Here is a 144179-nt window from a genome sequence, read left to right as displayed (position 1 = left end):
TGATAGTGTGTTAGTTCAGCCGTATTTGCACTGAAATCAATAGAAGTGCCTATGAGCAGCGTGTTTATCAGAAACACTATACAGATCAATGTGACCTGTGCAGGCTTCTATGTGTTATAGCTAATGAAAGAGTAAAAAAAAAGGAGTGGGTTCCTCCCCCAAAAGCATTACCTGCGCTGGACCTCTGAGCCCATTCTAGAACAGGAAAATTGAGGGAAAAAGTGATGTGGGGTTCCCACAATGTTCCTATAACCAGCCGGGGGTGGTAATGCCACAGCAGGGAGCCACACAGCATGGGGTCTCCCAACCAAAGCATTCTCCAGCACCAAACTGGTCAGGCCTTGTGCTGGAAACCTTGGAAAGTGGGGACCCACCCAAATAAATTGTGTCCTCCCGCCCAAGGATCAACCAGCTTTCAGCCCAGAACTATTCCCTGCACTCCTATAGTCCCACTGTGAAAAACAATATTATTACTACATTTTAACTCATTACCTCTGCTCCCTACCTTCTCCAGGGCTAGTTCATCCTAGGGAGTGAGGGGATCTCATTTTCCATGGATTGTCAGCCCTGAGCTGACCAGTTTGGGGCTGAAGAATGCTTTGGCAGGGAGACCCCATGCTATGCATCTCCCTGCTGTGGCATTACCATCCCGGCTGTTTCAGCCCGGTGCTGGTTATAGGAAAATAGGTGGAATCCCACATCGGTTTTTCCCCCTATTTTCCTGTACCAGAATGGGCTTAGATGTTCAGGGCTGGTTATGCTTTTGGTGAGGGACTATACGCCATGTAAAAATACTTCCAAACTGAGGTGTTCTAGTTGTATTTCTTTGCATAGGGGCCCTGGCGTGGGAGTGGCCCATGTGACCAACTACACTTTACAGACTAGTGGCAGCAGCACCTACCACTCGCACAAATGTCACTGTATACCCTTAGCACAGAACAGTATGTATCTTACCCTATTTAAGTGAACATGATCACCTCTCCCCCACCCCTTATTGGTCATGCGCGTGGTGTTACACCTATCTCTTACATTGATGATGTCAATAAATTTTGTTTTTGTTATTGCTCAGCTTTACCTTGTTGGATCGAGATGAAACAAACTGCAGATTATTTCTAGGAGTTTCCACTACAAAAGGATGCAGTTTTCATGAAAATCGATTCAGTAGGTTTTGTGCCAACTTGGAACAAACAGAGAGACACAAAATTTGTATTATATTATTAGTATAGATATTTGTAATCATTTAATGCCAGGAAAGCAGCTTCCTATTTGATCTTTCTTTTAAAAGTATTTTTATTGAAGCACATTGCATTGTGAAAAAACAATCACATTGTTACATGAACAAAAAAAGCAAAAAAAAGCAAACAAAAGAAAAAACAGGATCTGTGAAAACGCATTATACTGTGTAGTCGGAATATCTTTGTTCAAAGCATGAGAGTATCAAGCATACAATGAGCAGAAGTGCTCCTAACAACAAAATAAAACAGTAAAATGAAATGTACCTAGTGGGAGGAAAGGCACGGTAATAGAGCCTCATCACAATAGTGCAATGAATCCAAATACCTCCTTTCTATCAAGTTCAGCAGGAGATAATTGGAAGATCAATAGCCACCCTCCTGATCTAGTGGAAAGGGGAAGGGTATCAGTATAACTTTCCTATTCCTCAAACAAGAGGCCTGTGTACAGCATCTTTGCTTTTCTCACAATATCTCCATACATTACTTTTGAATACATGCACTAAATTGTCCTTAAAAAGAGAAATGGAGTGTGGGGTGAATAGTCTTTCGTCTACGTGCACTTATTGTCAGAAGAAATTTTTTGCTTCTTCTAGTAAGTCACTGTCTCTCAGAAAAAACCCCAAACACTGTCCATTCAGTGCCAAATGAGACATAACTTATCTACGGATTTTCAACATAATTATGTATTAATGGCCAAAAGTGTCTGACCAGAGGACATTCCCATAGTTGATTAAAAATATCAATTACACTATGTTTACATTTGGGACTATGATGGGAGTCTGAGAATCCATTGAAATATCATCTATTTGTTTGAATATGCACACAGTTCCATTGCAATGGTATGCTAATCCATTGCAATCACTATGCCATCGCAGCACAACAAAAGGACGCCCACTATACCTTACACACATCCGTAAGGATATCAACTAAGGATGGATCTGGACTCCCTCTCAGATCATGAGGTGGTTCAGTTATTAGATTGAATTGCAAAAACTTCGTGACCCTATATGAGCAGGTGAGAGATGATTTGGAGCCTTTGGCTGGTAGCAACTATGCAGTGCTTGGGCTGCATAAATTAATGTTTGTTCTGCATTTTTGGGGCATTTTCTCATTTCAGTCAGTGAGCACTGGAGTGCTTGGGATTACACAAGCCACTTTCTCTAGGCATTTATCTAAAATGTTATCTGCCCTAAAGAAGTTGTGGTGAACATATATCTCATTATCTCATTGTGAGTCAGAGTGGCAGGACCTTAAGGTAGCTTTCTATTGGCTCTCAGCATTGACTAATGTGCTGGGAGCCATAGACTGCACCCACATTGGGATCAGGTCACCGCACTTGAGGGGGTATGTCTATGTAAATAGACATGGCTACCACTCCCTCAATGGTCTGTGATGTTAACCTCAAGATTCTCAGTGTGTTTGCAGGTAACCCAGGGTCTTACCATGATTCCTATATCCTGTGCCACTCAGCCCTGTGCGAGAGGTTTCAAGAAGGACACATGCCAGAGGGCTGGCTACTTGGTATGTTATTTTTCTAGTTACAAATACTTTACATTTAATTTGGAATAGGTGTGTGTTTCTCTCTATTGCTGTAACATTTTTTTAATTTTATTTTTGGCATTGGTTTTTTATATTACACAATGCCAGGATTGCAATTAGTAGTGAATCTAGCTTAACATGTAATAAAAGTGTTTTTTTTTTTAAACCTATTCGAGTTGTTTTAATTGAAGTTTTTAGACACCCTCTTTCATCATTTAGGTGACTCAGGATATGGGTGTCAGACTTGGCTCATGACACCTCTGTTGCAAGCATGAAGCCCTTCACAGCACCTGTACAACAACGCACACATTGCTACAAGGTCAGTAATACAGCGTACCTTTGGGGTTTTGCAAAGCAGGTTTCGTTGTTTGGACCGGTTGGCTGGGATCATACTTTACAATGTGCGTAAAGTGTGCGACATCATCCAGTTGTGCTGCATGCTCCATAACATGGCTGTCAGGGTTCAGCCTAGGATCGGCCTCTCTCACCTCCTTGCCGGCTTCCCCTGACTTCCTTGCGGTCAGACATCTAGTGCAGTGATGGATGTGGGCTGAGTATTCTGCCTTAGGTGCTTTTTGCAAGCTTCCATGGTCAGCTGTGTGTGCTGGGGATCGGAGTTCCCATCATGGGCGCCACCATGACAGTTCCTATCATGTGACAGTACTCCTAACCTATGGTAGCATGATTTCAGTCAGCTGATGCTGTGCTCCAGTAATCTGTTACCCCTGGGTATAAATCCGCCTCCAGAACTCCAGGAAGATGCTGTTCAACTTTGTTATTCCAAGTGCCTGTGTTACTCTCACTGTTGCTTCAGCCTGCTCACAGTTTCCCAGTTTCCTGTATTAGCTTCCATGCTAAACCTTACTCTGAGACTTTAGCTTTCTCACAAGTACTTCAGTGTTTCATGTCCCTTCCCTGTGTGTCTTTGTATATGTGCTGCTAATTCTATTGCAGCTTTCCTGTGGCTATTACCCTGTATCACTGAAGTGTCAGATTACCTGCTGGTATTAATTAGCTCACAGCTGGTTCTCCCAGCACATGTCTGTGTCAATCTGCTCTGTGTCTTGTCAGTGCAAATCTGCACTTGCAGGTAGCACTCTCCCAGTGTATGCATATCTTCTCTATATGTCTTGTCTGTGCAATCTGCACCTGCATATATAATTATTCCCAGTATTTTGCCCAGTACCAGCATTTCTAGCTCTCCCAGTATTTGGCCTTTGTCCAGTACCACATTTCTAGCATTCCCAATATATTCCTTGAGTCCACTCTACTCTTGTATGTGCAATCCCCAGTATATGTTTGTGCTTTCCTGCATATTTAGCAAACTCCAGTACCTGCCTGTGTCCACATCTCCCTGAGCTGCTGAGCTAGTCAGCTCCTGGATTTCTTAGTGATTCTCAGTACTTTCTCATTAATCTCATGCAAGCCGGTGATCAGGATTTCTAATTGTGTTCCAGTGTATCTCCAGTGTTCTAGCAATAACTTAATATAGTTTCCGGTCTTCTGCCATTCCCAGGTACCTGCCCAGAGGGCCGCGACCTGCTCACTTGGTGCAGCGGAAAACCAAATCCCAATTGGAGGGGTCACTGGAGAAAACCACCAAGTGAGTTAGACTCCGCGCCTCTGGGCAGGTCTAGCCAAACCTTGGTTCGGCCGCAAATAGGAGACCTAGCCTCAGTCAATCCGATAGTCACCTGAACCCCCCGGCTCACCGTCCTCCACAGAGGATCACTTTCACCAGATTGTGACAGTTTGAACAGCCTAATATGCAAGCCGCCGGGTTCCAGGTTGAAGCAGTTTATCAGGATTTACTCTTTCGTGTGTCTGCACAGGAGACAGCTTTGCAATCTGTCAGACAGCAGCTGCAAGAACTCTCTATTCAAATTACGGTTATTCATTCAGCTCTAGCTGCCTTGTCCCCAGACACACCACAAGATCCGCCAGTGAATTCTCCACAGTTCCGTTCCGAAGTTTCAATTACCCCTACCGCTGAAAAATTTTCTGTGCAAGCTAGTGAACCTCTCAAGTGTCCTCTGGTTCCCCAATTTTCTGATATTCGTGACCCTGAACCTTTCAAGAGTTTCTACTGGCTTCCCTAACAACTACAAAATCACTGTCCCAAAATATTTCAAGTTATTTCCAAGCTTTCTAGTGCTACTCCTGACTTGACTAACAGCTTTTCCAAGCAAACTAAAGTAAAGCATCAAAGTTACCTGCGCCCTAAACTTACTGAGATTGAACGTCAGCGATGCCGGGAACTGCATCTATGTTTATATTGCGGTTATGACGATCACTTTCTTAAGGACTGTACTCTGCGCCCACTGAGAAGTGGGGACAAGTGTGTGACTCCTAATGTCTGCATTTTCAGTTCTCCCCATCATCCATCAGTGATTCCCGTTTCTTCATTTACAGATAAGGAGGTGATGTCCACTAAGCAAAAGAAAGTTCAAGTTTTCGATTGGGGCCCTGCTACAAGATGCTTCAACCCTCGTCTAAGAAATATTGGGAGGATATTTCAACCTTCTAAAGTCAGGGACACTACTCATTCCATTTCTACTAGTCCCAGTCCGGATTCTGTTTTTCCCAATACGGGACTCCAGTCAGTAGCCCCAGGAGGGGTCTCAACTTCCTTACCCCGAGTGGAGGTCCCAAGTCTCGCACCCCAGGAGGGGGTCCCAAGTCTCGCACCCCAGGAGGGGGTCCCAAGTCTCGCACCCCAGGAGGGGGTCCCAAGTCTCACACCCCAAGAGGGGGTCTCAAGTTCCACGCCCCAGAAGGGGGCCTTCGTTTCAAGTTTCATGCCCCAGGAGGGGGTTTCAAATCTCTCACCCCAGGAGGGGGTTACAAGTGTTGTACCCCAAGAGGGGGCTTTCATTTCATGTTTCACGTCCCAGGGAGGGGTCTTCATTTTGAGTTTCATGGCCCAGGAGGGGGCCTTCGTTTCGAGTTACACGCCTCAAGAGGAGACCTTCGTTTCGAGTTTCACGCCCCAGGAGAGGGCCTTCATTTCGAGTTTCATGCCTCAAGGGGAGGCCTTCATTTCGAGTGTTATGCCCCAGGAGCGGACCGTAATTTCAAGTGTTACTCCCCAAGAAAGGGTCTCAAGTTCCATACCTCAAGAGTGGGTTCTGAGCCACTCACCCCAGGATTAAGTCTGTGTTCTTGCATCCCAAAAGGGGATTTCATATTGCGTACCCCGAAAGGAAAAGCCAAGTCAGCTTCCCCAGAAGGGGGTTTTAGGTCCCATACTCCAACAGGGAGTGTCAAGTTCTGTACTCCAGGAGGGGGCCTTGAGTCTCTCACCCCAAAAGAAGGTTTCAAATCTTGCTTCCCAGGAAGGGGCCTCAAATGCTATCCCCCAGGAGGGTGTTTCTAGTGTTATACCCCAAGAAGGGATTTCAAGTGTCATGCCCCAAGAGGAAATCCTCATTTCAAGTTCTTTACCCCAGGAGGGGGTTTCAAGCCTCTTACCCAGAGAGAGGGTTCCTAGTGTCCTTCCCCTAGAGGGGACTTCAAGTGTCTCACCCCAGGATGGGGTTCCCAGTGTAATACCCCAGGAGGGGATTTTCAGTGTTACGTTTCAAGAGAAAGTTCTTGTTTCAAGTTCTTCACCCCAGGACAAGGGTCCAAGTATCCTACCCCAGGATGGGGTTTCCAGTGTTATACCCCAGGTGGGGATTTCAAGTGTTACGTTTCAAGAGAAAGTCCTTATTTCAAGTTCTTCACCCCAGGAGGGGGTTTCAAGCCTCACACCCCAAGAGGGGGTTTCAGTTTCCTCACCCCAGGAGGGGATTTCAAGTGTTTCACCCCAGGATGGGGTTCCCAGTGTTGTGCCCCAAGGGGGAATTTCAAGTGTTATTCTCCAAGATGGGACCTCAAGTGTCTCACCCCAGGATGGGGTTCCAAGTGTTATACCTCAAGATGGGATTCCCAGTGTTATACCCCAGGAGGGGATTTCAAGTGCCTCATCCCAAGATGGGATTCCCAGTGTTAAACCCCAGGAGGGGATTTCAAGTGCCTCATCCCAAGATGGGGTTCCCAGTGTTATACCCCAGGAGGGGAATTAAAGTGCCTCATCCCAAGATGGAGTTCCCATGGTTTTACCCCAGGAGGGGAATTCAAGTGTCTTACCCCAGGATGGGGTTCTCAGTGTAATGCCCCAAGATGGGGTTCGTGGTGCTATTCCCCTGGAGGGGACTTCAAGTGTCTCACCCCACGATGGGTTTCCTAGTGGCATCCCCCAGGGGGGGATTTCGAGTATTACATTTCCGAAGAAGAGTTCAAGTGTCTTACCCCAGGAGGGGGTCTCAAGTCTTGTTCCCCAAGAACAAGGGTTTCCAAGTGTTACTCCCCAAGATGGGGGGTCAAGCATCATACCTCCAGAGGATATTTCTAGTTATGTACCCTGGCAGGGGGTATCAAGTCTCATAGTCCAGGGGAAAGTCTCAAGTTTTACATCTCAAAAAGGGATTTCAAAATCTGTATCCCAAGGAAAGATCTCTGGTTCTTTACTCAAGGAAGAATCTTCTAGTGTTGTGTCAAAGTCAAATGTTTTAGAGCCCCATCAGTTAAGAGGTTCACAAAATGACGCTACCACTATATCTATGGGTATCCCTCAGGATCCATCTGATGTTTCTATGCCCATTCTTTTTGATGGAGATATAACGCAGTATTATGCCTTGGGGGATCATTTCATCGCTATTATGAAATCCTTGCCATGGTCTGAAATCATGCCTACTAATGTAGTAAAATTTATAATTTCATCTTTCCGAGGTAAATCTTGGGACTGGGTTGAGCCTATTTATGATTCAAAGGATCCGATGCTGTCAGATTTAGTAGCCTTTACTGCGGCAGTCATTAAAGAATTTGGTCCAACTTATCCTTACAGTTCTCTCGAGGATACTCATCTCAACAAAGTCTCCAGTTCTGGGGTACCACCCTCTGCTATTAAGCTCAGATGCTTTTCTTTGAGACCTTCTCAAAAAGATCCAGTACAAAAACAACCTGTCCAGAAGGAGGCATAAGGATGATGAATTATAACACAGATTCTGACTATGATCCTGAATACGATGAAAAAACAATTTCGGTAGTTCCCATGAAAGACACTTTGCAACTTAAGTCTTCTTCTTCTTCAAGTGGTTAGAAACAGTCTTGGAAAAAGAAGAAGAATCGATGACTTCCTGGTGAACAACTTTTCTTGGACAAAGTTGACTATTTCGTCCAATTATTAGTCTCAGAATCCATCTGGTATTGGGAACCTTGTTCTTCTAAATTTTCCAGCTCTTATTGTATCTTCAATCAAGATTTTCAAGTTTCCTGTGTTTTTCAAATATATTTTTTGTGTCTTTCTGAGGAGTTCCAGTTGAGCCTTTATGGGTGTTCGGTGCCCACCCTAAAAGGAGGGGGTACTGTCAGGGTTCAGCCTAGGATCGGCCTCTCTCACCTCCTTGCTGGCTTCCCCTGACTTCCTTGCAGTCAGACGTCAGGTGCAGTGAGGGATGTGGGCTGAGTATTCTGCCTTAGGTGCTTTTTGTGAGCTTCCATGGTCAGCTGTGTGTGCTGGGGATCGGAGTTCCCATCATGGGCGCCGCCATGACAGTTCCTCTCATGTGACAGTACTCCTAACCTATGGTAGCATGATTTCAGTCAGCTGATGCTGTGCTCCAGTAATCTGCTACCCCTGGGTATAAATCCGCCTCCAGAACTCCAGGAAGATGCTGTTCAACTTCGTTATTCCAAGTGCCTGTGTTACTCTCACTGTTGCTTCAGCCTGATCACATTTTCCCAGTTTCCTGTATTAGCTTCCATGCTAAACCTTACTCTGAGACTTTAGCTTTCTCACAAGTACTTCAGTGTTTCATGTCCCTTCCCTGTGTGTCTTTGTATATGTGCTGCTAATTCTATTGCAGCTTTCCTGTGGCTATTACCCTGTATCACTGAAGTGTCAGATTACCTGCTGGTATTAATTAGCTCACAGCTGGTTCTCCCAGCACATGTCTGTGTCAGTCTGCTCTGTGTCTTGTCAGTGCAAATCTGCACTTGCAGGTAGCACTCTCCCAGTGTATGCCTATCTTCTCTATATGTCTTGTCTGTGCAATCTGCACCTGCATATATAATTATTCCCAGTATTTTGCCCAGTAAAAGCATTTCTAGCTCTCCCAGTATTTGGCCTTTGTCCAGTACCACATTTCTAGCATTCCCAATATATTCCTTGAGTCCACTCTACTCTTGTATGTGCAATCCCCAGTATATGTTTGTGCTTTCCTGCATATTTAGCAAACTCCAGTACCTGCCTGTGTCCACATCTCCCTGAGCTGCTGAGCTAGTCAGCTCCTGGATTTCTTAGTGATTCTCAGTACTTTCTCATTAATCTCATGCAAGCCGGTGATCAGGATTTCTAATTGTGTTCCAGTGTATCTCCAGTGTTCTAGCAATAACTTAATATAGTTTCTGGTCTTCTGCCATTCCCAGGTACCTGTCCAGAGGGCTGCAACCTGCTCACTTGGTGCAGCGGAAAACCAAATCCTAATTGGCGGGGTCACTGGAGAAAACCACCAAGTGAGTTAGACTCCGTGCCTCTGGGCAGGTCTAGCCAAACCTTGGTTCGGCCGCAAATAGGAGACCTAGCCTCAGTCACTCCAATAGTCACCTGAACCCCCCGGCTCACAGTCCTCCACAGAGGATCACTTTCACCGGATTGTGACAATGGCCCTTGGGCAAGGCCATGATGACCTTGGGGACATTGCAGCAGTTGTGGAGAAGCCAGACCCTTTCCCATCAGAAGGTGTTGTCAATACAGAGGGCGGGAATGAGGTTTGACAGAGGATCATACAGCAGTATTTTTCACGTAAGTATATTTGTGACACAACTTATTCTTTATTATGTCTAATTTGTTTAATATAACATTATTTCAAATGTTGCATGCATTTACTAACAGTCAAATAATAATTAAAAAATAATATTATCTGATGTCAAGTATTGATATTGTACAGATGTGTCCTTATACATCTATCATTTCTGCACCATACTGTATGGAGCGAGATGCATGTTGCGACTTAGATGCTTCGCCATGTGCAGTGATTCTCATTCTTTTTCTTAAATTTACCATCTTACTTGCATCATAGCCATATAAGAAATTGCTAATAGAGTACTACAGCAGGAACTAGGATTAGTATTTGTGTTGCAAAGGTATTAATAAAAAGTCACAGATTAAGCACAATGATAAGTAGAGATGTGTGGTTCAGTTCTCCTGAAATCTGAATCCACCCGAATTTCATGAATCCGGTCAGATCTCGGTTGCAGTTCTAATTTCCTGAGGACAGCCAATAAATTGAAATCGCATTTCTGATCTTCCCATGGCTCTAAATACATATGTTAAATCTGAATTCTGTGTTTTGGATTGCAGAAATTACATGATTTTAGCTTTATTAAAAACATTTTTGTCGTTTAAAAAAAAACCAAGATTCAAAACCAAACCACAAAGATGAATCCAGATCCAAAACCAAAACATGGGGGTTAGCGCACATTGCTAACGATAACTGGTGTGATGTATGATGCGTCTCACTTAATCTTTTGCATATTTTACAAAGGTTAGTGTCTGAGCCTCACACAACACCTGTACCCTATGCCTGCCCCTGTGTCCAGGGTACCCATCTGCATTGTAATTTGGTTGCATTAGTGATGCGACTAAAGGCCCCATACATCAGCAATTGATTGCAGCAATTCTGCAAATTGCAATCGAATGTGTATAAAAATCTTTACCTTTTTCAATCAATTGTGGCAATTCTGCAATCTGCAATCAATTGAAAAAGGGAAATATTTTTATACACAATCGATTGCAAATTGCAGAATTGCTGCAATCAATTGCTGATGTATGGGGGCCTTAAGATGCATATTTTGTAAAAAAAAACAACTGTGGTGAGATGCATGACTCGGCATACTTGCAAAGTCCATGGCACAGTAAATAGGGCTATTTGGCACAGTTTGAGGATAGGTGTTTGTGGAAACATCTGTAGATGCAATATCTTCAAAGCCAGCATTGGTTCCTTTTCTTAGTAAATGAAAATTAGAAAACTATTTATAACAATGATACAGATTGGCATAGAACATCACACAGGAGTGCACATTTTTGAAGCCAAGGTCTAATTTTCTAATTGCCATTATGTTCAGAAGGACACTGTGGGGAAAAATTATTATTTACCTCAGACTAGTAAAAAAACAGTCTCAAAATGCTTTACCTAAAGAATTTCCTGAAATAACCCAAGGAAAAGGACCATAGTCATTAATTTCAAAATAATAGTAGTTCAAATGAGTCATATCATAGCTACACGTCAGTGATAAGACCTTATTCTCTCTTTAATTTTCATATAAATTTTACTGAAGGTCAGGCTTGTGCAAAATAACAAAGAAATCTTTTGTTCTCATGGGAGGATAAAATATGACTTGTTCACTGTGTGTCTCATAGATCAGGGCTTAATGGTCCTTGACGAGGATAACCTAGGAGTTAATTTTATTTTGTAAGCCTAATGTTTCTAGCCTTTCAGATATGGTGCATGGAATTTTAAAAGCAAATTATCATCAAGGTGGCTTCATCAGACACTAAAAGCATTAATAATATATACGTGATTAATTCAAATGTAACCATTGTAGCTACATGTGAGCAGTTTAATCCAACTCAATTTCATTCATAAATAATCATCAAGACAATTGCAGATAAAATATGTTGAAGAAAATATTTTTCAAAGATAATATTTACAGTTAATTATATATATATATACAGTCAGGTCCATAAATATTGGGACATTGACAGAATTGTCAGATTTTGGCCTCTATTCACCACCACAATGGCTTTGAAATGAAACAAACAAGATGTGATTTAACTGCAGACTTTCAGATTTAATTTGAGGGTAATTACATCCAAATCAGGTGAACGGTGTAGGAATTACAACGGTTTCTATATGTGCCTCCCACTTTTTAAGGGGCCAAATGTAATGGGACAAACTAAACAATCCTAAATCTAACTTTCACTTTTTAATACTTTGCTGCAAATCCTTTGCCGGCAATTACAGCCTGAAGTCTGGAATGCATAGACATCACCAGATGCTGGGTTTCATCCCTGGTGATGCTCTGCCAGGCCTCTACTGCAAATGTCTTCAGTTCCTGCTTGTTCTTGGGGCATTTTCCCTTCAGTTTTGTCTTCATCAAGTGAAATGCATGCTCAATCGGATTCAGGTCAGGGGATTGACTTGGCCATTGCATAACATTCCACTTTTTAGCCTTAAAAAAATCTTTGGTTGCTTTTGCAGTATGCTCCGGGTCATTGTCCATCTGCACTGTGAAGCACCGTCCAATGAGTTCTGAAGCATTTGACTAAATATGAGCATATAATATTGCCCGAAACACTTCAGAATTCATTCTGCTGCTTTTGTCAGCAGTCACATCATCAATAAATACAAGTGAACCAGTTCCATTGGCAGCCATACATGCCCATGCCATGACACTACCACCACCATGCTTCAATGATGAGGTGGTATGTTTTGGATCATGAGCAGTTCCTTTCCTTCTCCATACTCTTCTCTTTCCATCACTCTGGTACAAGTAGATCTTTGTCTCATCTGTCCATAGAATGTTGTTCCAGAACTGTAATGGCTTTTTTAGATGTTGTTTGGCAAACTCTAATCTGGTCTTCCTGTTTTTGTGGCTCACTGATGGTTTGCATCTTGTGGTGAACCCACTATATTCACTCTTGTGAAGTCTTCTCTTGATTGTTGACTTTGACACATATACATCTACCTCCTGGAGAGTGTTCTTGATTTGGCCAAATGTTGTGAAGAGGTTTTTCTTCACCAGGGAAATAATTATTTTGTCATCCACCACAGTTGTTTTCTGTGGTCTTCCGGGTCTTTTCGTGTTGCTGAGCTCTCCAGTGCATTCTTTCTATTTAAGAATGTTCCAAACAGTTGATTTGGCCACACCTAATGTTTTTGCTATCTCTCTGATGGGTTTGTTTTGATTTTTTGGCCTAATGATGGCTTGCTTCACTAATAGTGACAGCTCTTTGGATCTCATATTGAGAGTTGACAGCAACTGATTCCAAATGCAAATGTCACACCTAGAATCAACTCCAGACCTTTTACCTGCTTAATTGATAATGAAATAACGAGGGATTAGCCCACACCTGTCCATGAAATAACTTTTGAGTTGATAGTCCCATTACTTTTGGTCCCTTAAAAAGTGGGAGGCACATATTGAAACTGTTGTAATTCCTACAGTGTTCACCCAATTTGGATGTAATTACCCTCAAATTAAATCTGAAAGTCTGCAGTTAAAGCACATCTTGTTTGTTTCATTTCAAAAGCATTGTGGTGGTGAATAGAGGCCAAAATCTGAAAATTCTGTCAATGTCCCAATATTTATGGACCTGACTGTATATATATATATATATATATATATGTGTGTTTTCTATTCCCCAAAGGATGACTTTTTAATCAAATAAAAAATAAATAGCAAAAAAATTCTATGGACAGTGACATCAAGCTTGTAAAGTTAGTCAGTTGGCATAATCTTGCCAATAAATCCTTTGAATAAGTTACAAATTTAATTAATACAAATGTCAAATATTATAAAGTATGTTTACTATAACCACATTTCAAATCAACTAACTCACATACTGTACATTATTACTTCACACAGTACATAAATTAATGTATTTATTTGCACAGTTATCCTGAAATCCTCAGTGAAATTACAGGACAACAACATGGTAATAAATGTTAGGGCAATTCTTAAACTAGTTTCCATGTAATAACTTGAAATGATACACAAGTCTGTTATACCACATACGAGAAGCACAAATTAAATTCATTCATGACATGAGTATAGATAATAACTTGACATAATATTCCATATTTTAATGGATAGGGGCTACAAAAGAGCACAAATAACCAATATTACCTGTGATTAACATTATTGGAAGACCCTCAAATCATTCCACATGACGTATTATCTTAAAGTTATGATTACTGGACACATTTCAGCCCTACCATGGGGTATTTAAAAAATATTATCTTCTTATTTTTATCTACTTGCTGCATGTTAACTTATTATACCTTTCTTCTTACTTTATTGCTATTTTGTTTTGATATGAAGCTTCAGGATTTTCCCAGGTAGATCGAAGAATGATATTTGCACTCTCTTTATATTTGTTTATTGTATTAATGTGATATAGCTGTTAATATTTTTATTTTATATATTTTGTACAATATTTTTGTTTTTTATTTTCATATTATTCATTGCCTGCAATTGTTTATTCTACCGATGTCATATAGTACCACACCGTATACAATGAAAACATATAATATAATCAAGCACGGGATTAAATGTCACTAAATAGACATACTGTATATACAAAAGCAAATAGTGGCTTGTAAAGAGGCTGAAACTTGGTTTAAATTACAGGCATGTATTGGCTGTGCTCCCAGGAATATAGTAGAACTACTCAAAGAATCTTTTAGCATGTGCTCAAAAGCACAAGAAATGCCTTTTTATTTTACTCTTTGGAAAAATAATATTAAAAAAATGATAGAAATATGGATAATGAGGATAATTAAAACATACCTTTTATTATCAGTTTATCTAAAATAATGGGGCAAACAGACTCCTAGCAATCATAAGTCCACCCAAAAATCAAATCAAATCACTGGAAGAATCATTCCATATTATATTTTACATAATTTCAATAGTCGACGAATTTCTATTAATAGATTGTAAATAAGATAATAATAAAAGGTATGTTTTAATCATCCATATTTCTATAATTTTTTTTAAATATTTTTTTTCCAAAGAGTACTCCCTAAAAAGGAATTTCTTGTACTTTTTAGCCCTTGCCAAAAGATTATTTGAGTAGTACCAGACTGTAGCCAGTAGATGAGGGTGGATACTCACATGTCATATTACATAAGGTGAAGGCAGGTCTTTCATGTTTGTATTGAACAAGCAACATTCAGTTTGATGAAGGTTTATGTTATATTATGCTAGTTTATTTATTGCCACTATGGTAAGTGCTAACATCACCAAAACTTTGATTGTACCAATAAATATTATATCTGAACAATAATTCTGCATGTGATGTCAGTGTTTCTTTGGATATGTGTTACACATTCCCAATGGGAGATTAGAACTAGGAAACGCATTCTGTATAATAAAAGCATAAGTAGAGATGAAAGTCATAATCAGCTTGATTTTTCAAATATATATATTTAATGTTTTCTAGTTAATTTAGAAAGGCAATATACATCACTCCTCCGTGCTCAATTCGTTGAAAATGTAAATGTGCAGAGGTAGTGTACAAAATCACTGGGTAACTGCAATTCCAGTGCATACATACTTTGAAACCTCCTTGATATTAGGGAAGTGCAGTTTGGTGTCCAAACTTAGGGGTTCTGAGTCGAACTGAGCTCTTGCTTGGGTCTTCCCGCCAAACTCGGATCCTAAAATGAGACAAAATGTCATCTTTCTGGTGTAGGATCTTGTGTGTTTTTGATTGCATATTTAAGTCCCTTCTTCATGATTAGGTGATATTTCACACAGGAGACCGGAAGATGAGGACTGGGACTGGGCTTCAGGTTCTAAAAAACATCATTAAGAAGAGTCAACTGGAGTACTGTGTTAAAAAAGCACTTTGTCATAAAAAAATTATTAGTAGCACTGTGTTAAAGGGGGAAATATATGTAGAGTCATTGTGGACTGGTGGCTGCAGCACTGTAAAGCACAAAACAATTCCACCATTAGTTGAAGTGCTGAGAGTTGATATGGATCAGTCAATAGAAGAGCAGGATCAGCAACCAAGTACTACTGCGGCAACTGCTGCCAGCAGTCATGATAGCACTTCTATATTTACTAATTGTGGTCATGGGGAACACAGTTTAAGAAGGGCACCTGAAATATAAATAATATTTCACAATGATATAGAAAGCATCACCTCTAAAAATAAAGGGAATATTTACTGCCAAAAAATGTAAAACTGCCAAAATTCCATACACCACATGCAGTGACATGGAAAGACTTAAGCCATGGCCTTCCTTTGTGAGTGATGTACCTGCTACTGTTGTTTCTTGCACTAGAATGCCTATTGCAACAAACTGGGGCTAAACACAGTCATGCATCTTCTGAAACCTCACATGCAACACCTTCTCACTATAAGTCTACATGTGTCACCTTTAAAACAGGCAAATCAGTTCACAAAAGAAAACTAAGGCTGAAGAACAAACTGTGTGTTCACAAACTTCACAAATCCCTAAGGATAGTCTAAGTTTGTCCACAAGTACTATGTGTGACTCTGGCATTTCTGACACTGTACTCTTTGAAAAACCCCCTTCCACCATTCCTGGCACCATAGATAAGAGGGCAGGAGCCGCTACTGGTAGTGACTCTAAAGTAAGCAAAGGTAGGGACATTAACAATCTACTGTAGGAACCTCCTTCCTCTTAAGTAATTGGAGTTCATGAAAATTATTTGGGAAAATCTCAAAAATCTTGTAAAGTAATGCTAAGGAGTCCAGAATCAGCTAGGAGCAGCATAAACAGATCCCAACACAGGCAAATTCCACCGCCCACACCTTCATCATCAATGTCATCATTAAGTGTCAGAGGTGGTCCACCTGCATCCAATTTATGAAGGCTCCTCCTCTATCAAGGATTCCCTAGAATCCTTGCATGCAAGAGCTGCTGCTGTTGTGGGTGAATCCTCATACCAGAAGGGGACCAATAAGACTAGTAGTTTCAAACAACAATTAACTGTGAAATAAGTAGCAAAGCTGCCATCCAGTTGCACAGCAGATCACTGAAGTCATGAAGGCTATGCTTGCATTAGATCTACATCTAATATCCACCATTAATGCATCTGGTTTTAGACAGTTACTGTAACTGAGTTCCTGTGCCACTGTTACCAAATTCCATCTGTATTCCATTTTATCAGAACAGCGATTCCTCGCCTGTACTTGGACATTAAAAATTCTTGGCCTAGAGAATGGACAAGCGGTAGTGGGCAAACTAAAGATTACATGACAGTGACAGCCCACTGGGTGGGTGTATCATCTTCATCAGCAGCAGTATCTAATTTTGTAAAAGCTTAATGTTGTGCATATATTAATTTACAAAGTATACCAGAAGACAAAAAAATATAGTATTTAAATTGTAATATACATTAAGTATTATTTTGACTATAGTTGCAGTGTGACCATCATTTATAATTAAGTTCTTTGTTGACAAGCAGAAAGCATCATCACTGGTCTCACTAATGTAAAAATATACTTTTTCTTTTCCAGACTCTCTTGCAACACTGTGTAACCTAGAATGCAGGTTTTGGCAGAGCTCTGAAATTATGTTTTTAACAGGATATGATATGTTGGAGAATGGTACAGATCTCCTTCATGTCTGACAAACATTCTCATCTCCAGTTGACTTTCAGAAATATCAATTAATCAATCAATGTTTCACATGGCTTTCACTAAATAGTACCTCAATTTACCTGTGCTGGCTTTGGACCTCTGTTCTAGTTCTTTATTAATTAAACATTCTACAGCATTATATATAGTTTATATTATACTGCCATTCTGTCTGCCACTGCAGTGCCACTATGTTTTCTAGATGTGCTCTATTTATTTTAAAACTGCCATGTGTTTGTGTCACTGCTCTGTTGCTTAGTTTAGCCAGTCAGTTCATTGCAGCCTTTGGCCAATATGGGTGAAAACGGAAAATAATTTTGTGAGCTGTGAGGTGGTCAATATTGACTGAAAATTACCGTAAATTAATGTTATTGAGGTTAATAATATTGTAGGACCAAAAAACAGGCCCAAAAAAACATGATTTTAGCAGTTTTTAACAATTTTGTAAAAATGAAAAACAATCCAGATCCAACACCAAAACGCATGAGGGTGATTTTGGCAAAACCAAAACACAATGATGAATTAGAACCTAAACCAAAATCCACGCACATCTCTACTTGATACATAATGTACTTAACCACAATATTAAAAAAAGACAAGGATACATAAGTAGGCAAAATTAAGCTTGTTTATTAAAACAGGTTTTTATAACAATATTTGGATATTGAATAGCAAATTGAACTGTAAAATATAACTAAATGCCAGAAACAGACTAAAGCTTACGGAGACACATGATACAACTGAACTAAGCAACATCCTTAAAAAGGAGGTAACACCACTTACCACTGCACAAAATGGTCAACAAATGCATGCCTTCTCCCCTTTTAGTATATTTATTAAATTGGTCCTCCTTTCAGATGGTATCCGTGATCCCTACTGCACTCGACCAAATATGCACAATAATGGCAATTGTTTGCCGTGCTCTATGTACAAAGCCAAGTTCCTTCAGAACCACAGCCTGCCATCAGAAAAATCACTGCACTCAACTCACCAAACTAGCCACTGCATTTGCCATCCCCCTAAACAGCTGGACCAGAAAAAAAACTCAAACCCTTAATTAAAAAAATTTACACTGTGGGCCTGATTCAGAGGCGCACACTAACTACATGGAATTGAATATGATAAATACAACAGTATACATTTGACATCCCAGCAATCAGAATGCCGATGATTACATTGCTGGCACCAAAAACCTTAATGGCAGTCAGAATCCCGGCGCCGACATCCCAACCGCTGGATGCTGAAGGTAAGTAGCAGGGTTGGGGGGAGGGATAGGTTTAGGCTCCAGTGATGGGAGGTTAGGTTTAGGCTCTGGGGGGAGGTTAGGGTCAGGCACTGGGGAGGGAGGGTTAGGGTAGGGAGAGAGGGAGGGTTAGTATACCGACCAACAAGTGTCAGTATGCTAAACCTGTCAAGATGCCAGCATCAGGATTGTGACTGCCAGGATTCCAAGTGCTGGCATCCCATACCCACCTTAATACAACACCATAGCACAATAGGTAAAGCAGCCTTTGTTAAAACATGTTGGTTACCTTAAGCCCAACCATAAAATGTGATAGATAGAAACAAGCTGTGTGAAACCAGGTGGTGCTAAACCAAAGATAAATTGAATAAAAACAATTTAATCTCTTGTTGTTATTGATTTCAATAGTGGTTCATATATATGGAGATAAAAAGAGACAATATATAGCATAATATTGTAGGTAAACAATGACATATACAATTTATTGTGTAATTAGGCTCAAAATAGCCCACAAATAATTTGTCTTTCATTATCCAATGGATAAGACTTACAAAATGTACATCTGAATGTATAAAAACACAACACAGCAATGGATATCCCAGAGGCCTGCATACCAGACCACAGATGTACATTCAGCATTGAAAATGCAGTGTGGACAGTCCAGATTTGTTCACAGTGTCTGACAAGCAGCCCCAGTATAAGGTGTGAGGGCTACTTCCTGCTATGGTGATAGCCTGCAGTCCTTAATGCATTTGTGCTCTTTCACAGAAGGTCTCCTTGCTAATGGTAACTGGTGGGTCCAAATACTCTAAAACAGGAAGGTCTGTGTACTCCAAACAGGAAGTATTCATTACAATGCATGTGATTAATCTAAAATAAAAAGTGAATCCCATAATTTTCATAATTGCACCATAGTAACTGGCATGTTTACTTATATTTGGGTGTATTGAATTTGTGTTTTTCGGAATGCATCATGTTTCTTTCACTTGTGCTTAAATAAAGTAAATGCAGGTAAAACACTAGTAAGAAAGGAGTATAAAACTGGTTGAGTGCACAGTGCTACCTTTAATACCTGAAAAAACTTTTCTGACTCAGGATTCCACTTAATCATAACTGACTGTTTATGGTCAGTAAAATGGACAACAATGGTGGCAACATTTGGTATAAACCTTCTGTAATACATCATGATTACCTAAAAAGCTTTCACCTGATTCTAATTAAGGGGCCCTGACTAATTTTCTATTGCATCAATTTTATTAAGTTGTGGCTTTATCAAACCTCTGCCTATGGTGTATCCAAAGTACTTCACCTCTTACATCTCTAAGTTTTTTGGGGGTTGGCTGTCAATCTTGCCTCATGGATAACATCCTACACTGCTTGTACCCTTGGCAAGTGAGACTGCCAATCAAGACTATAGATGATTACATCATCAAGATAAGCAGCAGCATACTGTCTATGTGGCCTTAGAATTTTATCCATTATTCTCTGAAAAGAGGCAGGTGCACCATGTAACTAAAATGGTTACATCTTTGATTGTAACAGAACCTCTGGTGCATAAAAACCCATATTTTTCTTTGTATTGGCTGTCAACAGCACTTGCCAGTACCATTTGGCTAAGTCTAGAGTGGTTAAGTACCATGCTGCTCCCAGCCTTACAATAAGTTATCCACATGAGGCATTGGGTAAGCAACAATCTTAGAAACACTATTCAATTTATGGAAATTATTGCAGAACTTGTGAACTCCCTTTGGGTTTTGGAATGAGTACAATGGGACTTGATCACTCACTATGTGACACTGCTTCCATCCAGAAACACTTATTTAGGTTGGTAACTATTAACATAGATCAGACTCTCTTCTCTATGGTTCAGTTTGCATGTTCACTTACACCATTCTGTTCTGGTGTGTATGCAATGGTCAGTCAATGTCATGGTTCTTCAGGAAGATTTCCACATCTTTGTTGATATATTTTCCTCCATTGTGAGACCTCAAGGGCCAAAATTAATAGGGTGAGAGTTTAGAAAATATTAGAGTTAAGCAGGAAACTCTCCCACTTTTTAAACTCGGCCAATGTAATAGAGTCCGATAACATGCAAACTCGCATGTTTTTAGACTCAAATAACTCTCATGATTTAAACTCTCACCTGATGTTTTGCTATTTTGAAGATAACACTCAACCAATGTGAGAGTTCTACTGCTAAACTCTCACACTTTCTAAACTCTAAACACAATACATTTGGCCCAAGTCTTTTGGTTTGTGACTGGTTTGAGTTTCCAGTATTTTCTTATAGTCTGCAATCATGTTCATCACTTCACACTTTTTTTATTAAATAAATGTGTCATTCTTGTGAAATCATCAATGATTTTAATGAAGTATCTGTATCTACATACACATTTGTATGCACTAATTCGAGTTGAATTGAATTGCCCCCTATATTTTTTAGATATGCTGTATTCTTATTTAATCTGCTGTTTGTTTGTGCTGCTGCTCTGTCGCTTAGTTTAGTTAGCCAGCTCGCTGCAGTCTTTGGCCAAAAATGGTGAAAACAATATTGTGAGTTGTGAGGTGATCAAAATTGATTGGAAATTACTGGAAATGATGGTTATTGATGTTATGAATAGTGTTGGAACAAAAACAGGTCCAAATTACACTATTTTAGCTATTTTTATAAATTTTTAAAGAAATCCAAAACCAAAACATTTGAGGGTGGTTTTGCCAAAATTAAAGCATTAAGAAGATTTGGAATCAAAACACAGGAGTCTTATCATATCTCTAATCTAAATGCATCACCCTGCCTTCTAGCACCCTCTCCCTGTCTGCTCTTTATCACTTGATTCATTCAATATACCACTATTTTAATCCCCGCCTTCAGTCTTAATACTATGTTCCCTCTAGTGAACTGTTAACTTATTAATGCATTAGACATTGGATGACTAGCTTGGTTAAGATGAGTGGCCTGTTCCATCTGCCCACACCTGAACTTCTTTCGAAAGTAATCCGTGGTAACTACAGGGAGCACATTTGCTTTTGATATTCCCAATGTGTTAGTGATAGTTCTGCAGACAAGACAAAACTTCAACTTTTATGGAGTCTGATCTGCAAATACCTCTCACAACCCAGCAATAGGAATCCAGCTATTTAACAGCTCACTAGCTATCCAAATGTTAGAATCATTTAGAACTACACTATAAAATACATCATGGGTTGTACTTTACCCCAGCCAAGTAACACACCATAAGGCCTGCTCAATTGAAATTCTGCTCACATAATTGTATGGAGGTTGGGGATATTTTCCATATCTTCCATGGGTGTCTTTCCACTAGACCATTATGGGTTATGGTCAGGGCTATTTTTCTGGAAAAATAGGTTTAGGAACTGTAGGTGGAGCTACTGGTGGTGGGGCTGTAAAAAACAAATATATACATAAATTGTATATACATATACTGTATATATATATGTATATATATATATATACATATAAACACACATATATATATATATATATATATATATAGTTAGAGGACACTAGCAAATGGATTGTTTTGTACAATTTAATACTAATACAACATTCACAATGGAGATACTACTGAAAACTTTTAGCTGACAGATACTGTATTGGCATTGAAGAATTCTTCTGATTTGGCCATCAATGCTCTTATTCAATGTGTGAGATGTCAATTTGGTTCTGTGAACATACCCTCTCACCAAAAAAATCACCCAACAATGCGTTCAAAGGCAAAGCATCAGAATTATTTTATTCTTGATTAAATGTAAAAAATTAGCATAAAAAGCAATTGCTTACATCAAATGAATAAAAAGAGGTGTCAATGATAATTCCAATATAAAGGCATAGTGATTGCTTTGTTATTATTCCTTTGATTTTTGGATTCCAAGGCTGAACATAACCATGGACATTATAAGTGGCACCCCGAACCTATGCATTTCATCCTTCTCTAAGACTTCATCAGGGGTACAAATCTTTAAAAGGGGTGATACATAGGATGAATATACAGGATGGTACAATACAGAAAAAAAATGGAATGCATAAAACTAATGTTGCAATATACAATAATTGTTGGATCTTTAAAACATGTTTTAAAGAAAGCATTCAAGAGGGACTTTAAAATAAAACTTATCTTATGGAAAATACATTTTGGCCCAGAACATTATGTCATTGTTAATGAGAGGTTCAGGAACTGAGCTCCTGCTTAAAATTAGAACTGGTTATGGTGTTTGACCTGGCATATACAGTTTTAATTGTTAGATTATACCCTTCTCCCTCACTTGCTCTTTTCCATCTCCACCCCCAATATCTACATAAATGTGACTGCTATTAATTGGGACATACTGTATTCACATATCCAGATGTGCTGGAAATGTACTACATGTAAATCTGAGTGTTTCTAAAGGTGACCTTTGCACAGAAAATGCTGGAATTGCACAAACAGTATCTTTGTTTTCTACAACTTCCATGTTATGTTTGTTTAGCTAAGTAACCTAGCACACATTTCCTAAAATTAGTCTATGAGGCTAAAACAACATTTCAAAGGTCATTCCAGTGCTCTTTATTGTATTTTAAAAGTAATGAAGATCTAACATATAATTGTATTTTGTTTTATATATTTTATATATATATATATATAAACACACACACACACATACTGTACAGTATATACTGACGCCTTCGGCCTTCAATTGCATTCAACCACTCAGGGTGTGCATATATCAGTGCATTATAGCACCCCCAGTAGTGGTATATCTACCTTAGAAAATGGCTTCAGTTGTGAAAAAATAATTCTATGTTGAAAATTATGTGCTGTAGGGTGAAACAGATACAGAATAGGAGATCAAAATAGTTCAGAATAGGCTGTTTAATTTTAATTATTTTTAATGAATAAACATTTAACTGGATAACAGTGTAAGTGAGTAAAACAGTTGAACATTTAGAATATGCTGTTTAAACAGTTGAAAATGAATGACTACTGTCAGTTTTAAAGGGGGTTTATTTTAAAAAGAGAGCATGTGTTGAACAGTGAATTGTTCTGGCAGAAAGTGTTTAGTGCTTCTTTAGGGTCAAGGCTGGCATGTCTACTCACTGTTTGCTGTGCTGGATTCTGAAGTGGTTGCACAGGTAAGTCCTGTTCAAGTTCTTTAAATAGATTACCTTTGTACAAGTCAATCTTTGGTGAGGACTGATGTTGTTTTTTTAAATGTTTCTTTCAGAAATGTGTATTCTTGTCAATGAGACAGTTATCTGGTGGTTTTCTGTGAGCAGTGTCACTGTGAGAGATGTTAATGAATAAACCCCTAAACTAAAGCACTGCTCTCTAATCATATAATGATTATGGACTTGCACAAATTATGGGTACGGCTATGGGCTCCAATTTAGTGCCCCCATATGCTAATTTATATTTGGCCGCATTTGAGGTGAAATCTATCATACATCAATATAGTGATAAATTGGTTTCATAGTTGTGTTTTATTGATGACATTTTATCATCTGGTCTGGCACAGAATATGAATTTAATGAAATGGTTGAACAACTGAATTCTCTTCCTGAGCCGGTAAAATTCACGTCAAATATTGATTTTTACTCCATTGATTTTTTGGAAGTTACAGTCTTTAAGGAAGATGACCATCTTGTATTTACTCTTTTTAGAAAAATTACTGTCTGTAATACAATCCTTAGAGCAAATAGCCAGCATCCAGCTTCTCTTAAGGATAGTCTTCCAATATTCCAATTTTTACTGGTCTTACGGATTAATTCCTCAGATGATAAAGCTAAAGAACAAATTAGGGTACTCACCTAAAGTTATCAATCCATGTATAAGCAAATCCTATTGTCGGTTTACAAAGCCAGCTATCCCGCGCCACATTGTCAAGACTCCAGATCGTATGGTACATGTCGCAACCTTTGACCACATGTCAGTTGTATCGGGACAACTATACAAGCCCCATTGGCCTTTGGTTATGAGTGACTCTGCACTAAAATTGGCAAGATATCAACCCCCAATGAATACCTATAGAAGGGGTCCCAACTTAAAAGACAGCTTTTGATGCATCATATGCTTTATCCTCAAAGTGTGACCCCCACCACCTGGCTTTAGACCACCAAGGTTGGTTGCTTCAAATGTGGTTCATCTGTTACCTGTGATCTATGCTAAGTGGTGACACTTTTTCACACCCACACAGTATGAGAAAGATCAAGATCAAATTCAAGCTGACCTCTACAATGGACTTTGTGATTTATTTTCTTAAATGTCCATGTGGCTTATACTATGTAGGAATGACCACAAGGTCTTTCCATGAGAGGATATCCAATCACCGTGCCTCAATCTGGGCTGCTTTTGATTCTAATCAATTTGATAAGCCAGTGGCTAAACATTTTCTTAAATATGAACATCAGGTCTCTTCGCTACAATGCATATTAATCAATCATGTCCCTAAACTGATCCATGGAGGTTATTGTGAACTGATACTCCGTAAGCTGGAAGCTCGTTGGATCTACGATTTAAATCCAACAGTTCCCTGCAGTTTACATTAGAAAAACCCACTTAAAATATTTTTACAATGACTCTAGACATGATAGATAACTGCACTAGGTATATTATCCTTATGGAACACATGTACAATTGATTATTATATTTTTTTTTGTGTAATTATTATTTCTTTGGTGTGATGATTGCTACATTTATGTAATTTTTTCTACAGAAGTCACTGATTGTATATAATCAGTGAAGGTTGTGTTATATGTGTTATATATCCTACCTTATGTGGGATATATATACATATTCTTTTATATAAAATTATTATTTTTTATTTAATCTCTTGTATGTTCAATTGGCTGTTGTTATATATGTTAACAGTTTAATGCTATTAATATGTACACTTATTGCGTTTTCTCACCTTTAGTCTCAGTGATATAGACCTATTGGATTTAGCCACAATATACCTACTTAGTTCTTTAAACTTATTATCGATGTTGATTTATAACGTCATTGAGGAACCACCTTATTGTATGTATTAACTTCTGGATATGTCCGTGCTGTGAGCCACAAGCTACTGTAGACTGGTTGCCTGTCTATGGCATCGCAGCGCTGACGTAGTTCCAGCAAGTGTACTTCTGGATGTTGTTCACACTTGGAAGTGATAACACCCGGCCTCTGCTGTCTCTTTCGTCCATATATTATTGGTTGTCATGGATACAGCAAGCCTGTAGTACACAAATACACCCCGCTCTCCATCAGGTATGCATAGGTCTTGTGCATCATTGTAATGACATGCTCTCCTCAGATGAATATGACGATGATTTGTTTAATTATCAATTGGTGATTACTGATGTTTTAGGGAGCTCTGGTGGTATGACTAGTATGCCTTCGTAAGCATGCTGGATGGATGTCTGATGTGACCTGTCTTGATAATGACCCTTTTGGGTCGAAACATCGACAACAGTTACGGTGACATGTACTAAAAACTTTTACTATTAAAGCTGATTTGAATATTTTAGACATTGTGGTGAGTGACCTATTTGGTTATATTGAAGCCAGTACCTTGGATATTAACATGGTGTCCCTGCTGGTTACTCCCAAGTTGAGCACCCTGCTACTTTGCACTAATACTGGATGTGAGTGCAGTATTGACAATTGCTCTCTCTTGCTCTCTCTCTCTCTCTCTCTCTCTCTCTCTCTATATATATATATATATATATATATGCTCTAATTATAGCAGAGGGACCAGAGAATACATCTCCACTACCTGCTGTGGCACCGTGAATATAAATTGCTGCAATATATAAAAAATGTGGCAAACCTTTGAAAACTGACATCTTGGACACATATCTAGTTTTATAAATGTATTAAGGATATTTTCACAAAATAATACAGCACATTATTATGTAGTTTTAAACATCCACCAGGTTTATCAATTTATTGTTTTTGTCTGAATATAGCATCAGAATGAATTCTTTAACTCTTTGACATCCACTACTCACTTTTATGATATTACTGATTATAACTATTCCCCGTTTCCCCTCTGTGACCATCACGTTCTCTCTTTTAACTTATCCCTCTCTCCTTCTCCACCTCTGCCTCCAAAGGCTAACATTACTAAGCACAACATTGAGGCTATTGACACCAATTCTTTATCTTCCCTCCTCAACTCACTAATCTCCCCTATTCTCTCTCTCTCTCCTGCCCCGAACAAGCCACTTCCCTATGCAATGCCTCACTTACTTCTGCTCTTGACACTTTTGTTCTAGAAATCATTACACTCTGTTGCAGATCCACACCTCAACCCCAACATTCCAAGTGCACCAGATAACTACAAAAGTGTTCACATAAAGCAAAGTAACAGTTTAGGAATTCATGGGCAGACTTCATCCATTTCAAATTTGTGCTCTCATCCTACAGTTCTGCCCTTTCCCTCTCTAAACAGTCACATTTCAAAAATCTCATCCCCTCATATTTCTCAAATTCCCATTGTCTCTTTGCCACTTTAAACTTCCTGTTCTTCCCACCTCATCCTCATCTTCCCTCCTCACTCTCTGCCTTTGACTTTGCTACCTACTTCACTTCTAAAATTGACTCCATATGTCAGGCCATCACATCCCACCAGACTCTCAGCATCCTACCTCCTTCTTACCCAGTATACCTCTCCCCATCCATATTACCAACTCTGACTTATTTTCAACCTGTATCTGGAGATGAAGTCATGGCCCACATCTGGTCCTCCCCCTTCCACCTCCCCCTTGACCCTATCCCTTTCCACTTCCTCTGCTACCTCTGTTCTTCTGCTTGTTCCCATCTTGACTATCTCCTCAATATCTCCCTCTCATCAGGCACTGTACCCTCAAGACTGTCCCCCATTCAAGCATGCCCATGTCTTCCCCATTCTTAAAAACCTACCAACCCATCTCTTTCCTCCCTTTCACCTTCAAACTCCTTGATCATATTGTTTACAACTGACTTACTGCTATTCTTTTTACCCACTCCCTGATTGACCCATTTCTGTCTGGCTCCCATCTTCTCCACTCCACTAAACTGGCTCTGATGCAAGTAACCAAGGACATCCTTGCTTTAAAATCCAAGGGCTACAACTCTCTGTGCATTTTTCTCGACATCTCTGCTTTGTTTTGACACTGTGGACCACCCTATTCTCCTGCAAATACTTCACTCCCTTGGTCTACATAATGCTGCCTACTCCTGGCTGTCATATGGTATATTTCTGACCATTTATACTCTGTCTCCTTTCATAACTCCATTCCACCATAATTCTACTACCAGTAGGTGTCACCCAAGGTTCTGTTTTTGGACTTCTTCTATTCTCCATTGTACATCCTCTTTAAGTGAGTTCATCAGCTCTTTTCATTTTTAATATCATCTCTATGCTGATAACACTCCACCTTTCCTCCCCTGACTTCTCCCACTCTCCTTACTTGTATCTCCAACTGTATCTCTGCTTTCTGTCTTTCCTGTATGTCCCAGCACTTTCTTAAACTTAACATGTTTAAGACTGAGCTTATCATCTTTCCACCCTACCACATAACCTCACTTCCCACAATTCATTACATATTGACAGAACAACCATCACTTCTATCCCACAAGTGCACTGTGTTGGAGTTATCTTTGACTTCTCTCAAACCATACATTCCGTACTGTACGTCTCACAGTCCTGCTGTTTCCATCTCAAAAATATATCCAGGATCATACACTTCCTCATCCTGGTTGCTTCTAAGACACTCATCCACTCACATTTTATCTCCAGATTAGACTACTGTCATTTCTTCCTATCTGGCCTCCCACCTATTTACACTACAATCTGTCCTCATTGCTGCTGACCAGCTCATCTTCCACTCCAAATGCACTACATCTGCCTCCCTTCTCCTACAAACCCTCCATTGGCTCCCCTTCACCTTCAGAATCCAATTCAATCTACACACACTGACTTTGAAAGCCCTTACCCATTCCTCTTCCATTTACATTTCTGACCTTATCTCCCTTTACACTCCACAAATGAATACACCTCTCCTGCCAACTGATAACTTCCTCCCACTCCTGCCTCCAAGAATTTACAAGTGCTGCTCTCTTACTCTGGAATTCTCTACCTCTCCCTATTAAACTACACCTCTCTACAAAACTTCAAACGGACTCTCAAATCCCACTTCTTCTTCAAATCCAGCCATCTCATCCTAACTCTATGTCCTATGCTGTCTACCCCAAATCTGTCACCCCGTGTGTCAGCCCCTCCCCTTTAGAATGTGTTCTCACAAGCAGGGATTTTTTCCCCCATGTGTTTTTCCATCCCTTACTTATACTATCATCTACTCCATACTCCCTACAATGGCACCCAACCCATTATTTCTGCCACCCTGCTGCTTATTTGAGTGTTATGACTACTGATGCAGCAATGTTTATAAACCATGTATTTGTCCTGCATTGTTTTCTACTGTGAGTTTTCTTTTTCTGCTCATTTATTTATGTACTTTGTTAGGTGCTGCAGAACCCTTGTGGCACCATATAAATAAAGGATAATAACAATAATAATTATGAAAGCATTAATGGAATGTTAATGCAAAATTTTCAACCAATTTCTTTCAGTAAATGTTTGCCTGCTTAGACCAGTAATTTTCTACTACATTTTATGTGTAAACTGCTATAATTTAAATTTTTGATAGTGATTTAATGATGCAGAAAAGGAAACAAATTCCACTATAGAATGGAATACATAAATGGTACTCTGAATGTTTATTATTGAGAGCCTATGTACCATGGGTATATATTTAATGGGGGCAAGGTGTGCAGTGCACACTGGCTCCTAGGTCCAGGGGGGCCAACACACCCTGCACCCATTCAAAATAATAATCTCTCCATCTGCATCACTGGTATCACTGGGAACACACTGCAGATACCTTGTTTCTGGAGATCTGCACATGCGCACTACATAAAATACCTGCAAAGTGGCACCCATACCATTTTCCCAGAGATCAATGCATGTGCTTTAGATTCTAGCATGTGTCAGAGTCTACTGCTGAAAAAGCCATTGATAGAGAGGTGGGTCCTGAAAGGAGTCTGCATGTGGACACCCCCCTCTCTTGATCCATCCCTGCATGGCTCAGATATTTTCCTGAATTGTTTATAATGCCTGTCATGAATTCCATTTGTTAGGTATGCTATAATTTAGATTTAACTGTGCGTTTGCAAAATCTGAAACAAGAATTTCATGACGAAAATAAAAATGAATATCAGAGAAGGGTGGGAAAGAAAATTGCAAAAAATTACAATCTTGAGGAAATCTTGGACTATTTAAAATAAGGAGGGGGCTAATGAAAAGGTTCTTTCCAAGAGGCTGCAATTAGGCAGGTGGCAGTAGAGAGGATACGCTGAATCAGTTTGATTTGATGTTGATCAGTGGAGGGGATATTTAAAGGGAGGAGGTTTAAAACTGCAAGTAAAAAGCTCCTGATGTTGTGCCTTAGGTGGAGATTTAATAAAGCTTGGAGAGAGATAAAATTGGAGATAAATAGTACCAACCAATCAGCTCCTAACTGTCACTTTACAGGCTGTTTTTGAAAAATGACAGGAGCTAATTGGTTGGTGCAATTTATCTCTAATTTTATCTCTATCCAAGCTTTATTAAATCTCCCCCAAAGAGAGAAGAATTTAGGGCATTACCTCCAGATATGAAGAAAGGTACCATCAATATGAGATCCTCTCCAACACATACTTGGAACAACTGGAGAGAATTTGTTCAGTGGCACGCACCATTTTATAAAGTGTATAGTAGCTTGTAGCTGTTTTATTTTAACAGATTGAGTTTGTGGCTGTATTCTAATAATTTCCTCGCAATCTTCCCTATTTAGGGTTTCATTCAAAACTCTCTCCCATGCATGTTCATTGGGATATTTAGTCGAGGATCCAGAGGTAGAGTACCAATCTCATACAACATGTCTTCAATGATTGGCGGAGAGAGAAATTCAAATGAGGGAAGATGCAGTTTACACATTGTATTGTAGAATTTAAAAAATCCTAATTTGCAAAAACAGAAACAAGACTTTCATGAGGAAAATAAAAATGAATATCAGAGAAGAGTGGGAAAGAAAATTGCAAAAAATTACTATCTGGAGGATATCTTGTATTAATTAAAATAAGGAGGGGGCTAATGGAAATTTCAAGACCAAAGCATATATAACCCCAGATAGCCATATAGCCAGACAACCACTGGCTGAATGTTTACATATTTTGTCCTTAGATGGTGTGGGGGGCCACATAAGGGTTGTGTATGTCCAGAGAAGGGAGACTGCTGAGGCTACCCCCACACCTCAGCTTCCAAAGAGGACAAGATTCTGGTAGAGGTTGAGTTAATCTCAAGGATATATTGCACCATCTGTGAAGAAAAATAATAGGCTTGAAGATGGGTATGTGTAAAATTATTTCTTAAATTTGTCTTTGCAGAAGTTTTAGCCATATTCTATTGCCAATATAAACTAAGAAGAGTTATGTGGAACAAATATGAGAACTGTAAGGAGGTATCTGAATTGTCAGTTTTTGGAATAAACACAGGAGTCTGGGTAGGATGTTCATCATAATAGCACTGATATAGCCTAGCCAAGAGATGAAATATTGGTGCTAATCACCAGTGTCCACTTTAATCTGATAGAGTAAGGGCCATATTCAATCAGAAGCCAAAAGCCGTTTTCCGCAAAAAAGTATTGCCAATTGCAGCTTTTCCCATGGATGGAACTTATCTCCAAATTCAATTCCAGCCGGTTTCCGCCTACGTGGAAAGTCAATGCAATGTAATAGGCGAAAAAGATTCACCTAAGAATAGAAGGTGAAAAGAAGTGCAACATTTTTATTTTGGTGTGCAAAGGTGGGGAAACCACTCAGAACCCTTGGGACAGCCCCCAAAGGAAAACTGTTTAAAAAAATCCTGGAAAAAGATTTGAGAACACCCCAAAAAAGTACTTTCAATCTGGGGATGAAAAATGACAAACCCCTAACCCTCCCTCCCCCTAGCCTAACCCTAACCCTCCCAGGGGGGGTGCCTAACCCTAAGTTCCCCCCGGGTGCCCTAAACCTAACCCTCCCCTCCTGCGGCTGTCCGCTCGCGGTGTCCGGGATCCCTTCAATTGGGATGCCGGGCACCGGTCTCCTGGTGTTGGGGAAATGACAGGCGTCTAGATATAGACGTCGGTCATTTATCCCACGCTGGCATAAAGCAGTCGGGAAGCTGGCTGTCGGGAATCCGGCAGCCGGCTTCCTGATTGTATACCCTGCAAGGATGGGTCAGGTATTTTTAAGACTGCAAGTGATTGCAACAGGTGCATTTTTGACGTTTTTTAAAACATCACCAGTTTTATTAGGGTTATTCGGACACATCTACATTGATCCCCAATGTTAGTGCATCTTTTTTGGGGGAATTCAGGCTGGTTTCCCAAATTCTGACAGTACTTTCCGCCTGTTCTGCATTCGCCACTACCCGTTTTCACGTCTGTTGTAATTGAAAACGGCAAACAGTGGGAACGTGCACCATACATTTCTGCCACCAAAACACATGATGTCGGCAGAAAGTCAGGCAGGCAAAACTTTTCTGTGGGTGCGAAACTGATTGAACACTGCCCTAAGTTGGAAAAATTCATCTTAAAATAGCTGATGATACTGTCTGGTAATTTGAATACCTAATTATGTAATTTTTTCAGATGCCACTTAAAGGGAAAACTATGTTTCATACAATGGGCCTGATTTAGATTTGTGAATAGAGTAAAAAAGAGCAGGTAACTGCATCTTGGTATAACCATGTTGCCCTGCAGGTGGGGCAAATTTAAAATGTGCAGAGAGATTTTGATTCAGCAGGTGTGTGTCCAAACTGAAATGTAAATTGCAGTGTTAACATTTGCAGTATTTGTGGGAAACATACAAAAAGCTGCCAGTATTTACCCCACATGCAAAAAAAAGTATGTATTTGCACCCCTTTCCATTGCAACATTGTTTGTCCAGGTACACAGTTACTGTACTTGCTCAATCTTACTCTATTCCCAAAACTGAATTACACCTGATGTCTCACCAAAACGTAAATGTACAAATATAGTGTTTCTGTTTTTTGAGGGTTAATAATTGTAACCCTAGTGAAGACCATACAGATTTAATTCTTCCAAAATATTTGGAGAGGATGGGGGCAGGTCAGTTAATGCAAAGAGAATGTCAACTGTGTTATGTTTTGGCTATCCCACTGTAGATACTGTAGATGTCTGAATTTTGTATAATCCACAAAGCCAGGGGTTCAATGAGAATTGCAAAGATTAATTTGAACAGGGTAGAACCTTGTTTCATCATATTAGTGTTTGTAATAGGGGCTGAAGTTACTCCATTTGCTAATACCATTGCCATAAGGGAGTGGTATAATGCAAGGACACTTCAAGGAATTTTCTGTCAAAGCTCACTGACCTTAGAACTCTTATCCAATTGTTATAGCGAGCCCGATCTCCGGGGCACTATTGTTGATGTTTTTCACGCTGCTCGCGCCCAAAGTGGTCGGGTTTAGCCACGTAAAATGACTACTCCTTATGAAAGTGCTGGGTGTGATCACGAAAAGTGCTGTTTGGGCGCCCAAACAGGTCACTTTTCGCCCATCTCAGCTCGCACCCCCCTAACATAATGTGAGTTGAATAGTTTTCACTGATGGGGGAATGTAAATGTATGATTACAGTACCACAGTTAAAATGAAATTGAAATTTATTGTAAATAACCACTTTATGTGGTATTGAGCATATGGAATTGGTCATAATCCCGACACCTGGATCTCGATAGTGTTAACATACCAACACTTGGTGTTTGGTATGCTAACCCTTCCCCTCTCCCTACCCTAACCCTCACTCCCTGGTGCCTGAACCTACCCTTCCCCCTAGTGCCAAAACCTAGCCTCCCCTCCCTGCACCCTAAACCTAACGCCCCCCCCTTAGTACCTAACCCTAACCACTAGACCTAATCCTAACCCTCTGCCCCACCTCGCTACTTACCTTCAACATCCAGCTGTTGGGATGATTCTGACTGGTGTCGGTATTTATGGTGCTGGTAAGATAATCATCGGCATCCAGACTGCTGGGATGCCGAATGCATACCAAGCATATACACATAACAAAATAGCATATACATAAACAATTAAAACCATAATACTCAATTCTCTATGGGGGTGATTCAGCAGTGAATCTGTGCATGTGCAGAACCCATTCTGTGCATGTACAGAATGGGTGTCCGTTCACGTGTGCAGTCTGGTAGCAGACTGTCCGTGATAGTAAGTCTAGTGCCATATCTGTGTGGGGGCAGAACTGTGTGTGTGTGGGGGGGGTGGGTAGAGAGGCCAGTATCTCCATTGGCTGATGGAGATTTCCCCTATTTTTTAAATAGGACATAAGATAGTGCACCTGAAAAAGGGCCATGGCCTCATGGGGAAGGGCCAGGGAAGAGATAGGGGTTACCAGGAAATGCGGGGGGTTAAAGAACAGGAGGCTACAAGTAAAAATTATAATAAACAGGAAAATTTACAGGTCCAAACAGCACCCACTGTCCTGCGGTGCCCTGTGCCATGGCACAGGTTGCACCACCCTAGTTACGGCCTTGTGATGCCTCCTACTGCATTACCATATTATAACATGTTAGGAGCTGCGATAGCATACACATCCTTTGTTGAATCATCCCCTATTTTTGTTACTGCAGACAGCGACCATAAACAGACCAATGTCACTTGTCTTGTTTTCCAATCACCAGAAAAAAGTACAAAATATCCTAATCAATAATATAGTTTTATGATTCAATGGATAGCTGCCGCAGATCATGTATCAAACTTTCTGGTGATGTTCTGCCTAATAAAGTATGATTTAGATGTATGTAGAGCATATCACAACTATGCTCACCTCCTGAATCCTTATGATGTAACTTTCATATAATTTTTATGGATCTGTTGAGGTGCCTCTGAATTCAGGAGCTAGAATGACAAAATATATTCCAATCGCAATTTGATGAGCGCTCCGATGCTGTTAAGGAGTAGGTAGGTAGTAAACACTCTATCTGGGATATCTGCAGTCTGCTTCCCTAGCAAGGACAGCCATTTCTGATGGCAAAAGGCAATTCGGAATACCAGCAAGTTGTTACCAGATGTCCACATCACATGGATGACATGCTGGTCCAGATATGGGCTGCTGCACTCAGCTCCTTCCCACTATGGTCAAGGATGTAGCAGAAGCTTTTTTGGAGGTGCTGCTTCTCCTTGGTTGGAGCGCGGTAATTATTATGGTGAAGCAATAGGGGAGTAAACTGATGAAGTAACCGGTTTCTTTCAATTCTGTTGATATACCCCTGATAACCAATCAGGGGTCATCTCAAATCATCAATCAATTCATTAAATAACAGACACATGTGTTGTCCCATTAGTCCTTAACCATACGTATATCACATTATACTTAATTCATAATGGGCCAGATATATTAAGCTCTGAATGTGATAAAGTGGAGAGTGATAAATGACTAGCCAATCAGCTCCCAACTGTCATTTTTCAAACACCGCCTGTAACATGACAGTTGGGAGCTGAGTGGCTGGCCGTTTTTCACTCTCCACGTTATCACTTTTCAGAGCTTGGTACATCTCCCTCAATATATTTTCATATATCATGGTTGTCTTAATCTTTTATACAAAAAAAACACTAATAAAACCACTCCAACAAATAGATAATCATACACTTATAATAATTGGTCATCGCACAAGAGTTGCAAAACTAAGCCATCAAAGTGATCCGCAAGAGGTCCTGGGTTCAATCACCACGTTATCCTCAGTTATTTTTTATTTTCATATTATTGTATCAACAGTAGATAGCAATATATAATACATCAAAGGATTATATATGTACCACTAAACAGTGTATCATTTTGTTGTGTCAACAGTCGATGACAGTACAGAAAAAATTACAGAGAATATGAAAATCCAGTCATGTTTTTCAACCTCTTAAGTCAATTTATATACCCATTAAAAAAAATCTAAGCACTGCTAACCAGAATCTCAGGTCCCACATAGAATGCATTGTATTTCAACACTGTTGGTTTACAGTACGGTCTTGTTTTGAATTATCATTCTTATCCAGATGTTCCAGAGGTCAAACATTTAACATACAGTAACTATATATAACTACAGTAAAAGTGTATATATATATTTATATTTATATATATATATATATATACGGTTTCCCCAATATTGTTCATTTCTATATTTTCATTCCAACCATTAGATAGTATCAGGGTTCCCAACGAGAAGATCCAAAATTCTTCCCTCTTGTGTAATAGGTTAATCTATCACTCCCTCTGGGGGTCGGTAAAATGTTGTCAATCCCTTGTGTTGTTATTACTTTAACATTGCCATCATGTTGCTCAGCAACATGTCAGGAGAGATTACTACTAACCTTTATAACATTCCCTCTATGTTCAAGAAATCTAATATTGAGTTTCTTGTAGTTCTCATATTGTTTACCCCAAATAAAGGTGATCAAATAAAAAACATGATGATTACAAATTAATATACTGTAGTTTTCAATATTAAAAATGGCCCAGACCTGAGGAGTTGAAATTTACATGTTATGCGGGACGTTTTGCACTTATATAAAGCAGCTATTACACCTTGTTGTAAGCCAACTTGCAGTCCCATTTTTTGTTTGTTCATAACTTATCTGAGCCACAAAATAACTCAGCAATAAAGGGTTTCTCAAATTTCAAGCTTTACGAAAAACGTCCATCGATTGCTCATCTAAACAAGAGGCCATCAATCTATTAATTTAAAGTAGTAGGAAATGCTTCTTAATGGTCTTTCTAATTTGGTTGGAACAAACATTGAAATTTGAAACAAATGACACCACAGATTTCTACTGTTTAGTTTTGGTTAATGTCTGATGCTCTAAAGATATTATGGCACCTCTCTCAAATAATTGATTCAAAGTTTATACATGATAGCCTTGTTCTTCAAAAGTTGTAATAAGTTTGTTGTATTGTTCTACAAAATGGGTGGCACCTGAACAATTCTGTTTCAAGCGCAAATACTGTCCCTCAGAAGTATTTTTTTTCCATTTATAGGATTGACTAATTGAATAATTCAAACAATTATTACAATCAACTTCATGCAAATCTGGTTATCACTGACGAAGGGGGCAATGTCAAGGGCGTTAATGTGCATAGGGTGAGAAGAGTGAGTAAAGTTCAACCCAAAATAATTAGTAGAGATGTGACATAGAGTAAGAAACAGTATTGGGGTCCCCATCCCAAATAATAAAAAGATCATCAATGTATAACCAAGTTTTCCTCATAAGGTCCTGTTGTCCAAATGTATTGTTTCTCAATGAGGCCAATATACAAGTTGACAAAGCTAGGGGCAAACTTCATGCCCATGGCAGTGTCATGTGTTTGCTAGTAAAACTGTAAGTTCAATAAATAGTTGTGAGATGGAATAAATAAAATGGAATCCAAAACAAACTCAGTGGGTCTAGTCTTGAGACCTACATCAGAGCAAAGAAAGCAGCTATTGGCTTCCATTCCCCCTTGGTGGGGAATGTTAGTTTAGAGTGACTCAACTTTGGAAGTCAACAATACATAACCTTGCACCACTACATACCATTCAGAAATTGGAGAAAGTCTGTGGTGTCTTTGATAGCAGAGCAAAGAGAGACCACATGAGTCTGCAAAAAATTATTGAAAAATGCAAATAAATTGGTATTGAGGGACCCAACACCATAAATAATGGGATGCCCAGTAGGTGAAGCTAGATATTTGTGTATTTTAGGAAGGTAATAATTTGTGAGGGGATGACATGATGCATATCTAGTATAAATGTGAATTCTTCCTTATAGATGGCCCGCTCACAAATCAAAAGATGTTTTTATTCTTGTAAATATTTTGCAGTGGGAGTAGAACAGTACTGCCCCCCTTATCTGCTGAATTAATAATGATTGAATTATCTTTTTTAAGAGCTTCAAGGGCCCTCCTTTCATTTACATTCAAAATATAATATCTAACCTTCTTCTTATTTTTCTCACATATTTGGTGAAAATCCTCCAATATTGATGCATTAAATGTCCAAAATAAATTAATGCTTATATTGAGTGGGGTAAAAGTCAGACTTTTTCTAAAAGGTCTTCACACCATTTCATTAGTTTATATCAAACTATTTAACAAGACTCACATCAGTAATAATTTCAACCCCTTCTGAACTTAATTAATTTAGGATTTGAATGGATATGTCATCCTCTCTGTCTAGCACAATTGGTATACCATCAATATCTTTGTGTTTCACAGATTTGATCATAAAATATTTCTGCAACATACAGTGCATCCAGAAAGTATACCCAATGCTTCACTTTTTCCACATTTTGTTATGTTACAGCCTTCTACCAAAATTAAATAAATTCATTTTTGTCCTCAAAATTCTACACACAATTCCCCATAATGACAATGTGTAAAAAGTTTTTTTGTGATTTTTTGCAAATCACATTTTTCAAACACAGGCTATAAAATGTAAGTTAGAAGCTGATTGGTTTGTGATTTAATCTGAACAAGAAGATGATTAGCTGGAAATGGTTTATGCTGTGTATTGACCATGGTGACCTGATTTTATAAGGCATTCACTTTTAACAGTGTCAGTTTTTTTACATGGGAGACAATACTCATTAGTTTACCTCTAACAGTGGCCTTAAAGTTTCCCATACAACACCTGACATAAAATAATGCATTTATGTTCTATATACACCTTATACACACAGCCTGAATGTAATTTTATACAATATTTGTAATAATTTTGTGTATCAAAAAAAGTTTGTATACATTCATGAAATTCATTAATGTTTCATAGACACATTATACACACAGCCTGAAGATTATTTTATACTATATTTTAATAATTTTGTGCTTTAAACAAAGTTTGTGTACATTGAACCATCAGAAAGCAAAGGTTTCACTTTCTCAGTCATGCTATAAATATTCTGTATTTCGGAATATTTGGATATGGGAGACTCAACCTGTATTGTGCATTACAATCATAATTTTTTACAGTTCTCTGTAGAAAAGAAAGTCTAGGGGATATCTTTACTTAACTGCCTGTTTTTAGAAGTGGAGATGTTGCCCATAGCAACCATTCAGATTCTACTTAACATTTATCTAGCACCTTCTTGAAGATAATAGCTAAAATCTGATTGGTTGCTATGGGTAAATCACCACTTCTGAAAACCTGCACGTTAGTAAATATACCCCTAAGATAATTGTTTATATTGAAGATGAGAATGTTGACCTGTCAGATGAGATTTTTGGAGAAATACAATGTCAACCTTCTCCTTTCTACAAACACACAACACTAACATGCATTTTTGGGGCAATTTAAAGCCATTAATTAAGAACAACAACTTTAGAGCCATGAACAAGAGAGAACCAACAATGTTCTAAGAAAATTATGGGGGCACATTGTGATTTGGGATATGAGTGAATAAGTCCTCCTGCACTTGGAGGGGATAAAAAATAAATATGATTGGGAGTTCCACTGTGTGGAGAGAAAGAACTAGGAAGTGGAGGGTGCCGAGTAGGACAAAAACCCTTAAAAAAAGGTACCATGGGGAGGCTAAGAAATGGTGTATGTCTAAACATATACAAAAAAACTTATAGAAGGGTGTTGGGGTTAGTAGCAAAGATCATTGAGCAGAAAGGAGTTGAGTGACCCCATTCATTAGCCACAACTGTTCCATATGACAGAGAGGAGAAGATTGTGGACCTGTACCTATTAGAGGGGGGTAGCTGTGGAAAGGAAAGGAAGAATAGAAGGCCACAACAATTAATGAACACCAGAAGAATCGCAAACAGCTGAAGCATAAACCTGAATAACAAGTACTAATAATAATCATTAAATTAGAGAAAAAACATTGTCTATATTGTGTTTTCTCATATCAATCTAAAGAAAAAATAAATAAAAAAAATTGATGGTGTGCCTACAGGTCTCATACTAAGAGCATAATGCACCATGGAGAGGGACGCCCGTCAGACTAGATATCAAATATATGACTTAGATAAAAAAATACGAGTGAGCATCAAATGGAGCAGTAGACGCAGTCTGCGCATGTATTTCAGAGCATGCTAATTAGTGGCAAGGTAAGTAAAACAGAATATGTAAAGGGTAAGAGATAAGAAATACTATTCTAGAAACATGAATTATATAAAGGAGCATAAGACATACTAATCATTAAGTTAAAGAAGAAACAACTGATATAACACAATGGTGAAAAGACCAGGCAAAATATACACAAAAAAATCAAGAATGATAATATATTTAGATAAATGTTTGTCTAATAGGATACCATCTAACTAATGAAGTTGAAAACAATAATTAAAAACACAGATGATGACAACATAAATTACAAATTACAGTAGACCATGTTCTGTTGAGAACCTTGTCAGCAGAAAGAGCAATTTGTCTAAGGCAGTACATGTCAGTTCAACAAGAAGACCAGGCATTTGATGAAGAATACATCAGTGCATGTTTTTGGACCACAGAAATTTCAGGGAGAAGTAGAGTCCCTTGTTCCACATAAAGTGAACTGTGACCATTCCACAGCGGAAATCCTGGGGTAGTGAGGTTTAGTTGTAGGCTTTGGTGTGGTATAAATCTGTCCAAAATATGTTGACTTTACTCAAGTGTTTTGGCATTGTAGGAGGAACTCTCCATAAAGGGGCATATCCAATTGGGCACGAGGTTTAGTGAATCAAAAACCTTGCGCCCCTCACGCCCAATTTAGAAATACCGCCGGTATGCGCGCTCCCTATACCCATGGTATTCAATTTCCAAAATACTGGTCGCAGGGTTTTCAGTTCTGAAAACCCTGTGGCATGTATTTTTGCTGAAAAAAACCCCCACCACTTACCTTACCGGGGGTCTCCAGTAGTCTCCGCAGCTCCCAGCGGCCTCCCCTCTCTATTCTTACTGTAGAGGGGGCTGCTGGGAGTCCCAGGGGCTGCAGGTAGGAGCAAGGGCTGCTGGGAGATGTAGTTCTCCCAGCACCCATTATGGGGGGCCACAGTGACACTGGGTGGGGCACACTGACACCAGGACACACACACTCATGCACACACACACTGATACACACTTACAAACACCATACACACTCACACCCCTGCTGCAGAAGAGCCAGCTCCTGACACAGGATGAAGACAGTGCTGCCGGAGGTAAGTAATTAAGGACTAATGAAACTAATTGGATACTTCCAATTGCTTAATTAGTCCTCAGGGGGGGTGCTGCGGGGGTGTCAGAGCAAGTCCCGGCTATTTCTCCTGAAATCATCGATTTTAGGAAAAATCACGCTTGCTGAGGAGGTGCACAAAAAAATACCTCCCAGCGCGTGTTTTAAAATAAAATACACACCTCATAGAATTGCAAAAAGCCCGCACCTGCAGGAAAAACCTTGCAGGTGCTGTTTTTTTGCTTTTCTCGCAGCCTATTGAATATGCCCCAAAGACTTGTCATTTAAAATGGAATCCTATCAACATTTCCCACTGTGTTGACTAAGAATTCTTGTTATGGACTGAATATCCCTTTGCTTTGCATGGTAATCATGGCAAGGTCCTGAAATATTTGCTTTTGCATGTCTTGGAACTCCAATATAAAGCTGTTGTAAGTAGCTGAGAGGATTCTGGGACTGATTAAGCATGGAACGCAAGTCTGCATACGCACACACCCAACCGCTGCAAAATATGCTAGTGAACCCAATCGCAATGACACCGCAGCACATGAACCAGACGACCACCACTACATAATGCTGCCCACTTCCCTTTACTCACATCTGCAATACCTCACTAGACAGTGAAAACATCTGTAACATCGAAAACCATCAAACCCAATAGCATAATAGTGGTTGACCTGACCTCACTCAAGATTTGGGCTGCTTCCTGTGTGCATCTAGAGCTCTGAATGCATCTTCTGTTGCATCGGCTTAATTATGCATGCCCCTGTAACAGCATTCAAATGCACTGGCATGCCTGCGTTTAGCTGACTACACCCAGTCACCACCCCCAAATGGTCACTTCCTGTCAATGTGTGCTGAGATTGCGTGCTCCCTGCGATTGCTACCCGATTGCAGAGGCCAGTTCATGCTTGTGCACTGTGATGCATACGCATGCGCAGTGTGAAACAATCGACCGGGTGCGTGCAAAATCACTTTCAGACCTCTGTGTGCTTTATCCACCAATATGAAATTGTCAAAAAGATCTGTAGATTGTTTCAGGAACATTCCATAGTCTCAAAATTTAATGACTGTTGTTTCTCTTTGATAGTGTCAAATAATAATGATAGTGTTGAGACTTCCCTGTCCAAGGTCACTTGAGATCAACAGAGGTCAACTCTTTTTAACTTTAGAGTACTAGTTTTTGTTCCCATAGAGGAGATTTCCTGTTTAAATTCTGTAACAGCATTTTGGAAATCTAGGCAAAAAGATGCTTAAATTTCAAGATTGTGAAGACTGCCCAAGATTACATTCCATCTCAGGGAGTGGAGAAGAGCTAGAAGAGTGCAAGTTGTAAAGTGGTAAGGATGAGGTAGTAGACATAATTGAAAAATAAAACAGGATGTATAGTAAAGTACATGTTTTTTTGATTTGTTTGACATGGTTCATATGTTGTGGATTTGCTAAAGATGTTGCAACTAATGAATGACAGGGGTAAGAAAGAGGATGGAGGAAAGGAAGGCAAAGACCCATGCATTGTTAAGGATTCATTATTGTCCCAGGGTGATGGGAGTAGTTACATATTTTATACAATGGGAAATGATTGGTTTATTTAGTTGGCCTGTTGAATATGTATGATAAGAGGACGTTTTGTGGTTAGACAAATTATTGTAGTCTCAAACTCAAGCAGATGTGGGAGGTGAAGATCAAAGCTGTGAACTGTAATCCCATTATGAAACAACAGGAGAATATTCCAAAGGGACAAAGAATATGGAGATACTGCTAAAAATTATATAATACGGTGCAGCTATGGAGGCAGTGCATCACCCAGATCCACAGAGGCAACCAACAGGTGTCAGATAGGGGCTGAATATTATTAATAGTTATTAACAGTTACTTATATAGCACCAGCACATTCTGTTGTGCTTTACAATAGGGAACAAACAGTGATAAAACAAGATGAGGTAATGGCAGACTGTAGGGGTAAGACAGCCCTGCCTGCAAGTTTACAATCTATGGATATAAATATAAGGAAGGCAAAGCGGATTATTTAGTCAAGTTGCAGCCCTGAAACAATGTGCAGGGTTCTAGAATAAAAATGAGATGATTACTCGCAGGTGATGTCAGCAACAACATAATTGTAATGTATAGCAGTACACATGTGAAACCACTGCACAGTTAGAACAATTGATATATGCTGCATCTCAACACACATAAGCTTCCATATGTTCTCTACATCATATGGTGATCACTGTGATATGTATGACTTTATATGGTGGTGACAACAAAGCTCTCTGCATTATATGGAGGTCACTGCAATGCTCTCTGTATTATATGGTGGTCACTGCAATGCTCTCTGTATTATATTATATTGTATTATATGGTCACTGTGACTGCATTTTATGGTGGTTTCTGATGTTTTCTGCATTGTATGGCAGGCACTGTGATGCTCTCTGCATTATATGGTGGTCACTGTGACTCTCTGCAGTTTATGGTGGTTACTGATGTTTTCTGCATTGTATGACAGGCACTGTGATGCTCTCTGCATTATATGGTGGTCACTGTGATGTCCTCTGCATTATGTAGTGGTCACAGCAATGCTTTCCGTATTATATGACTGTTACTGAGATGTTCTGTGTATAATATTGTGGTCACTGCAATGCTCTCTGCATTACTTGCTGGTCACTGCAAAGTTTTCTGTATTATATGGTGGTCATTTGCATTATCTTGTGGTTATTGTTATGATCTCTGAAATATATTGTTGTAAACATAATAATTATCTGCATTATATGGCTGTCACTGCAATGTTCTCTGTTTTTTTATGGCAGGCACTGAGATGTTCTCTGTATTGTATGGTGGTCAGCATAATATTCTCTGCATTATATGGCGGTCACTTATGTTCTCTGCAGTATATGGTGGTTACTGCAATGGGCCATTCCATGAAATGCCCCATGCATAACACTGTAAATAATATTTTAAATTTTCAACATAGGTTCATTAGTTAAATTATAGATCTTTTTCATAGGTATTCTTAAAAAAAAAACACAGACTCTCAATACATAGAGTTAAGCTGAATTATCAAGTAGCCATTTCTTTTATGTTCTGTATATGACTTGGAATGGCCCAATGCTCGTTGTATAGTATGGCAGTGAGGTAGTGTAGTAAAGGCAGTAATACAGTACTTAGCCAGTGAATCTTGAGACAGTGGAGCCTGCATGGTCCATTGAATAGTGTAGACACCTCTCACCCTACATACATTTCAGTCTGTACAATGTTGACAGCTGCATCAAAGCTAGCCAAGAGTGACTACCAAAATACAAGGACAAGGGAGCACTTCTTTGCCCTGGGTGGCAGAAAGCCTAGCTTCACACTGAACTTTGCTATCTGGACTGCTCCCATGCCACCTGCTATGGAGCAGGTAGCCACCAGCCACAAGTCAGTCACCAGAAGCAGCAGTTCTTTCCAGTGATAAGAAGAACAAGGACATTGTCATGCCTGGACATATGATCAAAAAATCTACCTCTTTCATGAGGAATTATTTTTCCCCAAATTCTGTCACCATTTGACACAGCATCTTCACCATTTGTGAGTCCAAAGTAAATAGAGGTAGTACCAATATTTTTTATGAATATACTATATTTTCCACTTAGTGTCACAATATTTTTTGAGAATACACTGCATTTTGTACTTAATGTCACAATATTTTTCACAAATACACTGCATTTCCATTAAGCAGAAAATGCAGTGTATTCGTAAAAAAATATTGTGACACTGTAAGTGGAAAACGCAATGTATTCGTAAAAAATATTGACACCATTAGTGGAAACACAGTGTATTCGTAAAAAAATTTGTGACACTGTAAGTGGAACCATAGTGTAATATTCAATATGTGTCAAATTAATTTGTGACACTGTAAATGGAAACTTCACAATTTTACAATTTAATAACAACAATAAAGTTAGCAATAAAAAAATGCAACTTTTCACTTCTATCCTCAATCATGAATAAATGATTAGTTTATATACCGACTACAAGACCACAATAAAGTGCTTAACAACGTGCATAATATATTAAACATAATTACATCACAAACGCCTTAGCTAAGATTCAGATAAACATATTTCCAAATGGTGAAATAGAGGATATAGATAAAAAAAATGGAATAAAGCAGCTAAAACTGCATTCTCTGATATAGTGTCCCTACTCCCTACCCATGGCCACTCTACCTGAATTTCAGCAAGTCAGAGGGGCAACTCCATGCAACCATATTCCAGAGTGCAGCTGCTCCTCCTGTAGCCCGCGTCAGAAAATGTGTCGGCAGTGTGGTGATATGGACTAAAATGGAGCTCACATCTACTAAAATGGACAAGGAATATAACAGGGAGAGCAACTGTAATTTATACACAACACAGGATGGGAAGATATAGGCATGGGTGCTGGTATAATCTGGGGTGATGGTATAGGCTGGGGTAATGATATAAAATGGGATTAAAGGTTGTGGTGATGCCTGGGCATAAAACCAGAAAAGCCACATCTTGGGTGTGGAATTATTTTAAACCAAATCCTGACAACAATTGTGAAGGCATCTGTACCATTTGTAAAGCCAAAATTAGTAGAGATAGTGACCTTAACCATCTAGGAACCTCCACCCTGTTATGACATCTGCAGCATATCCATCAAAAAAGTTTTAGTAAAATTCTAAAACTTTGGCTAAACACGCAGTCCAGCCTCAGCTAGCTCCCTTCTCTCTGCTAGATCCAAGCATCTGCCATCTTTACCACCAACACCTTCATCAACAATATCCTCATTCATGAAGTGATTGGTTTGTTTGGGCCCCCACAGAACAAGCTACAAAAGGACAGCTGACATTGCTGGCAATGATCTCTATGTGCACAAACTGGCTTTACAGAGGCAAGACATTGTCACCATCATCATCATCATCCAATTCCTCACCCTCATCAGTGTATACACCATCTTCACACAATATTAATTTGTCCCCCGCTGAAATACACCATTACATGTGCCTCTGTAATTTTTGCACATAATTGATGGTAAAGGTCTTTCTCGTAGAATTTGTAGTTCATTTTGATGGACATAATCTTTTCCACATTTTGGGGAAGTAGCCTCATAGGCCAATCACTGACATGGTCCCTGGCTGTGCTGAAAATTTTTTCTGACTATACACTGGAGGGTGGGCAGCTCAAGTAAAGCAAAGCCAGTTTGTGCAAGGGCCTCCAAATTTATTTTTTTTCCTGCCAGTAGTCAATTGGACTGTCTAACATGCTATTTGGATGCTATCATTAAATGTTTTAAATAGTCCTCAACCATTCTTTGAATGATGACCATATCAGATGGAGTCACGGTAGAGGTGTTATTAATTGTAGGCAATTCTGACCTGACCAGATGTGAAAAGTTAAAACTTGGTTGTGTTGACTCATCTGCATCACCAGTGGGTGTTTTAAAAGTTTTTTTTTTTTTTCCGGAGAACTGAAAGAGAAGCCACCGCTGCATCACGTGTCACTTGAGCTTACAAATTGCTTACCAACAGCTCTACATCTCTTCAGATCTGTGTCCGTTGGGAAGAAAGACACAGAATCTTCATCCCTTCTGGGATGAAAATCCACTCTCAGCAGCAGCAGCAGGCATGACACTCATGGATTCTAAAGAAAGACACAACGTAAGACTTAAAACTTAAATCTTGCATTTGCTCTGTTTGGCTTGTCCACATATATGTGCTTAAGTGGACAGTGGGTACAATGGCATTTTGAAGGCCATTAATTATGTTTTTTTCAAAGTCCCTGTACAGGTTGGGAAATGTTTTTCAAGTGAATTTTTTGCAAAGGATTATTTAACAGTCAATTCTTTTGGAAAGCACTACTAGTAGTCTTCCTGGTTCCCTTCTGGGAAAAAAAATCCAGTCCCAGCAGCAGCAGCCATGGCACTCAAGGATTCTTCTGGGGCAAGGACTGATGTGAATGATTAAAATATTTTTTTGCAAATGCCTCCCCTCCACTTCCCCTTCATAAATATCCTTTAATCAAAAATATTTAGGACTGATGTGAATGATTAAAATATTTTTTGCAAATGCCTCCCCTCCACTTCCCCCTCAATTTACATTAATCAAAAATATTTAATTAAATTTACTACTAATCAACCCTTCCTGTACCTGCCTTCAACTACATACATACTCCAAATCCCTTAGACCTCTTGAATAATAAAAACATTTGTTTCCTGATGTGCCATTTTGGAAGTTGAACTGCCACGTGTTTTGCCGTCCACTGCTGCTGCTTAGCCTAGTCATCCAGCTAGCTTGTTGCAAATGTTGGGCCTAAACTAGATGAAAACAATATTTTGAGCTTTGAGGTGGTCAAAATTGTCTGGAAACAAGTGGACATTAATGTTATTGAGTTTAATAATACTGTAGGAACAAAAATATATCCAAATTATGTAATTTTAGCTGTATTTATCCACTTCTGAAAAAAAATATAGATCCAAAACCAAAACATGCAAAGGGTGGTTTTGGCAAAAACCAAATCCAGATCCAAAACACAATTAGATACAGATCCAAAACCTAAACCAATAACACAGGGGTCGGTGCACATCCCTACACACGATCTAATGATATGAAAATTGTTACTGTACTGTAAATCATGCATGATAGATATTACTGTTTTTTTCTCATTATTGTTTCTTGGATTGATGGGGAGCTGCCTGGGAGAGTTCAAAGAAATTAGTTGATGACATTGCATTGTTTGCAGGTCATCTAGTGTGTAGGCACCCTAAGACAAGATGAATTCCTGTTCACTACTGTTGGGGTACTGTGTTGAACTTACTACATTATTCATAATCCCTACCCAGCAATGACAAATGCACTTGGTGGGTCTCAAACGCACTTAAAGACTGACGTTGCATATGAATCCTTGAACCCAAACACCTGTGGATGCATCAGCCCCTGATGCAGAAAGTGCCTCTGAAACCCAACATTGCAGGGTGCAGGGGATTTGTGGAGCAATGTAGTGCCTGCAGTACACTACTGCAACATTAAGCAGGAAATCATGTGGTCTTATATGAAACTGAGTTTGCTTTTGAGTCCCTGAACCCCAACACCTATGGGTGTGTCTATAACTGGATTAGTGTGGATGGATCCACCACTGTACTTTGTAAAAAAATATAGTGGTGGAATGAAGCTAAGTAATTATGATTACAAAATAATATTGGGCTCTGGTGAGATTTGAGCACTGAACCATGGCAATATAAAACCACCACTCTACCACTAGCACAAGTATGCTTTCACATCCATCAACTGCAGCCTTTTCCACCTACCCACTGCCTTTAGGGAGGGCGCAGAGAGGGAAGCATAACAATAATTATAATACTAAAATGTGTCTTCCTTTCAAAATATTATAGAACTACACGTAAACATATAACCCCACTATTAGTGAATAATAATTCATCCCATCTCATTGAAAGCTGTGCATGCATATCATTAACTTAGCTGTTATACCAGCATAACAACACAGCAATTACACTGTACCATACAATACTGTATGTGTACTGATTTGTGTCCCATTCAATGAGCTTCTGCGACATTATTAAAATGATTGGTTGTGCAAACATACAACATGCAAATACTGTACACTATGTGAATGTGATTGTCCTACTTGTCAGGGATATCTAACCACTTCTACAGTATGGTATTCAGTAGTATAAATTTAATCTGTGGAGCACTCGCTACCCAGCAGTTAAGTGGTGTATTACATGCTGTGGATTCTCTTACATTGGAGAATGCCATGGTGTGCCACAGTACAGCCATCACGCAATGTTACAAGGCACAACTCAGAAGCCTAAAGGTCTCACTATGAGCAACAAACTAGCTGTGCCCTTCTGTACCTGGACTTTAAAGAAAAAGTAATTCTTGTCGTAGAAAATACCATTGTATTGACTATCCACCTAACTGCAGATATGTGGACAAGTGGTACTGGTCAAACCATAGATTACATGACTGTGACAGCTAACTGGGTGGATGTATTGCCTTCAACAGCAGCATCTGGCACACAATGCCTGCTTATTCACAGGCAGGCTACTCTATGTATCAACAACTTTATTAAGAGGTATACAAGACTCAATCTGCTGAATAATATCAAGGATATAATAACCAAATGGCTTACACTGTTAAGACTCTCCTCAGGAATTGTAATTTACAATAATGCAAGTAATATTGTATGAGAATTAAAATTGAGTGATTTTCAACATGTGACATGACTTACACACATAATAAATCTTGTGATTCAGAAATTCTTAAAAAATGACAGGTGAGTGCAGAACATGCTGACTGTGGCCTGATAAACTTCTGGACATTTTCGGGATTCAGAAACCACTTGTAAAAGATTGCAGCAGCTGCAACAACAGTTGTATTTGCCATTTCACCAACTAAAGTAAGAGCTAGTAACCAGGTGGAATTCTACCCTTTATATACTCAGCAAGCCATGGGATAGTGAGAGGGGGGACATGTTACCTTACTGTAAAAAATTAGAAAATTCTCTTGATTTAAATGCAAGCTACTTAAAACATTTGATATTTTAACCAATCAAGTGAGTTCAGATACTGCCAGCCTGAGTCAGGTCATACCATTAATTAAACTACTGGAAAAACAGCTAAATAAGCTGAAGGAGGAGAATTAGCTAAGTGAATCCGTTAAATATGTTAGACTTGTAGATCAAGTTCTTTATTCACTTCACCAGGACCAAAGTGTTTGCAACATCTTGCTATTACATCTCTACATTTCTAAAGAGATGCAATGAGCTCCTTGCAAGCAAGTTGCACATGAATTATCATCTCCTGCTTCAGTTTCTCCAACAAATGCTGTTGCCAGAAAAAAATCTGACCTTTTTCAAAAGACCCAGCAGTGATGATGTTGAGTCAACCAGAGAGAAATATTATGACATTTGGTCATGTTTAAAAGAAATTCCAACATATATTGCCACCGCTACTGTGACTCAATCTGTTACAGTCAGCATCAATAGACTGGTGGAGGATTGCTTTAATGATAGTGTACAAATTACCATCTCACACGGTCCTTTTGAATACTGGGAGGAAAAAAAGGCAATTTGGAGCCACTTGTACAAACTAGTTATAGTATACTTAAGCTGTCCACACTACAGTGTGTACTCATAGTGTTTAGAAAAGCCTTGATTCTTGTGAGTGATCAATGTAGGAGACTACTTCCAAATAATGTGAAAAAACTGATGTTCATCAAAATGAACTACAAATTCTATGAGAAAGACCTTTGCAACAAACAAAGACTGTGATGATGGATTCCATTGGGGTGAGCCAATATTGTGTGATGATTATATTAACTACGCTGATCAAGGTGATAATGAGGATGATGACATTTTCCAACTATGAGGATGGGTAACACTGTTAGCCTTAATCCCATTGGTAGCTTGGTTTAATCAAACCACCAGATGTTTTCTTTTGTGGGTACCAAAATAAAACAAGCACTTCAGCCTCAAAAGTGGCAGTCCCTGTTGAGTAAGTGCTTGATTTGTTAAACTGAGCATGTTATTTTTATTACAACATAAGGGTGGGTAGGAGGACCCAAGGACAATTTCATCATGTACCACTTTTCATTATGGCCCTTGCCAAGATTGTGTGTGCTGTGTATATATTCATATGTGCTTTACTGGGGGTTTTGACCCTGAATCAAAACTATATTAAATAGAAAGCACAATTCTGACTGCATGAAGACTAGTTTACAAGTTTCCATGCTATTATCACCACTATGCTCCCATACAATTATTATAAATACTGATGGCGACAGTTTAAATACATGTAAACTATTATGGAAAATAAAGAAGGTGAGTGGATTATCTTAGCCATATAAAATTTATGGAAGTACTAATAGCTTTCTGGTAATGAGACTCTCTTTGATTTGATTGGTCCAGTGACTTGATTTGATTTGGTATGTGGTCTGTTAGTTGGATTTACTGTTTGAACAACTTTGTTATTAACTTATTTTCACTTTCTACAATTATCTATTTCTATTGGCCTGAAGTCTGATTTTTTTAATATATATTTTATTTAGCATTTTCAATTGGGACTATACTTTTAGACTTTACTAAACTGCCATTCTGTTTGCCAAGGCTGTGCCATTATATTTCATCGATGTGCTATATATTCTTTTAAACTGACATGTTTTTGCTGCTGCTTTGTCGCTTAGTCTAGCCAGCCAGCTCATCAGCTCGCTGCAGCCTTTGGCTTTTATTGGTGAAAACTATATTGTGAGCTGTGATGTGGTCAAAATTGACTGCAAATGGCTAGAAATTAATGGTATTGATGTTAATATTACTATAGGAACAAAAAAGGTCTAAATTACAAGAACTTAGCTGTTTTTATACATTTTTAAAGAAATTCAAACAAAAACACTTGAGAGTTGTTTTGACAAAACCAAACTATGAGAATGATTTAGAACTAATACCCTCTGAACCATCCCTTACATTCTCTACACTTGAGGTTCATACTATACGTCTTTTCCAACCAGTACACCTGTGAGTATCTATCATATACCATCTCCGTGGCCCTCCCTCCAATTTCCTTGACAACTTTGCTTCCTGGCTCCCTCTCTTTCTCTCCTCAGACCTTCCCTCCATTATTTTAGGCAAATTCAATATTCCAATTGATATCCCCATGAACTCTCTGCTTCCAAACTCCTTACCCTCACATCCTCATTTGGCCTCTCCCAATGGACCTCCTCACCTTCCCAAGAGAGTGGGCTTTCATTTGATCTGGTCTTTACTCACCGTTGTGATAGTTCTGATTATTCCAATTCCCCATTCCCCCTCTCTGACAATCACCTTCTCTCTTTTAACTTATCCCTCTCCCCTTCCCCCCTCTACCTCCCAAGGCCACTATCACTAGGCGTAACATTGAGGCTATCAACACCGTATGCTTTTCTTCCCTACTTGACTCGCTTCTCTCTCCTTTGCTCTCTCTCCTGCCCTGAACAAGCTGCTTCCCTATACAACACCTCCCTTACTTCTGCTCTTGATTCTGTTGCTCCAGCTATCACTACTCACCCTCGCAGATCCACACTTCAACCCTGGCATTCCAAATTCACCAGATATCTGCAAAAGTGTTCCCGAACCGGCAAGCGACAGTGATGGTCTAAGGCATATTTTCTCCATTTCAAATTTATGCTCTCATCCTACAGTGCTGCCCTTTCCCTCTCTAAATAGTCATACTTCAAGCACCTCATCTCCTCCCAGTCCTCAAATCCGCAGAGTCTCTTCACCACCCTGAACTCACTCCTCTGCCCACCCCCTCCTCGCCTTCCCTCCTTGCTCTCTGCCCTTGACTTTGCTTCCTATTTCACATCTAAAATTGACTCCATACATCAGGATATCATATCCCACCAGTCCCCCAGCACTACACCTCATCCTTTCCCGGGTCATCCCTCCCCTTCCATTTTACATACATTAACATCCTTCTCCCCTGTATCTGGAAAGGAAGTCATGGCCCTTATCCGGTCCTCCCCCCTTCCACCTTCCCCTTGACCCTATGCCTTCACGTCTCCTCCACTACCTCACTCCCTGTGTCTGTTCTCATCTTTCCCACCTCCTCAATCTCTCCCTCTCATCTGGAACTGTCCCTTCTGCATTGAAACATGCCCTTGTCTCCCCCATTCTTAAAAACCTACTCTTGATCCTTACACTGTCGCCAACTACCAAATCATCTCTCTCCTCCTTTTTGCATCCAAACTCCTTGAGCGTATTGTTTACAACCGAATTACCAGCTTTCTTTCCTCCCACTCCCTCCTTGACCCTTTTCAGTCTGGTTTCTGTTCTCTCCACTCCACAGAAACTGCCCTCACTAAAGTCGACCTCCTTGCTACCAAATCCAAAGGCCACTACTCTCTATTCATTCTCCTTGACCTTTATGCTGCTTTTGACACTGTGAACCACCCTCTCCTGCTGCAAATCCTTCACTCCCTTGGTCTACATGACACTGCCCTCTCCTGGCTATCCTCCTATCTCTCTGATCGATCCTTCTCTGTCTCCTCTCATCTCCCCCCCCCACATCCTCTCACAGTAGGTGTTCCCCAAGGTTCTCTTCTTGGACCACTCCTTTTCTCCCTCTATACATCTTCTCCAGGTGAGCTCCTCAGCTCTTTTAACCTCCATTATCATTTCTATGCTGACGACACTCAGATCTACCTTTCCTCCCCTGACATCTTTCCCTCTCTCCTCACTCGTATCTCCAACTGTCTTTCTGCTATATCTTCCTGGATGTCCCAGCGATTTCTTAAACTTAATATGTCTAAGACTGAGATGATCATCTTCCCACCCTCCCACATAACCTCACCTCCCACTTTTTCTTCATCAATTGATGGCACAACTATCTCCTCTAGCCCCAAAGTGTGCTGTCTTGGAGTTATCCTGGACTCCTCCCTCTCCTTTAAACCACATATCCAGAACCTCTCACAGTCCTGTCATTTCCATCTTAAAAATATTTCCAGGATCAGACCCTTTCTCAACCAGGATGCTACTAAGACCGTAATACACTCACTGGTCATCTCAAGATTGGATTACTGTAACCTCCTCCTATCTGGCCTCCCCAAATCCCATCTCTCTCCCTCTCTAGTCTATCCTTAATGCTGCTGCATGGCTTATCTTCCTCTCCAAACACTCTACATCTGCCTCCCCTCTCCTACAAGCCCTCCACTGGCTCCCCTTCCCCTTCAGAACCCAATTCAAGGTTCTCACACTCGCTTACAAAGCCCTCACACACTCCTCTCCCATTTATATCTCTGACCTCATCTCCCTTCACTCTCCTGTCCACCCTCTTTGTTCAACAAATGCACACTGCCTCTCATGCCAACTGATTACTTCCTCCCACTCCCACCTCCAAGACTTTGCCTGTGCTGCTCCCCACCTCTGTAACTCACCCCCTCTCCCCATCAGACTCACCACCTCTCTACAATCCTTCAAACGGGCTCTCAAGACCAACTACTTCATCAATGCTTTCCAGTTCTCATCCTAACTTGCTACTACATGTTTCATCCTCCCTGTCTTCCCCATCTGTATCATGCCCATCTGTCTGCCCCTCCCTTTGAGAATGTAAGCTCTTGCAAGCAGGGCCCTCTACCCTCTTGTGCTTCTCCTTACTTTATGTTCATCTACTTCTTACTCACCACTAGGACTCTAACACTTGGTGCCTATGCTTTGCTGCTTAATTGGGTGTTATGGCCACCTATGCATCACTGTATATTATCCATGTCCTTGTCCTTCATTGTATTGTATTTTACTGTAAGTCCCTTTTTGGTTATGTACCTTGTAAGATGCTGCGTAACACTTGTGGTGCCATATAAATAGATGATAATAATAACTAAAACCAAAACACAGGGCTCTGCGCACATTTCTACTGGTAACTGGAATATTGGGGCCACCCTCAACCTAAGTGCTTACAAATTACAATTTTTTATGGTAAAAAAGGAATGCTTAAGAAAAGATGGCATTCAACTACAAATTACCACCAGTCATTGAACTGAAAAGTTCAGGGCTCTTCCCAGGGCTATTTTTCTGGAAAAATAGGAAAATAGGTTCAGGAACTGTGGGTGGAGCTATGGGGGTGGAGCTAAATAAAAACTATATATATATATATATATATATATATAAGAAAAAGCACATAAGAGGGAGCTCCGTAGTGCATAAAACAGTTTATTGTAAAAACACACAGTACTGGTCATCAAGGAATAACATCGGTATGCTCGTACCACAAAAGATAGATCACAATAGATCGATCACCTCACAATAGTGTTTTTATGTCCAAAAGGTTGCACCGAGGTAGATGGTTGACTATGCTAAGCGACACGAGTGGGCGGCACAAACACGTGGCCCACCTAGGAGTGACACTGCAGTGGCAGACAGGATGGCAGTTTCAAAAACTAGGCCCCAAACAGTACATAATGCAAAGAAAAAAAAGAGGTGCAAGATGGAATTGTCCTTGGGCCCTCCCACCCAACCTTATGTTGTATAAACAGGACATGCACACTTTAACAAACCAATCATTTCAGCGCCAGGGTCTGCCACACGACTGGCTCTACGGAGGCAAGATGTCGTCCTCATCCACCGATTCCTCACCCTGTTCAGTGTTGTGTACATCCTCATCCTCACAGAGTATTAATTTGTCCCCACTGGAATCCACCACCACAGGTCCCTCTGTACGTTCTGGAGGTTGGTCTCCCTGGAAGAGTTGATCATTCATTTTTATGAACATCATCTTCTACACATTTTGAGGAAGCAACCTCCTACGCCTTTTGCTGACAAGGTTCCTGGCTGCACTAAACACTCTTTCAGAGTGCACACTGGAGGGGGGGCAACTCAGGTAAAATTGAGCCAGTTTGTATAGGGGCCTCCAAATTGCCTCTTTTTCCTGCCAGTACAGATACGGACTGTCTGACATGCCTACTTGGATGCTGCCACCGATGTAATCCTTTAATAGACAGACGCACGCTTGTCACTGCTGCTTTGAGGATGCAGGTGTGGCTACAGCCCACACAATTCACAATTTTGTGGAGATCACTTTGCGGGTTACACCACCCTTTAACAGACAGACGCACACTTGTCGCTGCTGCTTTGAGGATGCAGGTGCGGCTACTGAGTATACATTTCACACACAAACACAGAAAAAAAGATTATTTTATTTTGGTTGGAGCGCACTTTGAGGCTTACACCACCCTTTAACAGACAGACGCACGCTTGTCGCTGCTGCTTTAAGGATGCAGGTGCGGCTACAGCCCACACATTTCACAAAGACAGAAAAAAAAGAAGAATTTTTTTATTGTTTGTGTAGTGCACTTTGAGGGTTACACCACCCTTTAACAGACAGACGCACGCTTGTCGCTGTTGCTTTGAGGATGCAGTTGTGGCTACAGCCCACACATTTCACAAAGACAGAAAAAAAAAGAAGAATTTTTATTTTTTGTGGAGCGCACTTTGAGGGTTACACCACCCTTTAACAGACAGATGCACGCTTGTCGCTGCTGCTTTGAGGATGCAGGTGCGGCTACTGCGCATACATTTCACACACAAACACAGAAAAAAAGATTATTTTATTTTGGTTGGAGTGCAGTTTGGGGGTTACACCACCCTTTAACAGACAGACGCACGCTAGTCGCTGCTGCTTTAAGGATGCAGGTGCGGCTACAGCCCACACATTTCACAAAGACAGAAAAAAAAGAAGAATTTTTTTATTGTTTGTGGAGCGCACTTTGAGGGTTACACCACCCTTTAACAGACAGATGCACGCTTGTCACTGCTGCTTTGAGGATGCAGGTGCAGCTACTGCGCATACATTTCACACACAAACACAGAAAAAAAGATTATTTTATTTTGGTTGGAGTGCACTTTGGGGGTTACAGCACCCTTTAACAGACAGACGCACGCTTGTCGCTGCTGCTTTAAGGATGCAGGTGTGGCTACAGCCCACACATTTCACAAAGACAGAAAAAAAAGAAGAATTTTTTTATTGTTTGTGGAGCGCACTTTGAGGGTTACACCACCCTTTAGCAGACAGAGGCACGCTTGTCGCTGCTGCTTTAAGGATGCAGGCACGGCTACAGCCCACACATTTCACAAAGACAGAAAAAAAAGAAGAATTTTTTTATTGTTTGTGGAGCGCACTTTGAGGGTTACACCACCCTTTAACAGACAGATGCACGCTTGTCACTGCTGCTTTGAGGATGCAGGTGCAGCTACTGCGCATACATTTCACACACAAACACAGAAAAAAAGATTATTTTATTTTGGTTGGAGTGCACTTTGGGGGTTACAGCACCCTTTAACAGACAGACGCACGCTTGTCGCTGCTGCTTTAAGGATGCAGGTGTGGCTACAGCCCACACATTTCACAAAGACAGAAAAAAAAGAAGAATTTTTTTACTGTTTGTGGAGTGCACTTTGAGGGTTACACCACCCTTTAACAGACAGATGCACGCTTGTCACTGCTGCTTTGAGGATGCAGGTGCAGCTACTGCGCATACATTTCACACACAAACACAGAAAAAAAGATTATTTTATTTTGGTGGGAGTGCACTTTGGGGGTTACAGCACCCTTTAACAGACAGATGCACGCTAGTCACTGCTGCTTTAAGGATGCAGGTGCGACTACAGCCCACACATTTCACAAAGACAGAAAAAAAAAGAAGAATTTTTTTATTGTTTGTGGAGCGCACTTTGAGGGTTACACCACCCTTTAACAGACAGACACATGCTTGTCGCTGCTGCTTTAAGGATGCAGGCGCGGCTACAGCCCACACATTTCACAAAGACAGAAAAAAAAAGAAGAATTTTTTTATTGTTTGTGTAGTGCACTTTGAGGGTTACACCACCCTTTAACAGACAGACGCACGCTTGTCACTGTTGCTTTGATGATGCAGGTGTGGCTACAGCCCACACATTTCACAAAGACAGAAAAAAAAGAAGAATTTTTTATTTTTTGTGGAGCGCACTTTGAGGGTTACACCACCCTTTAACAGACAGATGCATGCTTGTCACTTCTGCTTTGAGGATGCAGGTGCGGATATTGCGCATACATTTCACACACAAACACAGAAAAAAAGATTATTTTATTTTGGTTGGAGTGCACTTTGGGGGTTACACCACCCTTTAACAGACAGACACATGCTAGTCGCTGCTGCTTTAAGGATGCAGGTGCGGCTACAGCCCACACATTTCACAAAGACAAAAAAAAAGAAGAATTTTTTTATTGTTTGTGGAGCGCACTTTGAGGGTTACACCACCCTTTAACAGACAAAGGCACACTTGTTGCTGCTGCTTAAAGGATACAGGCGCGGCTACAGCCCACACATTTCACAAAGACAGAAAAAAAAGAAGAATTTTTTTATTGTTTGTGTAGTGCACTTTGAGGGTTACACCACCCTTTAACAGACAGATGCACGCTTGTCACTGCTGCTTTGAGGATGCAGGTGCGGCTACAGCGCATACATTTCACACACAAACACAGAAAAAAAGATTATTTTATTTTGGTTGGAGTGCACTTTGGGGGTTACACCACCCTTTAACAGACAGACGCACGCTAGTCGCTGCTGCTTTAAGGATGCAGGTGCGGCTACAGCCCACACATTTCACAAAGACAGAAAAAAAAAGATGAATTTTTTTATTGTTTGTGGAGCGCACTTTGAGGATTACACCACCCTTTAACAGACAGACGCACGCTTGTCGCTGCTTTAAGGATGCAGGCGCGGCTACTGCCCACACATTTCACAAAGACAGAAAAAAAAAGAATTTTTTTATTGTTTGTGGAGCGCACTTTGAGGGTTACACCACCCTTTAACAGACAGACGCACGCTTGTCACTGCTGCTTTAAGGATGCAGGTGCGGCTACAGCCAACACATTTCACAAAGACAGAAAAGAAAAGAAGAATTTTTTTATTGTTTGTGTAATGCACTTTGAGGGTTACACCACCCTTTAACAGACAGACGTACGCTTGTCGCTGCTGCTTTGAGGATGCAGGTGCGGCTACAGCCCTCACAATTCACAAAGACAGAAAAAAAGAAGAATTTTTTTATTGTTTGTGGAGCGCACTTTGAGAGGTACACCACTCTTTAACAGACAGACGCACGCTTGTTGCTGCTGCTTTAAATATGCAGGTGCGGCTACAGCCCACACATTTCACAAAGACAGACAAAAAAGAAGAATTTTTTCATTGTTTGTGGTGCGCACTTTGAGGGTTACACCACCCTTTAACAGACAGACGCACGCTTGTCACTGCTGCTTTAAGGTTGCAGGTGCGGCTGCAGCCCACACATTTCACAAAGACAGAAAAAAAAGAATTTTTTTATTGTTTGTGGAGCGCACTTTGAGGGTTACACCACCCTTTAACAGACAGACGCACGCTTGTCGCTGCTGCTTTAAGTATGCAGGTGCGGCTACAGCCCACACATTTCACAAAGACTGAAAAAAAAAGAATACATTTTTTAATTGTTTCTGGAGCGCACTTTGAGGGTTACACCACCCTTTAACAGACAGACGCACGCTTGTCGCTGCTGCTTTGAGGACAGCATCATATGCAGTGACAGTAGACTTGTCAGAAACTGTTGGCACGTCCTTCAGTCCGGACCAGATGTCCAAACCGGCCCTTGACTTATGACACAGGAGCATGCTTGGCACTACTTTGTTGATGCACGTGTGGCTTCTGCGCACACATTTCACAAAGACAGGAAAAAAAAGAAGAATTTTTTATTTTGTTTGGAGTGTACTTTGGGGGTTACAGCACCCTTTAGTGGACATGCCAGCTGGCCCTTTACTTATGGGACACAGACGCATGCTTGGCAGTACTTTGTTGATGCACGTGCGGCTACTGCGCACACAATTCACAAACACAGAAAATATTTTTTTATTTTGTTTGGAGGGTACTTTGGGGGTTACAGCACCCTTTAACGGTGAAGCCAGCCGGCCCTTTACTTATGACACAGGCACATGCTTGGCACTACTTTGTTGATGCACGTGCAGCTACTGTGCATACAATTCACAAACAGAAAATATTTTTTTATTTTGTTTGGAGTGTACTTTGGGGGTTACAGCACCCTTTAACGGACAAGCCATCCGGCCCTTTACGTATGGGACACAGGCGCAAGCTTGGCGCTGCTCCTTTGTTGATGCACGTGCAGCCACAGTGCACACAATTCACAAACACACAAAATATTTTTTTATTTTGTTTGGAGTGTACTTTGGGGGCTAGAGCTCCCTTTAACGGACAAGCCAGCCGGCCCTTTACTTATGGGACACAGGTGCATGCTTGGCGCTGCTCCTTTGTTGATGCACGTGCAGCCACATAGCACACAATTCACAAACACAGAAAATATATATATTTTTTTGCACTTGGGGGAGCACCCCTGATGGACAGAGCACCCCCTGGACAACACTACAGCACCCCTTTAGGACTGGGACACTGCACAGGACTTTGGAGTGGATACAGCCCCTATGGATAACTGACTGCACAACACAGTCCAGCCAGCCCCTATGGACTTTGAAGGAGTGGACACAGCCCCTATGGACAACAGCAGCACAGTGCAGCACAGCACAGCACAACACTACACTGCACTGCACTACACTACACTACACAGCCCAGCCAGCCCTAACTCCCACCCTCCCTCTTCACGGTCCACAGCCGAGTGAGAAAATGGCGCCGACACGGGTACCTTATATAGGATCCAAAACCCGCGAGACCCGGAAGGCGGGATGATGACGTTTTGCCTCGATTTCAGATCCGAGTCACGCGGGAAAAGTCGAGCCTGACTCGGATCGGCCTCGGATCGGGGGGGCTCGGGGGGGTTCGGATTTCAGAAATCCGAACCCGCTCACCCCTAATATAAACTCTCCTGCTTTGCCGGCACTCCAGTACTGAATATAATAAGGACAACTTGCTCCTGTGCCCAAATCGAGTCACACACCATCCAAGAAAAATGGCACTAGGAGACCACCAATATGCAAAAAAACTTGTATTAAGATGATCAACGTTTCGGGTCTGTCACCCTGTCATCAGGACAAGGATTGTGATAAGAACACAATATAGAATTCATGTACTACTGTATGTGTAATACATATTAAAGGTTTACTCTCTGTGTGACAATCTTCTGCATGGTACACAGAGACCAAAATGTAATAATCTCAATAAACATTTATATTTAAATTTAAAATATCATATTTTAAATAAAAAAGACTGTTTACTTTACAGCTAATGAGTTGCTTTGGACTCCATTTAACAATGTTACTTATTGCAGGTGGAATATTTCTTGATGATACAATCAGGACCGGCTCCAGGGTTAGGAACACCCTGTGCCTGCTCAGACCGAAAACGGGTGTGTGGCCTAAATACCATAGGCCATGCCCCCTAAGTGCCATTATTTGGAAGTGTGCCCGCATAGCACTAAAACATGACACATACACAATAAAATGTTACTTTTGTTTTTTGCAGGTGCCCCTCAGCTCCATCAGTCTTATCTTTTAGAGACATCCTTAATTTTAGTGCCTAAAGCTCCCTAATGGTAGCACTCACACTGGGCTTCAACATTATGTGCACCTCTGACCAAAATGTTGTGCATCTTATAAAAACATCTTGAATTCGCTTCACATAAAAGAAGCCAATAAATACTTTTAGATTCCAGAAATATTATTTACACACTTTGTAAATAGGTGAACCCTGGTACCCTACATGACCAATAACATTTTGATGTTTCTGTAACTTTTGCATTATTGTCACGCAAAATAAATGTTTTTTTTTTATTTTTTTAAGAAGCTCCATTTTTTACAGAACAATATAAGTGCCAATATTTATTTTGGGTACACACTGACAGATATATTGTCCATTTGATTGAATGGGCAATATATCTGTAGTGCTTCAGCAGGTGTGTACAGATGATATGCCTGTGAATGACATTCTGTAGTTCACAGACATATTGCATCTGCCCTGCAACACAGACGATCCCGACATATCTTGCAGATACTGTATATCAGCACATCTGGCTGTGTGAACGTGTGACCTGCTGACCAACCAAACTGGCTGCAGGGACCCAACAGTGACTAACATTTCAGCAGAACGGTCAAATTTAAATGCCCGGCCAGTTGTGATGTCAGTGCAGACACAATGGCTGAATGATTGGTAAGTGTGTATGCACTTACTAATCGTTTGGTAGGTCGGCAGGTCGGCCAACGCATCACCAGGTGTGTACCCACCTTAACAGATTTCCTAGCAACCATCCAGCTTACAGTTAAGAGCAAATTAACACCTGGACAAACATTGTAGAATGCAAAATGTACAAATGTTCATTTATAAACCATGGGAAAACTATCTACTTTTGTTCTTTGTTTGGATTTTTTTATATATTTTTTATTTAATATAATTTGTGGTTCTTAAATTGTGAAGTGGCAATACAATTGTTTTTTTTTTCTTTGGAGCGTTCCCCTGGCAACTCGCAGCTACAAACATAACAGGACTTACTTTGCATACCATAAAAGGTGTGCAGGAACATCTTTAAGATTATTCTACCATTACTCAGGCTCGGACTGGGCTGCCGGGGATTCGGGGAAATCCCCGGTGGGCCCCGGTGATTTACGGCCACACCCTCTAATGTGGGAGGGCGTGGTCTAGCCCCTGTAGCCGGCACTTTCATTTAACATGTGGGTGGTGTGACAGCGACAGGTGAGCGGCGGGTGTTGTGTAGCGGAAGGTGCGGTGGGTGGTGTGTAGCGGGAGGTGTACGGCAACGGCAGGTTTCTTCAAGCACCACTGATTCCCCCTTCCGGAATCTGTGGTGACGTCACGTGGAAGGAGCTTAGACACAGGTGGCCGCTTCAGTAACAGTCCCGGCTGTCAGTGGCAGCGGCGGGGGGTAGAGGGGCGATTGGGTGGGCAGCGGGCTGCTGATCACCAATATAGTTTCCAGCAGAAGCTGCTGCATCACACTGTTTCCAGCGATGACATCAGCGGGGGGCGGGGAGAAGCAGGCTGAACTCTTGCAATTGACAGCAGCAGCTGCACCACTCAGAATCCAGGGCAATGTCAGCGGGGGGAGGAGCCCAGGCACAGAGGAGCCTGGAAGACAACAGAGAGGTGGATCCATGGAGGCTTGTCATCTGAAGCGAGCGGACTGAATTACTAAACAGTAAGTTTAGTATTTATTGGAATAAAAAGTGGACTCAGGAATTTTACTTGACAGGTTATAAAAGAACAGGCAGAGTCACATAAAGATGCATTAGATAACACTCTATGCTTGCTGACATGCAGTCAGTGTGTCACCCCAAAATATAATAAAAGTATTAACAGCAATTTAATAGCTTGTGCCAGCAAGCATAGACAGACCAGATTAAGGCTTGTGGGGGGCACTTCGGCAACTAGGTTGGGGGGGGGGGCACCAACAAAATTGATTATGCAAATATATTTTATAGATTTATTAATTATAAATACAAGTATACTGATTACACGCCAACTTGTTGTTAATAAATTGGCATACTTTCCATTTTTTAAACAAATCTAAAAGATGTAGCAAAATTTCAAAACACTGAATGCATACATAAGTTGATGTCATTTCTAGCCCATTAATGTCACTAATCAAATATCCACCCTGTCACACATAATAAAGAGTTCTGAATAATGGTGCTTTATAAATAAGCTTACACTTGCTGTGCCATGTACAGTATAGTGACACTCTCTGCATTCTATGCACTGTGACACTGCATTATATAGTGATCACTGCAACACTCTGCAGTATATGCTGTCCACTGCGACACACACTGCATTATATGCTGGCCACTGCGACACACACTGCATTATATGGTGGCAACTGCGACACACACTGCATTATATGCTGGCCACTGCGACACTCTCTGCATTATATGCTGGCCACTGCGACACTCTGCATTATATGTTGGGCACTGTCACACTCTGCATTATATGCTGGCCACTGCGACACTCTGCATTATATGTTGGGCACTGTCACACTCTGCATTATATAGTGAGCACTGTGACACTCTCTGCATTATATGCTGGTCACTGTGACACACTGCATTATATAGTGAGCACTGCAACACTCTCTGCATTATATGGTGGCCACTGTGACACTCTGCATTATATAGTGAACACTGCGACACTCTCTGCATTATATGGTGGCCACTGTGACACTCTACATTATATAGTGAGCACTGCGACACTCTCTGCATTATATGGTGGCCACTGTGACACTCTGCATTATATAGTGAGCACTGCAACACTCTCTGCATTATATGCTGGCCACTGTGACACTCTGCATTATATAGTGAGCAATGTGACATTCTCTGCATTACACTATATGCTGGCCACTGTGACACTCTGCATTATATAGTGAGCACTGTGACTCTCTCTGCATTATATGCTGGTCACTGTGACACTCTGCATTATATAGTGAGCACTGCAACACTCTCTGCATTATATGGTGGCCACTGTGACACTCTGCATTATATAGTGAGCACTGCGACACTCTCTGCATTATATGGTGGCCACTGTGACACTCTGCATTATATAGTGAGCACTGCGACACTCTCTGCATTATATGGTGGCCACTGTGACACTCTGCATTATATAGTGAGCACTGCAACACTCTCTGCATTATATGGTGGCCACTGTGACACTCTGCATTATATAGTGAGCACTGCGACACTCTCTGCATTATATGGTGGCCACTGTGACACTCTGCATTATATAGTGAGCACTGCGACACTCTCTGCATTATATGGTGGCCACTGTGACACTCTGCATTATATAGTGAGCACTGCGACACTCTCTGCATTATATGGTGGCCACTGTGACACTCTGCATTATATAGTGAGCACTGCAACACTCTCTGCATTATATGGTGGCCACTGTGACACTCTGCATTATATAGTGAGCACTGCGACACTCTCTGCATTATATGGTGGCCACTGTGACACTCTGCATTATATAGTGAGCACTGCAACACTCTGCATTATATGCTGGCCACTGTGACACCCTCTGCATTATATAGTGAGCACTGCGACACTCTCTTCATTATATAGTGAGCACTGCGACACTTTGTATTATATGGTGGGCACTGAGACACTCTCTGCATTATATGGTGGCCACTGAAATGTTCTCTGTATAGTATGGTGGTCACTGCAATGCTCTCTATATAGTATGCTGGTCATTGCAATATTCTGCGATGGGTAAAGTACAGGCAGCAGTACCTAGCCACTGAGTTATGAGACAGTTGAGGCTACATGCTGGCACCTTAATGTAACAGGACTAAAATATGGATTTTCCTTTACCATAAATGCAATTCAGACTTTACAATGCTGACAGCTGTATCCAGGCCCAATGTGACGAGAACTACAGCTGCTAATCCCTATGCCTTCTGGAGACTAGACGTAAACATTATTACTTACCTGATTGTAAACTATAACTAGAATACCAGATTAAGCATTATTATTGTGATTTTATTATATGTAATATGGCTCTGGACCTGTGTAGTTTTCTTATTTTACTTATGCTCCTCTGGTAGCTAGCCACACCCCCAGCTGTGCACGCCAATAGCTGGCCACACATCATCAGCTTTGTGCCGCCTTCCTTCAGTGGGCCCCTACCACTGCATTCCCCCTGTGGGCCCTCCATGCCCCAGTCCGACACTGTCATTACTTTTAGCAAAGTGTGAATCACCCGCAATTAGGGGTATATATTTACTAAAGTGAGAGTTTTTAGAAGTGGAGATGTTCATAGCATACTTGCGTACATTTTTTATCTTCTTGCTGGGAGAATGCAGGGGGGAGAAAGATTGGGTCGAGACAGGGGGTGGGACCTGAAGTCTAGCGTCATTATGCCCCACCCCCTCTGCGGCAAAAATTGCAGTGATTGCCACACTTTTACATAGGGGGCAGGGCTAAATTACGCAATTCATAGAAAATCGCATCATTAAGCCCCAACCTCAACACAGGGACCCGTGATCACAGCGGAAGTTCTCCCCATTCTGCCCACTTCACTAGGAAATGGGCAGAAAGCAGGAGAAGTGCCTACCCTTCCGGGGGTGCCCCGAAATCGGGAGCCTCCCATGAAAACCGGGAGGGTAGGCATGTATGGTTAATAGCAACCAATCTAATTCTAGCTATTATCTTCTTGAAGGTGCTAGTTAAATGTTAAGTAGAATCTGATTGGTTGCTATGGGCAACATCTCCATTTCTAAAAACTCTCACTTTAGTAAATATACCCCCTAGTCTCAGAACTCTCATAAGAAATATGGCTACTAAAAGCTTCAATTAGTGAACAAATTGGACTAAAGAGAAGGAGGAAAGAATACCAGCATTTCTAGATTCTGCAAAACATGTGTCTGCCACTCATACTCAACGTCAGGGCTGCCATCAGGGGGAGACTGCAGGAACTGTAGTCCCGGCCGCCCGCCCGCCTGCCTTCCACTATCCACCTTGCCAACGGTGAAATAAAGTGACAAGTGACAGGCCCGGCTGTGGGCCCACTCCTATCATCATGATGCAGCAGCCTGGGCCGCATCCAGTACTATGCCCCCGGCCATGTCCGCCCCCCGTGCTGTTGCTGCCACTGTTGCTGCTGCCACTGCCGCTGTTGCTGCTGCCACTGCCGCTGCACAATTAAAATGAGTAAGTGACTAATAAGTCACTTCTCATCCAGGCGATTCAGAGACAGACGCAAAAGCAATTACGCACGCAATCGAGCTATTGTTTGCCATTGATCATGTGTATATGCTGCACTGCGCATGCCCAGAGATTGCACTGTGATCGCGGACACAGTTAAAAAAAAACACTGCAGAGTGAGTGACAGGTTATCAGCGTTTGGGGGTGGTCTGAGAAACGCAGGCATGTCTGTCTGTTTAAATGCCGTTACATAGGCGTTCATAATTTATTATCCACTGCGAGTGAATGCACAGTTCTACATGTCTAAAGAGCTCCCAAGGCTGCAGCAAGGCCAAGATGGCCGCCGATGTTGAGGTGATGTTACCGATATTTTATGCAGGAATGCATCGTCACACGCAGGTAAGAAGGCAGCATTGGGTGTCCTAATGCTTGGCTGATCTTTGCAGACATTAGCATATTTTCACTGCTGGATTGCGTGTGAAATCGCAGCTGCGAACATATTAGTGTTCATCTCTGAATCAGGCCTATAATACGCAGGAGAGCTTTTACCATCAGCTGATGTGGATATTATAGAGGGAATAGGCAGGTCAATCAAATCCACTGCTTCTAGGTATAATTTATATGCTATACTCACTAGTCTGATGTTGGAACAGAGGCCTGGATGTTCCCTTCTATAAACTGACTAACGTATTTTTCGTGTACCCTTATAATAGCTTATAATTAATGCAACTTAACTGCTAAAAAAATTACACAGACAACAGTGTTGGCATTTTAAATTTTATTTTGACAAACACTGGAATTTTTGATTATAATTAGGGATGAGCGGTTCTGATTCTGTGGAATCTGAACCGCTCCAAACATCGGGGATCCGTGTCCACCCAAACGATGTTCGGGTGTTCCCTGCCTGACTCAGATCCCCCTTCGATGCTGAATGGCAGCCTCCTGACGGCGGGTCCTCTCAAGAGGATCCAACGTTCCTACAGTAACAAACACACAGCCACCAGCGGCAGCTATGTATTTGTTATAGCAGCCAATGAGAGTCACACAGACTCTCATTGGCTGCTATGTGCACTGAGGGAGCCAGCTGGAGCTCACACATGAGCTCTGCCTTCCAGCTCCCAACCACTGTGGGTGATGGGAGAGATGTCATAGTGCAGAGAAGAGCGGACGGCAGCGGTCACGGCAGGAGCAGGGATTCAGGTACATTTTTTTTTCTTTGTGTGTGTGAAATGGGGTGCTACTGAGGGTATATGACTGGGGGCACAACTACTCAGGGCACATCTAATGGGGGCATAGTACTAGGGACACACTACGGGGGGTATACTACTGGGGGCATAACTACTAATGGCACTTCTAATGGGGGTACAACTACTCAGGGCACAACTACTCAGGACACTTCTAATGGGGGCATACTATTGGGGGCATACTACTGGGGACACACTACTGTGGGACAACTAGTGGGGCACTACTAATGAGGGAATACTACTTGGGGCACTAATAATGGGGGCACTACTTATGGGGGCACTACTAGTGGGGGCATACTACTGGGGGCACTACGATTCGGGACATTTCTAATGGGGGTACAACTACGTGGGGCACTTCTAATGGGGGAAAAGTACTGGGGGCAGACTACTAGGGACACACTACTGGGGGCACTACTATAGGTGGCATTACCACTGGGTACATTACTAATGGAGGTATTACTACTGGGTGCACTATTAATGGGGGCATACTACTAGGGGCACTGCTAATGGGGGCATACCACTAGGGGCACTAACACTGGGGGCATTAATACAAGGAACATTACAATTTGGGGCACTACTACAAGATGCATTACTACTGGGGGCTTTATTACTGGGGGCATTGCATAGGAGGCACTAATACTGAGGGCACTGCATATGGGTCACTGGAGACATTATGTAAGGGACACCACTGGTGGGGTATTGTGTAAGGGACATGATTGCTGTGGGCATGTTATAAAGGGGCACTACTACTGTGGGCATTGTATAAGGGGCATTACTACTGTGGGCTTAGTGTACAAGGGTCACTAATGTGGACATTGTGTAAAAGTGGCACTACTGTGGGCATTGTGTAAAAGGGGCACTACTGTGTGTCATAACATAGGGCCTGATTCAGACCCGGTCACAAGTGCTGTGCGCTTGTAACCGGGTCAATGGTGGGCCAGTGCACATGCGCACGACAGAGCCGGCTCCGTCGTGCACATGCGTTAGACCCGGATAGCGACGGGCACTCCGTCGCTCCAGGTCTCGCAACATCTCATGAGATGTTGAGTGACAGCTTGCCCTCTTTGGTGGGAAGTCCGGGGTAGTGGCTGCCCAAATGGAGGCGTTCCCATTTGAAAGCCTCCGTTTGGGGGCGGCCCCACTGACATCACGAGTGATGTCAGTGGGAGAGATTTCGGCTTTGTTAGAGCCGAAATCTCTCTTGGCTTGCGGCAACGAGACCCTACCACAAGGGTCTCATCTCAAACCCGATGGTCGCGATGGGCTTGACCATCGCGACCATCTTCCTGGCCGCTCGCTATAGCTGTGGGTGGTCACCCACAGCTATGCGAGCGGCCAGGAAGCCATTCTAAAAAAAAATAGCCAGCCCTGATTCAGAGCGAGTGCTCTGTCAGAGCATCCGGCTCTGAATCAGGGCCATAAATAAGAGACACTACTTTATGGTATAATGTGAATAGGATTGTGCACTGTGACTCCTTGGGCCTTAGCCCACTGTGTAAACAAATACTGTGATTCTGCTGGCCGTACCCCACTGGGTGGGTGGGAGGGCCTAAGGACAATTCCAACTTGCATTACCTTTCATTTCTGCCACTGCTGTGTGGCAATGTTTCATAGATGTGCTTTAAACTGTGGTGTCTGTGCCGCTGCTCTGACGCTTAGTAACCAGTCAACTAACTGCAACCTTTGGCCAATAATGGTGAAAACATTACTATAAGCTGTGAGGTGGTCTACATTGACTGCAAATGACTGGAAATTAATATTATTTAGGTTAATAATACTCTAGGAAGAAAAAAAGCCCAATTTATGTGATTTTAGTTTTTTTTGTCAATTTTTGTAAAAAATCCAAATCCAAAGCCAGTTACCGCAGTTTGACAAATCCAAATCCATAGACGGATGACAAATTAGAACCAAATCCAAATCCAGCAAAAATGCTCTGGCGCACATCCCTAATTATATGTTAGACTAATATTGGTGATGGCAAAAAAAGAATGCACATGACAATAACAACAAACAGATCAAACAAAACACACACACACACTAGCCAAGCATTGGTGATCAACTCTCCTTTCTTCTCAGCACCCTTCCGGGTGGTATAGCCATTTCCTGTCCAGGACAATTGGCTTGCACCTTACTCCACTTTCACGGAGAGTGCACCCACTAAGCATAACTATTAACATAACTAAGTGCCGTTCTTTTCCGCCAAGCAAGGCCTAAACCGATGCGCTGCCACCATAACTCAAAACCTACACCTAGAAACACTGCAACCAGCAAAAAATACCTTCCAGAAAAATAGCCACACCTGCAAGACTAAGGTGCACACCACCTCCCCAATACAAGCGAATATCTTAAAATTTCATCAATACATGCTCCACCACACCTCCATCAGTCTCAAGCATGTACCTAACCACTGCAGTATTGACTTTCTTTCAAGCCACATCCAGCCGTGCAGCAGACTCAGCATTCCTCCACACATGCCTATGGACAATCAAGGACATCACTAACATACAGCCAGGCAAAGCTTACGCAATCAAATAAAAGTCCCTAATGATAATAGAGCGTAAATCTAGAGCTTTTCACTGACCTAAGTCATTCCCACCCAGATACAACACTATCACCTTAGGCTACCCATTAGACCACATAGCAGATACCAACCTACCCAAAAGAGAGACCCAACACATCCCCCGAAAACCTAACCATCTAATTAACTTAGCCTGAGAGAAACTGCTAGTATCAAATGCCAATGGGGATTGAGCAGCCCAGAAAATATAAGAATGCACTAAAACCCAGATCGGCTTGACATCAAATCCACCAGAAAACATGTTAAAAAGAAGAGTCAACAGGGAAAGTAAAAAGAACATAAAAAACAGCCGAATCACACACACCTTACCAACAAGACATGGAAGTGTAACATAAGAAAAGGGCAGAGAAAGGGGCACAATATAGCCAACCTGACATGAGCCAAAAAACAAACCAAAACAACGATTAATCACGCCATTTCATATAATTCAGAATTCAATTGGGCCCCGGGGGAAAAATAAAAAAATCCTCATGTCAGTGAGTGGTTTGGCCTCCGGTGAGCTATGATGGAACACAATGAATATAGCGACGAAATGCAGGAGACCGCCACCGACCCAGGGATTGCATATCCCCATTGGAGAAGCCAGCAGAAGCCGCAGTTGTAGCAGCTCCAATTTGAAATGAGTGAGTACTGAACTCACCCAGCTCGAGCCCTAAAGATGCCAAACAATGCTTCAAGACATGGCAAAACTGGTATTTTGTATCCAGGGACCCATCCTTGTGCATCAACCATGCCCCATCCCATTTGCCACGTACAAGCTCGAAGGTGCGCACCAGCACCACTGGACATACCGCTGGAATGGAACATGGTTGAAGGGAAATCCAGCACCCTCTACCAGCCTGGTCTGTCTTGGAGTGTCATATAAGACAAAGTACTGCATCAGGGCACACAATCACATCAGCCACAGTGAGTGGTGGGTCAGCCCTCTTAGAAGGGGAAACTAATTCACAGACCGGAAACGCTCCATGATACACCATGGCAAAACTCAACTGAAATGACAGGCATTTGAACTGTGAAAAGCAAACTGCAGGGACCACAGCCAATAAGCGAGGCAACAAGGAAATGTCAATGGGGTGCCTGGAGTCGACTGCTGTATTGGTCATCCTGGACCAACCCCTTAAAATCCTTGAGACCAAGAAGGACCTTGAGGGATCAGGTCTGTCATATAACTCAGAGAAAAATGACATGTCTGCTAATATACACCACACCACAGCATGCGAGCGCCCCCGTGAATACAGATCCCAAATAGAAGCCAGCATGACTTGCTGCAAGCTCTTTCCTGCTTGGGCCACCAAAACATGGAAATGCTTCCACTCCGGCCAACCTGCCTGATAACAGTGCAAAGTCCTGGCGGCAATATCCCTCAAAGCTAGTTCCCCCATGCCAGCCTCATGATCTGCCAAACATAAGGAGGACACGGGTCACCGGACAACTCGGCCTGGGGAGCTAATTCCCTAAACCGGCGCCGGTCAAATCGGGATAAGGTATCTGCGATCTCATTTTGTACATGCGCCACATGTTGGGCAACAAAATTGACATTCAGCAGCAGGAAATGCAGCACCAGTCTCACTAGCAGACGAACCACCGGAAGAGATGATGAACTCTGACAATGGACCGCATGCACTACATCCAGGTTGTCACACCAAAACATTATGCTAGCATTCCTCAAGTGGTCTCCCCAGAGTTCTAGAGCAACTACAATGGGAAACAGCTCAAGCAACAGCATGTTCTTAGTGAACCCTTCCGCAGCCCACGTCAACAGCCAAGGTGCAGCGCACCATGAACCGTTGAGGTAAGCTCCAAAGCCAGTTGCGCCAGCAGCATCTGTAAAGAGTTGCAGCTGAGTGTTACTTCGAGGTGGGACAGGCAATATATTAACACCGTTGAACTGGGCAAGGAACACATTCCAAACACACAAATGGCGCTTGATCTCGGCTGACAAATAATGAGGGCAAAGGACGCCAGCAATAGAGCTTTCCAATTTTTGGCAAAAGATCCTTCCCATAGAAATGACCTTGCAGGCAAAGTGGAACAATCCAAGCATGGACTGCACCTGATGCAGGGTGAGTTTACCTACGCCTAATGCAACCACAATGGACCCTTGCAACCTATCCAATTTGTCCTGGAGGTGATGGCAGCAACCCGCCATGGTATCGATCGCAATACCCAGGAAGGAGAGCTGCGTCGATAGACCCTCAATTTCTTTGCTCTCGACCGCGACCCTGAAAAACACAAATAATGACTGCATTGAAAAAAGTAGCTTACCGCAGCGAGAGGATCAGCTGGACCAATACACAGGAAATCGTCAAGGTAGTGAGACACCCCGACCAGCAACAATACACCAATGCAAGAATGTACTAAAAAAAAAACGCATGATATGGAACAGCCCATAGGCAAGCATTTGTCTATGTAGAACCGTTCTGCAGGTGAAAACCCATGAATCTAAAAGAATCTGGACGCCAACAAGGACCCAGGGCCAGATGCCTGAACCAGCTCCAGAGCCTGGTCAGAGGACTGATACTGGACGTGACACAATTCCAAAGGAATAGCATCATTGACCGAGGATCCCTACAGGTAAGACAGGTGCTGAATGAGCCAAAATTTCCCTTGCTCCTTCTTGGGGACAATGCCCACAGACAAGAGAACCAGGCCCAAAAAAGAGGGGTGTCAGGAAAGGACCTGCCATCCATCCCAGCTCTACCTCTTTCATGACTTTTGCGAGCACCAATTGTGGCAACTCTGACACAGACTTTAAATTCTTGGGGGAACCAAGGGACACAGGGCCAGAAATAGGTAAATGAAAACTGCTGCGGAAACCACAAAACAAAAACTCTGCAACCTCCCTATGGGGATAAAGCCATAGCCAGCGTAGCATGCGACCCAGGCATATAGTGGATGCCTCCTTATTTAGGCAAAACACCAGCAGCTGGACGACCAGGGATGGCACCAAACTTGGCACGGAAGCAATCCTTGGCAGGTTGAGGCCCCCCACATCAAAGGCAAGCATGCCGGAACCTGCAACTGGCTCCTGCCATGCGATTGGAACCATTGAAGGAATAGTATCGTCAGGTGCTAGGCGACGGGGGGGGCCCTCAAAAGGGAACTTGCAGACACCTAGGGGGAGGCACCAAAGGACCGGAACAGGCAACAGCATCCGATCCAGCAGTCGCTGCAGCAGGCACGTCTGTTATGGATGTGGAAGGGGTACCTGCAGGAACAGCAGCAACACCAGCAGACACAGGTGCTGCAAAAGATACAACAGGTACAGGTGTAAACTGGCCGTGTATCGCGGCCACCCCCCGGGCACGCATGCGCACCTGCGACTGGACTCATAGTGGCTTTGAGACTTCAAGAGGGAGACAGAGCCAGCAGCAAGACACCCGGCCGCAGCCCCACCTGCCGCCATGCCGTTGACTGCAATGCTAGGCCTGCCATGGGCCGTGTTGTGGCGGGGCCTAGCGGGTCCTGGACCAGCAGAGGCCGTGACCGCAGCCTGCTGCTGATCCACAAACACAAAGGTGCAGCCATCGACAAACTACTTAACTGTGGTTCCACCGGAGGATGCACCAGCTGCGCCACAAGGCCTAGTACAAGCCCGGGCGCAGTGGCTACGCTGGGCAGCGGGTACAGTAGTGAGGGAGGCAGGAGCAGTGCGAGCCACCGCCCACCCCCGTGACCTGGAGACACAAGGATTGCCGACAATCACAGCCGCAGTTGTGGCCCTGCTGATGGTGCCATGCGCAGCAGCTGGGTCAGACTCAGCACTAGCGGCCATGAAGGGGAACTGGAGGAGAGCCTGCATCCGCAGAGCTCCACACCAGGAGGTATTCGGAAAGTCGGGCGGGAAGGCCTGAAGAGCGGCAAGGCCTGGGCATGGCAGACAGGCAGAAGCTAATGGGGATTGGGAAAAGGAAGAGGAGTGAGAATGAAAGGGACAGCAGGAATGACAGGGAGAGTGAGGATATGAGGAGAATGAAGCAAGAGTAGGAGAGAGAATTGAAAGCACAAAAATATAACTGTAAATGCACTTCTCTGTCCTGGAAAAACTGGAACAAAGACAGATTTACATGAAGCTCTGCCTTAAATAACCCTAGACTACCCCACCTCAGCATTCATTGGCTGTCTAAGACAATCTAAACTTAAAAGGGCACTGACCAACACCGTATTAAACTGGCAACACTCAAAACACTTGTGGTTTAATGTCACTCATGCCTAATTGTCAGCCTTCAGGCTTACTTACCTCTCATGGGAGCACTAGGACTAGGGGTGAACCATTTTTTAAGCAACCTATTTATATCTTAAAGTGTTTAGTTGCATCTGTCACCCCTGTCCACAGTTGGTATTTTCAGGATATTAAGATCTTCACACCTTAGTTGCCCAAAAAAATTATGTTAGTATGGGATTAGATCTATCACCTCTTATATCCAAGCCTTTGCACCTGAAGACTACAGTAGATCCACCTCTTAGCAGATTTTGGGCCTGATTCAGAGCCGCTCGTAAGCGGCCGCTTGGTCGTTCCGAGCGATGTTTGCCCAACTGCGCATGCGTACGGATCGTAATACGCATGCGCGAACCAGTCAGTGCGGCCGAAAATCGTTTGTTCGCTAAATAGCGAATGCCTGCTAATTTGAGTGACAGGAGGAGGCGTATGTGGGTGATAACAGGGGAAGGTGCTTGAAAACGGGGAGTGGAGATCCGAACGCAGGCGTGCTTAAAGGTCAAAACGGGCGTTATATGGGTGTGCATAATTAATACAGCAGCGTCATTGACCATGTCACTGGGTTATTTTATAGTCAGAACTGCTCGCAAGAATGCGGTAGGAAAAACCAACCACAAGAATAGCGAGCAGTTCATACACTGGTCGATGTACTCGATTAATCTAATAAATAGCGGACATGACATAGAATGCGAGCGGCCAGGGGGCGTAGTTTTCCAAAAAACGGCCGCATGTTTGGTTCGCTTGTTCAGACCTAGAGGCGTGAACAGACCACAAAGAGCGAACGGTTCATTTGAATAGCGACCTCTTTTTTCTGAACGAGCGAGCGCAAATAGCGTCCGGCTCTGAATGAGGTCCTTTGATCCCATGAAGTCTAGAGCGTTTACATTCCTAAAACACTGGTGATGCGGCAGCTTAATACCACCAGACCCCTTCAATCACACTGTAATATGATGCAATTTCATATTTATTTGTGGCTTGATTTTACTTCATGTGATTATCGGGAATCTGTGGGTGATCCTAAGCAACCTCTGCTATGCCACTGTCTGCTTGACAGGCAGAGGCATTTAAGGGGCAGTGCAGGGGCGCCCAATTTTCCTGGAGTGGTAAGGTTAGGGACTGCGTTCACGGATGCAGTTTCCTTGCCTCGCAAGCTGGCCAGGAAAGCTGACCGATGGTCACGATGTTGATCCCAGCCTGCGACCTTGGTCACAGTACTGGGATCGCAAATGCAACAGGGGGTGTTATACACCTTCTGCTGCATTTGCATATTAGCAAGGATGGAATAGCAAATCGGCTGGCTTGCTTGCTTGCGTGCAGCTTTGCAATTCCGTCCTTAGCTAAATCACCCCCATAAATTGTATTTGAGCATCATAAGACAATCAAAATGGGTGCCCCAGTCCTTGCACATGCAATGCAATACCGGCAAAAGATGCACAGCGTCCAACTCTGAATCAGGCCCAAAGGCTTTCAAGGATAAGGGGTCTATTTACTAAGCCTTGGAGAGAGATAAAGTGGACTTCATGAAAAATTACACTTAGGAGCTAATTGACTGGTACTTTAACTCCATTCACTTTATCTCTCTCCATGCCTTAGTAAATTGACCCCTAAGGGAGAAACAGAAACTTTTTTTTACACCGTATTGAAGATGAAAGCTTTACACAGATGAAAACTTAAACTTTACTTAGATCCTGTATTTTTCAAGTCATACAGCACTTGGCAGTTGTTACCTTAATACCACAGGTGTGTATTGTATGATTAGGAAATAGTCAAGGATAAATGGTTTTGCTATGCATCCACTAACAAAAAAAATCAATAGCTGGAGCACATCTCTGTTGACATAACCTGCATAACCCTTAGTCTGTTGACACTGTAAACAATTACAACACCAGCATACATACCTATTGAGGCCTTGAGAGATTTAAAAATAGGTAAGGTACCGTTAATTACTGGGTGAAGGTAACAACCTTTTGGTCTTAACGTGTGTGCTAACTTGTATTCTGATGTGTATGCTTCTGGTCTTACATTGGGGCATAGCAGTACAGGCTAGGGAAACAAAGGAGGCATAGCAACACAGGTGAGGAACACACAGGGGACATAACAGCACAAATGAGGAACACACAGGGGAGATAACAGCACAAATGAGGAACACACAGGGAACATAGCAACACAGGTGAGGAACACACAGGGGACATAACAGCACAAATGAGGAACACACAGAGGACATAGCAGCACAGGTAAGGAACACACAGGGAACATAGCAGCACAGATGATGAGCACACAGTGGACATGGCAACACAGGTGAAGAACACACAGGGAACATAGCAGCACAGATGAGGAACACACAGGAGGCATAGCAGTACAGGTGAGGAACACACAGGGGACATAGCAGGTAACCGGCATGAAATACTGCCGGCCCCATGGCCGGCAGTTTGATTCCCGGCAGTGACAGCCCAACAAATGCAGAGATCCTGGCAGCGGAAGCCCGACAGCGCTGGAAATCCCAATCATGGATAGGTAAGTACTAACTAACCTAACCCCCTAACCCTCCTTAGCGGTTCCTAACCCTAACCCCCCACCCAAGTGCCTAACCCTAATCCCCCCTCTAAGTGCCTAACCCTAACTCCCCCTTCCCCGCTGCCTAAACCTAAGTCCCCCACGGGGGTGCCTAACCCGAAGTCCCCCCCGGGGGTACCTAACCCTAACCCTCCCTCCCCCTAGCCTAACCCTAACCCTACCGGGGGGTGCCTAACCCTAAGTCCCCCGCGGGTGCCCTAAACCTAACCCTCCCCCCCCATGGCTGTCCACTCGCGGCGCCCGGCATCCCTTCGACCGGGATGCTGGGCGCCTGTCTCCCGGGATCGGGGAAATGTCAGGTGTCAACATCTAGACGCCCGGCATTTCATCCCTTGCCGGGATATGACAGTCGGGAAGCCTGCTGCCGGTATTAAGGCAGCCGGCTTCCCGATTGTATACTCATAGCAGTACAGGTGAGGAACACACAGGGGACATAGTAGCACAGGTGAAAAACACACAGGGGACATAACAGCACAGGTGAGGAACACACAGGGGACATAGCAGCAAAGATATGGAACACACAGGGGACATAGCAGCACAAGGGACATAGGGGACATAGCAGGAGACATAGCAGCACAGGTGAGGAACACACAGGGGACATAGCAGCACAGATGAGGAACACACAGGGGACATAGCAGCACAGATGAGGAACACACAGGGGACATATCAGCACAGGTGAGGAACACACAGGGAACATAGCAGCACAGTTGAAGAACACACAGGGGACATAGCAGTACAGGTGAGTAACACACAGAGACCATAGCAGCACAGGTGAGGAACACACAGGGGACATAGCAGCACAGATGAGGAACACACAAGGAACATTGCAGCACAGGTGAGGAACAAACAGGGGACATAGCAGCACAAATGAGGAACACACAGGGAACATGGCAGCACAGGTCATTCGCGTACATAAGAACATTACTATGAAGTGTTCTTGCGACTCACACACAGATAAATATTTGCCAGAATATTTATGAAGCAGAGGTTAACTAAGTTATTATAACCCATTTCTCTAGCTTCTTTGTTGAAGAAAAGAGTTTTCATTATTTTTTCCCATTTAAAAAGAGTTATACTATACATAAGTCGCTGATTTCTTGTGTGGCTTTCTTTTTTCAATCCCCTCTATGAGGACTGTCTTGCCTGCTCTATTTATGTAGTGTCAGAAGTATAAGTTTATACATGACTAAATCAGTGACGTGTGGTGAGGTCAATGGCTGGGGAGGCACACATGTATAAAAACACAGTTTTTATATCAAAATTCTGGAGAATGACAGGGAGTATGATAGGGGAGGGAGTATAACAGGGGAGGCTCTGCCTCCCCTGCCTACCCTGACTGCACATCCCTGGAGTAAATTAGTCCAGTGGATATGATAGTAAAAAGGCATTCAGTCACAGTCTACATTTTTAACCAGAAGATTCTGGTATGATTGTGAAAACATCTACTATAGAATATACAGTATATATAAAGCTATGGTTATGACTGGCAGATTTCTCTATAATGCATGAGCACTTCACAGGATGCACCTCAGAAATCAATCAAGTATTTGGGGAAATTAACATTTACAATACACTCCTAACTGGTACAATCTGAAAGCAGTTTTAGTTACAGTATATTAGAATGAAACTTGATTCTTTCTCTATACTATCATCTGTGGTTTAATAGCTTACGACTCCCCTGTCACCACCAAGGGCGCAGAGGGGGGGGGTGGGAGCGGGTACAAATTACCCGGGCCCGGGCTTGCTGCAGGGGCCTGGTGGGGTCCCGGGTCCGGCACTGCTCCCCCTCACTCTTAAGTAACAGTAGCCCAGCACACGCTGCTGTGTGCTGGGCTGCACTGGGAGACTGCTCGTGGCTGCTAAAGCAGCAGCCAGAGCAGTCTCCTATGCCTATGGGGGGAGTGATCACGCTGATCGCGCCCCCCATTGGCTGTGCACCAGGCTGAGTGGCACACCACGCACCGCAAGCTGAAATAATTAATTATTTTGCTGTTTTTTATCTATGGGGCGTGGCCACGCCTCCCTCGATTAGGTCATGACCCTTGTCACCAGGGCCCGGTGCGGCTCTCGTTGGCCCTGGTCACCACCCACAAACGGCACTTCCTATCAGTCACTCTCCGATTGGTCTGCATAGTCACAGCGATAACAGTCCCAATTGCAATGGCATGTGCAGTAAGCAACAATTGGCTGATTGTATGTGTAATTGCAGTTGCGTACGGTAGTGAATCAGACCCTAAGTCCCAATACCCTAGTCCAGAAGCAGTGGCATAACTATGGACCCCGCAGCCCCTGCTGTGGCTTGGGGGCCATTGCTTCACCACTGCATGACTGAGCACGCTGGCCTATCCATCTTATCTACATAGGCCAAACCACATGGACATTATGTGTACACTATGTAATTCGTAGTACATGAAACACGCTGCCTAATGCTGTACCTCTTCCCACTAAATGGGTGACTAAAATTGTCACCAGTGTTAAGATATCTGCACATTAGACAATTCAAACATCTAAAACACCCAATGTTTTCTAATAGCTTTTTTGATGGCTCCACTATGGTTATTATAATGTTTGACCCAGGGTATCTGGTTGCCCTGCTGGTGATCATCCTTAGCTTTAGATGACAACAATTGATCTCGAGTTTGTTTTAGAGCTTTACTCATGGCAGATTCTAAAGTGGGCAGAGCATACCCACGTACCCTGCAGCCTTCATAGCCATATATGCGATTTGTTTATAGTTGGTTTCCATGACAACAAGCGCTGGACAGTGACATCATGTGGGGGCGCCACTGGGCCGGAAGCTGTTGATTCCCGGAGTCCGCGTCTACACGAGGTGTGGTGCTGGTGATATATAAGTAAGTGTTGTATGTATTATTCTGTATTATATCCTTGAAGATGGATTATTAAAGAAGGACTACGAAACGTTGGAGCTATTTTACCTGCTGGTTATTGTACTTTTCATTTGAATGCCGTCGTTTGGATTTGCTACATTTTGGGTCTCGGATGAGGTCCTAAACACGGAAGGCTCCTATTTGTTTTTGCATGGTTGTTGGGAGTGCCATTTATAGATTGGGCACACTAGCGCCAAGGGAACTTAATGAGTACTTGGGATTACACTGCTTTATGTGATCTGTGGATCTTAGCAGGAACTAGCACATTTATTTAATTATGTCTCTATGTATGATCTTGTTCTATTAGATTTGGACAACATTTTTGGGTATAAACCTACAGCATGTTGATTTTTATAATTGGAGACAAGTGACTGAGTGGTATTTATATTTATACACTATATAGATCAATAACATCTATCTGCATGGAGGCTGATATTATTCATATAACAGCGAATTGCCTGTTGCATTTGTTTATTACAAAATGCAAAAAGCTGTAAGCTCTGTCTCTGTACACGCAATGTATGTATTTATTAAGTGGTTTACACCCTGCAGCCTTCTTAGCCATGTATGCGATTTGTTTATAGTTGGTTTCCGTGACAACAAGCGCTGGACATTGACATCATGTGGGGGCGCCGCTGGGCCGGAAGCTGTTGATTCCCAGAGACCGCGTCTACACGAGGTGTGGTGCTGGTGATATATAAGTAAGTGTTGTATGTATTATTCTGTATTATATCCTTGAAGATGGAGTATTAAAGAAGGACTCCGAAACGTTGGAGCTATTTTACCTGCTGGTTATTGTACTTTTCATTTGAGTGCCGCCGTTTGGATTTGCTATATATATATATATATATATATACATATATATAAAAATATAAATAAATATCCTTTGGAGTCGGCGCGCGTGACATCATGACATCCGCCGCTGGAAGAAAGAGGTCAGAGGAGCCACTGCGTGTGAGGAGCAGCGCCAGCCAGACCTGGAACAGAAGAAGCCAGAAGTAAGGAGCATTCTTCAAGGAGATTAGGTAAGTCATGACTCATGAGTACCTCTATTTGTGCATGTAACTTTGTTTGGGTAATGTTCAGGGTGGTTTGGGGCATCTTATGCAAAGTTTAAAATTGTAAATATAGAATATTATCAACAATTCTTAAATAATTTTTGACACCTCTAGGAACTGTTTGAAAGATAGACCTTAATTTATGATCACAGCGAATCATATTCCTGCTTCTATGGCATTAAGTACTGTAACTCTCCTGATTGATTGCAGGAAAACTATTGATTAGCATTTACCTCAAAGGGTGGCTGTAGCTTCTTTACAATAGCCAGCAAGTGTGCATTTCTTTATATCATTGCCAAAGTCAACTTAAAAATATATATTTTATTCCTTATAAAATAATATATATTCTAGCCATTATAAACAGCACCAGTAGCAAATGCATATGTCACTGTAATTTTCATATTATTTCTATACAAATTGCTTCCCGTTTACTATTCAAGTTCTAAACATTTTGACCACTTGATATTGCAGTTATAATACAAGTGTGTAGTACAAAATATTGCTACATTTTGAAAAATAAATTTAATTTCAGCACTGTGAGTAAACTTTAAGAGTTGTGTTATTTTACTTCATCTTAGTCTGCCAAGAAACCAATTAAGTGTTGCTTTTTTAAATTGTTGTCTGAGCGTTCTGTAAGTTGTTCCCTTCGTGTGTTTAATTGTTCAAGTCTGAAAGCATAATGCTAACCTTGAAAGAAGAGCACATTAAAAACAAATGCCAAACAAATCTGCCAGTATTATGACAGGATACATGGAGAAATCAATTGTTTGATAATCTCAGGGACCTTGAATTGTATATTGGCAATTTATTCTCGCTGCTAGACAGAATATGATTGTTGTACATGCCAAAGAGTGGAAAAACTCATGGAACTTCGACATGCTGAAGTTATTTGTTTGCAAAGTCTAAACTAGTACAGTATTTGTCTTTGTAGTTTTTCTTATTATTTCTTTATTATTGTACCTTTATTTTTATGTATTAATATTAGTCCTCCGTTTATCAAACCAGAAAACCAGTACAGCAGGAGTTACAATTATCTCTTAGAAATGGGGTGTAACAGTTCAGAGACCTTGGGGTATATTTACTACAGTGAGAGTTTTGTGGAAGTAGAAGTGGAGATGCTGCCCATAGCAACCAATCAGATTCTACTTAACATTTAACTAGCACCTTCTAGAAGATAATAGCTGGAATCTGATTGGTTGCTATGGGCACCATCTCCACTTCTATAAACTCTCACATTAGTAAATATACCCCTTTAGGCAGGGGCATTTCTAGACAGGAGGGGGTCCATGTGCAGTCTCTGACACAGGCCCCCTGCTCTCCCCCGGCGGCCGGCAGCACACTGAGCTGTGCGCGGCCAGTTATAGACTCTGGGCACTAGAGTGTGCTCAGAGTCTATAATGTATGCACAGGTCACCGGGTAAAAGGCAGCGGCGGCCATGTTCCCTGTACTGCACATGCACAAACGATGGGAAAATCACTGCTGCAGCCATTTTCCAGTCGTTTTACAGTGCCGGACCCATGCGCTGATGTGGGACTCCGGAGAGGTAAGTAATATTATGGGTGCAGGGTGTACGGTGCGGACCCCCTGGACCCAGGGGCCCGTGTTCCCCGCACACCCTGCACTTTAATGTATGGTCTGTAAATTGAGTGATTGTGAAGGTCAATGGCACACATCAAAGTATGTGATCTAAAACAGCAAGATTTAGGACCACAATCCCCATTTTTATATGTGGGAGGTATTTAAACAGTCACATCTAGCAAGCAGTGGTTTGCTAAACTGCACGGAAAACCAGCACCAAATAGACTCAGTTCCCACTGACAAGCAACATGCTGTTAGAATTGCCTCGATGAATAGAGCCTTAACAGGGCTTTAATGTGCCCTGTGCCAGCCCGCCCCCTTACAGCATCATCTCATGATGAATATATAACACTATTTATCTACTTCTGCTTGCACAAGACTTGGGGGCAGATACATACTGCTCTAATTTAAGATTGGGCTCTTATAGGTGAAGATTGTGACCAGCTTTGTTCTTGTGGTTTATTCTGTAAATGCTGCAGCTGAAATCACTATCACAATGTATAAGATATTTATACTGTATATATTGTAGAGCATTTGTAACATACTGCTGAGCTCAAATTCATGAGTATTGCTAATCACTCCCTCAACAAAGTAAAGACCCCCAATGCTGGGTATACACTATACGATTATCTGTCAAATATCTGTCCAATCTGGCTGGTTGGAATGAACATCCGGTAATTCATGGGAGCAAATGACAATCGACCATTTGCTCACAAACACTGGAAAACAGACAAAAATGGTCGTTCAGACAAATTGGATAAAACACATTAATTTAACCAATTTGAACAATTGTTTTTTGTCTGTTTTCCAGTGTTTAAAACCATATGATTGACTGTCATTTGCTCCCATACATTACCAGGTTTTTCATTCCAACCAGCGAGATTGGACAGATATCTGACAGTTAATTGTAGAGTGTATGCCCAGCTTTAGATGCTTTCATATAGGCAAATGCAGGGTGGGGGGGTTACGGTTGCCTGGAAACCCCCCTCCCCAGTCCACACCATGACCACAATAGAAAGAGTAATATAAAATATTTTTACTAGTGCTGCATGTTCTTCTCAGTATCGCAAACAAAATAATTAACACCACCTGTGGATTTTTTAACATGTGTCTGCCAGTAATAAATACACCTGTGCACCAACTAGGAGATCTGGAAAACATGCACGGTTAGAGGTGCACTGCTAGAGACCAATATGTACATATATGTCCAGGGCAGTGCTATTTTCTTCCATTGCTCCCCCAGACTCCCGGACTTGCTCCACTTCTTAAGAATAGTGCCCACATCTTAAATAAAAACATTTAGCTCAGACAGGATGGCCCTACTTCCACATTTAATGGCTTACTGTGATCGCTAGTCCTGTATATGCTGGAATTATGACACACAACACACATGCCCTATTCATGGACTGGCCACACTCACTCTAAAATCAAGCATCTACATTTCCTGTGTTTGCCACTGTCAGATCTATTGGTTAAAGTGGCACATCACAATGATGTTTTATTATTATTATTATTATTATTATTACCAGTTATTTATATAGCGCACACATATTCCGCAGCGCTTTACAGAGAGAATATTTGGCCATTCACATCAGTCCCTGCCCCAGTGGAGCTTACAATCTATGATTTACCTATCACATACGCACACACACTAGGGTTAATTTTTGTTGGGAGCCAATTAACCTACCAGTATATTTTTGGAATGTGGGAGGAAACCGGAGTACCCGGAGGAAACCCACGCAAGCACAGGGAGAATATACAAACTCCACACAGTTAGGGCTGTGGTGGGAATTGAACCCATGACCTCAGTGCTGTGAGGCAGTAATGCTACCGTTACACCATCTTATATGTCTGCAATTGAATAGCTAAATGCCACTATCTCAACTGCCTAAACCCATTGTAAACCTTCTCTGGACCACTAAGTGCAGTTATATTACTGACATCCAATATCTATGTTCAGCAACCAGGTCCAAGTGGTAATCTTAAACTGAAGCCGTGTAATTCCCTATATATCACTGTGAGATAACAAAAAAGCATAACATACTGTATCTCTCGCATTAACACAAGAGTGTAGAGTAGTTGTTCAATTAAAAGTTATTGAGTGTTATAGCTGCTAGATTCAGTTGTGAATATGCGCGGACACCTGTTAAATGTCATCCTATACTCAGAATTGTATTATGCTTAGGTGCATCTCAACTCTTAGTATATAACTAAAGCTGTCCACAAATATAACTAAGTGTTACAGATCAGCCGATGTACACGATTTCCCCTGTAGCTCCCCGGCAGTCGTGATTCCGATTTGGACAAAAAAGCTTCCAATTTGATTCACGATCTCATGATCTATTGCAGAGGTCTTCAAACTTGGCCCTCCAGATGCTGTGGAACTACAAATCCCAGCATGCACTGCACATAGTTTTAGCATGCTGTTATATCAAAATGGTGGCAGTGCATGCTGGTATGTGTAGTTCCACAGCAGCTGGAGGGCCAAGTTTGAAGACCCCTGATCTATTGGATCTTACTGATCCTGAGATCGTGCATGATGAATCATGAGTTTTACAAAACACCACCAGAGGCTCTTCACGATTGGTGGGAAATTTAAACAGTAATAACAATGGGAGGGGCTAGCCAGGGGGTATAAAAAGCAGGCGCCATTTTAACCCTGTGTACAATCAGCTCTGTTACTAGTGAGGCTAGGTGCATTCCTGCTGAACCCTGTACATTGCTACTGAACTCTTTGTATTTATCTTGCCTTTTACAAAGTTCCTTCTACCTGCAAGTGTGTGCTACCTACCTGCATTCTATCCTATTCCTGAATTCTATGCTGATGCGTCCCTATCGGTATGGAGTGTTGGTCGCCAAAGCTGGGGTCCGGGTGATTAAGGAGAGGGCCCAGCGAAGAAGGACGAGAGCATGCTGGACTATGGAGTGGCTTCTGCAAAGGGTTACTCGCTCTCACATGTTCCTGCTGATGGAGATCAAGGAGAACAATCCGGAGGACTATCGCAACTACCTGCGCATGGATTACTCCACCTTCCAGGAATTGCTGCATCTGGTGACCCCCCATATCTGGAAACAGGACACAAGGTGGCGGAGGGCAATCCCTGCTGAAGAGAGACTGGTGGCTACCCTGAGGTACCTGGCTACAGGAAGGTCATTTGAAGACCTGAAGTTTGGGACAGTCATTTCACCTCAGTCCTTTGGCGTCATCATTCCAGAGACCTGCAAGGCTATCGTTAAAGTGCTGCAGTACCAGTATTGCAAGGTAAGAAAAAAAAAACACCACACATTTGTTTCTTGTCAAAGAAAAAAAGTTTTTTTCATTTTTTTTCTTTGTATGTTTTAAATTTAACTATTTAACTGTGACAGCCAATAAGGCAGAATTAACAAAACGGTGCTGCATAGCAGTCATTAATAACATTTGTGTGTCAACAACACTACAAAGTAGTCATTTACATAATTTGGGAAGTTCTATTTTTTTACTCATTATAACACAGCCACTGTGTCAATAATGCTGCACTGTAGTCACTCACAATTTTGCTGTGGTTTTTAATTAAAATCTATATTATTACTTCCAATAAGGCTGCATTAACCACACTGTGCACTGAACTGTAGGCAAACTAAACTGTGCACTGAACTGTATGCAATAACATTTGTTTATTTTGAATATATAAAATAAACAGGGATATAAATTGTACAAAATAGCATTATCACCAAATTTTATCAATCCCAATAGGTAGCCTGCTGTATGTTGTACTGTGGGTCAGACACAAGATTGAACAGGCCAATACACACATGGCACAAGTATACATTGTGGCCCCAGCTTCCAGCAATCTGCACTTGCACCATGTGTGTAGTGACCATCTCCAATTAGTGTCATCCAGGGGCAGAACTATGGGAGACAATGGAGACGCCTGCCGCCGGGCTCCAGCTCGGAAGGGGGCACCTCCTCCATTGTCCCAACATATTCACCCAACTTAGGGCTGCAACTATGTACCCATAGTGTACCGTCACGGCCGCCCAATACATGGCACCTCTTTCCGGCACCTGAGAAGCCACCATACACTAGTGGAGAGCTCCATGTCAGACCATCACCTAATGCCTTCGTCTATCTGTAGCCTGTCTGCATGCGAATTGCTACATTACAGTGTCAGTGGCTGTGACGGGGGCACCAAATTATAATTTGCCTCCGGGCGTCTGGATGAATTTACACCACTGGTGTCATCACCACCGTATAGCATACAGCCAGCACCTATCGGGAGTGATACAATTTGGTGATAGTACAAGCAAGAAAAAAAAAGTAAATAAATTAAACTTGGGAATAATTGGGAGGTTCATCTGCTGTATCCAGCAGAGTGCTAAAAATGGTATGGCTTGTGCTTAGGGTGCTGGGTTGGGGAGTAATCTCCAACTGGACTGGGGGGCTGACATAGGTGTTTGGGGCAGGGGAATAAAGCAGTGGGTCAGCAATATAAGTGGAGTCATGTAAGTTGTTGAGAGGCCTACTTAAAAAGTCATAGGTGAGCCTGTGGAAATTTTTCCTATTTACAGTAGCTCATCCATTTTCCTCATGCGACTGTTGACGTGCAGTAAAATCATCAATATCATCTGGTGGTTTCTGAAGGAGGCATTCAGTATTTTGGAGAAATAAGTCCTCCTGTTCGGTGTGCTTCTCCTTTCTACCCTTTCATTTTTTTTGAGGTGGTACAGAAGAGGATGATGGTCTGGGTACAATGTGTGTTGGCAATGGGGTCATATTATCCACATCTCTGTCCCCGAGCAAACTTTGGTCTGGCGTGGAGGACAAAACAGGCTCTTGGGTGGGAGTCTATATAAAAAAAAATATATATATATATATATATATATATATATTATTGTCATGTTATGACTAATTTCTTTACGATTTTTACAGTTTCCTAACACCGTGGAGGAGTGGAAGAGGATCACTGAACAGTACGAACAACGTTGGAATTTCCCTAACTGCGGAGGAGCCATCGATGGAAAACATATCCGCATCAACCCACCTGTCAACACCGGATCATATTAATACAACAATAAAGGCTTCTTCAGAATCGTTCTCATGGCAGTGGTGAATGCCAACTACGAATTTCTGTTTTTGGATGTCGGCAAGAATGGCCGTGCTTCAGATGGTGGGTCCTTCAAACAGACGGCTTTCTACCAGAGACTCACCAACAAAACCCTCAACTTGCCATCACTGGACGAGACAAAGCATGGCCTAAATTATGCTTTTGTCACAGATGAGGCTTTTGCATTACATGAACATGTCATGAAGCCATTTGCACAGAGGGGCCTCACCAGAGAGAAGAGGATCTACAATTATTGCCTATCCCGGGCACGGCGCATTGTGGAAAATTTGTTTGGAATACTCAGAAACCGTTTCTGCATTTTCCACACCACCATAAACCTACATGTGGAGAAGATAGACTGGGTCGTGATGGCGTGCTGTGTGCTGCACAACTTTCTGTTAAGAAAAACTACCCAACGAGGACCAGTCCCAGCTACACCAGAAGATGTAGGACCTCCGGAGGACATTGCCCAGTTTACATCTGTGTCTGCACCACCAATTTCTACAACATCAACCGCATGTACCAAAGAAGTGAGGGAGGAGTACATGGCCTATTTCAAGGGACCAGGTGCGGTGCCATGGCAGGAGGTATGACTGTGAGATAAATGACTATATATTAAGCAGACAGTACGCAGGTTCTGAATTTTGTTCCGGACTGTATTGAGGTCTGTATCGGCAATATACTTTTTGGTGTAGTCTAACAACACCCCCAAAGCTGCCATCTTCTGAGACTTGTTGTGGTACTTTTTACTGGATATCCGCTATAGACACTCCTTTGACTGGAGGATCTCCAAAAATCCAGTCACAAACTCTCTTTCGGTATCCATAGACATTGCTGTGAAGAAAAAAAAATATGGATATTTTATTAAATTGTAAATAGTTTTGCAATTTTTTTGTTTTTCACAGTGTTTTAATGTATTTTTATTGTATTTTAATATGTTATTTTTTACAGGAATGTAATGTATTTTTAATAGTATGGTAATATGTTTTTTTACAGGGTTTTAATGTATTTTTATTGTATTGTAAAATGTTTTTTACAGGAATGTAATGTATTTTAATAGTATTGTAATATAAATTGCAATGTATTTGTTTATGTTGTTGACATACAATTGTTTATGGTGGAATATTATCGCATGTATCACAAGAACAAAAACAAATTTTAGATATGTTTTGATATTGTTATAATGTTTTCTTTTTTGTTGTTGAACTAAAATTGTTTTTGCCATTTTAATATTTTTTCAGTGTTTAATGATTTTGCAGACATTTATTAGGTTGTCCGTGACATTGGTGGCCAGTGAGAGGATAGGTGTCCAGTGAGACACATTGGTGGGTAGGTGGGAGGTGAATGCATGACCCAGCCACTGCCCACCTCATTTCTGCAAGCTGTGGCTGGCTCATGTATTAATATGGTGGGAAGGTGGGTGGCTGGCACGCATTGGTGGGTAGGTGGGTGGCACACATTGGTGGGTAGGTGGGAGGTGAATGCATGACCCAGCCACCACCCACCTCATTTTGGTGGGCAGTGGCTGGGTCATGAATTTATATGGTGGGTAGGTGGGTGGCTGGCACACATTGGTGGGTAGGTGGGAGGTGAATGCATGACCCAGCCACCACCCACCTCATTTTGGCAGGCGGTGACTGGGTCTTGAATTTATATGGTGGGTAGGTGGGTGGCACACATTGATGGGTAGGTGGGAGGTTAATGCATGACCCAGCCACCGGGCAGTGGCTGGGTCATGAATTTATATGGTGGGTAGGTGAGTGGCTGGCACACATGGGTAGGTGGGTGGCACACATTGGTGGACAGGGTATATAATGCATGTCCCAGCCACCACCCACCTCATTTTGGCGGGCAGTGGCTGGGTCATACATTTATATGGTCGGTAGGTGTGTGGCCCACATTGGTGGACAGTGGTGGTGCATCAACAGCAGCAATATACTCACCAAAATACAGTTTTGCAGACTTGTTGTGCAGGCTCAATCGTGCTTCCTTTGCCTTCTCTCCACAATGCTGCACAAGATGGCGTATGGGCGTGTACAGGGTCCTATCTGTCAAATTCCGCGATGTACGATGAATCGTGCATTTGATCGTGTGAAAAAAAATGAATGATCGGCATCCATCGTGTCGCAGATTGGCAAATCTGCCCTACAGCATGGCAGATCTTATGATGCGAGGTACGATGAGCGTACGTGCATTGGCATCGTGAGCATGAGTAGAAACTCACGCTTTGGACATTTTTACATGATTTGTCCACCCGCTTCATCGAAATCGGCCAAATCGGGTAAAAAATCGCTATGTGCGTGGCAGTAGTGTAACTAGGGCAGGGCGAGCGGGGCACGTGCCCTGGGTGCCGTGGGACCGGCAGTGCACGGGGGGCAACGGTACCGGCCCGTCCTAGTTAGCCAGTATAGTGCCAAGCGCAGTGAGTGTGGTCAGCACTACACATTTGCACAGGACCGGCACTAGGCTTCCCAGCGCTGGTCCTGTGCTGCACAGCTGAGCCCTTTCCCTTCCCCTGAGCGCTTGCCCAATAGTGCCAGGAGGAGGGTGGCAGGCAGGCTCATGCTCTAACACACACATCGCTGCCAGCACGGCAGCGATGTGTGTGTTAATCAGCAGCCAATGAGAGTCAGACAGACTCTCATTGGCTGCTGCTGCTGCACACACATCTCCGCCAGTGCTGGTGGCGATGTGATGGATAAACAGCAGCCAATGAGAGTCAGATAGACTCTCATTGACTGCTGCAGCCGCACGCCCACTGCAAGAGCTGGCTCCCTCTCGGCTCCTACAGTGGGTAATGGGAGAGACGTCATAACATCATGATGTCTCTCCCATAATGCAGAGTGTGCCAGCCCAGGAGGACTGATGTGCAGACGGCGGCTGGAGCCGGAGTGTGGATTCAGGTAAGTATTTTTCTTTTATTTAATGTTTAATTTCAGTGTGTATTTATCGGGGTGGGGAACTATTACTAAGGAGGGGACTACTACTGGGGGCACTGCTTCGGTGGGGAGACTTTTACTAAGGAGGGGACTACTACTGGGGGCACTACTTCAGCGGGGGACTATTACTAAGGATGGGACTACTACTGGGTGCCCTTCTGCAGGGGGGACTATTACTAAGGAGGGGACTACTACTGGGGGCACTGCTTCGGGGGGGACCACTACTGGGGACTACTACTGGGGGGGATACTACTGGGGGCACTTCATTGGGGAGACCACTACTGGGGACTACTACAGGGGGCACTGCATCAAGGGGGACTCCAACTGGGGGCACTATATAAAGGGCACTGTATAGGGGGGACTACTACTAGGGGCACTGCATTGGGGAGATCACTACTGGGGTCTACTACTGCTGGGGACCACTACTGCGGGGGACTACTACTGGGGGCACTGCATCAAGGGGGACTCCTACTGGGGCACTATATAAGGGGCTTACTACTGGGGACACTGCACCGGAGGGATCACTACAGGGGGCACTGAAAAGGGAGAACCACTACAGGATACACTGCATAGGGGGGATAACTACTGGGGGCCTGCATAAGGGGGGACAACTACTGGGGGCACTGTATAAGGGGCCCTACTGGGGGCCTGTATAAGGGGGATCACTCCTAGGAGCACTTTATAAGGGGAACTAATGGCAGGTTGCATAAGGGGGATTACTACAGGGGGAACTGTGTAAGGGGCACTGCATATGGGGGGTCACTACTGGGGGCCTGTATAAGGGGAACTAATTGGGGGCTGCAAAAGGGACCACTACTGGGGGTACTGTATAAGGGGCACTACTGGGGGCCTGCTTAAGAGGGACCACTACTGGGGGCATTGTATACTGGAGTACTACATAAGGGGTACTACTGGCGGCCTGCATAAGGGGGACTACTAATAGGGGCACTGCATAGGGGGGACTGTATAAGGGGCACTGCATTAAGGTGCAAATGGAAAGAAATGTTCCCAGTGACAAGAAAGGGGTGTGTGACATGCCCCATTTTTTCAGTGTCCACGCCCCTTGTGACCACGCCCATTTTCGCACATAGTGGGGGGGCGCTCCATTTTAAAATTTGCCCTGGGCTCCAAATACCCTAGTTACACCACTGGTGTGTGGGCAGCTTAAGTTAGTACTTGATAGAGAATTTAGAACTTGCACTTACTCTGAGTATGCACAAAAGATATTCCCGTAAAACACTCCAGTCATATTTATCTCTAAATATATCCAATGCTCCCTTCATCTTGCATCTTCATGACCTTACTACCTTACTAAATTACAATTGGACATGAATGCCCCTGATAGGTCTCTCAAAATGCAAGAGACCACATGTGCAGTTCAACAAATGATTACATACTGCACTAAATGACGTTGCACAATGCACTTGCTGTATGCACCACTGTACATAATTCCCATAGTTTGTAAGAAGTACAGCAATATGACCTTGCACCAGAAAACTCTTTTTGCAAAGATGTATTTTAGACATTACAAGAAATATACTGGTACTATGCAAAAATGCCAGTCAGCATACTGTATATGACAGCACCATACAGGGTAATGTGTTTTTTCATGTAAAGCAATATTTTATTTCAAACTGCAGTGTCATCGTCATCTGTACTATCACAAGGAACCTAAATGTGCTATAAAAGACGGCACTTAAGCTGCACCAGAGTAGCTAAGGTAAATGGGACTCAAATCTTTCACATATTGTGTTCATGACATAATGTTTGCAAAATTTAACTGTACTGTATGTCCATCGTAAGCTGTATCATCAGAGGACTGTGTCTATAATACCTGTACGCTATTACTGTCTAGCCATGGTTGAGAAACTATGAAGGTCATGCAGTTTAGAAAATACCATACAGCAAATCCTGCCAGTCCACATTATTAGAGAATAAAAGTAAATGTAACATGCATTAACACTAAGAGGCTTTTATGAAACACTTGTACTGTATCGTAGAGTTAGTCAGTAGGGATCACGCCATTGCAAAAGACCATATAAAGGCATTTCTCAAATCAATTGTGTAATGGTCATGGGGGAATATATGCTTTATTGCTAATGCAATCTGAATTACATTTTACATCCAGGTACTGTAGTACATGTCTTATTGCTAATATAATCTATTCAAAAAACGAGGTTAACAGAATCATTCTTGGTAAAGGGAACACTTGTTTTTATTCCAGGAGCTGTGATGACATAAAAGTGGAAGTCTTTCAATAGAGGATCTATTCAATTTATCACTACTGTGACATTTGACAAACAGAAACATTAAATCATTGTTGACTCAACCTTGAGTTAATCGGGACAGGAACAGAACATTCAATTATTTACCAGCTCATTTTACTAAGGTTTTTGACCGTCTGCCTCTGCCCTAAATACGTTTCCATACAAAATAACCAGCACAATAAATAATTTAAATATTTTTTTCATAAATAAGCGTATTTTGCTTGTTTATATAAATTATTATTATTTATTTATATGGTGCCACAAGAGTTCCACATGCACACGCACACGCAAACACATACTGTGTATATATACTGTATGTATGTGTGTATATATATATCTCAATTAATATGGCACTCACTGTAGAAATCAAATTAGCCAGGTGCCCCCACACAGCTATACACACAATAGAATCACAGGGGTGTGACACTCTTGGCATACAGAAATAAATAACAGCACACAGAAGATAAACTTCAATGTTTCAATCTATTCTGATTTTCATCAGGAAGTACAAAGGATAAAACAAGCAGCTTATCTTATATCCCCTTCACCAACAAGTGCAGCGGCGTCCGCCAGTGATGACATCATCGCGTAGCAATGCGACACACATCACAAAGTGTATACAGTCACCATGAAAACATAGGAAGTATGAACAGCAGCACTGAAAATAGATACATAGTATAACCAATACGAATATCCATACGTAGCCAGATACCTGATGAACATACCCATATCAAAGCTAAATGAAGCCTCTCCTGTCACCAAATTGCAATGTAATTGAGCTTCGGTGATATGAGATGCAACAAGTTATTCAGAGGAGAGATTCACTTTCAGCTAAGCAACAAATATAAGACACACTAATATCACCATTAGCCCAAACCCCTGTGACATTTGTTAAGTCAATAATCCACTCTCAGGAAAAATTAAAAAACAACTGGATATTATGTAGATTTTAATAACAAAGTGGACACTGACTGTAGACTTAAGGGTAATAAAAATATGCCTATATTATCATTTACCTTACAAAAAAACTTAAAAGAGAATCTTGTATTTGAGTATAAATTGTTGGAAGATTTCAGTTTTCAGAATTTACTAATTAGTATAGAGATGTTACAAAGTTGCGGAACCCGACCCCAAATGTTGTTATTGTGCGCCATGATACTCGTTGCCTGTTCTTATTTAAAATTATTCATTAAATGTCATGAAACAACCTGTACTGTGCTTACAGAACTAAAAATAAAACATTATTTGAGTATTATAAGTCATCAGACTAGCCATTAGGGTATTCAGTATATGTTGTTAATGAATGTCTAGCGTCTTGATTTAAAGACCAATTCTTATTATTGTATTAATGTTTCAAACTCATATATGTATCGCTCTGGCTAATAATGGAATAAAAATAGTTTCTAAACTTGGGATAAAGGAGTCTTATTATTTTATTGCTGTACTGGGCAATTGGTGACTGTGTATCTGCACCTGCACTTTGATTTATTACTTTAGTGTCACTGGGGTTGGTGACACCCAGTGCACTCTATTCTCCCTGTCTCCCCTCCTATGGTCCTCTGCTCGCGCATGCTCACTTAAAGAGGAATAGCCTCATGCCGCCGAAGCCATGCCTCCTGATGAATGACATTTTGGGGGTATGACCATTTGATGACACCATCAGAGAGGGTGACAATTAAATAGCAGAGTAGCTATGCTATTTTGGAGTCATCCTTTGATGGTGTCATGCCTCTTGATGAATGACATTTTGGGGGTATGACCATTCGATGACACCATCAGAGAGGGTGACAATTAAATAGCAGAGTAGCTATGCTATTTTGGAGTCATCCCTTGATGGTGTCATGCCTCTTGATGAATGACATTTTGGGGGTATGACCATTCGATGACACCATCAGAGAGGGTGACAATTAAATAGCAGAGTAGCTATGCTATTTTGCTGTCATCCCTTGGATGATGTCAGCCGGTGTGGCCTGCACCGCACTAGTGACACCACTGCTTATACATCCTGTCTAAAAAAAAGACATTTGTTTTGCATGATCTCCCCAGGTAAATCAATTCTGATTGTGATCTTTTAAATTACTACTGATATTCTTTCAACAGTTTTATTCATTAATGTTTCCACAACTGAAGTCAGGAACATGTATACTTTCATATCCGGTGTTTACACTTTTAGCCTGCACTGTACACAAATTGTTACATTTGTAGTCAGAAAATTGCTAAATTGTAGTAGCTGTGTATTTTTCTTTCTAGGGTATGGAATCAATTTATACCAAGGACCAAAAGAGCATGAACTCTTTTATACAGAATGAAGAACTGTGAACTTGAGATTAAACCTTGAAGAGATCAGACTAACACCATCTTTAATTCTGCAAGGATTTGCATTGTGATCCGAGGGATAGACACTTATTCCAATAAAAGGCCCACATCTTATATTAGCGAATGTATGAACTTTGCAGGTCTCTCCTTATTGATTTGCACTATATTTTGGGACTTTGATTTTCAAATTAGGTCACATTACTCATTTGTGCTGATGCCTAGGTCAATACTACATCAAGTGTATTTAATATTATATTCCCAAATGTCTGCTGTTTGATGATTAGGCTGGTTATTTATGATTAGTGCACATCTGAGCAACATAGCCCTTGCTTTTCTATCAATAACTAAATTATATAGAGATTTTATACAGGTGTATCATCTGTACACAATATACAGGACACATTTTAATAATATCTATTAAATTACATATATTTTTATATGAATAATATGTTCAATTGAAAATATCACATTACTGTCCATTTTATTCCTCAATACAGAACAAGAGTTCAGAATGCCTCTTAGAGGTACAGCTGGTTGTTCTTCATATATAAATAAATATATATATATATATATATATATACACACATACACTGTGTGTATATATATATATATATATATATATATGGTGGCATCTTGCTAGTGAGGCAATCCAGCCACAATTCCAGTAGTCCATAATACATTAAGAGAGGACATGAGAGCATCCTGACACTGCGCATAGAGCTCATCCCACCCTCGAGTGTTTTGGTTTTGAATCTGGATAAAAGAAAAAAAATAGATAAAAAGTTTTTAAAAACAGCTAAAATCATGTAATTTATGCAATCAAAAACCCGAAATTCGGATTTAAAATCCAAATTCCGAACCACAAAAAGATCAGAACCGCAACCCGGATTTACCCGGATCTCGAAATCCGGGTGGATTCAGATTTCTGGGGAACCGAACCGCACATCTCTACTTAACATTAAATTATAGATTTCTGAACTGTTTAAATATTTGTGGATATTGTTGTTCTTTAATGGATTGTGAAGGACTATGGTGTTTGCATATATATATATATATATATATATATATATATATATATATGTTTATTTTGCACAGGTTGCACAGGTTCACTTTTCAAATGCACTAGTAGGCGCCTATGATCAACTATATTGTTTGAGATATATATACACATATATATATATATATATATATATATATATATATATATATATATATATCATACCTGATAGATAGACAGCACTTTTAAATATGCAAAAATCTTAACCATAAGAACATAGTCGACATTTCGGTGTATACAAACACCTTTGTCAAGACTTAAATACAGATAAAGAACAAAGCACCTACAACACAGAATAACATGTACTTACCCCTCCTTATAAGACAACACCACCAACACTGATACAGACGCTAGATCCACGCAGCATGCCCGGCGTGATGTCACACTATACTCCTTTTCCAAACAGATGGCTGCTTGATACTTAAGAAAACCGATTGGTATGTCGGATACATCTAAGCATAAAAAAGGGGGGAAAAGGACCAGTGCCTGATAGTGCAGTAATTAATTAAACGATGAAAATTTGTAAGGTGATATATATATATATATATATATATATATATATATATGCGTGTACCGTATATTAAGCATATCACAACAATCTTTGCATATCACAACAATCTTTAGATCGCAGTCATAAGGTCCCACACCGGACGTAGCCTTCAGCTTCTATCTTTCTCCCCCAAAATAACCAGGAATTCACTGACCAGACTATTGCAACCTTATTAGTGTAGAATAAATTGCCTCGATAATGTGGTATGTTTAGTAAATAATAAATTTATTTTACAAAAATACACATACTGCACACAACACAAATAGATAAAAAGGTAGCTTATCTTGTAAGTCTTAATGGTCTGTTCCTGTTGTGGTAAGTCCAAGTAGAATCAATAAAAGTCCTGGATACGTTTCATCTCTCTATAGGCTTGCTCAGGGATCCCTGAGGAAGCCTATATAGAGGCGAAAAGCATTGGGACTGATCTACCACCTTTAGTCACCTTATATACATACCTCATATGAACTTTGAATGGACTTATATTGATTCTACCTGGATTTACTAGCCCTATCGTGACCAAAAATGGGGGCGTGGCCTAATTACCATAGGTAACGCCCCCTGCATGATGATATTAGGAGGCGTGTCTGCCTCCAAATAATGTCAGGCTGGGGGAAGACTCACTAGCTGGGCTTCCCCCAGCCCTCTCCCGTCACTGAATGGATGCCGCGTGCAAGCATGCAGCATCCATTCAAAGTCTCCAGGGTCTGGCCCCGCCACACAGCTGTGGCAGTGGGGGTCCCCAATCTCCCGATTTAACCACCTGCGGGCTGCTTCAGCCCACAGGTGGAACAGCGGGACAGTAATGTCCCACTGAATTTGGGATGTTGTGAAGGGGTGCGCATTCTATAGGTGGCGCTCCTGTGCAATCGCTCAGGTCAAACACCCCTAGAGCCGGCTCTGCCACCCAGAGAGTGCTATTCTGAAAAAGCAGTATTACCCCAAAGCAGAGAGAAGGGGTCCAGCTATTAAGCACACAAAACCTATGGAGCCAATATCCAGACCTTATGTGCCTGCACCATAATAGGGGGAAACCTAGAGGAGTTAGCAAGTAGAAACTGCAAAGGAGTAATGTTTAGGCCAACTTATTGAAGCAGTGCCCAATGAGCGTAACAACACTCTAGGACAGCCACACAGTCATGAATTTACATAAATTTTGCAATGGGGAGATAAACCCAGTAATGCTGTAAGACATATAACTGCTTAGTCTGGATACTCATATTTACTAGGGATGAGAGGGTTCGGTTCCCTGAGAACCAAACTCACCCAAACTTCGGGGATCCGGGCCGATCTGAGCCCAAGCTCAGATCTCCCTGTCTGTCCCGGATCCCTCTCCCGAGGCAAAACCTCGAGATCTGCTTTCGGATCTCGAGGTTTTGCCTCTAGCGGCCATTTAAAAAAAATGCCTTTGCCTTTAATGGGCAAAGTGCTGATTGGCTAACAGAGCCGTCTGTCACGGCTCTCAGCCAATCAGCATTATGGTGCTCATTTGCATGTAGCACAGACCCGGAAGATCCGTGCTACATGCATCTGTGTCATTGACAGTGACACAGAGCACTGATGGGTGCTGCTGTGTATTTCAAAATTTTTGATGGGTACAATGGCCTAATACACTAGAGTCAATATCAAACCTATTAATACACACCAAAGAAGAATACAGAAGCCTAAGCCAACTGATAACCATGACCTACCCCAAACATAAGAATGGCCCTTCAACATAATCAAATGGCCAGATGGCATCCAAAGACATCATCAAAGCGTCCTCACTGTCCACATGCTGTTACTGGAGAGAGGAGTAAAGTCTTCTAACATTAGTAAGAAGGGATGTACCAGGAATAAAGCCAGTTTGGTCAGGATGTATAATATTACTTTACTTAAAAATATAGCCAAAATTGTATCTAGTATTTTAACATCCGTGGGCAGCAAGAGAATAGGACGATAGGAATCTGGACAGGTCGGATCCTTATTAGACTTAGAAAGAGCCAGGGCCGGACTGGGACTAAGAATAGGCCCTGGCAATTAAAGCACACAGACCCACCTCGCGTCAGCATTTGGCTCCTGGCATAGACTCCTCCCCTTACTATTCTTGACTCCTCCTACTTCTTAGTCTATGCTTTGCCTTTTACAAATATAATTAATATTAGAAGAACATACAAGTGTACATCATTATCTATTTAAATACACACAACAGAGCTCATCCTGCAGGAGATTGAAACGTGCCATAGTCAGACATTTGGTATTTGTTGGTTGCTTGTGTTAGTAAAAGCTGGCACTTCATTGGTGTAGGTCACACACAAAGAAAAGGGAAGGCATTTTCCCAGTAACCAAGCCCTGGTTAAGCAGTTGTAGAGGATTAGATAGTGTTCACTGTAGGGTTTTTTTAAGGCAGGAGTGCTAAACACAGAGGATGACACATCCATGCACACCAAAGCAGAGCCATTACTGCACATTTTAGTGTCCTGTGTAGTGTTCTTAGGATCAATCTAGGATTTTGTCAGGGCATTAGTGATCACCGAGAATGACGCACCTTTGGGGAGCATGTACCAGAAAAGGGGCTGCCCTTTGTGAGGGGCATGGTCTCATGGCATGTCCCCCCTTTCTATCATTCATACAACACAAAAGGAGACAAATGATGGTTGAAAGAATATAAGCATGAGCCATAAACACCTAAATCACAGCATAATGTGGGCTCAGTGTGACCTCACATACTAAACATACATTAGGAGAGCACAGGAAACAAACATTTAGATGGAAAATAATAATATATATAATTAATGTCATATTTATTACTACACTGATGTATTACCTGCTCAGTGACATGTGGGAAGGCGCCGCAGTCACACTACTCCTTCTCACCTGGGCAGCGGACATGAATCAGTCACACCTGTATTCATGCGAGTTAGGCTGCGGATTGCAACACTGAGCCCAGATTACACAGTAACAGCAAGCTTGATCTTAGAGCTTGCAGTGATATCACTGCCTAACACCTCCCCAAACAGGCCTATACAACACAGCAGGGCACCCAATTCAAAGCATGGCACACAGTAGGGCCCCCAATTCATAGTAAGACAAACAGTAGGGCCCCCAATTCATAGTATGTCACACAGTAGTAGTGCCCCATATAATACATGATTCAACAAAGTAGTAATGCCCCTTATAAGACATTATGCCACACTGTAATAATGTCCCTTATAAGACATATGCCACATGGTAATGCCCCTTATAAAACATTATGCCGCACATGCTTGTTATAAGACATTATGCCAAACAGTAAAGTCCCTTATAAGACATTATGTCACACACAGTAATGCCCCTTATAAGACATTATGCCATACACTGTAATGCATCTTATTAGATATTATGCCACACGGTAATGCCACTTATAAGACTTTATGCCACACACAGGTTTTACTTTTATATTATGAAATGCTCTGAGTCACAGCCAACCAACCGAATATTACTGTGGTGGAGTAGACCCTTGATATCCACTAACTTTTGCTGACAAGTCACCAAATGAAACTGGAATGTTGTCAGACACCCAGAGACATAAGAAACTATATCTTCGCTCAGAGCGAACGAGCGGCCGCTCACGAGCGGCTCTGAATCAGGCCCAAAATTTGTTCAGCCTTTCAGAAGTTATCAATTTCTTGGATTCCAAGAATGCTTTTTCACAGTCTTTTGACCATTTTCAGCATGCATTCTTTTATAGAAGTGCATTCAGCGAGTATGCAGATGTTTAGCAAGAATTAACATTTGTAATTGAGTAAGCCTAAGTATAGCAAGACCTGCCGGCTGACTGTGGTCAAGGTGTTTGATACACAGTTTTTATCTTTGCCTCTGATTTGTGTAGCTTCTCATTGTTGAGCACATGATGGTCTGAGAGTGTGGGAACGGTTGCTATGGCAGTGTCCACTTTCAGCCAATCAGCACTTCCCCATTATTTCTATGGAGTGACCGGGAGTAACCAGTCACTCTGCGATGAGACCCTTCATGGGTAACAGTCCAGTGTTTTGTTTTTCAAAGATCATGTGGATGCCTGCATGGATTCAAGAGGATGTAATCCTTGTGTTTTGTAAATAAAGTGATGAAAGAGGGATGAGTGGTAGAGTGTGTTTTTTATAAATGTATAAAATATTTGATGTGTGTGGTTTGTGTTTATTTTAATCTTTTATTTTACAGATGGACTACAAGTGCAAGAAGGTCCTTAATGTCCAGGCATATTTGCACTAGTTGTTCCGCAAGTGCCATCATGCTGGGGCAGCATTGCTGGGACTTGCAGGATGCCTGTAAAAAACAATTATAAAACTCTTTCATTACCAGCCTAAGGTTGGTTGTCCCTCAGGATTTGATGAAAATATTTGATGTGTGTGGTTTGTGTTTATTTTAATCTTTTATTTTACAGATGGACTACAAGTGCAAGAAGGTCCTTAATGTCCAGGCATATTTGCACTAGTTGTTCCGCAAGTGCCATCATGCTGGGGCAGCATTGCTGGGACTTGCAGGATGCCTGTAAAAAACAATTATAAAACTCTTTCATTACCAGCCTAAGGTTGGTTGTCCCTCAGGATGAGGCACCCCATGTTTTGGGAGGTTATGACTTTCTGAGGGATTCCAGCTCTGGGTGTTCACAAGTTTGGGACTGGTTATGGCATGGGGACCCCATGCTGTGTATCTCCCTGCTATTGTGTTACCCCATGGCTTGTTGAGCCTGGTGCTGGTAATTAGAAAATACAGGATACTCCACGACATTTGCCCCCTATTTTTCAATGGAATGGGATTGAAATGCTGCCGGTTCAAATCCCGACAGTGGCTGCCCAAAGGGAGGAAATCCCAACAGCGGCACATAAGTAACCTAACACTCCCCTCTCCCCACCCCTAGCCCTAAACCTCTCTTAGGGGTGCCTAACCCTAACCTCCCCCCCTAGTGCCTAACCCTAACCTCCCCTAGGGGTGCCTAAACCTAACCCTCCCTCCCCGCACCCTAAACCTAACCCTCCCATGGGGGTGTGTAACCCTAACCTCCCCACCGGTGATGCCTAACCCTTACCTCCCTTCCCCTAGCCTAACCATAACCCTCCCAAGGGGGTGCCTAAACCTAAGTCCCTCTGGAGTGCCCTAAACTTAAGCCTCCCCCCGCGGCTAAGCGGACGGGTGCGCCGGGTTTACCTCATTTGGGCCCGCGTCATCCTGGATTCTGGCATCGGGATTATGATAGGCATTGGTATCTCGACGTCTATCATGAATCCCTAGCCTGCATTCTGCCTTGCGGCCGCCGGTCACATAACTGCATACTGTTTTCAATACCAGACCAGGCTCAGAAGTCCAGGGCTGATTATTGATTTGAGGGGGCACTTTTGTTTAAAATTAACCATTTATTCTATTTTTAAGATATTACTATATTATATTTTCTACTAGGCTGTTACTCTGGCTTGATCACTTGTATTGGCTTGAGGCCTAAAATTTGCTGGTTGAAAAAGTGTGTTGGCAAAATACTGTAGGAGGATGGTTCAATAAATAAGGTAACAAGAACTCTCAATGCATACATTTATTCAAATATACGTATAATCAATGGTATGGCCTTGGTACAGATTAATTTTCCACATAGTCCCCATACTAGTCTAAGCATTTGTTCCAATGGTACACCAAAGTATCTATCCCAGCATAGAGGAAATCAGTGTCAAACCTGAGGCCAGTGGCTTGCTGATCTTCACAAGTGGTTGCAAATCACCTTCCACCCAGGTGCATCTTCAATGGTCCAAAGAGATGGAAATCACACAGTGCCAGGTCAGGGCTGTAGGGAGGAAGGTCCATTATCTACCAATGGTAGCTCCGTAACAACTCACGTGTGCAGTTTACTGAGTGTGGCCATGCGCTATTATGCAGAAATATGATGACTGTTTGCCAGGTTGTTTTTGGCGAGTTGGCCTCTGCAACTAGCTCAATGTGTCACAATAGCAGATAGCATTTACAGTATCTTCCTTGGTGAGGAAATAAACAAATAGCATGCCCTTGTGGTTCCAAAACACAGATATACAAGTGTTGCATATCAAATTAATCAGCGCATTCTCCAGGTGCATCCTAGTCGCATCACTTTGCAACTTAGATGGAGTTTCAGCCAAAAAAGATTTTTAAAAACCCCACCCGGCATTAGCACAGTCTTACAGGACCAGGAGCGCCGAGAGCAGATGTTTGTGGCGACTGCAGCAAAGATGAGGAAAGACTACTAAAAGTTCAGATTTGGGCTTCTATTAAACGAATAAAAAGATTACAATAAATAGTGCATAAAACAGATTACATTTATTTTTGAAATGAAAACAAAACAGTTTATATATTATTGGTTATTGTTTTTTGCTGCCATGGTGAATTCCATAAAAATGCACAGTACAAAATAAAAATTTTGTAGAGTTGTGTGATTATATCTACATTTCTATGTACTGTACTGTCTACTGTTGTTAATGCTTTTGTTTAATAGTTTTGTTATATTGTTTTAGCTACTTTTATGATCCCAGTCAATGACAAGAAGAGTCCTGTCACACACAAACTATATGGCACCTCTTTATAGGTTTTGTTATTTACAGTAATTAGGAAATTATGCTATTGAGAAAAAAATTATAGTTGTCTGCACTTATAAAAAAGGGGGGGGGAGCAGCCCATTTATTATTCAAGTATATGTAAATTGTATCAAACAGGCGCTAAGTGAACATGGGAAATAGAAAGTGGAAATAGTGTAAATTGATGTAAAATAATAATAATAGAAATAAATATAATGATAAATAAAAAAAAATAAAGTAATATAATTAAATATAAAAGAATAAAAAAGAGAGAATGGCATTTATTCCATATACATTAAAAATGTTTAAGCTCTTTTGTTGAAAAGGTGATAAGCGGGGCTGCTGGAATAGTCCTTTTGCAGCGTGTATACTGATCACACTGCTAACTGTCCCTCACTTACCACTGGACAATGTCTGGTCTCTGCTTTAGGCATTTGTTCAATATATATATTTTATGGAAGCATGTGCTTCCCACTATATTTAGACAGTACTTCCTGTTTTTAGACTTCCTATTTGAATTAAATTTTGGAGTATATATATCCCTAAAGGGACACTAATAGATATCCTTGATAAAGCACCTATGGGTGTGAAACGCGTTGGTTTCTACAGCGGAGGCACTATCTCTATTAGAGACATTGACTGTATCTATTCGGAGCAGCGCTACCACAGCCACCCAGCATCTGATGCCATCATTGGGTGCCGCGGGAATGTTACATACTGAAGCAAACCGGAGTAACAGTACAAGACACTGCCATACAACCACACTGCACCTACTGAAGCAGAGACCAGACGAGGTCCAGCGGTAAGTGAGGGACAGTTAGGGTTAGCAGTGTGATCAGTATACACGCTGCAAAAGGACTATCCCAGCAGCCCCGCTTATCACCTTTTCAACAAAAGAGCTTAAACATTTTTAATGTATATGGAATAAATGCCATTCTCTCTTTTTTATTATTTTAGATTTATTTTTATTACTTTATTTTTTTTTATTTATCATTATATTTATTTCTATTATTATTATTTGACATCAATTTACACTATTTCCACTTTCTATTTCCTATGTTCAATTAGCGCCTGTTTGATACAATTTACAATTAGGAAATTATATAAAATAATTTTTGCCCATCTCTACATGGAAGCCATCAAACATGCAAGGGGGAGTTTTAAGAACTAGCATGTAGTTGTATTACAATTAACTTTGATATGTACAAGCATCAGAAAACTAACAATGCAGATTTAAAGGAAAGATAATAAATAATGCTAAACGTTAAATATAACTTTAAAAATATACTTTTTAAGTTAATTTGGAAGAAGTATTATTATAATAATGTTTTGTCTCCTGCTTATTAGCATATTGATTAGTCTGATTTTATTTTGTATTTTTACTTGCAGATGTTTGTTATTGCTATACATGAAGAATCTCAGACTATTTTAGGCTCAGCCACATTGGTGATAAGGTTCCACGATCACACAATCTTATCTTATGCATTTGCCACCTCCAAATACACATGTCTCACTCTCTAGCTGTCATACAACAGGCTGAAAAACATGCACTATTTACAATCTATGTTTCGCTAAAGGAAAATAGTACAAAAATCAATATGCTTTCCTTATTGAATATATTTATGTATTAGTTATAGTTAAATTTTTAATAAAATTGAAAATAAAAAATTCATAATAGTTTTCCCTTAAGCTCTCAGTACCCGAGAGAGGGAGTAATTATAAGCAATCCATTAGGGGCAGTGCCTTGACATATGGTTGAACACACACTGGAATGATTCCAGATAAGGGTTGACAACAGCTATAAAGCCAGGTAATGAGATTTCAAGGTCAATCTACAATGATTGAAACATCGTAACAGCTGAACACACAAAGTGCACCTTTATATATTAGGTAACAGGAAATACATTGAGATCAGATGTATCAAATATGTTATAAAATATACACAAATAAAGATGCCTGGCATTACAAAGCAATTTAAAATACAGTAAAAGCAGAAGCAAAGTCCCTGATAAATAATGACACAATATCTGTAGGAGACCTTGAGATGACTTGTAGCAAATAATATGTAAATGACAGTGATGTTCAGCAGCCAAACAAAGAAAATGCTTCATTATTTACCCACTAGAACAATTACAGCCATAAGTATTGGAAATTGCTTGAAACTTTGCATGCTTTATGAAGTTTAGGTTTTAATTGTGGTATAAAACAATTAAAATAATGAAAGCAGATGCCTTCGATTTTCAAGAAAATCATGAATTGTATCCTGCATAAAAATGGAGGTTATAAATTATGATTGTGTTAAAATATTGAAAAAAAAAACACTCATGTAAATATGACAAGCTAGTATTTATACCTCCCAACATGACCCATTCCAGAAGGGACAAAATAGTCTGTTCCTGGGCTTCCATCTTACTTTATGATTGCTGTCACCTGTGTTGAACTAGTTACTTGATAAAAAAAGGTGTTTCATCACAGGTGACGGCAAACATAAATTTAGAGGGAAGTCCAGGAACCGAGTATTTTGTCTCTCATGGAATGGGTCATGTTGGGAGATATTAGTATATACAGAATTTAGTTTACTCCTTTATTCAATTGACTTATTTCTGTTGTTACTTACCTATGCAGTATCATGAGACTAGGATTCATAGTCTTTTACCAATTTACCCTGATTTTGAGCTGCAAGTCTGGAAGTGCTGAGACTAAAGCTGGCCACACACTAGACCAACTTACATCCAACCAGCCAACTAGTTGATTGGTTGGAATGAAAATCTGGTAAGGTATGAAAGCAAATGACAATCAGCAATTGCTCCTAAATGCCGGAAAATTGACAAAAACTGTTGTTTGAACAAATTGGTTAGATCAAACATTTAACAAACTTGTCTGATCGACCATTTTCATCTGTTTTCTGGCATTTAGGAGCAAATTGCTGATCATCATTTACTCCCATTCTTTACCAGATTTTCATTCCAACCAATCAACTAGTTGGATGGTTGGATGAAAGTTGGTCTAGTGTGTGGCCAGCTTTACAAGTCCCTTGGTGTTCACCAAGAACATCTGAAAGGTTGGATGGACTTCACAGCAGAGAGCTTGTAGACAAAAGTGATTGGACACTGACAGCAAATTGATCAATGAGATTTTATTGACGTCTGTACTTTGTAAGTCCACCATGTGCAGTAATTACTGCAGACACTCTTCTTTGGAAAAATGTCCACAAGTTCCTGGACAACAGCAGGCGGTATGTGTTGCAATTCTGCCTTAAGTACAGTGAAAACTGTGACACTGAAGAAGGTTCAGTCGGCCTAGAACACACCCATCGCTCCAATTAGTCCCAGAGGTTCTCAATGGGGTTAAGATTTGGACTCTGAGCTGGCCAGTACATCTGGGTTACCGAATTTTCTTTACACCAGTCCAGCATTACCCTGGAAACATGACAGGTGGCATTGTCGTCCTGATAAAAACATTTGTTGTTTCAGTAGAACTGAAAGTGAATGGGCCTTCCTACGAAGTGTTCTTGTTGAAACCGCCACACTAGTGGACATTTGGAATTCATGTGCAATAATATGCATTTCACTTGCGCGGTAGTGTCCAATCACTTTTGTCTACATAGTGTAAATCCATGCTGAGGGCACAACAGAAGTCATGGAATAGTCCCTCAGTCAGATTGAACCCCAGAGTCTGAACTGGTTAGTGGATTAGTTAATTAGATTTAGGACCCTCCCCAAACTGCTTCAGTTTCATTTAACTGTGGAATGATTACCTAAGATATGGAATGGTCATATTCATCTCTGCTACAATGTGATTGTAATAAGAAGCCCCTTTATGTCATAAACCATGTGAGGCATAAAGAGATATGGTACATAGGGCCCGATTCATTACCGATCCCTATAGCAATCACAGCTGCGATTACGCACGCATGTCTGCTGTGAAAATATGGTGATGACTGCAATTGCAAAGCTATTATAGAGATGCCCAATGCCAGCATACAGACGCCAACTAACACTTTCGCACATCCGTAATACCTTGCAGTCCTGCATATACATCGGGAACATCGAGTAACATTGGCTCCTCACACACAAATACAACAGGTCTGACTTACTTAGAAATTGCTAACCTCATCTCACGCAATGAGTACTCAAGTTGCATATGCCATCGCAGTGGCTAATTTATGCATGCCCATGCAACAGCGTTCAAATGGACAGGCACTCCTGTGTATCTCCTACCACTCCTCTATCACTACCCCCAAATGCTGATGTCTCATCCCTATGTCTGCGATGACTTTGTATCTACGTAGGTGAATGCAGAGCAATCACAATGCTACCTTGCGCACTGCGATGCACACGCATACATATGCGCAGTACGCAACAATCTGCCATCTGTACACGCTATAGCAATAGTGATCCATGCTGAATCAGGCCCATAGTGCAGGCAATAGTTTTCTTGTGATACTTGTCGTGAGGGCAGGAAATCTGACTGCCCTTATTAGGTCATATATCCTCTGGCATCTTACAGATTATGGAATGTAGAGCAGGAGGTTTCATAATGAAAACATAACAAACAGGAAAGGTATCAATCTAACCATTTCACATGTACTGTAAATGGTACCTAGCTCTGTATGTTTCTGGATAAGCCTCTTTTCTCATTTAGGAGACATATCTAAATTTTAAGAATTGTTAATTGGGACTAAGGAGTTGGATATTAGATTAATACCGGACTGTCACTATACTAACCAAATGTTATACAGTACATTCATTCAATTATGGTAACTTTGTGACAGGACATGTAGATTGTAGGTAATATATTTAAGTAATCAGCAATTATTATCTCAAGTCTGCTGCAGAACATTACTCCTCATGTGCTGCTTTATTTGAATAATATATTTAGGCTGTTTAGCCTTGGCTGAAGGTAGCAGACTCCTAAGTGCAGAATCACAAGTGCAAAATAGATTTTATTAAAAATGTCAGGAGAACATTTCAGCAAACACAACTAAACTGCTATCAATACTGCATATGGACACCTATGGAGCATCAAGTGTGAGTTCACTACCTCTTCACAACAAACACCTGCTGCCTGTATAACCAGGACATGCAACACTGAACTACTTGTTTGATAATTGCAAAGACATTATCTCACTTGCTACTATTTGTGCTGCATCTTTTTTCACAAAAAAACTAAATTCTTATTTGCACCAATGCAAATTAACATCTAAACCTTGCATATATGGTCTGATTTGCCATTGCTTTTGCCTAGCCTCACTACTTTGAACTTCTTTTTTATTACTCATTTTCAAAACACTTTAAATCACATATATTCCCCTCAATAAAAAAAACCCTACTTTGATCATCAAGCACACGCATTCACCAACAGTGTTCTTTCACCAGCATTTTTGAAAAACCTTCAACACTGTCGTTCTCACACAAACACTATTCTTACCTCATCCACACCATGACCATGTTTTCTTCAAATTCTCACTTTACTCAGTGCCTACCTAATCATTTATTCTGCCCCCTGTTCCCACCTCTATCCTCCCCCCCTAGTCTCCTCTTCTTCCTCCACTTCTCTCCCCTCCTCTGTCTGTACTCCTCCCCTCTGCTTCCCTCCTTCTCCTCTCCTGTTACTCCTCTTTCATTCTTTTCTCCCCTACAATGGTCCTACTACCCAACCACTAAGCTGAGCACCCACCCTTCTCTCCCTATCACTTCACCACACCTTCATCTAGATCACACTAATCTTCCTCCCTTTCCTACAAATGCATCCCACCTCTCTTGTCTATTGATCACTTCCTTCCACTCCTGCCTCAAAGACCTTGCCCGTGCTGCTTCCTACCTCTGGTACTCTCTCCCTCTCCGACTCTCCACCTCTCTACAAATCATCAAACAGGCTCTCAAGACTCACTGCTTCAAAGTCTTCCAGCTCTCATCCTAAGCTGCTACTTACATGATTCTTCATGACTGTCTACCCTATCTGTGTCACCCCTGTCTGTCTCCCCCCCCCCTATAAAATGTAAGCTCTCACGAGAAGGGCCTTCTTCACTTATGTGCTTTTCCTTCCCTCACTCATACGATCATCTACTCAAAACTCTCCACAAGAGCACTTACTGATGCCCTACTGCTTTTTTGAGCATTATGATCACTGCAGCAATGTTTAAAAACCATGTTCTTATTCTGTATTGTCTTGTACTGTAAGTCACTGTTTTATGAGTTTGCTCATTTGTTAATGTACTTTGTGAGGCACTGCGGAACCCTTGTGGCACCATATAAATAAAGGATAATAATAATAATAATAATAATAATAATAATAATAATAATAATTGCAAAGCCCTTTGTGTTTGCAGTTATAAGAGGCAAGCACCATGGGGGGGTAAAACCACAAAGTACATTCAGCTGGTCTTCATGTGTGAGTGGATATACTGTAAGCAGAGATTGAAAAGGTTTTGGATGAAAAATTAATTGGTCTGTTTGTTTGTTGGACTGTCCTGTTAGAAATTCGGACACCCCTGTACCGATTGGGATAATATCAATGCAAAGTCATCCAGTTGGATCCTGGCCAGGTTTTTGGGGGGTTAGAGTCCCAGTTAGACCTCCTGTTGGTGTACACTGGGCAGAAACTTGACCCAGGGAGCATGTTCTAATCCTTTCAATGGATGAATTTTGACAAAAACTTCACATTGGATCCCAGAAGACATATTAGGGGGTTAAGGTCCCAGTCGGACCTCACAATTTTGTACACTGGGAGAACTTTGACCTGGGGAGCCTGTTCTGGGCCTTCCAATGGATGGATTTGGATTAAAACTTCACAGAGGGGTGGATATTGGTCTGGGATGCCTAATGGACTGTTTGGGGTCCCGGTTGGACCTCACAGTGGAGTGCGCTGGACAGAACTTTGACCCGGGGAACCTGTTCCGGGCATTCCACTGGATGGATTTGGACGACATCACATAATAAAACTTATTAACTTGAAGATTTAAACCCAGGCAACGCCAAGTACTTAAGATATCTTATACAGTATATCAAATGTATTGGTCTGTTTTTTTGTTTATCTGTCCTGATATGCTTTCGGACACCCCAGCAACGTTTGGGATGAAACCAACACGAGGTGGTCCAGTTGATCCTGGCCAGGTTTTAGAGGTGTTAGGGACCCAGTCGGACCTCCCGTTTGTATACTCTGGGCAGAACTTGACCCAGGGAGCCTGTTCTGTGGAAGTTATTAATGATTATTTGGTTTTAAGTTTAATGGGAGTTAGCAGTTAGCTGGGAGGGTCCTAGAGCTAATTAACTAATCCACCATTCAGCCAAGACTGGGATGACATCACCCAAGCTGTGATGCTCTGCTGACAAAAGGTATGAGTCCCCTTTGTTCTGGGTTTAAACTGAGATATTTAAGTCGCATTGAAGTTTAACCTGCATTCCTTACCATTCCTTCTGGACTGATTTGTGCATGATATCTCTTTCTGTGAGTTATCTGTAAGTTTACACTGTTTTTATTTGTAAATTGTGATACATGTATGTAACTGTGGGCCTGATTCACTATGGAACGCATGTATTAGCAATTACACATGCAGTTCAACTGCAATAGTATGCTAATCCATCCAATCCAACTGCTGCACTACATAAGGACATCCACATTAACTTACACACATGCGTAATGTTTAGCAAGTCTGCGAAACCATTGGTACAATTGAGTACCATCACAGCCTCACGCACACTTGTACATGCCCTGACCTTACTCAGAAATTGCTAACTCCCACATGCGCCATCAGGCCTCAGGCTGCCTAGGGCATTGCAGTGGATAATTTATGCCTGCCCTTGCAATGACTTTCAAATGCACAGACCACCCCCTCATTACCACCCAAAAATGGCACGTCCTGTCAATCACTCTGGGATGTGTCTGTGTAGCTGTTGCAATCACAGTCCCGATCGCAGTGGCTGGTTTGCGCCCTGCGATGTATACAGATGAGCAGTATGCAACAATAACAGATTTTTCAATTCTTTACTGATAGACACTAATTCAAGTAATTTCCAGTCGATTTTGACCACCTCACAGCTCGCCATATAGTTTTCATCCATATTTCATTCCCAAAAGATTGCACCTAGCTAGCTGGCAGACTAAGCTAAGCTCCAGCAGTGGGCGGCACAAACATGTGGCAGTTCAACTTCCAACATGGCAAATTTAGGAAACAGAGTGGCACTGCAGTGGCAGACAGGATGGCAGTTTAATAAACTATATGACCATATAGGACCCAGGAATGTTTTCATTACTCAAGAACTAAATCAGAGACCCAGGTGGAGTATATATGTCATTGAAGGCAGAAAAAGGAAGTAAGGATTAAATAGTTTGTAAATTTATTTTAATGATTATTTGAAAGTCAGGTAAAGAAAGGAATGATTGATTTGTAATTTCATTTTATTATTTTATTCCGAAAATGTTAATTTAGCATTGGGAACATTGAGGATGGTATCTATCAATCTATGATTCATTTATTCTGTTATGGCCTCTTCTGTTGCTCTCTTAAACAGGCTACAGCTCTCAATGTAGGCCTCGCAAATGTTCATTTTAATGAACTAATAATCCAATTAATCAATCATTCAAAGGCAAGATGTCTCATTATCATCCTCACCCTCATCAGTGTGTACATCATCTTCACACAATATTCGAATCTCACTGGAATCAACCATTGAAGTGCCTCTGTACTTTTATGTAATTCCTCTTGGAATTTGTAGTTCATTTTGATGCACATCATACCTCCTACGCTGATCACTGACAAGGTTCCTGGCTGTGCTCAAAACTCTTTCCAAGTACACACTGGAGGGTGGGCAGCTTAACCAAAGCAAAGCCAGTTTGTACAAGTTTGTCTCTTTTGAAAGCTCAGTTTCAGCAGAAGTTGCCGAAGAAACTAAAGGAGAAAATGTTGTTGTGTCAAGTGCCACTTGAGCTGACAGCTTGCTTGCCAGGAGCTCTTTGCATCTCAGTCACCAAACGATGTATTCAAATTTAAACATGTTGATGACCCTTGGATCCTGGCAAATCTAATAAAGTACTTGATCTACAAGTCCGACATACTTAGCGGAATCGCTTTGCTTCATCTCCTCCTTTAGTTTCTTGATCTGCTTTTCCAAAAGTCTAATTAGGGGATCACCTGACTCAGTTTGGTAGTGTCTAAACTCATTTCACATGTGATTACTTCTGCACCTTGCACAACATGGAAAGTGTTCTCCAGTGCGCTGGACTAAGGTACATTCTCCCTCCTCTCCCTTTGTCATTGCTTATTGTGTAGGTTTGGATGGCTTTTTGTTGTTCCTCCATCCAATGAAGCATATAAATGGTGGAGTTCCATCTTGCTACTTCCTCTATAGATTTTGTTGGTGGCCGGGCAAATTGAACTGTTGTTGCAGGTGCTGCAATCTTTTACATGCAGAATGCTTAAAATGTCCTGAAATTTTAGAGGCCTCAGACAGAAGCTCCTGCACGCACCTATCATCTTTAAAAAAAAGTCTGCACCACCAAATTGATTGTTTGATCAAAACATGGGATGTGTTCGAATTCGCCCAGCTGTAATGCTGGCATTCTCTGAAATGCACAAATCCTAAGGAGAGTCCAAGCAGGGTAAGACATTTTTTAATGAAATCCCTGAGTTGACACCGGTATGCCTCTTACTAAAGCCAGTAATATGGAGAGTAGCCTGCCTGTGAATGAGCTGCTGTGGTCTGTTAGGTGCTGTTGCTTTTCATGCTGCTGATGGCAATACACTCACCCAGTAGGTTGTCGCAATCATGTAATCTTTAGTTCCACATGTCCACATATACTGTAAGTGGTTAAGTGAACAGTAGGTACAATGGCATTTTGTAGGCTAATAATAAGAGTTTTTTGTGTCCAGGTACAGGCAAGGAATTGTTTTTCTAGTAAAATGGAATTGAGATGGAATTTGGTAGTGAGTGACACAGGACCTCAATTACTGTACCTGTCTAAAACTTGATGCACGAATGGCAGATATTTAATTATGATCTAATACTAGCATAGCCATCATGGCGTCAGTGATTCACTGTGCAACTGGGTGACATTGGTCATACTTACTTCGTCTTTCAGAGGATTGTTTTTTTGAAGGATTGTTGCAGGACTACTTCCAATCAATATTGAGGATATTGATGATGTATTGGTAAGGTATTGGTGGTGGAGATTGCAGGTGCTTGGATTTAGCTAAAAAAAGGGAGCTAGCTGATGCTGGACTTATTGTTGGTATCTTTTTAGCATACATTTCAAATTTTGACAAAAACTTTTCATGAATGTGCTACAAATAACGTAACAGGGAGCAGATTCCTAGATGCTTAAGGTCCCTACCTCTACTTACTGTGGCTTTACAAATGCTACAGATGACTTGTCAATTGTCAGGATTTGGGTAAAAATTATTCCACACATACTGTAAGTGGTGGATTTTTTGGTCTTATTCCCACCTGTGATAATGGCCTTCTTCTTACCACAGGCAAGAACTGCTTCAACTGATGCCTGACTTACACAAACATCATCTTCATCATCAACATCCTCATTAGCGCCTGCGTCAGCTACACATATATCCTCCTCACCCTGTTGCACTTCTACTGTAGCATCCTGAACTTCTATGTCATCATCTATAATTGTGCTGCTCATCCCCACATTTGTAGAGGGTGCAGAAATGGAGGAATGAAGCTTCTCTATGAGTAAAGTTTCAGAAAGGTCAGGCTCACACATAGCACTTATGGACACACTTAGACTCTCCTATGGGATTTGTAATGTTTCAGAAGAACACAGTTTGTTCTTCTGCCTTAGTGTTTTTTTTAAGCACTGATTTTCCTGTTTTTAACCTGCTTATCTCTACATAGAAATCAAATTCCATCAGAAGGTAACAGGAGGACAAAGAGGGATCGTATCCAGCCCTTGCTTTCTTAGAGGAGGCCAGGGACAATTTATCAAGTTTTGGCATCAGGGATTAGATTAAAGTCACCCATGATGATTAGGTAATCCCATTGAACTTTGTGTGTTTCCCCAAAGACCCATTTAAGGAAAGGGACCTTATGTGACTTAGGGCCTATAAAGATGCAATAGTGACTTCATTGTCCTCGATATGGCAATCCAAGATCAAAAAGCTGCTGCTCTTGTCTTCCACCTTATGAGAAAGAATGAACATTACAGAATGATGAACGTACTGCAATTCCATTTCCTTCAAATGGGATGTCGGCATGATAAACAACAGGGTTCCTAGTGTATCATATTAAGGGTGGAACCAATTAAGAGAAGGGCGTCTTTTACAGAGCCAGATATTTTGCTTTATGATAGTAACAGGTGGGAAATGCCAGCCTGCACTTCTTTAGGGAAATTAAACCCATGATCATTTAAAGAATAAAATGTAATCTTTTAACACAACATAAAGAAAAGTCAGTATACAGGGATAGTCAATTTACATCAAAATGCTAAATAAACAACACACATGACACAATAGATCAGGATTCACTAAAAAAGAAGAGAAAGGAAAACAAAGAGAACCCTGGGGCTACTGTGTCAGCAGTAGGGGGCAAAATACAGCAAAACTAAAAACAATGGGTGAGTGTCCCATGCAGAGGACAAGCCATGCAGTAAACTAAAGGTGGTACTGGTAGTAAAAAAAAAAAGGGAAAGAATGATGGGTCAGTAAAATGTCACCCCGCAAAAGAACTCTTGTGAAAAAGCATATATGATCAACTCTATACCCAATCAACCAGTACCTATAGGGGATGGAACAGTCAATATAGTAGTGGTGATAATGACTCTGGGGAGGAATAAAATAAAAACACTAAAATAAGAACTTCCATGACACTTAGTAGAACTTATGTATCTGGGACACCCAGTTACAGAGACATAATAAAGTAGTAGGCATAACACAGATGTAAAATTACAAAAGTTGCAGAAACACATAGTACTGTATATCAAGAAAAAGTTGGACGAATTCAGGAGACACCAGAATTCATCTCAAGTATGGTAACATACTGTAACCAAAGTGGACAATTTGAACAAGTCCTGAGACACATGATCTGTTGGTCCAGCTGCACATATGGAAAAAGTTATGTCCCATTCAGATAGCAATTTAATGCCAATGTCAGCTGTAGAAATGACATACTAGGATGTATTGTAGTGCACCAAAAGCTTGACTAAGAATCCCCAGCAGTACTGAATGTTGTAAAGCGATGATGGCATGGAACGAATTTCTCTTAGCCAGGCTGAACATCTATAAATCTGGAAAGATCTGGAGTCCTCCCAAAGTATCAGTGCCCTCCGTCTGTCAGGTTGTTCTCATGATACTTATGTTAATGTGGAAGAATTGAACTCTCATCAGCGTATCCCTGGGGAAATTTTCATCCCCAACTCTCGTCCTAGAAAGCCAATGAAAAAGCAGTTTTTTTTAATGGACAATGGCAAGAAACTTTTGAAAAAACATAGTCACAATTTTGGATTTATATATTATCCGCCTAGATCTATCCTTCATGTCTGCCATCTTGTTTCTCAAACAGATAGAGGATACTTCAGTTTGGAGCTCAACATAAGCTGTGAAGAGGTCATTGTGTGATGAAATGAGCTCCTGCATTTTTGCCTCAAAGTGACCCATGCAACCACCTAGACCCACGAGTTCTTTGCATTTAGACTGCACCAACATTTCCACTCCAACCAAGAGGTCAGCCCTGAAAGCTGAAAACATTTGCAATATTGATTGCATGGTGAATGGAGCACTGGGATCCAGATCCATACCCAAAAATTCAGGAGTAATAGAGCTTTTAGAGGACTGGGTAACAGAAGTTGACACTAACCTTGATGGTGTTGGTCCCTGCTTACATGTCACCAAAGCATCTCTAACAGGACAGACATTTGATGAGCTGATGTGATTTAGAAAATGGTACCCTATGACTTTTTAAATCACTGACCTCTTAAGTATGACCTACAGTATTCTACTGTTAATGTTTGACTACGGAGTTTGCATGGCTGTGTGTTTGACTTTGGGGCTGATTCTGAGTTGCATGGATCTCTCTTCATGGATGCAAACAGTGAGTTTTTCACATACAGCACATGTGCATAAGTGACATTAAGCATTTTTTAACATACAGTATGTCCGTCCTATTCTGAGTCGGACGCAATTTGGACGGATCTGTCTTTCCATGAAATACGGCGTTTCAGGGTGGGAAATGGGTGGAGGCAAAGTGATAACCCTGGCTTGTGTGAGTGTCATTACAGTTTTGTGGATGACAATCCGTGTGATATGTAAAGTATAGGTATTCTGTATACATGGTGTTACAGCTTTGTAAAATGCATGTATTGCATATGGTTACATTATATATATATATATATATATATGCATACATACTGTGACACAGTTAGGTTAGGGGGTCCCTCTCCTGGGTAGAGGACTCCTTCCTTACACACACACACAGCAGCAGGGAAGCAGCACACCAGTCTGGATGCAAGTACAAGCTGGTCAGCACCAGTCTTTATTGTACAATGACAGAAATATAAAGAAAACATAAATATAAATCCTAGCCCTGTCGGGGCACTAACTTCACAGGTAGTTCCCTCACTACCAGAACCTGGCAGGGCCTAATGCCCTCGCCAGCAACAAAGCACAGCACAGTACTCACAAATAGGTTTTTCAAGTGTCTCTGAGCAAACTCCCTGCCTGCTCTCCCAGGTGAGACAATCAGCCCTCAACACACTAGGCTTATATTGGCCACTCTCAGGTGGAAACCCTAACAACCTGTTACCAGGCTGCGAGAACCAAAACCTGGAGTGGCCGTGGGTGGAGCCCTCCCTCTCCTCTCACCCACAACCCCCAGGTCCCAAACCGGCTTTTCAAAAAGCCGAGACTCAAGCCTGCTACACTGTAGACTTTCTCCTGAAGGTTTAAAACACATAAGACAGGAATCTGGGATAAATGTCCCTGTCACAGACCACTATACCAGTGATCCTATCACATATCCCCCCCCTTTGTTTCGACCTATGGGGCGGAACAACTGAAGCCCCCAAACAATGAACGCATGACAATGCATCTGCATTAAACAACAGGCCCCCTGGCCTGTGTTCCACTGAAAATTTAGAAGTTTGTAACGCCAAGAACCATCTCGTAATTCTCGCACTACTGTCCTTATTTTCGGACATCTACTTCAAAGGCATGGTCAGTGATCAATTTGAACTTTCTTCCAACCAAGTAGTACCTGAGAGCCTCTAACGCCCACTTTATGGCCAACGCCTCCTTCTCCACTGTGGCACCGGGTAGGCATCAAATTTTGAAACACTGTTCAACTTTCGGAAGTCATTGCAGAAACGCACACTCCCGTCGGGCTTTGGAATCAACACAATGGGATTTGACCATTCACTATGTGATACTTCAATAACCCCTAACTCTAGCATATTTTTAATTTCTTTCGACAACAATGCTCTTGGTGCTTCTGGTAACCTATAGGGCTTTAGATTAACTTTAACCCCTGGGTCAGTGATGATGTCATGTTTAACGACCGAGGTTTTCCCAGGTACATCAGAGAACAGCACCCTATTTCTGACCAGAAACTCCTTGACCTCTTGTTGTTGAATTGCTGACAGGGTTTTTGCCACTGTCACTTCGGGAACTAAGGGCCCTGGTTTTACTGGAGGGGCTCGGACGGCCGACAGTACCGTTCTATCTTTCCAGGGCTTTAACAGATTTATATGGTATATCTGTTCCGGCTTTCTTTTCCCCGGCTGGTAAACTTTGTAATTGACCTGTCCCACTCTTTCTAAGATTTCAAAGGGGCCTTGCCATTTAGCCAAAAGTTTATTTTCCACATTGGGAACCAAACACTAACACTCTGTCCCCAGGAGCAAAGCTGCGTAACCGAGAATTGCGGTTGTATACCCTCTGCTGTGCCTGTTGAGCCTGTTCCAGGTGCTCTCTCACTATCGGCACCTCTATAATAGGCAATGGAACTAGTGGTCCCTTAAAACGTGGTCTGGGAGCATGATACTGACACTCAGGGCAGGATGCGCAAAAGTCAGATACCTCTTTATGAAGCCCGGGCCAGAAAAACCTCTGCATTATTCGCTCAGTGGTTTTCTCTACCCCTAGATGACCTGCTGTTATACGACCATGGGCCAGATCCAACACTGTTCTTCTGTAGGCTTTGGGAACTATTAGTTGTTCCACAACATCTTCCCCCTTCTTAGTCACCTGATATAACAAATCCTGACACATTGCCATGTGGGGATAGGACAAAGGACTATCAGGGTCTATGGGTTTACCATCAACTACTTTTACATTCTCCCTGGCTTTTACCAAAGTAGGGTCATTCAACTGCTCCACGGCAAAGACCTCTCTTCTGACCTCTAAATCAGGCAGATGATCAACTGGCCCAACAACACTTCCCACCTCAATGGGAGGCACATCAGTTGGCGGGCCACCGTCATGCTCCGCACTCTCTAGTTCACCAACCATAGTAGAAAAAGGGAATAACTCTGACTCAGAAGAAACTCCCTCCTCCACTACATCGACAACCTTCTCAAATGGATCGGGGTTGTTCACTTCTGGAACAAAACGACTTTCCCACAACTTCCAGAAGTGAGCAAAGTCTCTCCCCAATATTGCATCGTACATCAGACCATGCACCAAACCCACAGAAACTATAGCCGAACTACATGGTGTCTTGATGTTCACCTCGGCAGTAACATAATATCGAGTATCCCCATGTATGCAGGTCACACGAACAGTTTTCCCCTTATGCCTCAAGGGGTTCACCAGCTCAGCTTTCATAAGTGTCTCCAAGCTACCAGAGTCTAACAGTGCCTCTACTCGGTTGCCATCTACAGTGAGTACACACATGTGCTTTTCAGTCTCAGCCTCCCGGTCAGCCGTACAGGCTGTCTGTGCAAAGAAAGACCCCCTGCGGTAGACATGAACAGTATCACATTGCATAGGTTCAGTTGTATGTGAACAATTAGCGGCAATATGGCCGAAGCCATCACATCGGAAACACTGAGTCATATTAATGTCTAGTCGTTTACGGGGCAAGAACCTTCCTGGCCTGGCAGGCCTGTCTCCAGGTTCTACACCCTCAGTCTTAGGTACATCCCACCGCCCAACACCCTTCTCCCCTGGAACAGTCTTACCAGTGTCTGTGGGAGTTCGCCGGTGCGCCACCGGGGCTTGGTGGGGCATACTCCTCAGCTCCTCAGCCACCACGTACCTCTCCACTAGCTCAACCAACTGGTCCACGGTCTTAGGGTCTGCATGGCTCACCCACTTGCGCAGAGTCGCAGGTAATGATCGCAGGTACCGGTCCATCACGACCCTTTCCACGATCTGTGATCCCATCAGCGTCTCGGGCTGTAGCCATTTTGAGGACAGATGGACGAGGTCATGCATCTGTGAACGTGGAGGCTTGTCCATATGGAACTCCCAGCGGTGGACCCGTTGGGCACGAACAAAGGTGGTGACTCCCAAGCGAGTTAGGATCTCCTGTTTTAGTTTTTTTATAGTCCTTGGCATCAGCCAGGCATAAGTCGAAATATGCTTTTTGTGGCTCCCCAGACAAAAAAGGTGCCACCAGACTTGCCCACTGCTCCTTGGGCCAACTCTCCCTTTCGGCCATTCTTTCAAATGCGTCGAGATAGGCCTCCACATCATCGCCCGAAGTCATCTTTTGGAGGAAGTGACTGGCTCGTACGGAGTGAGTGGTGGTAGGAGGACCAGTAGTAACATCTCTGGGCAGGGCGACCAGGTGCTGTACCACCTCTCTTATGGCCTGGCTGTTTTCCGCTAAGGCCTGGCGGGTTTCCAAGATGGCGACCTGTTGTTGCCTCTGGGCTGTCTCCAAGGCCAACAGTTGCACCCTGGTGGATTCCTGCTGAGCCCTGGTAGATTCCTGCTGAGCTGCTGTAGCTTCCTGCTGAGCCCTGGTAGATTCCTGCTGAAGTTGGTTCGTCTCCTGCTGAAGTTTGTTCGTCTCCTGCTGAGCTCTTGTAGCTTGGAGCAAGGCCTTAATAATTTCCTCCATTTTGTTCTGGGGTGTAGGTTGGAAGCTGAACCTTGCCGCTCTGAGCATTGGCTGACGCCTCCTCTATGGGACTTCAAGGACACAGTGTTATTTCCACACTCACAAATTGGGTGTCTGTCCCTTTAATTTTTAAACGGAAAGTTTTCCTCTCGCTGCAACTTCAGTGTGTGTGGGTGCCCGCATTCTCCATCACCTTGTGACACAGTTAGGTTAGGGGGTCCCTCTCCTGGGTAGAGGACTCCTTCCTTACACACACACACAGCAGCAGGGAAGCAGCACACCAGTCTGGATGCAAGTACAAGCTGGTCGGCACCAGTCTTTATTGTACAATGACAGAAATATAAAGAAAACATAAATATAAATCCTAGCCCTGTCGGGGCACTAACTTCACAGGTAGTTCCCTCACTACCAGAACCTGGCAGGGCCTAATGCCCTCGCCAACAACAAAGCACAGCACAGTACTCACAAATAGGTTTTTCAAGTGTCTCTGAGCAAACTCCCTGCCTGCTCTCCCAGGTGAGACAATCAGCCCTCAACACACTAGGTTTATATTGGCCACTCTCAGGTGGAAACCCTAACAACCTGTTACCAGGCTGCGAGAACCAAAACCTGGAGTGGCCGTGGGTGGAGCCCACCCTCTCCTCTCACCCACAACCCCCAGGTCCCAAACCGGCTTTTCAAAAAGCCGAGACTCAAGCCTGCTACACTGCAGACTTTCTCCTGGTGGTTTAAAACACATAAGACAGGAATCTGGGATAAATGTCCCTGTCGCAGACCACTTTACCAGTGATCCTATCACAATACATACATACACACATACACACACACACATATATACACACACACTAATATAGGAATGCCGGCCTCCCCCGCACCGTCCTTTCCTCAGCCTGTCAATCAGGCAGAGGCATTCAAGGGCTTGCGTGCGATTTAGCAGGACCCATTCTGCACACCCGCAGAATGGGTCCTGCACAAGCGCATATTCCCGATAATCGGGAATCTGCATTCAGCAGTGCACGATCAAGCCCTTAGCTAAGTTTATTTATAACAAAACGAATTCCAAGTATTTAAAATTAAAAAAAAGAGTCTTCTTTCCTTTGTCCTGGTTGTATTAGTGTCAGGAACACATTAATATCACAATATACAAGTGTCTTGTATCAGCAAATAATACTGAATAGCAAGGTCATTTTTTGGGTCAAGGAACATATATTATTTTGATTACAATATGAAGGGCTTACAAAGTTCAACTGATTCTTTAAGTCCCTACCAATGAATTATAAATGCTACATTAAAAGTGTGCATGATAGAAAGTATATTTCATTCCTGCAATAAACCTCAATGTCAGGGGTTTCTGATATTAGTATAATGAGGGCTATGGCCAGCAATATTACCAAGGTCATTATCGCAATGGTAACTATCAAGGCATGCTGCAATGATGAAGCTTTTATGTGATTGTTCTTTTATGGGCTTTTTCCAGGACATTAATATTCCATGTGCAAAACTAGTCATGAATAGCTTAGTTTGTGATTAACATTAAATCAAGCACAATCTTTCTCCATGTTATGCATCAAGGAACAAAGCTCAATTGACTTTTAATATTTCAAAGCTGTGGTGACACTTTGAGAAGGTCTGAGTGTGTAGTATTCATTTTGGCTTCATATAATGCATTAATAAGAAAGCTGTAGTTGAGAACATAAGGCTGTGACCAAATAATTTACAGCTCATCTAAATGTAATGGTTCTCTAGACAGTTCTCAAAGTAGAGAAAAAAAAAGTAGACAACAGAAAAGTTTCCTGATAATTTGTCTAATTTAGAGGGTCATACAAAAAATCACTGAAATGAAGAGTTTGTTATAGAAAGAGGCAGGGAATGGATCAAGGTCATTTACTTTCATTAGCTTGAGAACAGATTACACAGCTGATAGGCAAGTAGTTGTAGCCACAGTTAGCATATTAATGCACAGATACCTTTTCTTTTCTTTTAACACAGGTATCTTATGGTTTAAGAGGTAAAGTGGACCAAGGATGCCTATGCAGGTAAACATGAAATAAAACATGACTTTTTAAGATGGCTTTGGGGAGTTTCTATTCATTAAAGATGTTTTAAAGTAAAGTGATGCCTGTATCTTTTGTTAATTTTTTCCTTTGTGCACTAGAGGAGCCAGCATGCTCGGCACCATTATTCACCAGGTGGGGGCCAGCTCAGTTTGTTGCTGGCCTGGGGAAGCCTTGGGATAGTGAAATGATGGTGGAAACCACCACACTTCAGGTCTCCTCTACTCTATGGTTCCAACAGCCCTGACCGGACAAACCTAGTGCTGGTTAGTGGAAAATCAGGAAACTGCACTGCAAGAAACTCTTGTTCCATCTGATTTTTCCACTTCAAGGTCTAGGGTGAGTTAACACATGTGAGGGGACCCAATGATGCCATATTTTTTTATTTGAACATTTAGCACATTTTATTAAAAACAAGCCTACATGCATCCTAGGGATCTGCCCAGAATTAGTAAACCATGGTGGGATCATGACCAATTTGTGCCATTATAGGGGTTAAGAAATTGACAGGGATTGATTTGGATTGTTTTTAATAGATCAAAATGACACATAGTATATACTGTATTTGTAGGATAAAATGTGTCAGTTATTAAATGTTGTCTGGAATACCAGTTGGCTGTAGTTTGTTTCAGGTTGGCTCTTTTTTTTAGAGTGTGGCTCCCCCATAGCTAACTCATAGTACTCATAACATACACATGCTAAAGAAACAAATACTATGGTAAGGTGGTGTTGATGGGAATCCTTCTATCCCCTGGTTACACCTACCAACTTATACCCCCTGAACCATCCCTTACATTCTCTACAGTTGAGGTTCATACTATATGTCTTTTCCAACCAGTGCACCTGCGAGTAGCTATCATTTACCGTCCCCCTGGCCCTCCCTTCAAATTCCTTGACAACTTTGCTTCCTGGCTCCCTCACTTTCTCTCCTCGGACCTTCCCTCCATTATCTGAGGTGACTTCAATATTCCAATTGATATCCCCACTGAACTCTCTGCTTCCAAACTCCTTATCCTCACATTGTCATTTGGCCTCTCCCAATGGACCTCCTCACCCTCCCATGTGAGTGGGCATTCGCTTGATCTGGGCTTTACTCACCGTTGTGATATTTCTGATTATTCCAATTCCCCATTCCCCCTCTCTGACCATCACCTTCTCGCTTTTAAATTATCCCTATCCCCTTCCTCCCCTCTACCTCCTAAGGGCACTATCACTAGGCGTAACATTGAGGCTATCAACACCGTATCCTTTTCTCCTCTACTTGACTCACTTCTCTCTCCTTTGCTCTCTCTTTCCTGCCCTGAACAAGCTGCTTCCCTAGACAACACCTCCCTTACTTCTGCTCTTGACTTGTCCTTCATTGTATTGTATTTTACTGAAAGTCACTTTTTGGTTATGTACCTTGTAAGGCGCTGCAGAACACTTGTGGCGCCATCTAAATAAACGATAATAATAATAATAATAATAATAATAATAATAATAATAATGGGAAGACATTAAGGCAAGTACAAGGGGAAATAGTAGCAGACATGATAAAAAACTGGGTCAGACATGGGAGAGACATCAGGGCAGGTGTGGTACAGAAATGATGGAATGCACGGAGTGGGCATCTGCAACTGGCATATTAGAGTAGCAAAGAAAATAATGGATCAAGAATTAATGAGACATCAAAGCTGGTATGGGGAAACAAAGAGCAGGAATAGGTAAAACATTGAGAATAATGCAGAGAAAAACTATATCCCAATAGGCAGCAATTCCGGGTGAAGAATACTAATGTCGGCCTTGAGGGACAGACAAAGTACAAGAAGGGGAAGAAAAGAGACAGAGGTGGGTGCTGTATGATCCAACTGAAGATTGTGCTCCAGAGCCCAGAGAGTGTGTAAACAGAGAGTGTGTAACTACCATGAAGTTGTCCTATTAAACAGATTGGTGACATTTATATTGTGAAACACAATACCATGGAGCCTTTCACTGTAGTTATTTCACCATATTTTACATTATTTTTATTTCCGGTTAAGCCCACCCTAGAGTGCATAGCAGGTAGAAAATTAGGACGGCATATGCTACACAATTAAAGGGGGCCCTTTCTCAGTGTTTATGAGGGCCCAGGGAAACACATTTATTCTATGCCAAAGGTATAAGCTTTGCACTTTTATACCCAATAAAGCAAACATTAAAACAGCATGTGTTTGTAAAGAAGAGGAGGAAGTGTGTTTTACTTAATATACATTTGCTTCCAAAATGGTTTAGGAAGACATCAAATGTGATATATGTGATCAAAGGGCTGTAATTGTGGGAAACCATGGAAGCCATATTTAGGGGGAGATTTATCAAAGCATAGAGAGAGAGATAAACTGGAAAGAGATAAAGTACCAACCAATTAGCTCCTGTTAATTTTTCAAACATAGACTGTCAATTGAGATGTGCAAAAATGTTTACATTTTTCTCTGCACTTGCATAGTGTCGTTTGCTAAAAAAAAAAAGTATTGTTTGCAGCCATAAACAGAATCAGGCCCAAAACATTATTTGTATTAATTGTGAAATTAGATAAGGTATCAAGAGATTATAACAATATTTTACATTCATGGTTAAATTGCATAGAACAGTAGCACATTATAATGATAGAATATACTATGTGAGATTCACTAGATTCGCTAGGTCACTTGTAAAGAAAATAAACTATTTCTCCTTGTATAGAATCAGTGTGTCAGAAAATAAGCATAAAATAGACGAATTGAAAATTCTTTACTTTATTATTATTAATATCCAATGACTTACAGACAAAACAATGCAGGACAAGATCAAGGTTTATAAACACTCAAATGCCAACGGTCACAATACCGGCAGCAACATCATGACTGTCAGTATCCCAACAGATTGTGGAGGTAAGTATTAGGGTCAGGGGGAGACTTAGGGTTAGGGGGCAGGGTTTGGGTTAGGCACTAGGGAGAGGATTAGGGTTAGGCCTTTGGGACAGGAAGGTTAGGATTAGGCTGTGGGATAGGAATGTTAGGGTTAGGCTGCAGGAGAGGTGGGTTAGGAGGAGGGTAGGGTAATACTATTTACAAAAACCTGTTGGGGTTCTGGCTGTTGGGATGCCACTGTTGGTATTCTGAGTGTTGGCATACTGACCATCAGGATCCCATATCCAAATCTAATAAACATTGCTGCACCCACAATTATAATTCTCAAATAAGCAGAAGGGCAGCAAAAGCCAAGGTTTAGGTGCTATTGTAGTGAGTGGAATGCGGATAACAAACCTACAGCTGAATTCCCGGTGCTGGAATCCTGATCAGCATTTAAAGACCAGCGGCTGGTATGTGTAAGCCGCGGGGGGGGGTTAGGGTTAGGCTGTGGGATAGGAGGAGTTAGGTTTAGGCTGTGGGATTGAGAAGGTAAGGGTTAGGCTCCAAATGTGTGGGTTAAGGTTAGACACCACCGGGGAGAGGTTAGAGTTAGGCACTAAGGGGGGAGGGTTATGGTGAGGCACTTACCGGAAGGGTTAAGGATAGGGTGTGGGTTAGTGAGGGTAAGTGTTGGGGTACAGTAAAGGAGGGTTAGGGTGTGAATAGGGCAGGGAAATACTACTTGCCATCCCTTGTTGGGATTGTAGGCATCGGGATGCCGCTGTCAGTCTATTGACAGCTGGCATCCCGACTGTCGGGATATCATACCTATTCTGTAGTGAGAATATGATAGGTAGGGAAAGGAGAAGTATATGAGGTAAGAGGGCCCTGTCTGTGTCTTTTTTCCTTCTGCTCCACGGGAGGTTTCTGTCCTCCCTGAGCTCGCCTTAGGACACCTGCGTTACGGTTTGACAGGTGTACCGCCCCAGTCAAACTCCCCACTTAGTGAGGGTAAGTGTTGGGGTACAGTAAAGGAGGGTTAGGGTGTGAATAGGGCAGGGAAATACTACTTGCCATCCCTTGTTGGGATTGTAGGCATCGGGATGCCGCTGTCAGTCTATTGACAGCTGGCATCCCGACTGTCGGGATATCATACCTATTCTGTAGTGAGAATATGATAGGTAGGGAAAGGAGAAGTATATGAGGTAAGAGGGCCCTGTCTGTGAGATCTTACATTCTAAATGTGAGAGGAAGACAGACAAGGGTAACACAGATGTGGTAGATAGTGAGGAAGGAGCAGTGGGTTAGGATGACTGCTGACTAACTTTGATGAAGAAGTGAGTTTCAAGAGCCCATTTGAAGATTAGTAGAGAGGCAGAGAGTCTGATTGGAAAAGGGAGAGAATTCCAGAGGAAAAGAGCAGCACGGGTAAAATCTTAGGGGTGGAAGTGAGAGAAAGTAATCAGTTGGCAGGAGAGGCGGCATGCATTTTTTGAGTTAAGTGGGCAAATGTGAGTGGGAAAGGAAAGAATGTCAGATATGTAAATGGGAGAGAATGAGATGTAGTCAGGATGCCAGCAGTCGGGATGCCAGTAGTCAGAATACTGGTGCCGGAATCCTGACAGTTGACATCCCAAAGGTTAGGGTTTGGTAGCATGGGGTAGGTTAGGTTTAGGCTGTGAGAAGGGTGAGTTAGGGTTAGTATACATACCTTATTGTTTTGGGATTCTGACTGTTTGGATGCTGCTGCCAGTATTCTGACCACTGGCATCCCGACCACTAGGATCCCGTACCCAACCCGGGACTATTGGGTGAGGGCTTTATAAATGAGTGTGAGAAGCTTAACTTGGGTTCTAATGGAGAATGGAAGCCAGTGAAGGGCTTTTAGGAAAGAGGAGGCAGATCTAGTACATTTGGAGAGAAAGATGAGCTGGGCAGCAGCACTGAGTACAGATTGGAGTGAAAAGTGATGGGAGTCAGGGGGTCCAGATAGTAGGAAGTTACAGTAGTCCAATCTGGAAATAACCAGTGATTGGATGAGTGTTGAAGTTGCCTCCAGGGTGAGAAAGGGTCTTACACTACAAATATTTCTGAGTTGAAAATGGCAGGAAATGAGCAGTTTGAAAGAGAGGGAGGAGTCAAGGATAACTCCAAGACAGTGAACTTGGGGTCTAGAGGAGATGGTTGTGCTGCCAATAGATAATGACATTGTGGCAGGTGAGGTTATGCGGGAGGTTGGGAAGATGAGTAGCTCAATCTATGACATGTTAAGTTTAACAAAGCACTGGGACATGCAGGAAGAGAGACAGTTGGAGATACGAGTGAGGAGAAAGGGAAGAGGAGGAGAGGTCATTAAAGGAGAGGTAGATCTGAGTGTCATCAGCATAGATATGATATTGGAGGCAAAAAGAGCTAATAAGCTCACTTAAAGCGGACATATAGATGGAGAATAGTAGGAGTCCCAGAACAGAAGCTTGGGGGACACCACTGTTAGTGGAAGTGAAGTCATGAAAGGAGACTGAGAGAGAGTGGTCAGGGAGGTACTTCTACAGTAATTATATGTACTTGACATACTGTACTATTGTGTTAAGTTAAAGGCTTACTAAAAAATAATATTTTATTACTATCCTGTAATTATAAATATTTAATCAATAATTTTAAGACTACATGTTTAAAACAAATTCAAGTTAATAGGTCAATCCAATTAGGTGCAAGTTTGCAAAAACAAGTTTGTGTTATGAAACTTGCAAACATCGCACAGATCCAATTAAAAATGCCTATACCTGCTACTCATGGTGGGGGTTATTTTCTATGGCATGCGAATTGGGAGAAGTGCATGAAAAAGTGAGGAGACCACCATGAACCCCCATAAAGTGACAACTTTGTTAGTAGAATCAAACAGAAGGCTGTTTTCCACCTATCTGAATCACTTTGGTTCCCCCATCTGTGCTGCTTAATCTCCCCCCCTCTCCACGCCTTTCTATCTCCCCCATTCACACTGCTCTGTCTCCTCCCCAATCCACACCACTCTTATCCCTTCTACATAGCTCTATCTTCTGCTCAGACCTCAGTTACGTAGTCTACATGTGTGTATTCCAATGAGCACACAATTCTGTAAATTAGCAGCTCCAACATATTCAAAGTGGCAGCAATCTCACTCTGTGAGAGTTCTGAATCTGCAGTTAACCACAGGGTGTGATGGCATACCATATCTGTATTGCGCAAGGAAAACGTCCATTAAGGCGTTAGCCTTAATGATTAGAATTTCATTGGTTTTTAAAATTTGAGTGGCAGAAATTCAGTAGGTTTTGTGAAATTTTCAGATCATGTCTAAGACGCCTTACTGAGACATGTAAAACCATCTGTATATAGTCTGTAGACAGAATGGCGCCACTATAAGCGATTTTCAGTTGCTCCACATTGCTTATTAGCTAAACATGGTGTTGCTGATATACAGTCTAGAATAATAGACCACATTCCCCCCCAATATTAGGGGTGGTAATAGACCCAGACAACTGCTACAACTGAAATGCAGATGGATCAGTAAGCTTGATACACTGTCCCCTAAAGGTCTCAGTGAGACATTTGGACTCCAGTGTTTTTGGTAAAATAATTATCTGATATTATAAATATAAATTTTGTACATTTTTGTAAAATAATGATCTATAATTTCCGATAATCCTATAACATTGATATTACTGAGTACGTATACGAGGGCCACATTTTTTATATGGAAGTGATTAGGTAGTGACCTATGTAGTGATTAGGTAGTGACCTATATATATCAGGATCATATTCTGTTTAATATGAGAACATTAGATAATTGCATGATTGGTGTTACCTACTTCATAAAAACTGTAACAAATAAGTTCTTTCACGGTTTAAATAAGTTTTTAATATATATTGGTATTAGGTAACCATGGTAACCAGCAGGGCAAAATGGGTCTATTCCCTGAGACGTTGCTGGGGCGTGAAGTCACCGGTGGAGCGACGCCTGGATTCAGAGGCGCTTGTTGCCGAGAACGGTCGGCGGGCGGCGGCAGCTCAGGTGAGTGACTCAATGGGACTAATTGCCTTTGTGTTATGTGTATATAATAGTGTTTTTGTATTCACTGTATTTGTATCCCTGATGATGGGCATGAGCCCGAAATGTTGGAATAAATATTAGCACATTTGCAACAAATCGCTTGGAGTGCCTCCATACTTTTTACAGACTGTATTGGGGTTTTTACCTCAAGGACAGCACGAGCGTTATACTGCATTTATCTACTATAACTGGAGTGCCGGGGACATCAAAGTGTGTATATATATATATAAATTTTATTATACAACAATCAGTAAAAAAAAACAACACTATTTTGAAATAAACATTAATTGAATGAATTTCCAGACACTTTTTATATAATAAGAAAATCTTATTTTCAGAATTTTTTTGATCCAACATAGTCCAAGTAGAAACTCCAGCAAAAAGAAAATAGAAATCTGAAGATCTCCACCTGTACAGTATGCCATACTTGCCTAGTTTAGAAAACTAGTTTCAGGTAGAGTACAACCAGTAGTACATAGTGCCGCATGGTAAGCTGCTGGCGGGGTGTGTCATGCTCCACTCAAAGGGCATGTCTAGATCCACCTTTGGGTGTATCTATTGCCATTCAAGAGTGTGTCCTGCAGTGGAAGGTGAAAACTAATGCTAAGTGCAGCATTCTGTCAGTGGGGGTTTGTGTATGGATGGCATGATCAGTCACAAAAAATTGCTAATTTATGTGTTCATTGACATTGTATAGGAGTCAGAATCAGCTGCAGTATGTGACACTGGTTGACTCAACCAAAATGAGACAAAATATTTCTAAAACGTCAGTGTTTGGGCACAAAGAGGTCAGTGTCAGCCTATACACACAGGGGACAATTAAAGCCTAAACACACAGGGGGCAGTGCCAGCCTATAGAACATCTGCAGGTAGAACCACAGACACTCACCCTGACATTGGCCATTCCTCGCTATCACTCTCCATACTAGAGCTGCTCTCTGCATATCTGAGTCAAAGCCACATACAGCTGGGCCGTGAAGCTGCTCACTAGCTGGTCCAGTTCCATGTGCAGGGCCCAGGTTCTGTGGCAACAGCTCCACCAGTCCGGATAGCTGCTGCCTTATGTGCGGCTCCATCTTCTTGGCTTGGATTACAGTCATGTCTCTGTCCCACCCCCTGCTACCTCCCAGCCCTGCACCAGGCACCTACTTCTCACACATGTATGCTCCTGCTTCACCCACCTCATTCTCAGATATATATACCCAGTCCTTCACCATTCACCTAACTCTCAGACATATAAGCTCCTACCCCAGCCACCTCACTCTCACATATGTACCCCAGCAATGCCCCAGCTACCTCACTCACACAAATATTCTAGCACTGCTCCTGCCACCTCCCTCTTACACATATACCCAGCCTTGCCCCACCCACCGCCCTCTCACACATATACCTTAGCCCTGCCCCATCCAACTCTCTCTCACACATATATCCCAGCCCTGCTCCATTCACTTACGCCTCACACATACAGTATATGCTCCTGCCCTAGCCACCTCATTCTCACATATATAGTTATACCATACTTGCCTACTTTTGAAAAAACATTTCAGGGAGATTGTGAAAGCAACACCTTTGAGCGCGTTGGTAAAGTGGGGGTGTACTGATACATCTGAGAGGCGTGTCATAAAATTTACTTACATTAAAATGTGAACGAGCCCCAATGCTATTAGTAAGATCTATTTGTTGATGAAAACACGCTTTTCAGGACTTGGTCATGTATTGTGTTTTACAAGGGGTTCCATATAAGTCGCCACCAATGCAGGTTACTGCTTAGACCATTTTAATGTATGTATCTCTGAAGTTTCTTTTCCCAAGTATATAACTGCAACATAATGGGAAAAGGTGCAGTCAGGGAGATTTCTAGACTCTTCAGCAGTGGTGTAACTAACGGGGGTCGAGCAGGGCTTGTGTCCTGGGCGCCATCGGGCCAGTGGCATGGGGGGTGCTCCCAGCAGTGGTCCAGGCCATTGGTCAGTGTGATGCAGACCGCACTACACAGTAACAAACACTGTCACCAGCTAGTAAACTCGTACTACCCAGCGGCAGTGTGCTTGTTTTGGCAGGCAATGAGAGTCAGACACTCATTGGCTGCTGTGCCCACTACGGGAGCCAGGCTGGAGCTCACTCATGAGCTTCATCTTCTGGCTCCTGCAGTGGGTGATGGAAGAGAAGTCATGACGTCTCTCCCATAATGCAGAGCAGGCCGGCCAGGGAGGATGGAGGTGTTTTTTTTTTTTTCGTGTGTGAATTTGTCTGGCACTGCATAGGGGGGACCACTACTGGAGGCACTGCATAGGTAGGGGGGACTGCTACTGGAGCACTGTATAAGGGGCACTACAGAGGTGGGACCACTACTGGGTGCACTGTATAAAGGGCACTACTGAGAGCACTGCATTGGTGAAACCTCTACTGGGGGCACTGTATAAGAGGCACTGCATAGGGGGGACCACTATTGGGGCACTGTATTAGGGGCCCTACTGGGAGCACTGCAATGGGGGGACCACTACTGGGGGCACTGTATAGGAGGGACTACTACTGGGGCACTGTATAAGTGGCACTGCATAGGGAGGACCATGACTTGGAGCACTGCATAGGGGGACCACTACTAGCGGCACTGTATAAGGGGCTTCCTGGGGGCACTGTATAAGTGGCACTACTGGGGGCACTGTATAAGTGGCACACTGGGTGCACTGTATAAGAGGCATTACTGGGGGCACTGTTTAAGGGTGCACTACTGAGGGCACTGTTTTAGGGGTACTGTGTAGGGGAACTACTACAGGAGGCACTGCATAAGGGGCCCTGCTACTGGGGACATTGCATAAGGGAAACTGCTACAGTGGCCATTGCAAGAGGGGCACTACTACTTGGGCATTAAGGTGCATATGGAATGGAAAGGAATGTTCCCAGAGTGATGAGAATTGGTGGTGTGTCATGTTGCCACTCCCCTTGTGGAATGTGGCCATGCCCACTTTTTCAGCACGCGGACCTACTTGGGGGAGTGGCTACGCCACTGCTCTTCAGGGAGTCAGGGAGATTGCTACTATTTCAGTGAGTCTCCCTGACAATGGGAGAGTTGGCAAGTATGAGTTACAGCAGCAACATGCTGGATCCAAAAGATCCAGCTGAAGCAGATGTTTCTATCTCTGTCCGCACACTTTGAATTAGTAAGGAAGTCGTCAGACATGCCCATGACACTATTTTGACACTCCCATGAGATGGAAGAGTTCCATATGATTGCATGGTCACTGCCTAGTTGTTGCCCAGAAGCGTTAATTTCATGGACAGTGTGATCAGACAGATTAATAAATCCGTATACACTAGTGATCTCTGGGCCTGATTCAGAGGCGCTCGCAAAAAGCGAGCGCTGGCTCTGAATCAGGACGGGCGCTGTTTTTTTTCGGAGCGGCCTCCTGGCCGCTTGCATGGCTGTGGGTCACCACCCACAGCTATAGCGAGTGGCCATCGCAACCATCAGGCTTGCCATGAGACCCTTGTGGTAGGGTCTCGTGGCCGCAAGCCCCAGAGAGCTTCTGGCTCGAATAGAGCCAGAAGCTCTCCCACTGACATCATTGGTGATGTCAGTGGGGCCGCCCACAAACGGCAGGCGTTCGCATGGGAACGCCTCCATTTGTGAAGCCACCCCCGTCACGTCTACAAAATGAGGCGAGCTGTCGATCAACATCGACAGCCGCCCCTTTTGTAGTGAGTCCTGGAGCGAGTGCTTTTTGCGCTCGCTCCGGGGCTCACGCATGCGCACTGGGCCACCATCGATCCGCTTGCGAGCGCAATGCACTTGCGAGAGGGTCTGAATCAGGCCCTCTGTCCATGTGCAGGTACATGATTCGGCATTCATTTAATGGATAGTGTGGTCCATCGAAAGACGGATCAGTCCGTACACTCTTGCGATCTCTGTCCATGTAAAATCTACCTTATCCAGTGCATTTTTTCCCTTGGAGCGTGCGTAGTATGCCTACATCCACAAGATCTATGCACATTATAAATTGCATGCATGAGCCCCATATATAATTTTGGATTCACACGCAAAGATACTGCATTTGCGGCCAGCCCTAGCAGCTATATTTGTTACAGTATATTATGCTAATGAGTCTATCCATATGACTTCAAGTGGAAAGCCATACCACCCACTGTTTTTCTGTCTGCAGTTGCAATTGTCATCATCAGTATCAATATTTGCACCCTTTGCTAGATACAAGAGATCAGTCAGAAACAGGCTTCCCTTTATGTGCACCTCAGAATAGCACGCCACTCTAACTGCATGCCCAACACACTCCCATGACACTCCCATGAGATAAATCTCTTGTACACAATAGTATCACCAATATTATTAAAAACAAGAAATGTAAGAACAAAGGGGATGATTCAGCATAGGTCGGATCTGCTATCGCAGCTGCTGACATGGTAGCAGCTGGGAGAGCACTAATATGCTAATGCAGCAGGAGATGTCATGCCTATGGATATCCTGGCCTCTCTACTCCCCGCAAATGGTGGCAGCACACCTCTGTTTTAGGAAACCTAAACCCAGAAACTGGATCCGGTCAAGATGCCAGAGGACGGGATGATAGACGTGAGGATACAGATGCCAGAAACCTGACATCCATCAGAAAGACGATGATGGCATCTTGAAGGGATCAAGATATTGGCATCCCAAACACCGGCATCCGGAAGGTAAGTACGCAGGTTAGGCTTAGGGTTAGGCCGGGGATGGAGGGCTTAGGTTTAGGGACCTCCTGGGGGGAGGGTTAGGGTTAGGCACTGACCTGGGAGGGTTAAGGCTAGGCTATGGGGAGGGGGGGTTAGGGTTAAGCACCAACAGGGGGGGAGGTTTGGCACTGCCCGGGGATGGTTAGGTTTAGGGTGCAAAAAGGGGGGATTGGGTTTTGGCATCGAGGGAAGTTAGGGTTAGGCACCACTGGTGGAGTGTTAAGGGGGAGAGGGGGAGGGTTAGGTTACTTACCTGCGCCTGTCGGGATCTTCACCATCGGGATGCCGCTGTCGGTCTTCTGACCACCAGCATCCCGTCCACTGGTATATCATACCGATTCCCCCAGAAACTGCAGCAGACTGTTAATCGCTGACAGTCTGCTGCCAGACTATGCACGACATCGCAGACCCGTACTGCTCATGTGCAGTATGGGTCCGGCGCATGCGCAGATTCCAGAGCATCGGGAATATGCGATCAGCAGTGCGTGGCTGATTCACCCCCATAGAGTGTGTGAACAATCATATAATTGCTAATAAATTACCATCCTAAGTATGGAGTTCAATATGTGCTATGTTGACTAAAAGGTATTGAATTATTAAATTAACATATAATCATTAGTATTCCTGCATCAAGATATGATACCCATAAACAGCAGATACTGTAAACATGAATATGAATATAATTTTTTTTACTCATCATACTACAATTTGTGTATCTGGATGCTCAATTTCATCAATTTTCCAACCTAAATCTTATACCATAGCATGCCAGGGCAACATTTTTTGCATACCATCTCAGGCTGCGGATATTTGGTAATAAACCATTAGCTGGACATTAATCCGGACCCACATATATAGGCCAGTGATTATCATTTTTACCCATTGGATTACAATTGTTTTATGAGACTCTCATTGTGTTCATTTATTTATTTTATTTTACTTTATTTCATTTTTTGGGATGTCTATATGACATCATATGTGTTTTTTATCCAATTTTCACATCATTGAATATTTGTTTACAGCAATAAATTGTTCTTTCTTTTAATCAAGCCATATAGAGTCTTCACTCTCCAATGCTAAACATATTCATGTTTACAGTATCTGCTGTTTATGGGCATCATATCTTGATCCAGGAATACTAATGATTATAAGTTAATTTAATAATTCAATACCTTTTAGTCAACATAGCGCTGCTCATATTGTATTGCTTGTTTTTTCCATGATCTATTGATAAAGAGTTAACACCGCTATTGAACCAGCTGCTTAATTGACAGCGCCTACTGAGATTCCCTCCCCCCACCTTCCCCATTTTTATCTGTGCTAAGTATGGAGTTCATTCAGAAGCGTGAGGTCATACAGATACTTGTTATGTCCTCTTAATAAAAATCCACAGACCACAACATCAGAAACAGCATTTCATATAGATATATCCAGGGACGGTTCTAGGGGCGGGCTAACAGGGCCGTTGCCTGGAGCGCCAGCCCCTAGAGGGCGCCGCTGAGTCACCCTGTCATTTGCAGGCTTTTTTAAAATGTCATTAGAATTGCTGGCTGCCGGGCTGCTGCTGCTACTGGCAGCCGGATTTATATAGCAGCAGCAGCATACTCAGAGGCTGAGACTGAGAAGCTCCACCTCCTCTGCTCTCAGTCAGTCAGTGCTCTGCTCTGGGAGCTTCCCACCCAGGCATGGCTGCTTACAACGAGTGTGTGGGAGGATGACATCAGTTCAGACTACAGAGCCAACTCGGACCGTAAGACCAGCAACAGGTAAGGATTGTTTTTAAACTAGTGTACTGTTGTAAGTGATACTGGGGTGTTGGTAAGGAGGGAAATGTGCTCCTGTGGTGTTGGTAAAGGGGGAGGAGTGTGCTGCTGGGGTATTGGTAATGGGGAGTGAGTGTGTTGCTGGGGTGTTAAGGGGGGCAGTGTGCTGCTGGGGTATTGGTAAGGGGGGGCAGTGTGCTGCTGGGGTATTTGTAAGGGGGGAGCAGGGCCGGCTCCAGGGGTTTGAGCACCCTGTTCTGGCCTGGTATGCTGCGCCCTGCTATCGTACGCAGCGAAGCTGTGACCAAAATTGGGAGTGTGGCCTCATTACCACAGGCCAAACCCCTATGTGATGTTATTTGGAGGCGTGCCCGCATGGCACGCCTCCAAGTAGCGTCATGCTGGAGGTAAAGCCCAGCCCTCCATCATTGGCTTGGTTTCCACAGCCCTCTCCCATCTGTGAATGGAAGCCGCGCACATGCGCGCAGCATCCAATCACACTCTGGGGGTCCGGCACCACTGCATAGCTGTGGAGGTCTCCAAACTCCCGATTTCACCACCCGTGGGCCACTTCGGCCCAAGGGTGGAACAGCTGGACAGTACTGCTGAAATCGGGATTTTGGAGAGAGGTGCGCCCTCTATGGGTGGTGCCCCTGTTTGACTGCACTGGTCGAACACCCCTAGAGCCGGCCCTGGGGGGGAGAGTGTGCTGCTGGGGTGTTGGTAAGTGGGGGGGAGTGTGCTGCTGTGGTGTTGGTAAGGGGGGGGAGAGTGCTGCTGGGGTGGTGCTAAGGGGGGAGAGTGCTGCTGGGGTGTTTGTAAGGTGGTAAGTGGGGAAGTGTGCTGCTGGGGTGTTGGTAAGTGGGGTGGAGTGTGCTGCTGGGTTGTTGGTAAGCGGGGAGAGTGTGCTGCTGGGGTGTTGGTAAGGGGGGAGTGCTGCTGGGGTGTTCGTAAGGGGGGAGAGTGCTGCTGGGGTGTTAGTAAGGTGGGGGAGAGTGTGCTGCTGGGGTGTTGGTAAGTGGGGGGGTAGTGTGCTGCTGGGTTATTGGTAAGGGGGGAGAGTGTGCTGCTGGGGTGTTGGTAAGTGGGGGGGAGTGTGCTGCTGAGGTGTTGGTAAGTGGGGGAGTGTGCTGCTGGGGTGTTTGTAAGGGGGTAGAGTGTGCTGCTGGGGTGTTGGTAAGAAGGGGAGTGTGCTGCTGGGGTGTTGGTTAGTGGGGGAGGGAGTGTGCTGCTGGGGTGTTGGTAAGTGGGGGGAGTGTGCTGCTGGGGGGTTGGTTAGTGAGGGGGGGAGTGTGTTGCTGGGGTGTTGGCTAGTGGGTGAGAGTGTGCTGCAGGTGCTGGGGTGTTGGTAAGGGGGGGAGTGTGTAACTGCTGCTGGTGTAAAGGAAGGGTGTGTTGCTGCTGGTGTAAGGTAGGGGGAATGTAACTGCTTCTGGTATTAGGGTGGTGGTCAAGGGGGGAGCGAGTAATGGAGGCAGGCTCAGAAACATACCCAGGCTGGTACCCCTTACCGCTGAGAGGCATCCATATACACCTGTAACCCTTATCACTGGGGGGCAACATTACCAAGGTACACCTTAACACTGAGGCAGTAGGCTCCTCCACATACCCAGGTACCACTCACCACTGGAGGCAGGCTTCACCACCTACCTCTATATCTTTTTCTACTAGAGGCAGGTTCCTCCACATACCCAGGTACCACTCGCCACTAGAGACAGGCTCCTCCACACACCCAGGTACCACTTACCGATAGAGACAGGCTCCTACACATACCCAGGTACCACTTGCCAATAGAAACAGGCTCCTCCACACACCCAGGTACCACTCACCACTAAAGACAGGCTACTCCACACACCCAGGTACCACTTAACCCTAGAGACTGACACTGACTACTGGAGGCAGTCTCATTCAGATACCCAGATACTACTGAAGAACGGCTCCTGCAATTTACTCTAAAGGGCATTACTGCATTTGGCATAATGTGTTATCAAGGGCATTACTGCGTGTGGCATAATGTGTTATAAAGGGCATTACAGCATGTGGCATAATGTGTTACAAAGGGCATTACTGCGTGTGGCATAATGTGTTATAAAGGGCATAACTGCGTGTGGCATAATGTGTTATCAAGGGCATTACTGCGTGTGGCATAATGTGTTATAAAGGGCATTACTGCATGTGGCATAATGTGTTATAAAGGGCATTACTGCGTGTGGCATAATGTGTTATAAAGGGCATTACAGCGTGTGGCATAATGTGTTATAAAGGGCATTACTGTGTGTGGCATAATGTGTTATAAAGGGCATTACTGCGGTTAGCATAATGTGTTATAAAGGGCTACTCACTAAAAACTCGCTATTGCAGAGACATCCTAAAATCTTGCAAAGCAGGTATTTCCATAGGATTCAGGCCTTATACATATTTACCAAAGCCCTCCCCCCTGATGATTACTGGTGTTAGCATTCAAGAGAGGCCTCCCGAGTTGCTCCCCATGTAAAATTCTAAAGGGCCGCGCTACTTTTTTTAATAGGACAAGTAAATTGCACATTTACTAACAGACAATTATTTATTTGTTTTTTAAGTGTTAATAAATTTGTGATTTAGCCCCAGAAACACAACATCAATGTTGATCGATTTAGATTCATTCGAAATCGATTAAAATTAACCTTTAGTACATATACCTCCAGGACTAAAAGAATTATAATACCTAATCATACTCTCTGCCTTTCTTAATCATATAGATGTGGGAACAAATATTATGCAAAGAATGTGTAAAATTGCATCAGTTGTCTAATAGAGGATTAATATATAATAGTGATCCCAAGAAATGTTTTTCTCCCACGGAAAAGCAGGAACCGTGTGTCATTGCACTTGAAGTTTTATTAGTAATTGATCCTGTTATAAAGTTGCTTTTCTTCTGTATAGTCCTTCATAGTCTGTGATCTGATAATCCTTTTCAATGGATCTTTTCGCATAAGTGAAGCATAAATGCTAAACTCTCAATGAAAACCTTGAACTGTGTTCCAAATGTACTCTATAGCACCCTCTAGCTACTGTATGCCATATCATAAACAGGGCAGGAGGTGTGTGCTTCCTTTCCTCTCTCTCCCTTTTAGCCAATAATGAATGTCTGCCCCCTTTGAACTGCAGATGTTGTCTGACTGACAAAAAAAAGGTATACATATAACCTGAGGGGCAGTCAGAGGAGAATCAGCATAGTGTCTGTCTGGCTTCATTTTAAAGGTAAAATAGCAGCAATAAGAAGAGCTGAGGCAGCACAGGAGCTGTCAGATTATATCACCCATGGCTTGCTTAGATAAATGTCATTGCTCTGTGGACAACAGGAGGCATGGGAGTATTTTATACAACATCCTGAAAAATGAGGAACACAAGGACTCACACAATAGCAAGACAAGGAAAGAAGAACACACAGGGCTGTATGGAGCAGGCTGTTCCTGTGGATCACAGAAAAAAGTCAGTCTTAAAAGCCCACAGGTAACATGCAAGGCAGCCTCAGCCGTGCTTATGAAGACCTTAAGGTTTGTCAAAAGTGTTCCCTGCTTTCAGGAGCTGCCCCTGGGTGATCAGCTGCTGCTGGTCAGGAGCTGCTGGGCTCCCCTCTTGGTGCTGGGACTCGCGCAGGACAAGGTGGATTTTGAGACAATTGAAACATCAGAGCCGAGTATGTTACAAAGAATTTTAACCAACAGACAAGGAGGGGAGAGGAAGCTGCACCAAGAGCATCAGCACCCAGAGCCATTGAGAAATAGCCAGGAGCAGCAGCACAGGTACACAGAGCTGCCTTCTGCAACAGAGATCCGGTGGATAAAAGAGTTTTTAGAGAAGTGCTGGAGCTTGGCCATTAGTACCAAAGAATATGCCTATCTAAAGGGGATTGTACTATTTAATCCAGGTAAATAGCTTCACATCTTCAATATTCACACGCATAAGTAATATGACCCTGAAGTTTGCACAAAGCTTGCCTTTTATAGCCCCTTCTAAATGCAGCAAGCGCTTCTGTACAGATTGTTTTTTAACACACAGCAGCATACATTTCTTATGTAGTTATCAATGTTTTGATTTGTGATTCTTATTACTTCACTTTCACTACCTTTATATTTTATTTTTAGCTGAGATCAATTTGTATCAGATATAATGAAAAGCTTTTCTTTTTTTTTTTTTTTTTTTTTATATGTCCAAAAGCTGCAGTAAGGAAAGTTAAATATATATTCTGTCTGTCCCCTCAGCTGTATATAATAGACTATGATGGAATCATTTAGTTAGTTTATTTATAATATATTATCATTGCAGTAACTATGGTTACATGATACAATCAGCACTTTCCTCCTGCACTATCACTTTAGAAAATGTAAACATATTTGCATGAAATTTGGATTTAAGAAGATACCGGCCTAAGAAGCTATTATTACTAATGCTATTGTTATAAGAGGCAGTGTGTGAACTGCTGTGTTACTACTGTCAGTGCTGAATCAGTTATACTACTGTCAGTGCTGAATCAGTTAACTTCAGTCTCATATAGTACATGCTCATTTAGAACACAATGATCCAGTGTTGTTTGACTCCCCACGCAGCGCTGTCTATTCCAGGGAATTCCAAATATCCAGCATTCAAAGGACACATGTGAAAGAAATTTAAACTTGACATTCATGTAATGGGTTCTATAGAGATGACATTGAAGACCTATGTACTATATAGCTATATGATGGACAGGCAGCTCTGACAATTGGCACTGAAACTAGCAAAACGACATCTCCCTCTCCTCACCTCTTATGTTACATTTATTTTTTAATACTATCATGCTTTCTAATAAGATTACTATTTATAAAGGTGTTTATTTTCATGGTGTCAGCTATGATGAATGAATATAGTGCAAATTATTTTATAAATGTAATCTTTAAATAAAGTGAGTAGTGTGGAAGAGGCATGCCATGCAATCCTATAGCCCAACTCCCAAAATCAGGACACAATAATTCACCGTACACCAACACTTTTCTAACCACTCCAACAGACCATGCCCACTGTACAGCAAGCTCCAAGCTTTTTGGGGTCAACTAATTGGACCAGTTGCTACCAAAACAAAACTATAGGGAGTTATGAATGTCTATCAACCAGGAAGATAATTTTTAATTTTGAAATGTAAAATATTGCAGAACAAATTATTTGTTTCTTTGGGATATTTAGGCCTCTTAAACTAAAAGCACATTATAATATTTAATAAATTATATGCTAAATGCATCAGTATTCATTAAAATACAGAAAAATACTATAGTGTCCCTGACATCAAGCAATAATATTCCAGAATATATTCTTAGTTATTTTTTATATTTTTTAATTTTTTTTCTATTAATTGCTTCAGTCTTTCATATGTTATGTGGTTAATATGATATCACAGCACAAGCTTCTACAGACAAATATATTTTCTAAAGTCTAATGATTGTCCTTCTTTTGTATTTGCAGATTTGCCTGGATTACACTGTGCTCAATATATCCAGGGTTTACAACAGGAGGCACACCAAGCTTTAAATGAGCATGTAAAAATGATCCAGCGGTGGGAACACACCAGATTCACTAAGCTGATAATAGTCCTCTCATTGCTCCAATCCATCAATGCCAACTCCATTGCCGAACTTTTCTTTAGACCCATCATCGGCTCTGTGAATATGGACGACATGCTGTTGGAAATGCTGGGTGCAAAAATATAGTTGTGACATGCAAGCTGCCTTTAAATTCAAGTGATACTCAAATACAATAGGAAGTGTACATAGGTCTAACGTGCCCAATAGGACAGAAGCACAGTTAAATACTCCTTAAAGAAATTGTTCTACGACAAATAAACTAAAATTATTTTTGATATTGGCTGTTTGGATACAAGAATAATTGATCTGCCCCTCACTTGCAGAATCAATTGACATTCTGTATAGTAAATAGCTTTCATGGTAGTGTATTTGATATACAAGGGATCAGAGGGTTTATATCTTTCTAGATAATTTAACAGTTAAAAAAATATTTTAAAAACCTGCTTTTTATCCCATATCATTTCACTATATTAACATGCAATCTGATTGTTTAAATTAATTGCAACATTTTTATGCCTTGAGAGATACGCCATGGATTGTATCCATTTTCATTGGATTGTATCCATTTTCATTGGATTGTATCAATTTTCATTGGATTTGTAATAGTGATTATAAACATGCTGGTAAAATAATGTTTGCTATGTCTGTACCACAATGTCCTAGACTATGTGGCAGGCCTCGGAGCCAAAGTTTATATGTGTAAGTTCAGCTTTAACTTACTATAGTGTGCTTGTGCAAATGAATGGGAGTCAATAGAAGTACATATTGTGCCAAATTTGGTATGCATTAGCATGAGCAATCTAATAAGGGCTACGTACACTATAATTCATTCCTTTCCCAAAATGAAAATAATTTTTGATTGATTTTTATTATGAATGGTATATTAATTAAGACTAGCAGACAAGCCATTTGCAAATGTCAAAACAAATAATGCTTATTTTAATTGTCCATATACTGAAAAACACCTAGGTGAATTTACTACCACACAGCATTCAGCATTTTAAAAATATTGTTTCAAAATATTGCTAATTGAAATGTGAATTTTGTCTTAATTATATACATATGTTCCTTATTCCCCGGTTTCTGTGTTATGAACTGTATTCACTTAGCAGAAGACTCTCTGTGAGATGTTATTGCTTTCCTGTACTTTCTATTTTGAATGCGAAACCTATGAAATTGTTTCAGCTATTGTGGTTTAAAGTATTGTAAAATATGTAACTTATTGTTTTTACAAAGACAGTATTTTTTTATTGCATAATAAAACATATTCTTAAAATCAGCCAATTTTACTTATTACTTATAGATTAGCCAATAAGTACCAGCTAGTAAGTTTGCTCTATTATTCAGGGTTCAAGACATAATACATTGTGTGCTACAACAAAATGATTTAATACAATTCATATTGCTTTCAAATCTTGAAAATGACCATTCCACCAGCAGCAGCCAGTTTATATTACTAGTTAAGGAAAACCATGAATGAAATATGTGGGATTGTCACTCCCTTTGGTTTTTAATAAAAATAAAATGTGTATTTACCTCTTTGCTGATAAGGATGAGTGGGACTCGTGCTAAGCACGTCAAGGCTTTAATAAGCGGGCAGGCAACTTATCTAAAAGCCTCTCATAGCTGTTGTTGCTCAGACATGGAAGGTTTTGGTGCTAAATTATGTAATAATGTAATAATGTCAGACTAACAGTGACATAAATAACCTCTGTCCTATATAGGATTAAACTTGCAGACCTTTAAGTAATGTAACACCTGTGAAGTTAGGATGTCAAGGGATGGAGGAATATACAGTATCTCCCATCCTGGCTTCCAAAAACTCAGTGGCACCCTTACTTGAAAGAGGAGAATCCACTCTTGTAGTGTTCACCTATGTTCACAAGATAATAAACACTAAGGGGCCACATCATTTTGTGATCATCTGTGGTCCCCTGACAATATAAACCTGCAGCACAGAAATACAAAACTAGTAAACCAGATGAAAGGGGAGGGCACTTAATGTGTGTGCTTTTCCTCATCCTGGCACCTACTGTGCACACATAGGGGCACCCTTGTTTGAAAGAGAGGCATCCATCTCACAATGAGCCCTTTTAGTAGTTATTTTATGAGGATCTCCTGATAATATCATTCTGTACTATAGAAAATATGTAGAAGTTCAGAGATGGAGGGGTTCTAAAAACCAGATCCTCCACATCCTGACATCTATGAACACAGATGTCCCCTTAGCGGCATATTTATAATGGGTGCAGGGTGTGCGGTGCACACGGGCCCCAGGATCCAGGCGGGGCCCACACCGCAGACCCTGCACCCATATTTTCAAATACTTACCCCTCCGAAGTACTGCGTCGACTGTAGTGCTGAACAAAACACCTGGAAAATGGCTGCCACAGCCATTTTCCCGGCATTTTGCACATAGGAAAATTGTTGGGAAAATGGCAGCCATTTCCCTGCTGACCTGTGGCGCATGTGCAGCAGTCTCTGGGCACAGACTAGTGCCCAGAGTTTACTGCTGTGGTGACGCGGTCGGCCAGCGGGGAGAGAGGAAGGGGCCCTGGATGGGGAATGCACATGGCCCCCTCTTCTCTCAATATGCCTTTGCATCCCCTCATTTGATACTGGAAGTGGTCTACATAGTTTTTCAAACTGGAATACCCTGTGAGCTATAATATTAATCCTATCAATTTTTTGCATTTCATTTTACCACATAGAAACAAAATCACTATCATTTTAAGCGTAAATTGTATTATGAAAACCTGCTTGAATTTTGGTGTTTTGTAATTGGGGACTATTAACAAAGCAAGAACCACACAGTATTTATTGGTAGTGGTTACAAAAAAACACCCTTGCTTACACTGTGGTTCACTCGCTTGTCATTAAATAGAAGCACACTTTTTCATCTATTTTGTGTAGATTGTCTGCCATATGAAGTGAAATCATCATACAATTCGAAGACTTCCGAAAAAAAAAGTTATAATTTGTGTTGGTACAGTATTACTGTATAAATGATTACTTATATTAATATTGGAATGTGAAAAGCCCAAAAAGTGCCAAAGTAGATTCAGCAGTGAAGGGCTTAATGTATTTTTTTTGAAGTGCATAATAATCTGTGTTCAAGCTTTTTCTATCAACATTGACTCAGAAGAAATATATATATATACAAACATATAATTATTATATGTGATGCTTGCTTATCATTATGCTGCCTCCAACATTAATAAGCCTCTCCAAGTGCCAGCCACCTAAGTACTGTACATTAGTGGTAAAGATAAACAGCATAAGCCCAGGGCTGATGTCACTCTCAATCTTCCTCTAATGTCCCAGACTGGCAAGTTCTTCCCATGTAAGGCTG

The 144179-nt window shown here is 42.0% G+C and overlaps 1 protein-coding gene and 1 pseudogene across 1 annotated transcript; one reads left to right on the top strand and one right to left on the bottom strand.

Moving 5' to 3' along the window:
* Positions 1-70173: 70173 nt before the first annotated feature.
* LOC148539245 (uncharacterized) lies at positions 70174-129851 on the bottom strand (annotated as a pseudogene).
* An 8632-nt stretch (positions 129852-138483) lies between these two features.
* NR0B1 (nuclear receptor subfamily 0 group B member 1) lies at positions 138484-141802 on the top strand. The gene is made up of 2 exons (XM_088451517.1): positions 138484-139143; positions 140709-141802. The coding sequence occupies exons 1-2, from the start codon at positions 138534-138536 to the stop codon at positions 140951-140953; spliced, it is 855 nt and encodes a 284-aa protein (XP_088307643.1). The 5' UTR covers positions 138484-138533; the 3' UTR covers positions 140954-141802.
* Positions 141803-144179: the final 2377 nt, after the last annotated feature.

The sequence above is a fragment of the Taudactylus pleione genome, unplaced genomic scaffold (assembly GCF_031769625.1).
Source record: "Taudactylus pleione unplaced genomic scaffold, aTauple2 ptg000026l, whole genome shotgun sequence".
Taxonomy (NCBI): Eukaryota; Metazoa; Chordata; class Amphibia; order Anura; family Myobatrachidae; genus Taudactylus; species Taudactylus pleione.
Note: the sequence above shows the minus strand (reverse complement) of the source record. Positions and strands in the feature narration are given on the sequence as shown.

Bases quoted from the DNA above. Each gene is read 5' to 3' on its own strand.
- NR0B1 (XM_088451517.1), top strand. From the start codon at position 138,534: ATGGCTTGCTTAGATAAATGTCATTGCTCTGTGGACAACAGGAGGCAT. The intron at 139,144-140,708 runs GTAAATAGCTTC...TTGTATTTGCAG, and splicing joins GATTGTACTATTTAATCCAG to ATTTGCCTGGATTACACTGT.